Below are 144179 nucleotides of genomic sequence, written 5' to 3' on the forward strand. Positions count from 1 at the left end.
GTCCCTGTGCACGCTGATGCCTTTCCGATACCCAAGAGGGTGGCGGACATAGTGATCAAGGAGTGGGAGAAGCCAGGTATACCTTTTGTCCCACCTCCTATATTTAAGAAAATGTTCCCCATTGTCGACCCCAGAAGGGAAGCATGGCAAACAGTCCCTAAGGTAGAGGGGGCAGTTTCAACGTTAGGCTAAGCGCACGAACTATTCCCTATTGAGGACAGTTGCTGCTTTCAAAGATCCTATGGATACAAAATTGAAGGATTGCTTAATAAGATTTTTGTTCAGCAAGGATTCCTTCTCCAGCCAATTTCGTGCATTATTCCTGTCACAACAGCCGCGTCTTTTTGGTTCGAGGAACTAGAAAATTCGCTCAATAAGGAGACTCCATATGAGGAAGTCATGGACAGAATTCACGCACTAAAGTTGGCTAATTCCTTTATTTTAGATGCCGCTTTGCAATTGGCAAAATTAGCAGGCGAAAAATTCAGGTTTTGCAATTGTGGCGCGCAGAGCGCTTTGGCTAAAATCTTGGTCAGCGGATGTGTCGTCCAAGACAAAACTGCTTAATATTCCTTTCAAGGGTAAGACACTTTTTGGGCCAGAATTGAAGGAGATTATTTCAGACATCACTGGGGGAAAGGGCCATGCCCTCCCACAGGATAGGCCTTTCAAAGGCTAAGAAAAAGTAATTTTCGTTCCTTTCGCAATTTCAGGAACGGACCGTCTCCTAACTCTGCAGCCTCTAGACAAGAGGGTAACACTTCCCAGCCTAAACCAGCATGGAAACCAATGCAAGGCTGGAACAAGGGAAAACATGCCAAGAAGCCTGCTGCTGCTACCAAGACAGCATGAAGGGGTAGCCCCCGATCCAGGACCGGATCTAGTAGGGGGCAGACTTTCTCTCTTTGCTCAGGCTTTGGGCAAGAGATGTTCAGGATCCCTGGGCACTAGAAATTGTCTCTCAGGGGTATCTTCTAGAGTTCAAGGAACTTCCTCCAAGGGGAAGGTTCCACATGTCTCGCTTATCTTTAGACCAGATAAAGAGACAGGCATTCTTAAGTTGCGTAGAAGACCTATTAAAGATGGGAGTGATACACCCAGTTCCGAACAGCGGAATAAGGTCTGGGTTTTACTCAAACCTGTTTGTAGTTCCCAAAAAAGAGGGAACTTTCAGGCCAATTCTGGACTTAAAAATTCTAAACAAATTCCTCAGAGTTCCATCATTCAAAATGGAAACCATTCGGACGATTTTACAAACGATCCAGGAGGGTCAATATATGACTACTGTGGACCTAAAGGATGCGTACCTGCATATTCCTATCCACAAAGATCATCAGTTCCTGAAGGTTCGCCTTTCTGGACAAACATTACCAGTTCGTGGCTCTTCCGTTCGGTTTAGCCACTGCTCCCAGAATTTTCACAAAGGTGCTAGGGTCCCTACTAGCGGTCCTAAGGCCGAGGGGCATTGCAGGTAGCACCTTACCTAGGACGACATTCTAATACAAGCGTCGTCCCTTTCCCAAAGCAAGGGCTCATACAGACATTGTTTTAGCCTTTCTCAGATCTCACGGGTGGAAGGTGAACATAGAAAAGAGTTCCCTGTCCCCGTCCACAAGGGTTCCCTTTCTGGGAACAATAATAGACTCTGTGGAAATGAAGATCTTTTCTGACAGAGGTCAGAAGTTAAAGCTTCTAAACGCTTGTCGAGTTCTTCAATCTATTCCTCAGCCCTCCATAGCTCAGTGCATGGAGGTAATAGGACTAATGGTTGCGGCAATGGACGTGGTTCCTTTTGCTCAAATTCATTTAAGACCATTGCAACTGTGCATGCTCAAACAGTGGAATGGGGATTATGCAGACTTGTCTCCTCAGATTCAAATGGACCAATAACCAGACACTCGCTCCTCTGGTGGTTGGCTCAGGATCACCTGTCTCAGGGAATGAGTTTCCGCAGACCAGAGTGGATCATTGTCACGACCGACGCCAGTCTCTTAGGCTGGGGCGCGGTCTGGGACTCCCTGAAAGCTCAGGGTCTATGGTCTTGGGAAGAGTCTCTCCTCCTGATAAACATTTTGGAACTGAGAGCGATATTCAATGCGCTCCTGGCTTGGCCTCAACTAGCAAAGGCCAGGTTCATAAGATTTCAGTCGGACAACATGACGACTGTAGCATACATCAATCATCAGGGAGGAACAAAGAGTTCCTTGGCGATGAGAGAGGTATCCAAGATCATCAAATGGGCGGAGGATCACTCCTGCCATCTATCTGCAATTCACATCCCAGTAGTAGACAACTGGGAGGCGGATTATTTGAGTCGTTCAGACTTTCCATCCGGGGGAGTGGGAACTCACCCGGAGGTCTTTGCCCAGTTAACTCAACTATGGGGCATTCCAGACATGGATCTGATGGAGTCTCGTCAGAACTCCAAGGTTCCTCGCTACGGGTCCAGATCCAGGGATCCCAAGGCGACACTAGTGGATGCATTAGTGGCGCCTTGGTCGTTCAACCTAGCTTATGTGTTTCCACCGTTTCCTCTCCTTCCCAGGCTTGTAGCCAGGATCAAACAGGAGAAGGCCTCAGTGATTCTAATAGCTCCTGCATGGCCACGCAGGACTTGGTATGCAGACCTGGTGAATATGTCATCGGCTCCACCATGGAAGCTACCTTTGAGGCAGGATCTTCTAGTACAAGGTCCATTCGAACATCCAAATCTAGTTTCTCTGCAACTGACTGCTTGGAAATTGAACGCTTGATTCTATCTAAGCGTGGGTTTTCGGATTCTGTTATAGATACTCTGGTTCCAGGCCAGAAAAACCTGTGACTAGGAAAATTTACCATAAGATATGGCAAAAATATATCTGTTGGTACGAATCCAAGGGTTACTCATGGAGTAAAATTAAGACTCCTAGGATACTTTCCTTTCTCCAAGAGGGTTTGGATAAAGGTTTGTCAGCTAGTTCTTAAAAGGGACAGATATCTGCTCTGTCTGTCTTGTTGCACAAACGTCTGGCAGCCGTGCCATATGTACAGGCGTTTGTACAGGTATTAGTTAGAATCAAGCCTGTCTACAGACCTATGACTCCTCCATGGAGTCTAAATTAGTTCTTTCAGATCTTCAAGGGGTTCCGTTTGAACCTTTGCATTCCATAGATAGTAATTTAATATCTTGGAAAGTTCTGTTTTTGGTTGTTATTTCTTCTGCTAGAAGAGTTTCTGAATTGTCTGCTTTGCAGTGTACTTCACCCTATCTGGTATTCCATACAGATAAGGTAGTTTTACGTACTAAGCCTGGTTTTCTTCCAAAGGTGATTTCCAATAGGAATATTAACCAGGAAATAGTTGTTCCTTCTCTGTGTCCGAATCCAGTTTCGAAGAAGGAACGAAGAATAATATGCACAGATACTAATATAGAAATCCAGAATAAAACTGTTTAAAAACGTACGTAGCAGCTCCCAGTTTAGCACTTTCTTTGCAAGTTTGCATATGAAAAGACCCTTTACACAAACAGAAGCAAGCTGGAGTAGGTATACCAAGTTGTTCTCCTAAAACTTTGGGGCTTGGTTAGAAGACTGAAAATCAGAGCAATGTTATTTAAATATAAGCAAAACTATCCATTTAAAAAAAAACAAAAAAAAAACACAAAACTGTATGGGCTATATAAATGAATCATCTACAAAACATTTATGCAAAGAAAAATCTAGTGCATAATGTCCCTTTAAAGGGACACTGTACCCAAAATTTTTCTTTCGTGATTCAGATTGAGCATGAAATTTTAAGCAACTTTCTAATTTACTCCTATTATCAAATTTTCTTCATTCTCTTGGTATTTTTATTTGAAATGCAAGAATGTAAGTTTAGATGCCGGCCCATTTTTGGTTAACAACCTGGGTTGTCCTTGCTGATTGGTGGATAAATTCATCCACCAATAAAAAAGTGCTGTCCAGAGTACTGAAACCAAAAAAAGCTTAGATGCCTTCTTTTTCAAAAAATGATAGCAAGAGAACGAAGAAAAATTGATAATAGGAGTAAATTAGAAAGTTGCTTAAAATTGCATGCTCTTTCTGAATTACAAAAGAAAAAAATTGGGTACAGTGTCCCTTTAAGTCTAAATAAACTATTTCTTTCATGTAATTAGCAAGAGTCCATGAGCTAGTGACGTATGGGGATATACATTCCTACCAGGAGGGGCAAAGTTTCCCAAACCTCAAAATGCCTATAAATACACACCCCTCACCACACCCACAATTCAGTTTTACAAACTTTGCCTCCGATGGAGGTGGTGAAGTAAGTTTGTGCTAGATTCTACGTTGATATGCGCTCCGCAGCAAGTTGGAGCCCGGTTTTCCTCTCAGCGTGCAGTGAATGTCAGAGGATGTGAGAAGAGTATTGCCTATTTGAATGCAGTGATCTCCTTCTACGGGGTCTATTTCATAGGTTCTCTGTTATCGGTCGTAGAGATTCATCTCTTTACCTCCCTTTTCAGATCGACGATATACTCTTATATATACCATTACCTCTGCTGATTCTCGTTTCAGTACTGGTTTGGCTATATGTAGATGAGTTGTCCTGGGGTAAGTAAGTCTTATTTTCTGTGACACTCCAAGCTATGGTTGGGCACTTTGTTTATAAAGTTCTAAATATATGTATTCAAACATTTATTTTGCCTTGACTCAGAATGTTCAACTTTCCTTATTTTCAGACAGTCAGTTTCATATTTGGGATAATGCATTTTTGATTTAATCATTTTTTCTTACCTTCAAAAATTTGACTCTTCCCGGGTGGCTATTAGGCTCGCGGGGGCTGAAAATGCTTCATTTTATTACGTCATTCTTGGCGCGGACTTTTTTGGCGCAAAAAATTCTATTTCCGTTTCCGGCGTCATACGTGTCGCCGGAAGTTACGTCATTTTTTGACGTTATTTCGCGCCAAAAATGTCGGCGTTCCGGATGTGCGTCATTTTGGCGCCAAAAGCATTTAGGCGCCAAATAATATGGGCGTCGCTTTAGTCTCCTCATTTATTTAAGTCTCATTTTTTATTGCTTCTGGTTGCTAAGAGGCTTGTTCTTGGCATTTTTTTCCCATTCCTGAAACTGTCATTTAAGGAATTTGATCAATTTTGCTTTATATATATGTTGTTTTTTCTCTTACATATTGCAAGATGTCTCACGTTGCATCTGAGTCAGAAGATACTACAGGAAAATCGCTGTCAAGTTGCTGACTCTACCAAAGCTAAGTGCATCTGCTGTAAACTTTTGGTAGCCATTTCTCCAGCTGTTGTTTGTATTGATTGTCCATGACAAACTTGTTAAAGCAGATAATATTTCCTTTAGTAAAGTACCATTGCCTGTTGCAGTTCCTTCAACATCTAAGGTGCAGAATGTTCCTGATAATATAAGAGATTTTGTTTCTGAATCCATAAAGAAGGCTATGTCTGTTATTTCTCCTTCTAGTAAACGTAAAAAATCTTTTAAAACTTCTCTTCCCTACAGATGAATTTTTAAATGAACATCATCATTTCTGATTCTGAATGACTCCTCTGGTTCAGAGGATTCTGTTTCTGAGGTTGATCCTGATAAATCTTCATATTTATTTAAAAATGGAATTTATTCGTTCTTTACTTAAAGAAGTACTAATTGCTTTAGAAATAGAGGATTCTGGTCCTCTTGATTACTAATTCTAAACGTTTGGATAAGGTATTTAAAGCTCCTGTGGTTATTCCAGAAGTTTTTCCTGTTCCTAATGCTATTTCTGCAGTAATTTCCAAAGAATGGGATAAATTGGGTTATTCATTTACTCCTTCTAAACGTTTTAAGCTTTATATCCTGTTGCCGTCTGACAGATTGGAATTTTGGGACAAAATCCCTAAAGTTGATGGGGCTATTTCTACCCTTGCCTAAACGTAACTACTATTCCTACGTCAGATGGTAACTTCGTTTAAGGATCCTCTAGATAGGAAAATTGAGTCCTTTCTAAGAAAAGCTTATCTGTGTTCAGGTAATCTTCTTAGACCTGCTATATCTTTGGCTGATGTTGCTGCAGCTTCAACTTTTTGGTTGGAAACGTTAGCGCAACAAGTAACACATCGTGATTCTCATGATATTATTATTCTTCTTCAGCATGCTAATAATTTTATCTGTGATGCCATTTTTGATATTATCAGAGTTGATGTCAGGTTTATGTCTCTAGCTATTTTAGCTAGAAGAAGCTTTATGGCTTAAAACTTGGAATGCTGATATGGCTTCTAAATCAACTTTACTTTCTATTTCTTCTAGGGTAACAAATATTTGGGTTCTCAGTTGGATTCCATCATTTCAACTGTTACTGGTGGGAAAGGAACTTTTTTACCACAGGATAAAAAATCTAAAGGTAAAAGTAGGCTAATAATCGTTTTCGTTCCTTTCGTTTCAACAAAGAACAAAAGCCTGATCCTTCATCCTCAGGAGCAGTTTCAGTTTGGAAACCATCTCCAGTCTGGAATAAATCCAAGCCAGCTAGAAAGGCAAAGCCTGCTTCTAAGTCCACATGAAGGTGCGGCCCTCATTCCAGCTCAGCTGGTAGGGGGCAGGTTACGTTTTTTCAAGAAATTTGGATCAATTCTGTTCACAATCTTTGGATTCAGAACATTGTTTCAGAAGGGTACAGAATTGGTTTCAAGATGAGACCTCCTGCAAAGAGATTTTTTCTTTCCCGTGTCCCAGTAAATCCAGTAAAAGCTCAAGCATTTCTGAAATGTGTTTCAGATCTAGAGTTGACTGGAGTAATTATGCCAGTTCCAGTTCCGGAACAGGGGAATGGGGTTTTATTCAAATCTCTTCATTGTACCAAAGAAGGAGAACTCCTTCAGACCAGTTCTAGATCTAAAAATATTGAATCGTTATGTAAGGATACCAACGTTCAAAATGGTAACTGTAAGGACTATCTTGCCTTTTGTTCAGCAAAGGAATTATATGTCCACAATAGATTTACAGGATGCATATCTGCATATTCCGATTCATCCAGATCATTATCAGTTCCTGAGATTCTCTTTTCTGGGACAAGCATTACCAGTTTGTGGCTCTGCCGTTTGGCCTAGCTACAGCTCCAAGAATTTTTACAAAGGTTCTCGGTTGCCCTTCTGTCTGTAATCAGAGAACAGGGTATTGTGGTATTTTCCTTATTTGGACGATATCTTGGTACTTGCTCAGTCTTTACATTTAGCAGAATCTCATACGAATCGACTTGTGTTTGTTTCTTCAAGATCATGGTTGGAGGATCAATTTACCAAAAAGTTCTTTGATTCCTCAGACAAGGGTAACCTTTCTGGTTTCCAGATGGATTCAGTGTCCATGACTCTGTCCTTTAACAGACAAGAGACGTCTAAAATTGATTGCAGCTTGTCGAAAACCTTCAGTCACAATCATTCCCTTCGGGTAGCCTTATGCATGGAAATTCTAGGTCTTATGACTGCTGCATCGGACGCGATCCCCTTTGCTCGTTTTCACATGCGACCTCTTCAAGCTCTGTATGCTGAAGCAATGGTGCAAGGATTACACAAGATATCTCAAACAATATCTTTAAAACCGATTGTTCGACACTCTCTAACATGGTGGACAGATCACCATCGTTTAAATTCAGGGGGCTTCTTTTGTGCTTCCGACCTGGACTGTAATTTCAACAGATGCAAGTCTCACGGGTTGGGGAGCTGTGTGGGGATCTCTGACAGCACAAGGAGTTTGGGAATCTCAGGAGGTGAGATTACCGATCAATATTTTGGAACTCCGTGCAATTTTCAGAGCTCTTCAGTTTTGGCCTCTTCTGAAGAGAGAATCGTTCATTTGTTTTCAGACAGACAATGTCACAACTGTGGCATACATCAATCATCAAGGAGGGACTCACAGTCCTCTGGCTATGAAAGAAGTATCTCGAATTTTGGTTTGGGCGGAATCCAGCTCCTGTCTAATCTCTGCGGTTCATATCCCAGGTATAGACAATTGGGAAGCGGATTATCTCAGTCGCCAAACGTTGCATCCGGCGCGAATGGGTCCTCTTCACCCAGAGGTATTTCTTCAGATTGTTCAAATGTGGGAACTTCCAGAAATAGATCTGATGGCGTCCCATCTAAACAAGAAACTTCCCAGGTATCTGTCCAGATCCCGGGATCCTCAGGCGGAGGCAGTGGATGCATTATCACTTCCTTGGAAGTATCATCCTGCCTATATCTTTCCGCCTCTAGTTCTTCTTCCAAGAGTAATCTCCAAGATTCTGAAGGAATGCTCGTTTGTTCTGCTGGTAGCTCCGGCATGGCCTCACAGATTTTGGTATGCGGATCTTGTCCGGATGGCCTCTTGCCAACCGTGGACTCTTCCGTTAAGACCAGACCTTCTGTCACAAGGTCCCTTTTTCCATCAGGATCTGAAATCCTTAAATTTAAAGGTATGGAGATTTGAACGCTTGATTCTTGGTCAAAGACGTTTCTCTGACTCTGTCATTAATACTATGTTACAGGCTCGTAAATCTGTATCTCGAGAGATATATTATAGAGTCTGGAAGACTATATTTCTTGGTGTCTTTCTCATCATTTTTCTTGGCATTCTTTTAGAATACCGAGAATTTTACAGTTTCTTCAGGATGGTTTAGATAAGGGTTTGTCCGCAAGTTCTTGAAAGGACAAATCTCTGCTCTTTCTGTTCTTTTTCACAGAAAGATTGCTATTCTTCCTGATATTCATTGTTTTGTACAAGCTTTGGTACGTATAAAACCTGTCATTAAATCAATTTCTCCTCCTTGGAGTTTGAATTTGGTTCTGGGAGCTCTTCAAGCTTCTCCGCTTGAACCTATGCATTCATTGGACATTAAATTACTTTCTTGGAAAGTTTTGTTCCTTTTGGCCATCTCTCTGCCAGAAGAGTTTCTGAATTATCTGCTCTTTCTTGTGTGTCTCCTTTTCTGATTTTTCATCAGGGATAAGGCGGTGTTGCGAACTTCTTTGTATATTTTTGCCTAAGGTTTGTGAATTCCAACAACATTAGTTGAGAAATTGTGGTTCCTTCCATTATGTCCTAATCCTAAGAATTCTAAGGAGAAATCGTTGCATTCTTTGGATGTTGTTAGAGCTTTGAAATATTATGTTGAAGCTACGAAATCTTTCCGTAAGAACTTCTAGTCTATTTGTTATCTTTTCCGGTTCTAGAAAAGGCCAGAAAAGCTTCTGCCATTTCTTTGGCATCTTGGTTGAAATCTTTAATTCATCTTGCCTATGTTGAGTCGGGTAAACTCCGCCTCAGAGAATTACGGCTCATTCTACTAGGTCAGTTTCTACTTCCTGGGCGTTTAGGAATGAAGCTTCGGTTGACCAGATCTGCAAAGCAGCAACTTGGTCCTCTGCATACTTTTACTAAATTCTACCATTTTGATGTATTCTCTTCTTCTGAAGCAGTTTTTGGTAGAAAAGTACTTCAGGCAGCGGTTTCAGTTTGAATCTTCTGCTTATGTTTTTCGTTAAACTTTATTTTGGGTGTGGATTTTTTTCAGCAGGAATTGGCTGTCTTTATTTTATCCCTCCCTCTCTAGTGACTCTTGTGTGGAAAGATCCACATCTTGGGGTAGTCATTATCCCATACGTCACTAGCTCATGGACTCTTGCTAATTACATGAAAGAAAACATAATTTATGTAAGAACTTACCTGATAAAATTCATTTCTTTCATATTAGCAAGAGTCCATGAGGCCCCGCCCTTTTTTTGTGGTGGTTATGATTTTGTATAAAGCACAATTATTCCAATTCCTTATTTTATATGCTTTCGCACTTTTTTATCACCCCACTTCTTGGCTATTCGTTAAACTGAATTGTGGGTGTGGTGAGGGGTGTATTTATAGGCATTTTGAGGTTTGGGAAACTTTGCCCCCTCCTGGTAGGAATGTATATCCCATACGTCACTAGCTCATGACTCTTGCTAATATGAAAGAAATGAATTTATCAGGTAAGTTCTTACATAATTATGTTTTCACATATTCACACCAAGTAGCTTAAAAGGAAATGTACTAACAAGAGTTGTGCTGAATTCGCAGCTTCCTGGCTAGCTGCCAAACCACTCACTGAAACCAACAAAATGCATTGCAGCAGTTTTATTAAGTATTTGTTTCAATATATATATATATAAATAAATAATACTTGTTTCACTTTGGCGTTCATTGTTTTACCAACTGTGTCAGGGTTCTTTCCCTGCTTTGTTTGCCATGTGCTGCTGGCAGCCATTTTACTCACCTCTCTTGCTGACTCTGGTGCATAGTGTGTGATGCTGCTCATTTCCTGCATGCCTTTTTATGGCCAGACATCATCCATGTGAGACAGGTTGCAGTCTCAGAATTGTGATGTCATCACTTATTATTTAAAGGGCCTCTGTTCAGTATGCTTTGCCCTTGCGTTGTCTCAGATCTGTTTGTGAGAGTTCCTGTGTATTACCTGGCTGTCTGACGTCCCTCCTGATCCCTGGCTTGTTCCTGACTCTGCTGTTCTCCTTGTTCCTGATTCCAGCTCGTCTGACTACTCGCTTTGGCTCCTGACTTGGCTCGTCTGACTACCAGCTCTGGTTTTGACCCCTGGCTTGTTATTTGACTTGTGGACTTTTTTTTATTTATTATTTTTTGCTATTAATAAAAGTGTGATTATTTTTGTACTTCTTGTCTCAGTCTGATTCCTGGCACCCTGACATCCTGATGGTGCTAATAATCCACCTTTACCTACTATTATTTCCAGGATGGATGAACAGGATCACCGCTTGGATCAATTTGCACTAGCCCTGCTGACTCGCATTGCACATTTGGACCAGTGTTCAGCAAGTTATGGCTGCTCCTGTTTCTGCTGCTGCACCTTGTTCTACCAGGAGCATGTCCGGTTTTGCACCTCTACCTCAGCGATATGGAGGTGATCCTATTCAGTGCAGAGGGTTTTTGAAGTAATTCACCATGCAAAAAAAATGAAGGAATTGCAGGCTGTACCAATAGGGCTAATATTAAAATCCAAAAGGTTTATTCGTACATGGTTAAAACAGTAAACGATGATTCCAAAGCACATACAGAAAAAAGTTTACAACCTTAGCACACAGGAGCTGCCTCCAACGTGTTTCCTGCTTAGAACAAGCACTTCATCAGGGATAACAGCTGATTCCCTTACGAAAATTTAAACCTTCAAAGTTTAACCCCTTAATGTTTAAAGAGATAGCCTTTCAAGAATAACCATCTAACCTACAATCATAGTATTAACCAAAATGCATACAAGGGGGACAAAAAGTTTTGATGTACAAAAATCTAAGGTAAAAATATTCTCTACTTTAAAAATAAACAAATACATATTATTTCAATACACAGAAAATGACTGTTCTCGAGATGTATAATTACTGTGAGAAAGAAAAGAGATATATCTATAAAATGCGTAATTTAACTTGCACATATAACATAATATTTAAATAAGTTCACAATGGACACTTATTATATCATAAAGTATATGCGAAAGGACAAGACAGTCCTAACAGTTATCAAATTCAGTTTTCTGTCAGGCACTTAGTAATTAGAACATAGACTAGATTAGATATAAAGTGTCTATAGTTTATTCTATGTCCCCTTATACACATATAGACCAAAACTCTGATCACTTGGCACATATTTTTGTCTAGTATAGGAATACTTTTATAAGAAACTATCGGCTAGATTACGAGTCTTGTGTTAGGCTTAAAATGCAGTGTTGGCCGGTCCCAACGCTGCTTTTTAACGCCCGCTGGTATTACGATTCTTGAATTTACAGATGTTTGTACCGCTCACTTTTTTTTTTTTTTTGGTCCAGACTCGGAAATACCTCAAATCCACTTACGTCAATTGCATATCCTATATTTTCAATGGGACTTGCATAGCGCCGGTATTACGATTCTGACCAAAAGTGAGCGGTAGACCCTCTCCTGTCAAGCCTGGTAGCGCATTTAAAAGTCAGTAGTTGAGGGGGCGGAGCCAACAGCCAAAGCAGTAAGACGTGCCATTGCAGAGCTCCTGAAGCTTTATTGTTAGAATATTAAATTATGGCGTTCTAAGACTTTATATCTTTTTATAATTGGCTCACAACATATACTAAGGTATAGCTTTCATATTCTGGGTGCAAGATATACCTTATCGGCTGTGGAACCGACACAGAGGCCGGCTAGCCAGCCCAGTTCATGACGGGGAGTACAACATTATATCTGAGCTGGTTGATAAAACCCCTGCAGGTGCGTTTGAGATGGAAGAGTTTCTGCACACCTGTTTTTTCTACTGGAAGGGTTATGCACTAAAGCCGATAGACAGTTTTGCGGCTTGCGGTCTCTCTTCATTAAACTGCGCAATCAAGATGGCATCGCTCACCTAACCTGTTGTGACACCTACGTGGTAAGCCCTACGGAAGACCTACTGTTACCAACCTTGCTCCCACACGAACGAGTGCAGGAACAGCTAACTGAACAGGCTTCAACTAGTATTTCACTGGGAGCAGTTAGCCGCGACCCGATGCAACCACGCACAGATCACCCGAGACTTGGTACTACTGTCCCATCAGATCTAGTAAGAACGGCTCCGACCATTGATCGGAAACTTCCCCAGCTCCTTCTATCTACCTATCCGCGACACCAAGAGGCCCTAATACCTATCATCCTCAAACCCCTGACACAGGCGACTATTACGGGCAAGTTGTGGAGAACTTACACTCCCCACTCAAGGTACTTAATGCGCGGAAGAGAGGAGACTGGACAGCAGACCTAGCTTCTAGCCATGAACGGAGTGTTGCACGTAGCTCCCTTTTACAGATACACTGCTCCAACACCAGGATTCATCTGGTCTCCCTGAGGATCTCAGACATTAGAAGAGATGGTATAGGCTGATGGGACAGACCTGTTCATGTTTTACTGCCTTGCAGCTTTTTCTAAAGTCACCGCTCACCCTTAATAACACGTACAACCCAAGTGATCTACAAGATTTAGGATTTTATTTATGCCATGGGTAGAGCGAGCAAGTTTTGTATACATAAGTAGCAGATATCTATTAGCTTTGGGAACTACTTATGATGGCAGTGATGCCTGATACATCTCACTCCCCAGCCAGCACAGAACTGTAATTTCGCTTTTGGCTGCTTTTCTATCTAACGTATACCAAATGATATTTCCTCTTCCATACCCACTGTGTGCCCCTAAATATTCTTTTACATGGCCATATGACTAACTCCTGTAAGATCCATGATGTGGGCCTTCCACTAAAGCGCTGCTCTTAAACTCTGTACCCACCTGAATCTACACAGATGTTATGCAGGATATGTTTTTATGTGGGACATGCATACTCTAGTACCCTATATAGGAGACTGGACTGTTTATGTTGCAGTGGGCTATTTTTCAATATTGTTGTTTGCCTTATACTACCTAGCCCCTGGTACCTTAGTGTTAACATTTAGTTTGCAGGCCCTTTTACATGTCATGCCTCACAATTCACTTTATGCTGGGTACTCTGTCCTACCTCGCATGGAACATATTTATACACTTATAATTGAGTCATGTACCTATAGATGCTGACTCCTGATATTATATATATATATATATATTATATATATATATATATATATATATATATATATATATATATATATATATTATATATATATATATATATAGGTTTTGTACAATTATTGGTTAGTATTTATATGTTATTGAAGAAATTTTTATTACAGTCAATATTTATTTAGTTCAACATAGGGTACAGTCACTTTATATAACCCAAACTGATATATACCTATTGACAGAAGATCTGTTTACTAAAACTACAAACTGCACGTCTGGAGTATTTCTCTGCAAGACCAGTTAACAAGAGATGATCCCTACAGGCTTCCCTAACAAGGAGCAGGATACTTTTTATGCGCTGAACTAGTGATTGGGGACCTTATATATAAACCCTCTGTATACTTTGTTTGTTTATGCACACTATACACCCATTTTGCTAGGGGTTCTACACGTTCAATTTTATTAGTTAGACTAGCCATAACCCTGTATAGATAGATGCTAAGCTCAATATTTATCCCATATATTACTATGGGCTCAAAACTACACATAGATTCAGCTCAATAAGTTAAGATATCTCCACGACATTAATCCCATTCATATAATTCATGCGCATACTGCCTACTTTTTACTAATTTCATATATAGCCTCTACGGTACCTCCCAATAATAGGACATATCCTCTAGTTCTCATTGTTTTAAGATAGGGTTAAATTTTGCTCTACAGCTAATATGTTGGGTACTGCCTTTCACTACACAGGAGGTCACTAACCTATACATCAACCTTTTTCTTCAGGTGCTGTAGTTTCCACATTAGGGGTTTCTACATTTTTGCTGGACACTGTAATACAGTTTCATAAAGTTTTGTTTCAGTAAGCTTGCCTTATTATACACTTTCATTCTGTCACACATAAATAATCAGATATCAGCCTGCTAAGGTTTATCTATATTGTATATTGTAACTGGCTATATAGTTATCAAGGATACTCCAGAGTAAAGTTTCTTACAATCTACTCTACTATATTATATGTATTGCCTAATACTCAAGTGTAGTGAGGGGATGTCTATATTATCCTTATAGATCTGGTTATGTTTATTTAATACATGTTGTTCTTATATTACCTGTGTTGAATTTAATATTAGTACAAATTATCTGTTTCTGTTGGGCCCCTCTTCTCCCTTTCCCGCCGGTACTGGTTGCCTGCGGGTCATACCCCTACTCCTTTTTCCCACATCGCCTATAGCTGCCATTCCCCTAGGAGAGGGGCTCACCCAGAAGTCCCCTATATCCCATGCATATTAATGCCTCCCCCTCCACATAATGTTGTTGAGAGCTACTTTTATTCATTTTATTGTAAGCGAATGTACTGGTATTGCGTGTTGGATTAAGACTCAGTTGCTTTCTACTTAACTATGACCCCTCTCTATATCATAACGCTCAGTTGAGATATATGGTATGATTAGTGGGTCAACTTGTGCGACCATATTCCTGATGTTAGATTAGAGCTCCTACAACTATTAAGACCTTTTGTCCTGCAGTCTTTATTTTCCCAGTATCCTAGTTGGCTCCGCCCTCCACTTCCCCCTCATTACGAGCGGCTCTTGCCCGCTGCATTTCCCACCCCCACACACTCAGACCTCTGAGAGGTCGCTTAAAAGCCAATTCCCTATCCCCTATCATTCATAGTTTATAAAGCACTTTTTACCCCGAGATAGGGATCATTAGTTGATTAATATAAAATCGAGGTCTCATTGATATATGTCCCAGTCACCTGTACTTCTTATATCTTATTTTACCTTTTACCTTCATGGTGGCAGATAGAGGTATTATAACGCTTGTCAACTGTTCTAATATTATTCTATATGTATATATGACAATATGGGTTAGATATTGTGAGAACCAAACTACTTCAGTGGTGCACCCAATGTTTTAGCCCACATTTATTTCTGTATGAGAAATGTATTAGTGTCTTTATTAATTCTGAGCCGTGCCTGGACATATTGTTTGTTCTATTGTTATTACTCTTTACCTCAATAAAACTTATTTAAAAAAAAAAAAAAAGTCAGTAGTTGAGTTAAAAGGACACTGAACCCAAATTTTTTTGCATCAGCCAATAGGATTTTTTTCTACCTTAATTCCAATTGGCTGATAGAATTCTATCAGCCAATCGGAATTGAAGGGACGCCATCTTGGATGACGTCATTTAAAGGAACCTTCATTCAGTCGTCGGTTAGAAGAAAGAAGAGGATGCTCCACGTCGGAATGACTTGAAGATGGACCTGCTCCACGTCGGATGAATGAAGATAGAAGATGCCGTCTGGAGGACACTTCTGCCCGGTTGGATGAAGACTTCTGCTCGTCTGGAGGATCACTTCTGCCGGTTGGGTGAAAGACAGCTCCCGGTAAGGTGATCTTCAAGGGGGTAGTGTTAGATTTTATTAAGGGGGGATTGGGTGGGTTTTAGAGTAGGGTTGGTTGTGTGGGTGGTGGGTTTTAATGTTGGGGGGTATTTGTACTTTTATTTTCAGGTAAAAGAGCTGATTACTTTTGGGGCAATGCCCCGCAAAAGGCCATTTTAAGGGCTATTTGTAATTTAGTGTAGGGTAGGGCTTTTTTTTATTTTGGGGGCCTTTTTATTTTGTCTAGGGTGATTAGAGTAGGTGTAATTAATTTAACAATCTTGTAATTTCTTTATATTTTCTGTATTGAGTAATTTTTTTTTCGTACTTTAGATAATTTTATTTAATTGTATTTAATTTAGTAATTTATTTAATTATAGTGTATGGTTAGGTGTTAGTGTAACTTAGGTTAGGTTTTATTTTACAGGTAAATTTGTCTTTATTTTAACTAGGTAGTTATTAAATAGTTAATAACTATTTAATAACTATTGTACCTAGTTAAAATAAATACAAAGTTGCCTGTAAAATCAAAATAAACCCTAAGCTAGATAACATGTAACAATTAGTTATATTGTAGCTATCTTAGGGTTTATTTTACAGGTAAGTATTTAGTTTTAAATAGGAATAATTTAGTTAATTGTAGTAATTTTATTTTAAATTATATTTAAGTTAGGGGGGGTTAGGGTTAGACTTAGTTTTAGGGGTTAATAACTTTATTATAGTGGGTGGCGACGTTGTGGGCAGCAGATTAGGGGGTTAATAAATGTAGTTAGGTTGCGGCTACATTGGGGGTGGCAGATTAGAGGTTAATAATTATAATGTAGATGTCGGCGATATTGGGGGCAACAGATTAGGGGTTCATAACTATAATGTAGGTGGCGGCAGTGTCCGGAGCGGCAGATTAGGGGTTAATAATATAATGCAGGTGGCGGCAGATTAGGGGTTAATAAGTGTAAGATTAGGGGGTGTTTAGACTCGGGGTTCATGTTAGGGTGTTAGTTGTAGACATAACTTTTATTTCCCCATAGGAATCAATGGGGCTGTGTTAGAAGCTATTCCTATGGGGAAATCGTGCACAAGCACGTTTTACCAGCTCATCTCTAACGTAAGCAGCGCTGGTATTGAGGTGAGATGTGGAGTTAGATTTTGCTCTTCGTTCACTTTTTTGCGGTTAACGCTGGGTTTCTAAAAACCCGTAATACCAGCGCTGTCTGTAAGTGAGTGGTGAGCATAAACTGCTCGTTAGCACTGCACCCCTGTTAACGCAAAACTCGTAATCTAGGTGTATGTTTCTATAAATAATTGTAGATCCCACATTTTATTGATGCCTTTAGGTTGACAGTTTGCAGCTTGTGTATCCAGAGGACTTCTTTTTTTTTATTTAGCCTGGCTAGTCTATATCCCCCTATATTTCTCTTGTGGACACAGTCTTTGGCCTGAAATTCAAATAATGACAGAACATAGTTCAGAGCAGCATCATCAAAGATATATCCCAGGCCTGTGTCTAGCAAAATGTTTTGCCACAGGGGTCTTGGGCTCAACTGCCTCTAAAGATAAAAGATGTTCCCGGATACGATCCTTGAGGGGGTCTGATAGTTCTGCCTGTATATTGACAGCCCACAAAGTTTGCAGGAGATAAGATAAACCCCAAAAGATGATAGACATGTTAGATGTTGGTAAATCCTAAATTCACACTTGGTCACATCCAAATTTGTCAATGAGCTAGAAAAGATTTTATATGAAGGAAAACGGCTAGGAATATTTGATGAGAAGACTGTTGACTTTTTATTAACTAGGTTTCCCACCATATCAACATTTAAACATTTACCTAAAATCCATAAAAATCCCTCTAACCCCCCCGGAAGACCCATAATTTCCACCATAGGCACCCTAGGTGGGAAAATGGGGAAATGGATTGATGGGTTTCTTTAACCTTTTGTTAAGAGTATGCCGGGATATTTGAGGGACACTAAACAGTTGTTAAGGAAGCTAGATGGCTTCCTCTGGAAAGAAACATACATATTACTAACCATAGACATGGTGTCACTCTATTCCTGCATCCCACATAGTCAGGGCCTTCTTTCTCTAGAGGAGATCCTGAAGCTTTACACGAACTATGATGTTGTCTTTATTAGCTATTTGGTAGACCTTGTCAAATTTGTATTGACTCACAATTATTTTGTTTTTGAAAATAAGATGTATTTGCAAAATAGAGGTACTGCAATGGGGGCAAAATTTGCCCCCTCCTATGCAATTATATATCTTAGTTATTTTGAGTTTTTCAAAATATTTGGTGAACTAAATGACTTTAAAGACAACATCAAGTTCTATACCAGATTTATTGATGATGTCCTTATAATATGGCAAGGGGGAATTGAAGAACTGCAGAATTTTGTAAGGAAATTAAATAACAGTATGAATTTGAAATTTACATATAATTGGGACAAAAATAGCACCAACTTTCTAGATCTTAAAATAAAAATAGATCATGTAAATCAAGTTCTGCTTACAGAAGCATTTAGAAAAGATATTGCAGGTAATACGATTCTGAGATCAGAATCACATCATCTAAACCATCTTAAAAAAGCAATTCCCAAAGGCCAATTTATGAGGCTTTGAAGGAATTGTAGTAACCTTGGGGATTTTGATAGACATGCTAAAGACCTTAAAGATCAACTTATTGATAGAGGATATAAGAGAACACCCTTATGGAAACACTTACCCAAGTGAGATCTATGGACAGAGATAGCCTCTTAATTGATAAATCTAGGGATACCACAATTGAAAAGTCTAGTTTTTTTCCACACAATACAGTAATCATTATCACAAAATTTGTAATATAGTAGAAAGATACTTGCCTATTTTGGCAAAGAACCCTCACTAACTAATATATCCACCCAAGGGGTTAAGTTTGTTTCTAGGAGAGCCAAAACATTAGGTCAGTTTGTTAGTAGGAATTTTTCTGATTCTAATATTTCATCAACAACAACAAAAAATTGGCTTAGAAAAAAGAGTGGCACATTTAAATGTGGTGTTAGACCATGAAAATGTTGTCATTATGTAAATATGGGAGATATATTTTTCTCTAATTGACCAAGTGTGAATTTAGGATTTACCAACATCTAACATGTCTATCATCTTTTGTGGTTTATCTTATCTTCTGCAAACTTTGTGGCTGCCAATATACAGGCAGAACTATCAGACCCCTCAAGATTCGTATCCGGGAACATCTTTTATCTTTAGAGGCAGTTGAGCCCAAGACCCCTGTGGCAAAACATTTTGCTAGACACAAACCTGGATATATGTAATGACCCAAATAACACTCATGAATAAATGAATTAAAACTTATAATAATGTCTCCTTATTTCTTGATTATCTTTAGTAAATTGCTTGTACATAAATCATTGCTGAGTATTATATATATATATATAATATATATATATTGTATGTGTTCCTTACGAATTACCCCTTATATTATGTCTTGAATATAAGGGGATGTGAGTAAGGATTTGATAAAGATTCTAAGGTTTATTAAACAGCCATATCTTAAGGCATCTAAATAAACTTAAAGTAGTCTGTACAAGTTATGGAAAAAAATGTATTAACTAGTTAACATAGTATTTTATAGCATTGGTGATTCGTGGGTTAATTGCGCAATCATAAGATTAGAGATGTGTATATACAAAGTAAGACTTTCTGCAGAGTATAGGCAATAATGTCTGGCAACAGTCTCAGCACAGTACGCTGTACTCATGAGGAGAATGGAGGTTGCTGTCTGAGATCAGAAGAGACCGGAAGCAGCTGACGGTGACGTCACCCGGCGTTCAGAGAGATTGTCAGGTCTGGAGTCGGGGAGAAGTAGCGGAGGCGTCCGCACAGAGTCTGGGCAAGTGATGTCAGAGACCCAAGCAGCAAGGAGAAGGCGAATGCTGCAAAAGTAGGCTGGAGGTAATCCCTTAGAAGGAGGATATATGCTGGAAACAGATTCAGAGAATGTCAGGCTGATACAAGGGTGTGACCAGAATACCAAGCAATGTATTCTGGGAGCACCTAGACTTTATAGGATTATGGGAAGGGTTCCTTAAAGATACAGTGCACCTTACAGATCACCCCTCCAAAGATGAACACCACTGGGGTTCATGGATGAGGACGGTCAGGATTCCGTCGATGAAACTAGGAAACCAAACGTGGAGCAGATAAATTTGAAGCCGGCTCCCAAGAGTCATCTTCAGAAGTGTATCCCTTCCAATGAATGAGATATTGCAGTCTCCCAGACACCTTTCAGGAATCCAGGATACTCTGAACCTCAAATTCACGATCCGGCTCAATGGGAGGTACCACAGGCGTCTGATCCACCGCTGTTCGTAAAGATTTATATGGTTTCAAGAGGGACACATGAAAAGTAGGGTGTATTTTATAGTGACTAGGTAGTTCTAAAGATACAGCATTTTGATTGATCACTTTCAGTACAGGGAAAGGACCTATGAAGAACCTATTAATTTTTTTTGAGGGAGCAGTCAAACGTAGGTGCTTTGTGGACAACCATACCAGGTCTCCTGGTTCATACATGGGTGAGGGTTGGCGCCGTAAATCATAGAACTTTTTTTTGTCTGTCTTGTGATGCTTTTATATGATTTGCAGTTATAGTGAAGGATTCCGCAATAGTATTTACCAAGTCATTGACGACTGGAGAACTATTTTCCCTTTGTTCCATATAATTGAAAGTGGGATGAAACCCGAAATTGATAAAGAAAGGGGTACTTTTGGTTGAAGAGTTCAAGGAATTATTGTGAGCAAAATTCTGCCAATGGCAGTAGATCTGCCCAGTTATCTTGTTGTTGAGTGGTAAAACATCTTAGATACTCTTCCAACCATTGATTTGTGCGCTCAGATTGGCCATTTGTCTGCGGATGGAAGGAGGTACTTAAGCGTCTAGTAATGTTTAGTGTTTTACATAAATCCTTCCATAAGTTTGAGGTAAATTGAGTTCCTCTGTCAGTTGTTATAGACAGAGGTAACCCATGCAATTTGAAGATATTTTTAATGAATAAAGATGCTGTTTCGAGAGAGGTTGGCAACTTGTGGTAAGGAATAAAATGACACATCTTAGAAAAAAGATCTACTACTACCAAGATGGTATTGAAAGTTTTAGATAGTGGTAGTTCTACAATAAAATCAGCTGCTATATGCGTACATGGCCTCTCTGGGATGGGTAAAGATAGTAGCTGTCCATAAGGTTTTTGCCTATTGATTTTACATGTGGAACAAGTTTCACAGTGGGAGACATATTCTTGTATATCATTCCTCATCTTAGGCCACCAATAATTACGTTTAATCAAATCATAAGTATGTTGTATACCTGGGTGACCTGATAACTGTGAGTCATGAAAGGTTTGTAAGATAATTTGTCTTTTATTTGGAGGAACATATATATTATCTCCATTGTAGTATAATCCATCTGATTTTCTTATTAAACTATCCTTTGGAAAGGTTACATCAAGAAGTTGTTAATTTTTAAGTTGTAAGTCTGCTGGAATGGTAACTCCAAGATAAGGAGAAAAACATTCTCTTTGGTATTACGGTACCAATGAAGGTTTAATCTGAGGTTTTTCCAAAAGTCTGGATAGAATGTCAGCTTTTTTATTTTTACTCGCAGGTCTATACGTGAGTATATATGAAAAACAAGAGAAAAAGAGATTCCAACGCACCTGTCGTGCTGTCAAAGTCTTATGTGTCTTCAAATATTGGAGGTTTCTGTGGTCGGTGAAAATTTGTATAGGATGTTCTGTACCTTCCAAAAGATGCCTCCATTGTTCTAGAACTGACTTCATGGCTAACAGTTCTTTTTCTCCTATATGGTAGTTAAGTTCTGATGAAGTTAACACCTTAGAGTAATATGCCACGGGGTGTATAGGAGCTGAGGTAGATTCTTGTTGAGATAGAATAGCTCCGATTGCATATTCAGAAGCATCTATTTCCAAAATGTAGTGATATTTTGGATTAGGGTATTGTAGTATAGGAGCTGTGATTAAACTTTTTTTTAATATCTGAAAAGCTTGATCATTTTTTTGTGTCCAAAGGAAGGGTGTAGTACTCTTAGTTAGTGATGTAAGAGGTTTAGAAATTGAAGCAAAGTTCTTAATAAATTTCCTATAAAAATTTGAAAAACCGAGGAATTTTTTTAACATCTTTCTTGGTTTTAGGTGTTGACCAGTCTTGGATAACCTGTACCTCTCCATTATCCATAGATATACCATTGGGTGTTATATGGTAACCTAGGAAGGTTATATCTTGGCTATGGAAGATACATTTTTCTAATTTGACATAAAGATGGTGAGCTTGTAGTCTGGAAAGAACTTTCCTTACATGCATTACATGTTCTTGTAGGTTTGATGAATAGATTAAAATATCATCTAGATAAATCACAATACAGATATCCAAAAGATCTCTAAAGATATCATTGATAAATCTCTGAAAGGTTGTGGGAGCATTACATAGCCCAAAGAGCATTACAGTATATTCATACAAACCATATCGCGTCCTAAAAGCAGTGAGCCATTCATCTCCTGGTCTCATGCGGATAAGGTTGTATGCCCCTATTAGATCTAACTTAGTATAGACGGTAGCTCCCTTCAACTTCTCAATCAGTTCAGGTATTAGGGGCAAGGGGTATCTGTTTTTGACTGTTCTTTTATTAAGTTCCCTATAGTCGATTATAGGTCTTAAACTTTGATCCTTATTACGTCACTGCAGGTGATGTCGAGGCGACGTATAAACCCTTTTTGCAAGTTATCTGTCAAATAATTTTTTAGCTCCAATAATTCAGGTTCTGAGAGGGGAAAAATATGACCATAAGGTATGTCTGAACCTGGTATCAAATCTATTGGACAATCATAAGATCGATTGGGCGGTAAATTTTCTGCCCCCTTTTTACTAAAAACAAGCTCAAAATCAGTGTATTCAGGTGGCATTGGATGTTCCGCAACCACCATAATTGTTAGATTCTGGTTACAGGTATTTTCACAGTAATCAGAGTTAAATGTAACACTACTTGTTTGCCAGTTAATGGTAGGTTGATGCAATCTCAACCATTGCAAACCTAAAACGACTGGAAAAATAGGAGAAGTTAAAACATCAAAGGAAATATATTCTTTATGATCATTAGAAATCATAAGTAAAGGTATTGTCTCATGAGTTATGGGACCTGATTCTAGATGATTGCCATCAATTAAACGTACTGACACAGGTATTGCTTTTTAATTAGAGGTATTTTATTGATCTTAACTATTTCAGAATCAATATATGACATGAAAGCTCCTGAGTCAATAACAGCGTCAAGTGGATGCTGATGGTGTTCCCACTGTAGAATAGGAAATTTTGTATAAGTCAATTGCTCACTAGGGAAAGAGAATATTAATGTTGTTTCTTGTCCCTTACCTTTCTTAGATTTTTTAAGGATTGGACAACTTGAGACTTCATGCTCCTTGGAAGCGCAGTACATGCATAGATGGTTTTCTTTTCTTCTTTGCTTTTCTTCAAATGATAAAGGGCCCCTTATTACCCCTATATCCATAGGCTTGTCACTAAGCCTTACAGGAGTGGGTAGTGAGTGTGCTTCTCTATGTCTAGTTGGGTTATCTATGGTGTACCTTTCTCTCTTCATTTCTCTTATCCTATGGTCTATTTTGATAGCTAAATGCATCAGCTGCTCTAGATCATCTGGAATATCCAATCTGGCTAGTTCATCCTTAATGAGCTCAGAAAGTCCCAATCTGAATTGGTTTTTTAATGATATGAGATTCCATTCCGAATCTTTTTGCCATATCTTGAATTCAGATATTTAGTCTTCTACAGCTCTCTTGTTTTGCTTTAATGCTCTTAATTTTGTGTCTGCAGTGAGCTGTCTGTGTGGATCCTCATACAGAGTAGATAAGGCCTTAAAAAATTCATTTGATGAATTTAGTATAATATCATTCTGTTCATATAAACTGTCTGCCCATGCTCTGGGCTCTCCTCTTAAGTAAGAAATAATTGTTAGAACCTTGTTAGAACCTTGGTTCTTTCATTTTGAAATGTTTTAGGTTTAAGTGAAAAAATAAGTATGCAGGAGTTATAAAACTGTCTGTATTGCTGTCTATTCCCTGAGAATATATCAGGAGGACTAACTGGTGGATCTGGAACTGTTTCTGAGTGAGGCTGCATTTTATTTAAACCTTCAGTAATTATTCCTTTAAGGGTTTGATTCTCAACTTGCAATTCTCTTAGCCCATGGCTAAGCTGATCTACTCTCTGTCCTAAGTTCATTACTTGGTTATATAATTCCTGAGGATCCATCATTCATTTTTATTGGCTTGGTATTTCCTGTAATGACCCAAATAACACTCATGAATAAATGAATTAAAACTTATAAAAATGTCTCTATTTCTTGATTATCTTTAGTAAATTGCTTGTACATAAATCATTGCTGAGTATATATATATATTGTATGTGTTCCTTACGAATTACCCCTTATATTATGTCTTGAATATAAGGGGATGTGAGTAAGGATTTGATATAGATTCTAAGTTTATTAAACAGCATCTAAATAAACTTAAAGTAGTCAGTACAAGTTATGGGAAAAAATGTATTAACTAGTTAACATAGTATTATATAGCATTGGTGATTCGTGGGTTAATCATAAGATTAGAGATGTGTATATACAAAGTAAGGCTTTCTGCAGAGTATAGGCAATAATGTCTGGCAACAGTCTCAGCACAGTACGCTGTACTCACGAGGAGAATGGAGGTTGCGGTCTGAGATCGGAAGAGACCGGAAGCAGCTGACGGTGACGTCACCCGGCCGACTGTCAGGTCCGGAGTCTGGGAAAAGTAGCGGAGGCATCCGCACAGAGTCTGGGCAAGTGATGTCAGAGACCCAAGCAGCAAGGAGAAGGCGAATGCTGCAAAAGTAATCCAGCTGGAGGTAATCCCTTAGAAGGAGGATTTAGATATATGCTGGAAACAGATTCAGAGAATGTCAGGCTGATACAAGGGTGTGACCAGAATACCAAGCAATGTATTCTGGGAGCACCTAGACTTTATAGGATTATGGGAAGGGTTCCTTAAAGATACAGTGCACATTACAATATATCTTTGATGATGCTGCTCTGAACTATGTTCTGTCATTATTTGAATTTCAGGCCATAGACTGCATCCCCAAGAGAAATATAGGGGGAGATAGACTAGCCAAGCTAAATAAAAAAGAAGCCCTCTGGATACACAAGCTGCAAACTGGTCAACCTAAAGGCATCAATAAAATGTGGGATCTACAATTATTTATAGAAACATACGCCTAGATTACGAGTCTTGCGTTAGCCTTAAAAAGCAGCGTTGAGGGGTCCCAACGCTGCTATTTAACGCCCACTGGTATTACGAATCTGTCAGGTACAGGTGTACCGCTCACTTTTTTCCGTGTTTTTAGCATACTGCAAATCCCCTTACGTCAATTGCGTATCCTATCTTTTCAATGGTATTTTCCTAACGCCGGTATTGCAAAAGTGAGTGGTACACCCTCTCCTGTCAAGACTCCTACCGCATTTAAAAGTCAGTAGTTAAGAGTTTTATGGGCTAACGCCGTAACATAAAACTCTTAACTACAGTGCTAAAAAGTACACTAACACCCATAAACTACCTATTAACCCCTAAACCGAGGCCCCCCTCCACATCGTAAACACTATAATAAAAATTTTTAACTAGAAATTGATGGGTGTAAGGTGTGCTAGGTCAAAGGATATCGTACACCTCCTTTGATAGACAATATACCTTCTATTGTCTAAAGTGCACAGTGATAGGAAGGAAGAGGGGTAAGGGAGGGCACTAAAAGCCAAAGATATCACCACTACTAAAGGTTAAGTAAAAAATTTATTTAAACATCTATACAAATTATTAAAAAATATATATCGAAGGGACATCTCCCTGTAAACAGTTATGGGTATATAAAATGTTATATAGCACAGATTACTCTAGGTATCAAACGGATATTAGTAAAAAGCAGTCTCCAATCTTAAAAAATACTGATTCAAATTGTATAAAATTATCAAACCACAAGATGTTAGAAAACTCTTAGGAAGTCGCAGTGTTACTGATCACTGTTTAAAATGCTTCTAGCAGATATACATAAAAAGAGAAACAATGTCTCTGGATATACGGTGAAAACTGTATCGAATTGTTGCTCCGTTAGAAAAGGGAGACAATGCCTCTGGGTTTAAAAGTTCCTGTGCATAATATATGAAAGGCAGTGTTTATAGCTCAAATAAAAAAATATACCAAAGCGGACCAAACAGTCTCATATGTCCAAAGTCAAAATTGAAAATGCCCATATATCTATATACAACAATATTGTTTCCTTAGGTTGCTGTTTTAGCAAAGCATATCTCTCTATTTTCCTTATGTGGGAGATTAGGCACTTCTTAAGAAAATACAGTACATTACCCTTGTCTCCTGTTAGCGAGGTTGGATTCACTCGTTGCTCTGTATTTTTCCTCGAGCAGGTTGGATTGGAATTTTCCAGCGTCTGACGTCACCAAAGACGTTCCATTAGAGAGAGAGAGCCGATCCATCCGCTGTTCTTAGCCGTATAGTGGAAATCCTCACAATGAGTCCTCACGATGAGTCCTGCACTTAGTGCTTATGCACGCAGGGTAGAAAAGGGGGAACTGTATTGGGTACAAAATAATTCTTCCAAACACAGATTCCAGGATAATAGCAATCAATAAAAGTCTGATGTAATGAATAACCCGGGTTATAAAAACAATTGATAAAAATGTAGATATAAAAAGCAATGTATCACACTGTTTACACTGCCACACAGACAACCTTCTTTGAAAAAGCCCTTTTACCTGTAAAAAAAAAAAATACAATACCCCCAACATTAAAACCCACCACCCACACACCCAACTCTACTCTAAAACCCACCAAATCCCCCCTTAATAAAACCTAACACTAACCCCTTGAAGATCACCCTACCTTGAGACGTCTTGACCCAGCTGGGCCGAAAAGTCCTCCAAGAAGCCGGGCAGAAGTGGTCCTCCAGACGGCAGAAGTCTTCATCCGATCCGGGCAGAAGAGGTCCTCCAGACGGCAGAAGTCTTCATCCAGGCGGCATCTTCTATCTTCATCCTTCCGGCACGGAGCGGGTCCATCTTCAATCCAGCCGACGTGGAGCATCCTCTTCAAACGAAGTTCTAACGAAGAATGAAGGTTCCTTTAAATGATGTCATCCAAGATGGCATCCCTTCAATTCCGATTGGCTGATAGAATTCTATTATTATTATCGGTTATTTGTAGAGTGCCAACAGATTCCGCAGCGCTATAGACAAAGGGGGAGTACAACAAAACAATTATAGGGTAGACGGCCCTGCCAAGAGTTGCACTGTTGTAGTCAGCTCTTAAGAAGGTGATCTACAAACAGCTGGACTCTTAGGCTTACATGCTAAGGGGGTTCAGGGGATTGCAGTGGAGGAGAGGAACTGGTATTAGGAAAGGTTAGCGTAGGTTGTATGCGTCCCTGAACAGTAGAGTCTTTAGGGAGCACTTGAAGCTTTTAAAACTAGAAGAGAGTATTCTGGAGCGAGGCAGAGAGTTCCACAAGATGGGAGCCAGTCTGGAGAAGTCCTGTAAACGGGAGTGTGATGAGGTGACAAGAGAGGAGGAGAGTAGAAGGTCATGAGTAGAGCGAAGGGGACGGGAGGGAGAGTATCTGGAGACAAGGTCTGAGATGTAGGGGGGAGCAGTGCAGTTGAGGGCTTTGTATGTAAGAGTGAGAGTTTTGTGTTTGATCCTAGAGGCAAGAGGAAGCCAGTGAAGGGATTAGCAGAGAGGCGCAGCAGATGAAGAGCGACGTGTAAGGAAGATGAGTCTGGCAGAGGCATTCATTATGGATTGTAAAGGAGGTAGGCGGCAGGTGGGGAGACCAGAGAGGACAGAGTTGCAGTAATCAAGGTGGGAAAGAATGAGAGAGTGGATTAAAATCGTAGTTGTGTCTTGTGTAAGGAAGTGTCTAATTTTAGAGATGTTTTTAAGGTGGAAGCGGCAGGCTGTAGCCAAGGACTGAATGTGAGGAGTGAAGGAAAGATCTGAGTCAAATGTGACCCGAGACATCGGGCATGCGGGGTAGGGGTAATGATGAAATTGTCGACAGTTATAGAGATATTGGGGGTGGAGATTTTGGAAGAAGGGGGAAAAATGAGGAGCTCAGTTTTGGAGAGATTTAGCTTGAGGTAGTGAGAGGACATCCAGGAAGAGATGTGAGAAAGACAGTTAGTGACACAGGTTAGCAAGGAAGGAGATAGTTCTGGTGCAGAGAAGTAGATTTGGGTGTCATCGGCATACAAATGATATTGGAAACCGTGGGACTTAATTAGGGAACCTAGTGATGACGTATAGATTGAGAAGAGAAGGGGACCGAGGACAGAGCCTTGCGGTACTCCGACAGAAAGTGGTGACGGGGCAGAGGAGGCCCCAGAGAAGGCTACACTGAAGGTACGGTTTGACAGGTAGGAAGAGAGCCACGAAAGGGCTGTGTCACAGATGCCGAAGGATTGGGAGCAAAAGAGGGTGGTCGACAGTGTCAAAGGCTGCGGACAGATCAAGGAGGATAAGCAGAGAGAAGTGGCCTTTTGATTTAGCTGTAAGTAGGTCGTTGGTGACCTTAACAATAGCTGTCTCTGTGGAGTGATAGGGACGAAATCCAGATTGCAGCAGGTCAAGAAGGGAGTTTAACGTAAGGAAATGGGATAGGCGTGCATATACTAGTTTTTCGAGAAGCTTTGAAGCAAGAGGGAGGAGGGAAATAGGGCGGTAGTTGGATGGGGAGGTAGGATCAAGGGAAGTTTTTTTGAGGATAGATGTGACCAGTGCATGTTTCATCGATGAGGGAAATGTACCAGTGCTGAGGGAGAGGTTGAAAATGTGTGTTAGTATAGGGGTAAGGGTAGCAGAGAGAGAGGGGAGCAGCTGTGAGGGGATAGGGTCAAGGGGACAGGTAGTGAGGTGAGAGCGCAGTATAAGTGCCGAAACTTCTTCCTCAGTAACAGGGGAGAATGAACTAAGTTTCAGGTTATGAGGGTTGTGGTTGAGTGAGAGTATTTGAGGGGGGGAGAGAATGGAATTATCTTGAGAGCTAATTTCATGTCTGATGGAATCAATTTTGTTAATGAAGTGACTGGCAAAGTCTTGAGCTGACAGAGAAGTTGTAGTAGGAAGTGGGGGAGGGCGGAGGAGAGTATTGAAAGTGGAGAACAGACGTTTTGGGTTTGAAGAAAGATTAGAGATAAGAGTAGAGAAGTAGTGTTGCTTGTGGAGATTAAGGGCAGAGTAGTAGGAGTTCAAGATGAATTTGTAATAAAGAAAATCAGCTGAACTCCGTGATTTTCTCCAATGCCGTTCAGCAGTACGGGAACACCTGCGTAGGTACCGTGTCAGAGGAGTATGCCAGGGCTGGGGATGAGTGTGTGATTTCCGAGCAGTGGTAAGAGGGGCGAGATTGTCAAGGACAGATATAAGGGTGGAATTATAGTGGCAGATAGATTGTTCAGGGCAGGAAAAGGAGGAGAAGGATGAGAGGAGTGGTTTAAGGGAATTAGCAAGTTGTTGCTGATCTAAAGACCTAATACTTCTGTGAAGTTTGGTGTGAGGAGTAGAAGGTGGGAGAGTTGTAGGAAGGGATGATATGTTGCAGGTAAGGAGATGGTGGTCAGAAAGAGGAAAAGGGGAGTTTGAGAAGTTTGAGAGAGTGCATTGATAGCTAAAGATCAGGTCAATAGAGTGACCGTCTTTGTGAGTGGGAGAATCAGTCCATTGTGACAGACCAAAAGAGGAAGTGAGTTGCAGAAGTTGTTTAGCAGATGAGGCAGTGGGATTGTTAAGGGGGATGTTGAAGTCGCCAAGAATGAGGGCAGGGGTGTCTGAGGAAAGGAAATAGGGTAGCCAGGCAGCCAAGTGATCTAAAAATTGAGTTGCGGAGCCAGGGGGTTGGTATATGACTGCAACACGTACAGAGAGAGGGGAGAATACGCGAATCATGTGGGTTTCGAATGAGGGAAAAGTGAGGGAAGAGATAGGGTGTATTTGTTGAAAGGTGCAACGAGAGGAAAGTAAAATACCTACACCACCTCCTTGTCTATTACCAGACCTAGGAGTGTGGCTGAAGTGGAGACCCCCATGTGACAGAGCAGCAGTGGATGCAGTGTCTAGGGGAGAGAGGCAGGTTTCTGTTAGGGCCAGAAGGTTGAGGGAGCGGGAGATGAAGAGGTCATGTATAGAAGTGAGTTTGTTGCAAACAGAGCGAGAGTTCCAGAGTGCACAAGTGAAAGGGGTAGTGGCTTTAGATGCAAGAGGAATGTGAGTAAGGTGTGCAGAGTTTTGTTTTCTGAGTCTATGGGATGGTACACATGGATGTGCACGGCTTGTCCAGAAGGCTACCTGTAGTAAGTTAGATGGCAATTGAAGCAGTTGAGTGAAAAAGTCTGTGTTTTTTTTTTTCTGTGTTCTGAGAGAGCAATGTGTCTGTAGTAAGTTAGATGGCAATTGAAGCAGTTGAGTGAAAAAGTCTGTGGGTTTTTTTCTGTGTTCTGAGAGAGCAATGTGTCTGTAGTAAGTTAGATGGCAATTGAAGCAGTTGAGTGAAAAAGTCTGTGTTTTTTTTCTGTGTTCTGAGAGAGCAATGTGTCTGTAGTAAGTTAGATGGTAATTGAAGCAGTTGAATGAAAAAGTCTGTAGTTTTTTTTTCTGTGTTCTGAGAATTCTATCAGCCAATCGGAATTAAGGTAGGAAAAATCCTATTGGCTGATGCAATCAGCCAATAGAATTGAAGTTCAATCCTATTGGCTGATCCAATCAGCCAATAGGATTGAGCTCGCATTCTATTGGCTGTTCCAATCAGCCAATAGAATGCAAGCTCAATCCTATTGGCTGATTGCATCAGCCAATAGGATTTTTCCTACCTTAATTCTGATTGGCTGATAGAATTCTATTAGCCAATCGGAATTGAAGGGACGCCATCTTGGATGATGTCATTTAAAGGAACCTTCATTCTTTGTTAGGACTTCCGCGTCGGCTGGATTGAAGATGGACCCGCTCCGCGCCGGAAGAATGAAGATAGAAGATGCCACCTGGATGAAGACTTCTGCCGTCTGGAGGACCACTTCTGCCCGGCTTCTTGGAGGACTTTAGCCCGGCTGGGTGAAGACGTCTCAAGGTAGGGTGATCTTCAAGGGGTTAGTGTTAGGTTTTATTAAGGGGGATTGTGTGGGTTTTAGACTAGGGTTGGGTGTGTGGGTGGTGGGTTTTAATGTTGGGTGGGTATTGTATTTTTTTTTACAGGTAAAAGAGCTGATTACTTTGGGGCAATGCCCCGCAAAAGGCCCTTTTAAGGGCTATTTGTAATTTAGTATAGGGTAGGGAATTTTTTTATTTTGGGGGGCTTTTTATTTTATTAGGGGGCTTAGATTAGGTGTAATTAGTTTAAAATTTTGTAATTTCTTTTTTATTTTCTGTAATTTAGTGTTTTTTTCATTCGTAATTTAGTTTAATTAATTTAATTGTAATTAATTGTAGTTAGTTTAGGTAATTAATTTAATTATAGTGTAGTGTTAGGTATAATTGTAACTTAGGTTAGGGTTTATTTTACATGTAAATTTGTATTTATTTTAGCTAGGTAGTTATTAAATAGTTAATAACTATTTAATAATTATTGCAGCTAGTTAAAATAAATACAAAGTTGCCTGTAAAATAAAAATAAACCCTAAGATAGCTTCAATGTAACTATTAGTTATATTGTAGCTAGCTTAGGGTTTATTTAATAAGTAAGTATTTAGTTTTAAATAGGAATAATTTAGTTAATTGTAGTAAATTTATTTAGATTTATTTAAATTATATTTAAGTTAGGGGGGTGTTAGGGTTAGGGTTAGACTTAGGTTTAGGGGTTAATAACTTTATTATAGTGGCGGTGACGTTGGCGGCGGCAGATTGGGGTTAATAAATTTAATATAGTTGCGGCGACGTTGGGGGCGGAAGATTAGGGGTTAATAAATATAATGTAGGTGTCGGCAATGTTAGGGGCAGCAGATTAAGTGTTCATAGGTATAATGTAGGTGGCGGCAGATTAGGGGTTAATAATATTATGCAGGTGTCAGCGATTTCGGGGTCGACAGATTAGGGGTTAATAAGTGTAAGATTAGGGGTGTTTAGACTCGGGGTTCATGTTAGGGTGTTAGGTGCAGACATAAAATGTATTTCCCCATAGAAACGCTGGTATTACAGTGAGATTTGGAGCTAAATTTTGCTCAACGCTCACTTTTCTGAGGCTAACGCCGGCTTGCAGAGAACTCTTAATACCAGCGTTGTCTTAAGTGAGCGGTGAGAAAAAAAGGCTCGTTCGCACTGCACACCATTACCGACAAAAACTAGTAATCTAGCCGATAGTTATCTAATCTAGTCTATTTATGCTCTAATTACTAAGTGCCTGACAGAAAATTGAATTTGATAACTGTTAGGACTGTCTTGTCTTTCCGCATATACTTTATGATATAAGTGTCTATTGTGAATTTATTTATATATTATGTTATATGTGCAAGTTAAATTATGCCTTTTATAGATATATCTCTCTTTTCTTTCTCACAGTAATTATCAGGGATAGGCAAGGTGTCCGTACACGGACACTGGTGTCCGTGACTGGCCCTTGCATTGTCCGCCGCCCATTTTGCTGTGGGGAGAGAGGAGTAAGACAGATGAATACTGGTCCTGACTCCTCTTTAACACATGCGGTGCCACATTTTGCAGGGTTGTGGCCACTCCCACATGATGCCGCTTAGTACCAGAAAATTACTCTGAGTGAGACAGAGAGAGAGGGAAGATTCAAAAAGCAAGCTGCCACTGACTGTGTCCCTGGAGCTTTATATGTAAAGGTAAAGCACTTTAACCAGCACCTGAGGTTTATTATAAGTAGTATTTAAATAGAAATAAAAGATATAGTAAGGTTGTGAATCATAACCTTAGTATATCTTTTCTTTCTGATTAAATAATAGGAAAGGGAAAATATTTAGTGTGAATAAAATTAGTGGCTTGTCAAGAAACTGCTAGCAATATTGGGTGATAAGTTATGGAATAAATAAAGCCTGAGTGAAATACTGGATGTGTATCTTCTGCATCAGTATAATAACACCCAGCTCTATACAAAGACACAGAAGTGACACTGGCACATGTGTATAGCCAGACAAGGGCTGGTTATAGGATCAGTGGTATCTGCATCAGTATAATAAAATTCAGCACTATAAATAATAGTTTTAATTGTAAATGTACCTTGGTGTCCTTCACTAAAGGTCTTTACTTTAGAAAATGTCTGCCACAGCCTTGGCTCGTGCCAATCCCTGGTAATTATACATCTCGAGAACAGTCATTTTCTGTATATTGAAATAATATGTATTTGTTTATTTTTAAAGTAGTGAATATTTTTACCTTAGGTTTTTGTACATCAAAACTTTTTGTCCCCCTTGTATGCATTTTGGTTAATACTATGATTGTAGGTTAGATGGCTATTATTGAAAGGCTATCTCTTTAAACATTAAGGGGTTAAACTTTGAAGGTTTAAATTTTTGTAAGGGAATCAGCTGTTATCCCTGATGAAGTGCTTGTTCTAAGCAGGAATCGTGTCGGAGGCAGCTCCTGTGTGCTAAGGTTGTAAACTTTTTTCTGTGTGTGCTTTGGAATCATCGTTTACTGTTTTAGCCATGTACGAATAAACCTTTTGGATTTTAATATTATCCCTATTGGTACAGCCTGCAATTCCTTTGCTCTTATTGAATGGTGAATTACTTTAATTACAGCGTCTGGAAAAATTGCTGTTTAGAAGGACTTGCAACTGTGTTTCTCTCTGGAGGCCTTCCATGTGAATTGCATTTACAATTACAACTGCAAGTTGAATCCACTGAGGTGCACCAAGACAAACTGTCTTCTTTGTTTGTTCCCCTAACTGCGGTGAGTAGGACCGGTTTGAAAACTAGTTGGCTAACCGGTGATTGGGCAAAGCAGAAGACTTTAAGGTAACACTTTATAATATTCAATAATTGTGACACCATTTGAACATTTATAGTGGACACTTGATAATGAATTTCCTTGTTAGGGTTTACGGAGTGTTGCTTCTTTTTGTATATACCTCAGCATAGCTTGTTATACAGTTTCAAAGCAGTACGTGACCTCCAAGTCAACACTACCCTAAGCAAACCTCGGTTTAATTGCATCTTTGCACAGGTTCTACAAAAGGCCAGTGAGAAAAACGTATTATTAAACCATAGCCATAATTTGCACTCTTTTGAATAGCGTGTATATTTGTTGCAACCTTGAGGGTTTTTGAACCAGGTGGGCATTTACTTTGAGATGTTACCTCAGGCGTTTCCCTCTGCCAGAGCTAAGGTGGGATTTCACATCTCGTTACAGTGACACAGCTCTTGCCTGGGCTAATCCCTTGTGGGAGACTAATAAACCTGGGATTTCAAATGACCCTGAATTTGTGGCCTCCTGCTCAATTTGTGCACAGAATAAGACTCCTCGTCGTCTTCCTGTGGGTCTTCTTCAACCTATTGCTAATGGTGAGCGTCCTTGGACACATCTTTCCATGGACTTTATTGTCGAGCTCCCTGTTTCCAATGGCAATACTGTTATCCTTATGGTGGTTGACCGTTTTTCTAAAATGTCACATTGCATTCCCTTGAAGAAGCTGCCTACCGCTCAGGAGCTTGCTTCAATTTTTGCCCGGGAGGTTTTCCGTTTAAATGGATTACCCAAGGAGATAGTGTTGGACTGGGATAGCCAGTTTGTCTCCAGATTTTGGCCTTCCTTTTGTGCTCTATTGGGGATCCAGCTTTCCTTCTCCTCAGCATATCACCCTCAATCCATGGGGCTGCGGAACGGTCTAATCAAGCTCTGGAAGAGTTCCTCCATTGCTATGTCTCAGGTCACCACAATAATTGGTCTGAACTGTTACCTTGGGCAGAGTTTGCTTGTAATAGTGCTATTAATGCTTCCGCCAAGTTATCCCCATTCATGACAATTATGGGTTTCAACCATCCTTCGTGCCCGATTCATTCATGTCTCAGGGTATTCCGGCTTTGGAGGAGCATCTCCGGCAACTCCGTTCCACGGATTCAGGATTGCCTTCATCATTCTAAGCAGCGCCAAAAGTTCCAGGCTGATCATAGGCGTCTGCCCGCGCCTTCCTACCAGGTTGGTGACAGGGTTTGGCTGTCCTCCCGCAACTTGAACCTTCATGTGCCTTCCAATTAACTGGCTCCCCGTTATGTTGGTCCTTTTCGAATACTCAGACGGGTCAATCCTGTGGCCTATGCTCTTGACCTTCCTCCTGCAATGCGCATCTCCAATGTTTTTCATGTCTCCCTCTTGAAACCATTAGTTTGTAATCGGTTTACCACTGTGTTGCCGTCCTATCTTTGTTGACAACCATGAAGAATATGAGGTCAGCAGCATTATTGACTCTCGTATGTCCAGGGGCCGCGTACAGTATTTGGTTCACTGGGGGGGTTACGGTCCGGAGGAGCGTTCATGGATTCCCTCCTCTGATGTTCATGCTCCCGCCCTCCTCCGTGCCTTCCATGCCCGTTTCCCAAATAAGCCTTTTGTCCTCCTCCGGGGGAGGGGTCGTTGAGGGGAGGGTACTTTTAGGTTTTTGTCCCTGCTTTGTTTGCCATGTGCTGCTGGCAGCCATTTTACTAACCTCTCTTGCTGACTCTGGTGCATAGTGTGTGATGCTGCTCATTTCCTGCATGCCCTTTTATGGCCAGACTGGTGTACATCATCCATGTGAGGCAGGTTGCAGTCTCAGAATTGTGATGTCATCACTTATTATTTAAAGGGCCTCTGTTCAGTATGCTTTGCCCTTGCGTTGTCTCAGACCTGTTTGTGAGAGTTCCTGTTCCTGTGTATTACCTGGCTGTCTGATGTCCCTCCTGGTTCCTGATCCCTGGCTTGTTCCTGACTCTGCTGTTCTCCTTGTTCCTGATTCCGGCTCGTCTGACTACTCCCTTTGGCTCCTGACTCGGCTCGTCTGACTACCAGCTCTGGTTTTGACTCCTGGCTTGTTATTTGACTTGTGGACTTTTTTATTATTTTTTAATTAATAAAGGTGTGATTATTTTTGCACTTCTCGTCTCAGTCTGATTCCTGGTACCCTGACACACTGGTGTATATTTGGAAATTTATACACATTCCAATATCAAAATAACGACTACACATATTTGAGGAACTTTTACTTCTGTTTGAAGGATTCATTGGTTTTGGTGAGACCAATGTGACAATCAGCTGGGAAGCTGCAGATTACCCCAGACTGAGTTCTACACTAATTGAAGTGAGCAACACTTGCGAGTACATTTCCTGTTAAATTATTTGGTGTGAAGTTGTTTGGTACCTCCAAAATACTGTGTCATTAGAGCGCTGTTTTCTGTTTATTGCAGTGATCATTATTCATCTATCAAGGATAACATAATTTATGTAAGAACTAACCTGATAAATTAATTTCTTTCATATTCGCAAGAGTCCATCCGCTAGTGACGTATGGGATATACAATCCTACCAGGAGGGGCAAAGTTTCCCAAACCTCAAAATGCCTATAAATACACCCCTCACCACACCCACAATTCAGTTTAACGAATAGCCAAGTAGTGGGGTGATAAAAAAGGAGTGAAAAGCATCAACCAAGGAATTTGGAAATAATTGTGCTTTATACAAGAAAATCATAACCACCATAAAAAAGGGGGTGGGCCTCATGGACTCTTGCCAATATGAAAGAAATTAATTTATCAGGTAAGTTCTTACATAAAATATGTTTTCTTTCATGTAATTGGCAAGAGTCCATGAGCTAGTGACGTATGGTATAGCAATACCCGAGATGTGGAACTCCACGCAAGAGTTTCTAGAGAGGGAGGGATAAAAATAAAAACAGCCATTTTCCACTGAAAAAATTTAATCACAACCCAAAATATAAGTTAATTCTCATAAATGTGAGGAAAAAAATAAATCAAAAGCAGAAAAATCAAACTGAAACAGCTGCCTGAAGAACTTTTCTACCAAAAACTGCTTCCGAAGAAGCAAATACATAAAAATGGTAGAATTTAAAAGGTTACCTTTGTCTGAGGAATCAAAACTTTTTGGTAAATTGATCCACCAACCATGTTTTCGAAGAAATAACACTAGTTGATTTGTGTGAAATTCTGCAGAACGTAAAGACTGAGCAAGTTCCAAGATATCGTCCAAATAAGGAAACACTGCAATACCCAGCTCTCTGATTACCTTTGAAAAGATTCTTGGAGCTGTCGCTAGGCCAAAAGGAAGAGCAACAAATTGGTAATGCTTGTCTAGAAAAGAGAATCTCAGGAACTGATAGTGATCTCTCTGGATGAATCGGAATATGAGGATATGTAACCTGTAAGTCACTTGTGGACATATTATGCCCTTGCTGAACAAAAGGCATAATAGTCCTTATAGTCACCATTTTGAAAGTTGTTACTCTTACATATCGATTCAAAATCTTTAGATCCAAAACTGGTCTGAATGAATTTTCTTTCTTTGGGACAATGAATAGAATGAATAGATTTGAATAAAACCCCAGACCCTGAAATGGAACTGGCATGATTACCCCTGATAACTCCAGGTCTGAAACACACTTCCGGAATGCCTGAGCCTTTACTGGGTTTGCTGGAATGCGTGAGAGAAAAAATCTTCTCACAGGCGGTCTTACTCTGAATCCTATTCTGTACCCCTGAGAGACAATACCGAATTGATCCAAACATCTTTTAAAAAATGTAATCTGCCCTCTACCAGCTGAGCTGGAATGAGGGCCGCACCTTCATGCGGACTTGGAGGCCAGCTTTGATCTCTTAAATGGCTTGGATTTATTCCAATTTGAAGAAGGTTTCCAATTGGAAACACATTCCTTGGGGGAAGGATTAGGTTTCTGTTCCTTATTTTGTCAAAAGGAACGAAAACGGTTAGAAGCTATAGATTTACCCTTAGGTCTTTTATCCTGAGGCATTTTTTTAAACCTTGAAGAAGGAATAAAAGAATTACCAGGCCTATTCCATTCTTTAGAAATCATATCAGAAATAGCATCAGGAACTGGAAAAACCTCTGGAATAACCACAGGAGGTTTATAAACAGAATTTAAACGTTTGCTAGTTTTAATATCAAGAGGACTAGTTTCCTCCATATCTAATGTAATCAACACTTCTTTTATCAAAGAACGAATATACTCCATTTTAAATAAATAAGAGGATTTGTCAGTGTCAATATTGGAGAAGGATAATTCAGTATGTTGCTGGTCATTTGAAATTTCATCAACCTTATGAGACGTTTTAAAAGACCTTTTACGTTTATTAGAAGGTGGAATGGCAGACAAAGCCTTCTGAATAGAATCAGAAATAAATTCTTTTAAATTTACAGGTATATCTTGTGCATTAGATGTTAAGGGAACAGCAACAGGTAATGAACTACTACTGATGGATACATTCTCTGCATGTAAAAGTTTATCATGACAACTATTACAAATCACAGCTGGAGGTATAACCTCCACAAGTTTAAAACAAATGCACTTAGCTTTGGTAGAACTGTTATCAGGCCGCAGGGTTCCAACAGTGATTTCTGAGACAGGATCAGATTGAGACATCTTGCAAATGTAAGAGAAAAAAACAACATATAAAGCAAAATTATCAATTTCCTTATATGGCAGTTTCAGAAATGGGAAAAAATGCAAACAGCATAGCCCTCTGACATAGAAAAAAGGCAAGAGGCAAATAGGAATGGGGTCTTAAATAATGAAAATATTTGGCGCCAAGAATGATGCACAACAAACAGAAAAATATTTTTTGGCGCCAAAAACGTCCAGAAACGACACACTCACGTAATAGATGACGAAACCTTGTGAAGGATTCGGCGTCAACTAAGACGCCTGAAATGATGAATTTGCGTCAAGGAACGTAACTTTGCACCAAAAAAAGACAGTCAAGTTAAAAAAAAAAAAAGAGACTATACCCCAGTTAAGAAATACATTTTTCATAAAAAAGCATTTCCCAGATATGAAACTGACAGTCTGCAAAAGGAAATATACTGAAAACCTGAATCATGGCAAATATAAGTACAATACATATATTTAGAACTTTATATAAATACATAAAGTGCCAAACCATAGCTGAGAGTGTCTTAAGTAATGAAAACATACTTACCAAAAGACACCCATCCACATATAGCAGATAGCCAAACCAGTACTGAAACAGTTATCAGTAGTGGTAATGGTATCTGAGAGTATATCGTCGATCTGAAAAGGGAGGTAGGAGATGAATCTCTACGACAGATAACAGAGAACCTATGAAATAGATCTCCCGTGAGGAAAACCATTGCATTCAATAGGTGATACTCCCTTCACATCCCTCTGACATTCACTGTACTCTGAGAGGAAACGGGCTTCAAAATGCTGAGAAGCGCATATCTACGTAGAAATCTTAACACAAACTTACTTCACCACCTCCATAGGAGGCAAAGTTTGTAAAACTGAATTGTGGGTGTGGTGAGGGGTGTATTTATAGGCATCTTGAGATTTGGGAAACTTTGCCCCTCCTGGTAGGATTGTATATCCCATACGTCACTAGCTCATGGACTCTTGCCAATTACATGAAAGAAAGCAGACCATGGCTTGTACTTTTATGGGACTATCCTTCTAAAGCCTACTGGCTTAATGTATATAACTTTGTAAATTAGTTACTTGCAAGATTTAGAATATTTTTGACAGTATAACTAGTTTGTACTTGAGACTCTGGTACTGCTGCAACTCCCAGGTCTGATTTACAGATCCTGTCCGCTGGAGTGATGCTGCCTGCTGCTCAACCATAGTTTGTACACGGGATCAGTGCAATGTCCCTAGCTTTCTCCCTCCAGCATGGAGTATTACTATCAAGTCAAGAAGTAAACAAAAAAAAGGTTCTAAGTGATTAGTGTGAATCAAGTTGTAGAAAAGCTGTTCAGGGGAATATGCTAACTGGCAAAATAAAAGCATGTGAAAACCAAGGAAGAGGTGTGTGTGAAAGAAATGTAGCAAAAAATATAATGAATAAAGGGAGAGGTGAGATATTATATATATATATATATATATATATATATCTAGATTGTAAGTTTCCACAGGAATAGATCCCTCAATTCCCCCTGTATTTGTTTGATAAACTTTGTCTAGTGTCTTTTATATTGTATTGTACTGTACTTTTATCTTTATACCCATGGATAGCACTGCGGAATCTGTTGGCGCTTGCTTTATAAATAAATAATAATAATATATATATACAGGTAGCCCTCAGTTTACGCCGGGGTTAGGTTCCAGAAGGAATGGTTGTAAATCGAAACTGTTGTAAATTGAAACCCAGTTTATAATGTAAGTCAATGGGAAGTAAGGGAGATAGGTTCCAGGCCCCTCTCAAAATTGTCATAAGTAACACTTAATACAATATTTTTAAAGCTTTGAAATGAAGACTTTACATGCTAGACAGCATTATAAACCTAATAAAATAATCATACAACACAAAATATATAATTAAACTAAGTTAAATTAACAAAAACATTTGCTAAACAGCATTATAACCTAATAAAATAATCACACAACACAGACTTCACTTGCATTTTTCTGCAAACAGTTCCTTCTGTGCATTCCAATCTGGACTGAGTTATAGACAGGAAGATCTTGTTCCTTTGAAATCTGCTCGATAGCTCAGGTCTGGTTAAACTGATTAATTTCAGCTTGCTTGGTTTTGCTGCAACACAAGCGGACAGCTCCACCTACTGGCTATTTTAATAAATACACTGCTTCTCAATGCTTTTTAATAGAAGTCACATGACTGGAAAAAAAGGTTGTTATTCTGAAACAGTGTAAATTGAACCGTTGTAAAACGAGGGCCACCTTGTATATACATACATACATGTGTGTGTGTGTGTGTGTGTGTGCGTGCGTGTGTGCGCGATGGAGAAAAATGTATATTTCTCATGTTTTTAGTAAGCATTTCATTTAGGTCTCTGTCTCTTACTAAAAAAAAAAAAATTATAATCTTTTTTTCACAATGTGTGTATAAAATGACTCCCAACAGTTTTAGACAGTAGATGAAAGAGGGAACTCTGCTTTCTTTTGCAACTCAAAGCAAGTTGATTGTGTATTTCCTTCCTAACGTATGATTGGAAGGAATGAGTCTTAGAAATATTATTTCCTGATGCTTGTCTAGATTTTAGAACACTAAATACATTTTATAAGTATAGTATTGAGGTTACCCCCACCTCCTCCAAAGGGATTTGTCCTGCCTTGTTGATTTCTAGCTTTTACTGCACTCCAGAGCTGGTTTTTTTGCCCATCTGCAGTAACTATCATTCAGATACCTTCAGTGAAAAATAAGTTACAATGTGGTGCAGCATAAATAGAGGGAGGTGCATGAAATTTTAGTGTTTAATATCCTTTAAAGTGACTCATTTTTGGAGAAGTAGGGTGATAAAAGGATACTTTACAGCTCTGTTTTAGATGTCGCGAACCTAAAAATTTCGGTTCGCGAACGGCGGACTCGAACTTCCGCAACTGTTCGCGAACCGGCAAACCGCCATAGACTTCAATAGGCAGGCGAACTTTAAAACCCACAGGGACTCTTTCTGGCCACAATAGTGATGGAAAAGTTGTTACAAGGGGACTAACACCTGGACTGTGGCATGCCGGAGGGGGATCCATGGCAAAACTCCCACGGAAAATTACATAGTTGATGCAGAGTCTGGTTTTAAGCCATAAAGGGCATAAATCACCTAACATTCCTAAATTGTTTGGAATAACGTGCTTTAAAACATCAGGTATGATGTTGTATCGATCAGGTAGTGTAAAGGCTGTGACACACTGCAAGCGATGCGGCGCGAGGCGAAGCAGCTGCTTCGCTCCGCCTCGCATCGCTTCTGAAGTTCAAATATTTCATCTCTGAGCGCTCAGCTATGCGTCCTGACGCAGCAGAGTGCTCAGAGATGAAAAGGCAGGACACACTGAGCGCACACAGCTGCATGTACACGCTGCGTGTCGCTCCGCTTGCAGTGTGTCACAGCCTTTAGGGTTACGCCCGCTTCACAGTGACAGACCAAACTCCACGTTTAAAGGTACAGTCTACACCAGAATTTTTATTGTTTTAAAAGATAGATAATCCCTTTATTACCCATTTCCCAGTTTTGCATAACTAACACATTTATATGTATTTATGTTACAACAGATATGAGTGGTGGCACTGTGGGCAAGTGGGCCTGGCAACTAAAATTAAATAACAATAGCAGACTGATGTAAAAGGTTTTTTTTTTTAAATTTACACTAATGTTCCCTTAGGCCCTTACACAGGCTGGCACTAGTGGCACGCTGGCCTGGCAACTAAAATTAAATAACAATAGCAGACTGATGTAAAAGTTTTTTTTTTTTTTAAATTTACACTAATGTTAACCAGATATAAGTGGTGGCACAGAGCAATTAATCACAGTATATGCTGTGGGCCTGACACACAGGCCTGATGGAAAATGAAATTAGATTACACTATCAAAATGATGTAATTTTTTTTTTTTTTTTAAATTTACACTAATGTTAACCAGATGGCACAGAAGAATTAATCACAGTATATGCTGTGAGCCTCACACACAGGCTGACAGGCAGGTAAATGCAAATAAAATTACAAAAAAAAAAAAAAAAAAAAAGACTGAAGTTCTAGCCCTAAAAAGGGCTTTTTGGGCTGAAGTTCTAGCCCTAAAAAGGGCTTTTTGGGGTGCTGTCCTTACAGCAGAGATTAGATGAGTCCTTCAGGACTGTAGTGGACACTGAATACACTAGCCTAGCTATCTATTTCCCTATAAAATCAATAGCAGCAGCACTAAACCTCCTCTCACTAAGAATGCAGGATCGTAATGATTCTAAAATGGCTGCTGCCCAGTAGCTGGGAGGGTCTGGGAGGGGATGTCTGCTGCTGATTGGCTGAAATGTGTCATCAGACTGTGAGACACAGGGTCAAAGTTTCCTCAATGATGACGAATAGGGGGCGGATCGAACATCGCATATGTTCGCCCGCAGCGGCGAACGCGAACAAGCAAAGATAGCCGGGAACTGTTCTCCGGCGAACAGTTCGCGAGATCACTAGTCATATGGTCGTCATTTGTCCGCAGCAGTTTATTCACACAGGGACCCGTTGCATCGTACACATTGGCTGCTGTGTGTCGATGGCGACCATTTGAGAGGTTAAGGAAAATAAAAAAACATATCAAATACTCAGAATAGAGTGTGTGTTCAACATCTAGGGAGGCTCGAGTTACCCCATCACACATCAGTAAAGTTTATCTGAGCCTTCAACATTCTATGCTGTGACTACAGAAGTCATAACGTTAGCTTATTTTCATCTGTCTCTAACTGTCAAATTCAATTATGAGGAGAAAAGATAACTTCATCCTTGGGTAAATTTAAAAAAAGGGACCTTTATTTCACTTGCATGGTCCAAAGTACAAACAATATTTTGGCCTATAATAGGTCCTTAGTCATGTCTACATACATACACAAAAAACCTCTTTTATACTTTTAGGCAAATAAGTGAACACCCACATCCTATTCTGCAATGTCGCTTTTTGTGTATGTAGACATGACTAAGGACCTAGTATAGGCCCAAAACTTTGTCTTTTGTTTTGTACTTTGGACCATGCAAGTGAAATAAAGGTCCCTTTTTCAATTTAACCAAGGCTGGAGTCATGTTTTTACTTTTTGGATTAATGGAAGTGGCTGATCCTTAACTCCGTACCTGAAGATTAAAGACTTGGTGCCGTTTCCCACACTCTTTGAACTTTTCAAATGCAATTATGAGATCAGGAAGATGTATCCAACCAGGCTTTTCAAAAAGTTCCTGAACAGCTCTTGATTTGCAAAACCTTGTAAAGTGGGCTAACAAAATGTAAAATGATCTTAAAGGGACAATCTACTTTATTTGTTTTTTTGTAAATTGTTTCAAAGATAGAAAACGCCTTTACTACCCATTCCTCAGCTTTGCACAACTAATGTTGTTATATTAATGAACTTTATAACCTCTAAATCTCTGCCTGTTTCTAAGCCCCTGCAGGCCACCTCTTCTCAGTGCATTGTATTAGATTTTTACAGCCAGACAGTGCTCACTCATGTGTCATATAGATAATGTGAGGACTGCAGAGGCTTAGATACAAAGTAATCACAGAGGTAAAAAGTATTTCCAGCTAAAGGGGAGGAGAGCCCACGGCTTCATTCATTACTGTTGGGAATTATGAACTTGGCCACCAGGAGGAGGCAAAGACACCCCAGCCAAAGGCTTAAATACCTCCCCCACTTCCCTCATCCCCCAGTCATTCTTTGCCTTTTGTCACAGGAGGATGGCAGAAAAGTGCAGAAGATCGTAGTAGTCTCTTATGGAGAGTAGTACTCTTCGCATTGGGACTGGAGTTTTAAGTAGTCCTGTTAGCCTTTCAGTGAGAGTCTGGATGAAAGTTAGAGTCCGGAGATGCATGAGAGTCTTTCTGCGAAACCATTCCGACTCATATTAACAGCTCCATAAGCAATCAGCGTTGACAAGTTTCGCTGCCTGCTTTTTTCACTCAAGTCCATGTCAGGAGCGAGGCTACTAACCTGTCACACTTGAAGGGCCGTGTTCCTGTTCCACGGCGTAAATTCTGGTAAGATATTTTCATTTTTTTATTACATAATGATAACACGGAAGATAGGGTCACAGTGTGAGGCCTTTTATCTTTAAAGAATCGAGGGTTAATATTCCTGGAAAGGGGATTATTGAACAGGGGGGTTTATACATGATATTGTTTATTGTGTCATTGCTGCGTTATGTGCGAGATGAGGCTCTGGCAATGTGTGGAACTTTCAGGTGACTTGTAGTATTGAAGTATTGCGTGGCCATTTTTTGGCGCGTTTTCTCCTTTGGCAGGGGCGGTGCTGACAGGCATTCTATTTGACTGGGTGTGGCTATCTCTCTTCCTCTGTTGATCAGCGGTGCAGGAGATGGAAAGGTTTCTGTAGTCCGGATCAGAGGAGGTGGTGAGTGCCCTGGCCATTGGAAGTTATAAGGTGCCTATTTATTAAGTTAATCTAGTCCGTAATAACAGCGCAAGCTATGGAGGACTCTGAAGCGTTGGAGGGTTCTCCCTCTTTAACAAGGTCTCATTCCTGTGTTTATTGTGAGGAGGTTCTGGTAGATCAGCCTGCTCAACTATGTTCCACATGCCTTAATAAAGTTACGACATCTAAAAGCAAACGGATGTCTAGTACTACTGAGAGTTCACCTCTGAGGGTTCCCCGTCCCGTGAGGTGCGTTCAATGCATCCATCTCCAATTGCACATGCAGCGCCCCAGGGTCCAACCATTACTCCTGCGGGAGAGATTAGTTGGCCGTCCGATTTTGTGGATCAACTGCAAACGGTGGTATTGAAAGTGATCCATGCCTTACCACATTCTGCTAAGTGCAAGTGTAGGGCGTATCATGGCGGCCCGGCCCAGGGGTTGTCTACGCCTGTGGAGATATCAGAGGCGTTGTACGATAACGATGCCCACTCCAACTCATCGGAGAAGATCCCTTCTGGGTCGGAGTCTGTGTCATCTAAACCTCCGGCTACAGAGGAGCCTGACTTTAGGTTTAGGATGGAGAATTTGCGCTTTTTGCTGAAGCAAGTGCTGGCTACTCTGGAAGTTCCGAAACAGAAACTTCCAAAAGAACCTGCTATTCCTAAGCTTGATAAGGTATATGAGGACAGGGTGGTGCCTCAGGCCTTCCCGGGTTCCTGTTAAGATGGCGAATATTATTAAGAATGAATGGGAGCGATTAGGTTCTTTCTTTTCCCCTTCTTCTTCCTTAAGAAACGGTTCCCCGTTCCAGACTCTCAGCTTGAGCTGTGGGGTGCTGTCCCTAAGGTGGATGGTCCTACCTCCACGCTCGCAAAGTGAACCGCTATTCCCCTCGAGGATAGTTCGTCGTTTAAAGAGCCCATGGATAAAAAGTTGGAAAACATGTTAAGGAAAATGTTTCAACACACGGTTTTGTTTTTCAGCCGGCAGCAGCCATAGCCCCGGTTGCTGGAGCTGCGACATATTGATGTGAATCTCTGTGTGAAATGGTCGAGGGGGAGACTTCCATCGACGAAATACATGATAAGATTAAGGCGCTGAAGATTGCCAATTCGTTCATCTGTGATGCCAATATGCAAATTACTCGCCTGAACGCTAAGGTGTCAGGTTTTTCCGTTTTAGCTCGCAGAGCTCTGTGGCTAAATTCTTGGTCTGTGGACATGACCTCTATGTCTAGGCTGTTGGCCCTGCCTTTTCAAGGAAAGATTCTGTTCGGTCCAGGATTGGATTCGATAATATCCACGGTTATGGGAGGTAAGGGAGCTTTCCTACCGCAGGATACGAAGGCTAAGCCTTAAAGGATCTACTTTTCGTCCCATTCGTGCGGACAAGGCCCAGCGCTAGCAGCCCAGCACAAAAGCGGACCAGTCCAAGGGAACTTGGAAACCGGCTCATTCATGGAACAAGTCTAAGCAGAGCAAGAAGCCCGCCGAGACAAAATCGGCATGAAGGGGTGGCCTCCGACCGGTCTCCAGATCAAGTATGGGGCAGATTGTCTCTCTTTTCAGAAGCCTGGTTGCAGGATGTTCAGGACCCTTGGGTTCTGGAAGTTTTTTCGCCCAGGGTTACAGGATAGGGTTCAGATCCCATCCGCCCCGGGGGCAGATTCTTCCTGTCAATCTTGTCTTCAAGACTGGAAAAAGAGAGACGCCTTTCTAGAATGTATGAGGGATCTCTCCTCTCTAGTTGTTATTATACCAGTACCCCAAGCAGAAAGGGGTCTAGGGTACTATTCCAATCTTTTTGTGGTTCCAAAGAAGGAGGGCACGTTCCGCCCGATTCTGGACCTAAAGTGTTTTAACAAGTTTCTGAATGTTCCATCGTTCAAAATGGAAACGATCAGATCTATTCTGCCCCTAGTTCAAGAGGGACAGTTCATGACAACTATAGACTTGAAGGACGCTTACCTTTATGTGCCAATTCACAGGGACCACTTCAAGTTCCTAAGATTTGCATTTATGGACCAACACTTCCAGTTTGTGGCCCTTCCCTTTGGTCTGGCGATGGCCCTGAGAGTCATCACGAAGGGTCTGGGGGTGCTACTTGCTGTGGCACCCTATCTGGATGACATCCAAGTCCAGGCACCGTTGCTCAGTCTCGCAGAGGGGGCTTCTTCTTTTGCTCCAATCTCACGGTTGGAAGATCAACTCAGGAAAGAGTTCCCTGGTCCCCAGCAACAGGGTGGAGTTCCTGGGCATGATAATAGACTCTATGTCTATTGACGCAGGAAGATTGCGTCCTCTTGTCTTGCCCTTCAGTCCTCCTCAAGCCCCTTGGTGGCTCAGTGTATGGAGGTGATTGGACTCATGGTCTCCAGCATAGACGTCATTCCATTCGCCAGGTTCCATCTCAGACCTCTTCAATTATGCATGTTGAGACCGTGGAACGGCGATCATTCAGATCTATCACAGCAGATATCCATGGATGCTCGGACTCGGATCGCCCTCTCTTGGTGGATCTGTCTGGAGCAAATGTCCATGGGGACATCCTTCTTCAGACCATCCTTGGAGATTGTGACCACGGACGCAAGTCTGGCAGGATGGGGAGCTGTTTTGGGTGCCAGGATGGCACAAGGAAAACGATCCCGGGTGGAGTCCCTCCTCCCAATAAATATTCTGGAACTCTAAGCAATCTACAATGCTCTGATGGCATGGCCTCCTCTGGGGGCGTTCAGCTTCATCAGATTCCAGCCCGAGAACATAACCTCGGTGGCTTACATCAACCATGAGGGAGGTGTCTTGGATATTGGAGTGGGCGGAGTCCCACAACTGCTCACTCTCAGCGATTCACATTCCAGGTGTGGACAACTGGGAAGCAGACTTTCTCAGCTGACAATCCTTCCATCCGAGGTGTTTGCGGAGATTTGTCTAAGGTAGGGGACCGCGGGAGATAGATCTCATGGCGTCCAGACTCAATTGCAAGCTACCCCGATACGAGTCGAAGTCCAGGGATCCCCAGGCAGAGCTGATAGATGCCTTGGGGGTTCAGCCTAGCTTACATTTTTCCACCGATTCCACTTCTACCTCATGTAGTGGCACGCATCAAACAGGAGCAAGCTTCGGCCATTCTGATTGCTGCATAATGGCCACGGAGGACGTGGTTTGCGGATCTGATGGGGATGTCATCCTCTCCACCGTGGAGGTTACCCTGTTGCAGGGATCTGTTGGAACAAGGCCCCTTTCATCATCAAAATCTCGATTCTCTGAGGCTGACTGCGTGGAAATTAAACACCTAGTCTTGGCCAAGAGAGGCTTTTCTGAAAGTGTGATTGATACTCTAATTCAGGTAAGAAAGCCAGTCACTCGTCGCATCTACCATAAGATGTGGAGGACTTACTTGTCCTGGTGTGAGAAGCATGAATATCCTTGGCATAAGGTGAAGGTATCCAGGATTCTGTCCTTTCTCCAGGATGGTTTGAGAAGGGTCTTGCCGCCAGTTCCTTAAAGGGACAGGTTTCGGCATTATCAGTCTTGTTGCATAGGAGAATCGCTGAGCTCCCTGACATCCAATCTTTTGTTCAGGCTCTGTTTAGAATCAGGCCTGTCTTTAGACAGTCTGCTCCCCCATGGAGCTTAAACTTGGTTCTTAAGGTATTGCAGAAGGTTCCGTTTGAGCCTATGCATTCCATTGACATTAAGATTCTGTCATGGAAGGTTCTCTTCGTATTGGCCATTGCATCGGCACGCAGAGTATCTGAACTGGCTGCCTTGCAATGTGAGTCAACTTATCTGGTTTTTCATGCGGATAAGGCGGTGCTTCGCACTGGTTTGGGGTTTATTCCCAAGGTGGTGTCCAACCGTAACATCAATCAGGAAATAGTGGTTCCTTCTTCGTGTCCTAACCCTTCTTCTTCTAAGGAGAGGTTACTTCATAATCTGGATGTGGTTCGTGCCTTAAAGTTCTATCTTTAAGCTACAAAGGATTTCAGACAGTCTACATCTCTTTTTGTGGTGTATTCAGGGAAGCGCAAGGGGCAGAAAGCCTCTTCTACTTCTTTGTCCTTTTCATTGAGGAGCTTGATTCACTTGGCCTATGAGACAGCAGGACATAAGCCCCCTCAGAGGATTACATCTTATTCAACTAGAGCTGTGGCTTCCTCTTGGGCCTTCAAGAATGAGGCCTCTATGGAGCAAATTTGTAAGGCGGCTACCTGGTCCTCCTTACACACTTTTACAAAATTTTACAAATTTGACGTTTTTGCTTCTGCAGAAGCTGTTTTTGGGAGAAAGGTTTTGCAGGCTGTGGGGCCCTCAGATTAGGGTCCGCCTTTTTCCTCCTGGTTTCATTCAGTGTCCTCTAGAGCTTGGGTATATGTTCCCAACAGTAATGAATGAAGCTGTGGACTCTCCTCCCCTTTAGATGGAAAACATAAATTATGCTTAGCTGATAATTTAATTTCCATCGAGGGGAGGAGAGTCCACGGCTCCCGCCCGTATCTCCGATGGGCGGACCTAAATTTATTTCTTCTTCTGGCACCATTTATACCCTGATATTTCACCTACTGTTCTTTGTTCTCCCGGCAGAATGACTGGGGGATGAGGAAAGTGGGGAAGGTATTTAAGCCTTTGGCTGGGGTATCTTTGCCTCCTTCTGGTGGCCAGGTTCATAATTCCCAACAGTAATGAATGAAGCCATGGACTCTCCTCCCCTCGATGGAAATGAAATTATCAGGTAAGCATAATTTATGTTTTTAATATAACAGTGTTGGTTATGCAAAACTGGGGAATGGGTAATAAAGGGATTATATATATTTTTAAACAATAAAAAGGTTCAAGTAGATCTTGCAATGCTGTGCTTAATTGCGGACATATGCTTCCATCTTACAGCACCAGAAGGTGCTTTACTTGAGATGGAGTCTCCTTTTTCAAATGAAGGTTATGTTCCTCTTGATGGCAGATAAATGCAACTGAAATAAGAACATAATGTCATGTATAAAGGGGGACCTCTAAAGAAGAGGACATATGCTTCCATCTTACAGCACCAGAAGGTGCTTTACTTGAGATGGAGTCTCCTTTCTTTCATGTAATTAGCAAGAGTCCATGAGCTAGTGACGTATGGGATATACATTCCTACCAGGAGGGGCAAAGTTTCCCAAACCTTAAAATGCCTATAAATACACCCCTCACCACACCCACAATTCAGTTTTACAAACTTTGCCTCCTATGGAGGTGGTAGATTCTACATTGATATGCGCTCCGCAGCAAGTTGGAGCCCGGTTTTCCTCTGAGCGTGCAGTGAATGTCAGAGGGATGTGAGGAGTATTGCCTATTTGAATGCAGTGATCTCCTTCTACGGGGTCTATTTCATAGGTTCTCTGTTATCGGTCGTAGAGATTCATCTCTTACCTCCCTTTTCAGATCGACGATATACTCTTATTTATATACCATTACCTCTGCTGATTCTCGTTTCAGTACTGGTTTGGCTTTCTACAAACATGTAGATGAGTGTCCTGGGGTAAGTAAATCTTATTTTCTGTGACACTCTAAGCTATGGTTGGGCACTTTGTTTATAAAGTTCTAAATATATGTATTCAAACATTTATTTGCCTTGACTCAGAATGTTCAACATTCCTTATTTTTCAGACAGTCAGTTTCATATTTGGGATAATGCATTTGAATTAATCTTTTTTTCTTACCTTCAAAAATTTGACTCTTTTTTTCCCTGTGGGCTGTTAGGCTCGCGGGGGCTGAAAATGCTTCATTTTATTGCGTCATTCTTGGCGCAGACTTTTTTGGCGCAAAAAAATCTTTTCCGTTTCCGGCGTCATACGTGTCGCCGGAAGTTGCATAATTTTTTGACGTTATTTTGCGCCAAAAATGTCGGCGTTCCGGATGTGGCGTCATTTTTGGCGCCAAAAGCATTTAGGCGCCAAATAATGTGGGCGTCTTATTTGGCGCTAAAAAAATATGGGCGTCGCTTTTGTCTCCACATTATTTAAGTCTCATTTTTCATTGCTTCTGGTTGCTAGAAGCTTGTTCTTTGGCATTCTTTCCCATTCCTGAAACTGTCATTTAAGGAATTTGATCAATTTTGCTTTATATGTTGTTTTTTGTATTACATATTGCAAGATGTTCCACGTTGCAACTGAGTCAGAAGATACTTCAGGAAAATCACTGCCCGGTGCTGGAGCTACCAAGCTAAGTGTATCTGCTATAATTTTTGGTATCTGTTTCTCCAGCTGTTGTTTGTATTGCATGTCATGACAAACTTATTAATGCAGATAAAATTTCCTTTAGTACTGTTACATTACCTGTTGCTGTTCCGTCAACATCTAATTTTCAGAGTGTTCCTGATAAACATAAGAGATTTTATTTTTTAATCCATTAAGAAGGCTATGTCTGTTATTTCTCCTTCTAGTTTACATAAAAGTCTTTTAAAACTTCTCTTTTTTCAGATGAATTTTTAAATGAACATCATCATTCTGATACTGATAATGGTTCTTCTGGTTCAGAGGTTTCTGTCTCAGAGGTTGATGCTGATAAATCTTTGTATTTGTTCAAGATGGAATTTATTCGTTCTTTATTTAAAGAAGTATTAATTGCATTAGAAATAGAGGATTCTGGTCCTCTTGATACTAAATCTAAACGTTTAAATAAGGTTTTTAAATCTCCTGTAGTTATTCCAGAAGTGTTTAATCTTCCTGATGCTATTTCTGAAGTAATTTCCAGGGATTGGAATAATTTGGGTAATTCTTTTACTCCTTCTAAACGTTTAAGCAATTATATCCTGTGCCATCTGACAGATTAGAGTTTTTTGGGACAAAATCCCTAAGGTTATGGGGCTGTCTCTACTCCTGCTAAATGTACTACTATTCCTACGGCAGATAGTACTTCATTTAAGGATCATTTAGATAGGAAGATTGAATCCTTTCTAAGAAAAGCTTACTTATGTTCAGGTAATCTTCTTAGACCTGCTATATTTTTAGCGGATGTTGCTGCAGCTTCAACTTTTTGGTTAGAAGCTTTAGCGCAACAAGTAACAGATCATAATTTTTATAGCATTATTATTATTCTATAACATGCTAATAATTTTATTGGTGATACCATCTTTTGATATCATTAGAGTTGATGTCAGGTATATGTCTCTAGCTATTTTAGCTAGAAAAGCTTTATGGATTAAACTTGGAATGCTGATATGTCTTCTAAGTCAACTTTGCTTTCCCTTTCTTTCCAGGGTAATAAATTATTATCTTAACTGTTTCTGGAAGGAAGGGAACTTTTTTACCAAAGGATAAAAAATCTAAGGTAAATGTAGGTCTAATAATCATTTTCGTTCCTTTCCTCACAACAAGGAACAAAAGCCTGATCCTTCATCCTCAGGAGCGGTATCAGTTTGGAAACTATTTCCAGTTTGGAATATATCCAAGCCTTATAGAAACCTATAGCCAGCTCCTAAGTACCCATGAAGGTGCGGCCCTTATTCCAGCTCAGCTGGTATGGGGCAGATTACGTTTTCTTCAAAGAAATTTGGATCAATTCCGTTCTCAATCTCTGGTTTCAGAACATTGTTTCAGAAAGGTACAGAATTGGCTTCAAGTTAAGGCCTCCTGCTAAGAGATTTTTTTCTTTCCCGTGTCCCAGTTAACACAGCAAAGGCTCAGCATTTCTGAAATGTGTTTCAGATCTAGAGTTGGCTGGAGTAATTATGCCAGTTCCAGTTCTGGAACAGGGGCTGGGGTTTTATTTTATCTCTTCATTGTACCAAAGAAGGTCAATTCCTTCAGACCAGTTCCGGATCTATCAATATTGAATCGTTATGTAAGGATACCAACATTCAAGATGGTTACTGTAGGACTATCCTGCCTTTTGTTTAGCAAGGGCATTATATGTCTACAATAGATTTACAGGATGTGTATCTGCATATTCCGATTCATCCAGATCACTTTTAGTGTCTGAGATTCTCTTTTTAGACAAGCATTACCAGTTTTGTGGCTCTACCGTTTGGCCTAGCCTCAGTTCCAAGAATTTTTTTTCAAAGGTTCTCGGTGCCCTTCTTTCTGTAATCAGAGAACAGGGTTTTGGTATTTCCTTATTTGGACGATATCTTGGTACTTGCTCAGTCTTCTCATTTTCGAAGAATCTCATACGAATCGACTTGTGTTGTTTCTTCAAGTTCATGGTTGGAGGATCAATTTACCAATCAGTTCATTGATTCCTCAGACAAGGGTAACCTTTTTAGGTTTCTAGATAGATTCAGTGTCTATGACTCTGTCCTTGTCAGACAAGAGAAGTTTAACATTGATATCAGCTTGTCAAAACCTTCAGTCACAATCATTCCCTTTGGTAGCCTTATGCATGGAAATTTTAGGTCTTAGGACTGCCGCATCAGATGCGATCTCCTTTGCTCGTTTTCACATGCGACCTCTTCAGCTCTGTATGGTGAACCAATGGTGCAGGGATTACTCAAAGATATCTCAATTAATATCTTTAAACCGATTATACGACACTCTCTGACATGGTGGACAGATCACCATCGTTTAGTTCAGGGGGCTTCTTTGTTCTTCCGACCTGGACTATAATCTCATCAGATGCAAGTCTTACAGGTTGGGGAGCTGTGTGGGGGTATCTGACGGCACAAGGGGTTTGGGAATCTCAGGAGGTGAGATTTCCGATCAATATTTTGTAACTCTGTGCAATTTTCAGAGCTCTTCAGTCTTGGCCTCTTCTGAAGAGAGAGTTGTTCATTTGTTTTCAGATAGACAATGTCACAACTGTGGCATACATCAATCATCAGGGAGGGACTCACAGTCCTCTGGCTATGAAAGAAGTATCTCGAATTTTGGTTTGGGCGGAATCCAGCTCCTGTCTAATCTCTGCGGTTCATATCCCAGGTATGGACAATTGGAAAGCGGATTATCTCAGTCGCCAAACGTTGCACCTGGGCGAATGGTCTTCACCCAGAGGTATTTCCTCAGATTGTTCAAATGTGGGAACTCCCAGAAATAGATCTGATGGCTTCTCATCTAAACAAGAAACTTCCCTGGTATCTGTCCGGATCCCGGGATCCTCGGGCGGAGGCAGTGGATGCATTATCTCTTCCTTACAAGTGTCATCCTGCCTATATCTTTCCGCCTCTAGTTCTTCTTCCAATATTCTAAGGAATGCTCGTTTGTCCTGCTGGTAGCTCCAGCATGGCCTCACAGGTTTTGGTATGCGGATCTTGTCCGGATGGCCTCTTGCCAGCTGTGGACTCTTCCGTTAAGACCAGTCTTTCTGTCTCAAGGTTCTTTTTTCCATCAGGATCTCAAAACCTTAATTTTAAGGTATGGAGTTTGAACGCTTGATTCTTGGTCAAAGAGGTTTCTCTGACTCTGTGATTGATACTATGTGACAGGCTCGTAAATCTGTATCTAGAGAGATATATTATAGAGTCTGGAAGACTTATATTTCTTCAGGATGGTTTAGATAAAGGTTTGTCCGCAAGTTCCTTGAAAGACAAATCTCTGCTATTTCTGTTCTTTTTCACAGAAGGATTGCTAATCTTCCTGATATTCATTGTTTTGTACAACCTTTGGTTCGTATAAAACCTGTCATTAAGTCAATTTCTCCTCCTTGGAGTTTGAATTTGGTTCTGGGGGCTCTTCAAGCTCCTCCGTTTGAACCCATGCATTCTTTGGTCGTTATATTACTTTCTTGGAAAGTTTTGTTTCTTTTGGCCATCTCTCTGAATTATCTACTCTTTTTTGTGAGTCTCCTTTTCTGATTTTGCATCAGGATAAGGCGGTGCTGCGAACTTCTTTTGAATTTTTTACCTAAGGTTGTGAATTCTAACAACATTAGTAGAGAAATTGTGGTTCCTTCATTATGTCCTAATCCTATGAATTCTAAGGAGAAATCATTGCATTCTTTGGATGCTGTTAGAGCTTTGTAATATTATGTTGAAGCTACTAAGTCTTTCCGAAAGACTTCTAGTCTATTTGTCATCTTTTCCGGTTCTAGAAAAGACCAGAAAGCTTCTGCCATTTCTTTGGCATCTTGGTTGAAATCTTTATTTCATCATGCCTATGTTGAGTCGGGTAACACTCCGCCTCAAAGGATTACAGCTCTACTAGGTCAGTTTCTACTTCCTGGGCGTTTAGGAATGAAGCTTCGGTTGATCAGATTTGCAAAGCAGCAACTTGGTCCTCTTTGCATACTTTTTACTAAATTCTACCATTTTGATGTGTTTTCTTCTTCTGAAGCAGTTTTTGGTAGAAACGTACTTCAGGCAGTGGTTTCAGTTTGAATCTTCTGCTTATGTTTTTTCATTAAAATTTTATTCTGGGTGTGGATTATTTTCAGCAGGAATTGGCTGTCTTTATTTTATCCCTCCCTCTCTAGTGACTCTTGTGTGGAAAGATCCACATCTTGGGTAATCATTATCCCATACGTCACTAGCTCATGGACTCTTGCTAATTACATGAAAGAAAACATAATTTACTTAAGAACTTACCTGATAAATTCATTTCTTTCATATTAGCAAGAGTCCATGAGGCCCGCCCTTTTTTGTGGTGGTTTTGATTTTTTTGTGTAAAGCACAATTATTCCAATTCCTTATTTTATATGCTTTCGCACTTTTTTCTTATCACCCCACTTCTTGGCTATTCGTTAAACTGAATTGTGGGTGTGGTGAGGGGTGTATTTATAGGCATTTTAAGGTTTGGGAAACTTTGCCCCTCCTGGTAGGAATGTATATCCCATACGTCACTAGCTCATGGACTCTTGCTAATATGAAAGAAATTAATTTATCAGGTAAGTTCTTACATAAATTATGTTTTTTCAAAAGAAGGTTATGTTCCTCTTGATGGCAGATAAATGCAACTGAAATAAGAACATAATGTCATGTATAAAGGAGGACCTCTAAAGAAGACCCAGTCTCCATCCTTGTCAAACAAAAGTATTACATTGGACCATGCTTTAGAAAAATGTTACCTCAATTTGGATATCAAAAATACGTGGATCTTTCAAGGTTGTCCTATCAATGTCCAGCAGCCAAGAAAGGAGCATGCAGCTAAGGTTAACCTGGTCCTCTGACAAGGAGAAGAGCTGAGCAGAATTAGTGTGATGCCTCTTTTCCTCCTTTACAGCAATCACTGTCATGTCTGGGTGTCCTAAGGCTGCCAAGCTCAGCACCCACCCTCTTTCCTGATCCCACGTATGGTGTTATGCATGGGCAGACATAGAGGGGAGTTGAACAATGAATGTGACATAAAAGCTGTTGCTTGTGGCAGGAACCAGGATTCCCCCCAATACTCCTAATGAACAGATTTTTAATATCCAGCTCAATTAAAAGGTACACAGAGTATATTAGACATACCGAAATTCCCCCTAAAGGACATGAACATTTACAAAGATGACCAATATGGCTCATGAAACAAAATAAGTAACTTTACATGCAGCCTAAACTTTAGTGCAGGTTTCTAATCCCTAACAATACAGAGGACATCTACACACATTTTAACCAGCCCAAACTAGTCCTTGCAACAGGACAATCACCACTCATGGCTCGTAAAGGGACATGAAAGGCAATTTTTTTTCTAGAAAGCATTGTAAAGTTAACCTGTAAAGAAATTACTAAGCAAATACCTTAATTTATCAAATATGGGCTGTTCTCTGATAATATTCCTATTAACTATGAATCCTTTCCAAGCCCTCATTTTTACTCATTATACACGCTTATGATTGCAATCTATTGGGATAGGTGCTATCGGGAGCGCACGCCTCCTTCGCAACTTAATTTCCGATGTCACTGGTATTTTTCTCCATCGCTCACCTCATGTGCAGGCTAGATTTTGCGCAGCGGTACTATCTGTGTCGTCTTACATCTTCTGGATGCACTGGCCCTTACCAAATAATTTATTTTGTCTATGCGACTAAGGACATAGATATATAATAAGAATAGGGGCTGTCAAAACCTTATGCGCATGTGCCTGGGGCGTATAATTCTTTTCATGGTCCTTTAATAACAAACCAAAACTTTTGCAATTGTACCCTGATAAGGGTAAAGCAGTGAGCTGGAATGTTTGTGTGTTCATAAATAGGTGCTATTGAGGCTTGTGATTATTTGTCCTGTAACAAGGAGCAATTTGGAACATATAAGAACTTGGACACTTCATTGTATTGTTCCTAGACAGAGATGTCTTTAAAAGGTGTGTGTATATATATATATATATATATATATATCTGTATGTACAGTATGTTTCTTAAAGGGACAGTCAACACCAGAGTTTTTGTTGTTTAAAGATAATCCCTTTATTACCGATTCCCCAGTTTTGCAAAACCAACACAGTTATAATAATACATGTTTTACCTATGTAATTACCTTGTATCTAAGCTTCTGCTGACTGCCCCCTTATGTCAGTTATTTTGACAGACTTTAGCCAATCAGTGCTAACTCCTAGGACATTTTATGTGCATGAGCTCAATGTTATCACATGAAACACATGAACTAATGCCCTCTAGTGGTCAAAATGCCTTAAAGGGACACTGAACCCAATTTTTTTCTTTCATGATTCAGATAGAGCATGCAAATTTAAGCAACTTTCTCATTTACTCCTATTATCAATTTTTCTTCGTTCTCTTGCTTTCTTCATTTGAAAAAGAAGGCAACTAAGCTATTTTTTGGTTCAGGACCATGGAAAGCACTTGTTTATTGGTGGGTAAATTTATCCACCAATCAGCAAGAACAACACAGTGTGTTCACCAAAAATGGGCCGGCATCTAAACTTACATTCTTGAATTTCAAATAAAGATACCAAGAGAATGAATAAAATTTGATAATAGGAGTAAATTAGAAAGTTGCTTAAAATTGCATGCTCTATATGAATCACGAAAGAAAAAATGTGGGTTCAGTGTCCCTTTAAGATTGGAGGCAGTCTTCAAGGTCTAAGAAATTAGCATATGAACCTCCTAGGTTTAGCTTTCAACTAAGAATACCAAGAGAACAAAGCAAAACTGGTGATAAAAATAAATTGGGAAGTTGTTTAAAATTACATGCCCTATTTAAATCAGGTCTATGAATAAGGCTTTTTTTCTTACAGCCCAAACGCGTAAGACCGGCGGGAGCTTTGTGTCATAGCGTCTAGCTCCTCTACTATTTTTTTATTTTTTACCCCCAATATTATTGTTTTTGTGTGTACCTTTGAGAATAAATCTTTATTCCTTTTTGAAGATGGCTCGCTGGATATGTTTTTTCTTCATGTATTCCTATTTAAATCATGACAGTTTTGTTTGGACTTGATTGTCCCTTTAAGCTATTAGAAAATTTGGCCATCGGGCCTACATGGGAGAAGATACCTTTATATAGCGGATATATAAATACCACAGCAATTGGGTTTACTAGGCATAATTTGCTAGGAAGATTGATACAAAGAGATGCTACTATGGGGTGAGATTGCTTCTACTTGTCAAAAATATGGCTTTGCTTGTGCAAATACTATATACTTTCTAATTTACATCTATTATCAAATTTACTTCTTTCTCTTAATATTCTTTGTAAAAAATTACCTCTTTTCCAAGGGAACATATCTAGATAGGCTTAGGAGTGTGAAAAGGTCTTGAACAATACATGGCATCTGTGTTTGGAACATCACGGACAGACAAGGTTCCCAACTAAAGAACCTGTCCATCCATACATTTGATCACAGAAATAAAACTCCAAGTTAGTTGCCATATCTTGTTTTTATTGTAAGCACTGTTAGAATCATAAAAAGCTTAAAAACCTAGCAAATCCTCTGACCTCTTGCAGTTTTGGTTTATTAACATTCTATTGTATTTCCATATAAAGTCACTATTCTATTTTGCTGGGTTTAGCATTTGCAGAGAACACCATCTCTCTAAGGGACATCTTTAAGTGACAGCACTAAGAATTAGACAAGAAATTGCAAACAGGACAGAATGCTACTTATTTAAGCCTAAACTAACCCTTCTATTTTTCATTTATTTTCAGGAATGTCCCCCATGTAAACTGCTGGATTTTCCTGTATCTTTTTTAACACTGCTTTAAAACGTATTCTATGGTATGTCCCGTACGTAAACTGCTGTCTATTCCTGACATCTTTAAGTGGCAGCACTAAGAATTTGAGGCAAGCTAAATATTTTCTTTTGAAAACCAAATTTTGCACTTAATATTCTGCTATGTTTTCAGAACTACTTTTCCTTTTAACAGTCTCATTCCTATTCCACAGACATGCTCACATGCTCATACCTTACCCTTCTCCACATGCAGTTTATATAGGCCCCTCTCTCCTTTCCTCTCCTTACCTTAGCTTAATGAACTACTTTCTATTTTAAAATCTATGTCACTAAACTGCACCACCTCACAGAAATACCCCCCACTGCTATAAATCTCATTCTCACCTACTCTTACTTTCCATCTTGCTGCTATTAGCATCAGGTGACATCTCTCCAAATCCTGGGCCCACCCTCATTCCCACCATTACCCAATCACGCACTCCTTATAGTAACTTTAATAAAAGCAACACACATAACCTCATTTCCATCCAATGCATCCCATACGCACACACTCCTTTAACTTGCGCACTATGGAACTCTCGCTCTGTCTGCAACAAACTTACAACCATTCATGACCTGTTTATTTCAAATGCCTTCACCCTTTTAGCAATTACCGAAACCTGGCTATCTTCTTCCAACACTGTCTCCACTGCTACTCTCACACATGGTGGTCTTCACTTTAGCCATACCCCTAGACCAGGTGAGAAACGTGGAGGCAGTGCTGGGATCCTGCTCTCCCCCTCCTGCACCTACCTCCAATCCCATCTCTCTCCTTCTCCTCCTTTAAAGTCCACTGTATTCGCCTGTTCTCCCCCCTCCCCCTCGAAGTGGCAGTCATCAATCGCCCTCCTGGACTACCTCCTTATTCCTTGACAACTTTGCCCCCTGGCTTTCTCAATTTCTCTCTACAAATATACCAACCCTAATTCTTGGGGACTTCAACATTCCCATTGAAAACCCGTCTGCCCCTGCTGCCTCTAAACTTCTTTCACTCGCATCTTCCTTTGGTCTCTCACAATCCACCCTATTCCCTACCCACCGTGATGGACACTCCATCGTCCTTGTATTTTCCTACCTCTGTTCTATATCTGACCTCACCTGTCGCCCTTTTCCCATTTCAGACTGTCAGTATATTTATAAAAATCTTCAGTAGTGCTCACCAAATAATATATCAGCCTATGGCAGGGTTATAATACAATGTATTTAAAAATTATCCTGAGAATGAAGTTTCTTATCTTCCTCATGCCTCACTACCTGCCCGCTCGACCCTATCCCTTCCCATCTAATACTCTCCCTATCTTCCACCCTCACTCCTGCTCTTAACCACATCTTCAACCTATCTCTCTCTACTGGTTCATTCCCATCTTCTTTCAAACACGCTAAAGTTACTCCCATACTCAAAAAACCCTCCCTCGACCCTAATTCACCTGAAAGCTACCGCCCCATATCACTGCTTCCACTAACATCAAAACTCCTTGAAAAACTAGTTTACAATCGCCTAACCCACTTCCTGTCCGCTAACTCCTTGCTTGACCCACTGCAATCTGGATTCTGCCCCAAACACTCAACTGAGACTGCCCTTACCAAGGTTACTAACGATCTTCTCTCTGCTAAAAGTATTGGCCACTACTCTATACTTATCTTACTAGCTCTTTTGGACTCTGTGACACTGCTCTTTCCTGGATTCACTCTTATCTTTCTCACAGGTTTTTTTTTCGGTGTCATTTGCCGGCGACTCCTCCTCTCCAATGCTGTTGGAATACCTCAAGCATCTGTTCTGGGTCCTTTACTCTTCTCCATTTATACTTCTTTGCTGGGTAAACTTATAAACAGTTATGGCTTCAAATATAACCTTTATGCAGATGACATCCAGATCTACCTCTCCATCCCTGCTCGCTCGCTCGCTCTCTCTCCCTCTGTCCTTTTTCAGACTGCTTATCTGGTATTTCTTCCTGGATGGCCTCTCACCACCTAAAGATTAACATGTCCAAGACTGAGCTCCTTCTTATCCCCCCCTCAAGCTCTACGCCAACTTGGGACTTCTCTATCCCTGTTGACGGCATCATCATTTCCCAAAGTCCGCTACCTTGGAGTTACACTTGACTCAAATCTATCCTTTGTCCCCCATATCCAATCGCTTTCTACATCCTGCCGCAACCTTCTACGCAATATTTCTAAGATTCAACCTTTTCTGTGTGCTAACACCACAAAGCAAATAATCCACTCCCTTGTTATTTCCCGACTTGACTACTGTAATAACCTACTTACTGGCCTTCCTCTTTCCCACCTCTCCCCCCTTCAATTCATCCTGAATGCCTATGCCAGGCTGATCTACCTTTCCCGTCACTCTGTATCTGCTGCACCTCTCTGCGAGTCCCTTCATTGGTTCTTCATTCACAGCAGAATTAAATTCAAAATTCTCACCCTTGCATACAAAGCGCTCACCAACACCGCTCCCCTCTACCTATCCTCTCTAATCAACAAGTATACTCCAGCCCGGCCACTAAGATCTAACAATGACCTGCTCCTTGCATCTGTGACTGTCACCTCTTCTCATGCTAGACTGCAGGACTTCTGTCGTGCAGTACCTCTGGAACACTCTTCCTCGTGCTGTCAGGCTTTGCCCTAATCTTTCTCCCTTTAAATGCTCTCTGAAGACTTTTCTGTTCAGAGAAGCCTACCACCCAACTCAATATTTCTCTTACCTAACAACATTTCCCTCATCTAACTCTGCATTAACATCTTTCTCAATCTTGCAGTCCTCACCTCCTGTTTCTCAACCTCCTACTCTTCTAGATTGTAAATTGCCACGGGAATAGGGCCCTCAATTCCTCCTGTATGTGTTTGTAAATTTTGTCCTGTCTCTTACAAGTTTTATATTATTGTTTAATTTAAATTAACTGTATCCATGGACAGCGCTGCGGAATATGATGGTGCTTCATAAATAAAGTATAATAATTGCATCATGGCACTTTTAAATGAGATGCATCATACACTTCGGGTAAACAGCGATTACCAAAGACATAGAAGTACCTTGTATACTAGGTAACTCTTATAATTATTTGAATATTTTATTTTTCCTTTTATGGTTAGGTACTTTATTACTACTACTCTTCAAGATGGTGCAAATTCTCAGTTACCTTTTTTATTGGGAAGTATAAGTCTAGAATCCAGAAGAAGGAACACAGATAAAAGAAACCTTTAAAATACATAAGAATAAAAAGTGAACAATTATTGTAATTACTAAGTACAAAAAGGTTCACTGAACACTAGTATCATGGATTAAAGTTCATTCAAATTAAGTTTCTCATTAGAACATGCTGATATTTAGCTAATCAACCCCACAAAACCCTCTCAATTGCCTTCTGTCTCCCATCGTCCCATCTGGTCCAAGTACAGAGCTGGTCCTGCTCAGGATTGTGTGTACACAATTAAGGAATAACAATGACAAACTTTATTGAATCCTCATAGGCAAGGGGTACACAGAACAAGGGGAAAAGATCTTACAGAGCTCTGGAAAATGTATGTATTTGCCTTCATAATATGGTGGCAGGGTTTCCAAGATGGCTTCCACAGTGTTGCTGTACAGAATAAAAAGCCTCCATACTTGTACAAAAAGATGGTCTATGCCAGAACTGATGCACTAACAGAGAAAACTGATTCACATTTATAGAGAAGCCTTTTTTTAAAGCCATCTAATTGCAAGCAGCCAGAAAGAGTAATGTTGAAAGGGGGCAACATTTGTCCGGTCAGATATTATGGATTTTTTTTTTTTATATATGCTAATCTTTATATCTGTCTATATTAAAATGGATTACCTCTGCTGTTTTTTTTCCCCAACTCACTTTTGAGGAAAACCCCAGCCATACTCAGATACAGGGAAGAAGGTAGAGGATAAGCTACAAGGCCCACTGCTGCTCAAGCAGAATCAGATTTTAGAGCAATTTGTTAGGGGGCTGCAGTTTTTCTAATCAACACAAGAGCTTGCTAAAATTGTGGCCATTGAGAAACAGCGGGAGGGGGGGGGGGGAAGGCTCTGCCCAGAATAGGGTTGCCACCTCAGTCATGTTTTCCTGGACACTTATGAGTTACACATTCTGCAGGGTGTTCAGGGAGGAACATGAAGAGTGCTGTCCAATGTCACTATTTTTGTACTGTCCAACAGCAGGAAACCATGGCCCAGAAAGCTAGCCGGTTACTACGAACAATGTTTCAAGTATAATTTTTCATAGTTCTGTAGTGTTTGTTAGGGTCGTTTTCTAGGCTGTGTATCAACTCCCTCTTGTTTCCTTCTCTTTAAAACTTGGCTTGAGCTTAGTACAGGGTAGCTGATTATGTGTTTACTAGTCCTAAAGCCCGTTCACACGGGCCGTGTTGTGTTATATTGTGTTCTCTCTCTCTCTCGAGCAGCTGTGCTGCCCGGTCCTCGCGCTGCTGTCAGGTGGGTGCGCGTGCGATCAGCTGCAAGTGTTTGTCTGAACTGCGCATGACGGCTTCAGACAAACTCTTGTCTTTTATAATATAGGATTTATACGATCAGGAAATACCCCAGCATATCTAAGAATATTAGATAAGAGTAGAAATATGAAATGCTTTTTTTGAATGCCAGGGTACTTCTGTAGTATAGTGTACAGTGACTCTAGAATGCAGTAATGTTGTAGGCTATGACAACACAATGTACATGTAGATTGTTTTTTGGGGTTTATGACACTGAGGGCCATTATTATTATCGGTTATTTGTAGAGCACCAACAGACTCCGCAGCGCTATAAACAAAGGGGGAGTACAACAAAACAATTATAGGGTAGAGGGCCCTGCCAAGAGTTGCACTGTTGTAGTCAGCTCTTAAGAAGGTGATCTACAAACAGCTGGACTTTTAGGCTTACATGCTAAGAGGGTTCAGGGGATTGCAGTGGAGGAGAGGAACTGGTATTAGGAAAGGTTAGCGTAGGTTATATGCATCCCTGAACAGTAGAGTCTTTAAGGAGCACTTGAAGCTTTTAAAACTAGAAGAGAGTCTTGTGGAGCGAGGCAGAGAGTTCCACAAGATGGGAGACAGTCTGGAGAAGTCCTGTAAACGGGAGTGTGATGAGGTGACAAGAGAGGAGGAGAGTAGGAGGTCATGAGCAGAGCGAAGGGGACGGGAGGGAGAGTATCTGGAGACAAGGTCTGAGATGTAGGGGGGAGCAGTGCAGTTGAGGGCTTTGTATGTAAGAGTGAGAGTTTTGTGTTTGATCCTAGAGGCAAGAGGAAGCCAGTGAAGGGAATGGCAGAGAGGCGCAGCAGATGAAGAGCGACGTGTAAGGAAGATGAGTCTGGCAGAGGCATTCATTATGGATTGTAAAGGAGCTAGGCGGCAGGTGGGGAGACCAGAGAGGACAGAGTTGCAGTAATCAAGGCGGGAAAGAATGAGAGAGTGGATTAAAATCTTAGTTGTGTCTTGTGTAAGGAAGTGTCTAATTTTAGAGATGTTTTTAAGGTGGAAGCGGCAGGCTGTAGCCAAGAACTGAATGTGAGGAGTGAAGGAAAGATCTGAGTCAAATGTGACCCCGAGACATCGGGCATGCGGGGTAGGGGTAATGATGGAGTTGTCGACAGTTATAGAGATATTGGGGGTGGAGATTTTGGAAGAAGGGGGGAAAATGAGGAGTTCAGTTTTGGAGAGATTTAGCTTGAGGTAGTGAGAGGCCATCCAGGAAGAGATGTGAGAAAGACAGTTAGTGATACGGGTTAGCAAGGAAGGAGATAGTTCTGGTGCAGAGAAGTAGATTTGGGTGTCATCGGCATACAAATGATATTGGAAACTGTGGGACTTAATAAGGGAACCTAGTGATGAAGTATAGATTGAGAAGGGGGCCGAGGACAGAGCCTTGCGGTACTCCGACAGAAAGTGGTGACGGGGCAGAGGAGGCCCCAGAGAAGGCTACACTGAAGGTACGGTTTGACAGGTAGGAGGAGAGCCACGAAAGGGCTGTGTCACAGATACCGAAGGATTGGAGGGTTTGGAGCAAAAGAGGGTGGTCGACAGTGTCAAAGGCTGCGGACAGATCAAGGAGGATAAGCAGAGAGAAGTGGCCTTTTGATTTAGCTGTAAGTAGGTCGTTGGTGACCTTAACAATAGCTGTCTCTGTGGAGTGATAGGGACGAAATACAGATTGCAGCGGGTCAAGAAGGGAGTTTAACGTAAGGAAATGGGATAGGCGTGCATATACTAGTTTTTCGAGAAGCTTTGAAGCAAGAGGGAGGAGGGAAATTGGGCGGTAGTTGGATGGGGAGGTAGGATCAAGGGAAGGTTTTTTGAGGATAGGTGTGACCAGTGCATGTTTCATTGATGAGGGAAATGTACCAGTGCTGAGGGAGAGGTTGAAAATGTGTGTTAGTATAGGGGTAAGGGTAGCAGAGAGAGAGGGGAGAAGCTGTGAGGGGATAGGGTCAAGGGGACAGGTAGTGAGGTGAGAGCGCAGTATAAGTGCTGAAACTTCGTCCTCAGTAACAGGGGAGAATGAACTAAGTTTCAGGTTATGAGGGTTGTGGTTGAGTGAGAGTATTTGAGGGGGGGAGAGAATGGAATTGTGTTGAGAGCTGATTTCATGTCTGATGGAATCAATTTTGTTAATGAAGTGACTGGCAAAGTCTTGAGCTGACAGAGAAGTTGTATTAGGAAGTGGGGGAGGGCGGAGGAGAGTATTGAAAGTGGAGAACAGACGTTTTGGGTTTGATGAAAGATTAGAGATAAGAGTAGAGAAGTAGTGTTGCTTGTGGAGATTAAGGGCAGAGTAGTAGGAGTTCAAGATGAATTTGTAATGAAGAAAATCAGCTGAACTCCGTGATTTTCTCCAATGCCGTTCAGCAGTACGGGAACATCTGCGTAGGTAACGTGTCAGAGGAGTATGCCAGGGCTGGGGATGAGTGTGTGATTTCCTAGCAGTGGTAAGAGGGGCAAGATTGTCAAGGACGGATATAAGGGTGGAATTATAGTGGCAGATAGATTGTTCAGGGCAGGAAAAGGAGGAGAAGGATGAGAGGAGCGGTTGAAGGGAATTAGCAAGTTGTTGCTGATCTAAAGACCTAATGCTTCTGTGAAGTTTGGTGTGAGGAGTAGAAGGTGGGAGAGATGTAGGAAGGGATGATATGTTGCAGGTAAGGAGATGGTGGTCAGAAAGAGGAAAAGGGGAGTTTGAGAAGTTTGAGAGAGTGCATCGATAGCTAAAGATCAGGTCAAGGGAGTGACCGTCTTTGTGAGTGGGAGAATCAGTCCATTGTGAGAGACCGAAAGAGGAAGTGAGTTGCAGAAGTTGTTTAGCAGATGAGGCAGTGGGATTGTTAAGGGGGATGTTGAAGTCGCCAAGAATGAGGGCAGGGGTGTCTGAGGAAAGGAAATAAGGAAGCCAGGCAGCAAAGTGATCTAAAAATTGAGTTGGGGAGCCAGGGGGGCGGTATATGACTGCAACACGTATAGAGAGGGGAGAGAATAACCGAATCATGTGTGCTTCAAATGAAGAAAATGTGAGTGAAGAGAAGGGCTGTATTTGTTGGAAGGTGCAACGAGAGGAAAGTAAAATACCGACACCACCTCCTTGTCTATTGCCAGACCTAGGAGTGTGGCTGAAATGGAGACCCCCATGTGACAGTGCAGCAGTGGATGCTGTGTCTGAAGTAGAGAGCCAGGTTTCTGTAAGAGCCAGAAGGTTAAGAGAGTGGGAGATAAAGCGATCATGGATAGAAGTTAGCTTGTTGCAAACAGAGCGAGAGTTCCAGAGTGCACAAGTGAAGGGGGAGGGGTTTTTAGATGTAAGAGGAATGCGATTAAGGTTACCAGAGTTTAGTTTATGAAGTCTATTGAAAGGCACACAAGGATGTGAAAGGTTAGGAGGTTGTGAGGGACCAGGATTAGGGGAGATGTCGCCAGCAGCTAGTATGAGCAAGAGGGAGAGTGACATGAGATGAGAAGCAGATTTGCAGTAATGAGATTTTTGTTTAACTGAAGTGCAGGGGGGAGAGAGAGTATTTAGGAATAAGTAGAGTTCATGAGTACAAAAGTAAGGTGAGTATAAGAGAGATGGGCTAGTGAACAGTGCAGGTGGAGAGGGAGAAGGAGTAAGTGAGTAATGTAGTTTGTTATAGAGACAAGAGGTAGCAAAAAGGAATATGAAGATATTAAGCATTATTATGAAAGTGGGAGCCAAGTAAACACATAAGACACAGTGTTACAGCAGCACTTGCAAAAGGATACAATGAGATACAAAAAACATAGTATTACAAGAGTACTTGCCTTGTGTCTTGCCCCTTGCCCAATCCTTGTTCAATTCTTGTATAATTCTTAAAAATTAATGCCTCACTTATAAAATGTTCACTTGGAAAATGTGAACATATGCTATTGTTAAAAGTGCACAGCCCTGTTACCAATGCACAAACCCCTGTGCAATGCACTTCCCCAAGCTAGTCTGAAATATATACAGGTAGGGCAGTCAGCTGAGTCCACTAAATTTACTTAATTGCTAATCAAAGACAGTTGGTAAGGCCAATTGGAATGTTAGAATCTGGTCAGGGTGAGATGAGTTAAGTAAACAGACAATAAAATTTTGAGGGGGTTAAAACTGTGACATAAGAAAACTATAAATTTTAGAGTTATAGCAAGTATTGATAAGGAGTGAGCATCACATGGCAATTAACTAGACATTAGAATTGAGACATTGGGAAAAATCATTACAAAAAATGCAGGACTTAATTTTAACAGACTAAATTCAATTGATATATATATATATATATATATATATATACACACACACACACACACACACACACACACAGAGGGATTTGTTGTAAAATGACAGAAAAGCAGGGGATAGCAAGATTTCAGTGCAGGGCCTGAGTTCACGTACCAAAAAGAGGGATTTGTTGTAAAATGACAGAAAAGCAGGGGATAGCAAGATTTCAGTGCAGGGCCTGAGTTCACGTACCAAAAAGAGGGATTTGTTGTAAAATGACAGAAAAGCAGGGGATAGCAAGATTTCAGTGCAGGGCCTGAGTTCACGTACCTGAAAGCAGAAGAGACAGTAGGTTAACTCAGCATTTCTTAGCAGATGTCAGTAGGCAGTTTGATAGTTAGTAGCCAGCAGTGTGGAGAGTATTGAGTGTAATTCTTGTATAATTCTTAAAAATTAATGCCTCACTTATAAAATGTTCACTTTGAAAATGTGAACATATGCTATTGTTAAAAGTGCACAGCCCTGTTACCAATGCACAAACCCCTGTGCAAAGTTTATATATCTCATTAACTATGCATTGGCAATGGTGCTGTTCATGAGGAGTCACTGCCATAGACTTTGCCCTTAGTTCTGGTTAGGCCTCTGCAAAGAGGGAAAACTTGCAACTGCTACAGACAGAGGGCCCAATAAAGGTAAAAATGAATGCTTAGCTTACCTCAGGTTGAGGTCCTCATTCATAAAACCCAAAAAATGTATTTAATGATTCAGATAGAAAATGCAATTTAACAACTTTCAAATTTACTTTTTTTTAAATTTTTTTATCCTTTGTTGAAAATCAGGAATGTAAGCTCAGGAGTGTGCACGTGTCTGCAGCACTATATGGTAGCAGTTTTGCAACAATGTTATTGTGACGACCAAGGTTAACCAACCCTGCGCCAGTCACTTGTTTGATACAGAAAGGGTTATCAGACCACTTCTACTGTCAGTAATACGTCACAATCTAGCCACGTCAGGCAAGCTTATGACTTAGTTCAGTGGGTGCAAGGATTAACAACACTCTCTTCTGTACAAGACTTAAAAAAAACCCCCCAAAACTCCCGTTTAATGCCACCCACACGAAACTAACTATGCTGCCACCACTTATGGTTTATTAAAGGGAAAATCCTAAGGGAAAACCCAGACTTGCACATTTACTCTCAGAATACAATTTAGCAGAAAATAACCTAAAATATACAGTTCTAATACTCCAGTCTCTTTCAGTAACGTGGTTCAAATATTAGACAAAGTCCAAAGCTTAATAAGGAATTATTTATTATGCCAAAAATTATTATGCACAATGCATTATTAATAAAAAGTTACAAATAAAGTTACACACAAGCAATCAGTTTTTCAAAATAAAAATAAGAAAATAGAAACCTCATACTGTACTAGTGTTTGGAATCTGTGTGCCAGGGAGATGGCATGAAGCAATAGGTCCTTACTCTGTAGAACAGCTTCCCGTGTAAGAATGACAATTTCATTGCTAGAACACAGGATTCTTATACATATTTTCCAGAAATCAAGTTGCCTGACCCACCCTCCTTGCAGGGGCTATCTTGTATGACCTTCAATAAACTAAGTCTTTGCCTGAAATTATAGAACACATAATTTCTGCTAGGTAAACCTATTTTCATATAAGCAGGAAGGCAATCTCTTAGTTTCATTGGGAGAATCAATTTGATACCAAGTATGACAGGGTTGTCATATTTACCTTCATTTAATGTCAAGTTTTAAACACATATCTAGATTATACCCATGTCATTTTATTGACCTTATCAGTTTCTGTGAAGTTGCACTGTTTTGTATCATGCCCTCTGCTGACAGTTTGAGCCATAAAGGTCTCTTCTGTGTATACTACAGAGTATGTATGAGGCTCCTGGCACTTGAAAGAAAACACAAACACAGGACACAGTTCTTCTTGAAAAACCAAATGTTTTTTTAGCTCACAGGCTAAAGAGAATTAACCCCTTAGCAGCTAAATCATGAGGTATTCGTGACAGTTATACATTAGCAAGAGCAATATATGGCAGCACTATTTCCTGTCATGTTAAGCTTCAGGCATGTGCACTCTACCTGCCTAGGTGCCTCGTTAAAGAATATCAAAAGAACAAAGCAAATTTGTTAATAGAGAATACAATTTTAATAAAAATTTTTATTTACTTTATCTGTATAATAAAAGAAAGATTTTGGGTTTCAGGTCACTTTATGAGCTATCTGAACTCTTGATTAAAAAAAGTTTTGTAGGTGATAAAGAGCACATTTGAAAAAAATAAGTTACTAATAGACTAAGGATATGGAATTATTCAGTCAAATTATAAAAATCATGAAACCTCAAATTATTTTCATCATTCAGATATAATGTACAATTTCTTTAAAAAAAAAAAAAGTACTATTATCGAATAGACTGTTCTCTTGATATACTTTGTTGAAAAGCAGGTAGGTTCAGGAATGTGTCCAGAGCACTATATGGTTGAAGTTTTGGAAGAATGGTTTTAACATACATTGAGCAAACACTGCTGCCATATAGTGCTCAAAAGCAGTCTTAAACTGCTGACAATGGTTCAGACAGCACGCTACCTACTTAAAGGAATAGTCCATATTAAACTTTCATGATTCAGATAGAGCATGTGATTTTAAGCAACTTTCTAATTTACTTTATCATCAATTTTTCTTCATTCTCTTGGTATCTTCATTTGAAAAAGGAATAATGTAAGCATAGGACCCTGCCCATTTTTGGTTCATTACCTAGGTAGCACTTTTTGATTTGTGTCTAAATGTAGCCACCAATCAGCAAGTGCTACCCAGGTGCTGAACCTCATTATTTGAGTATATTTGGTATAAAGTTAGTGAAAAAGTTAACTTTTTTTTATTTGATCGCATTTGGCGGTGAAATGGTGGCAGTCTACCAGTACCCAGTTTGCTTTAAAAAAGGGTATTTTTTTTATTTCAACCCCAATTTTCTGTAGTGTATCTGCCCCCTCTCAATACCCTACCCCCCTCCCAGATCCCTTTTCCAACATTTATTCTCCTCTCCTCCTCCATCCTTCCCATAAATTGTGTCCGGGTCTCGCACGCTCCCCCCCACGCATGTGCTCTGGCTCACTCGAGCGCACTGCAAGGGTCAAGATCCGGAAGTCCCTCCAATGATGGGTTGCCCACCCGCCTCCTTGCTACGGCTCCCACCCACCAACGATCGGCACCATCGCTGGCCGATGCAGAGAGGGCCACAGACGCTCTCTCTGCATTGGATGCTTAAAAATGGGTTATTGCAGGATGCCTCAATATCAAGGCATCACTGCAATAACCTGAAAGCTTCTAGAAGCGTTCACGATCGCTTCCAGCGTGATAAACCCCTGAGGACATGCCAGGAATGTCCTTGGTCATTAACTGACACCCTTTGTAGGACGTGCCTGATATCCTCGGTCGCCAAGGGGTTAAAGGGATAACCTCTTTATCACCCATTCCCTAGTTTTACATAATTAACACTGAACACATTAATATACTTTTTAACTCTATGATTACCAGTATCTAAGCCCCTGCAGGCTGCCCCTCAGTGCTTTTTACAATGTTGCATTTTAGCAAATTAGTGCTGGTTCTTTTATAACCATTATTCTCTACAGAAGTGAGCACAATGCTATCTATATAGCACACAAACTAGCACTTTATGGCCATTGTGCAAGATTTAAATAGCTAATAAAAGCATTGATAAGAGGTGGCCTGCAGAGGATTAGAAACAGGCAAACTTGTTTATGCAAAGTTGGGGAATGGGTAGTAAAGGAGTTATCTATCTTTTTAAACAAGAAAAAAAAAAATCAAGTAGACTATTTAAATGATTTGATCTAAAATGTCTGCCTTTTAAAGTGATACGAACCTTGAACACTTAGGGTTTAACAGTCAAGAAAAATAAAACTTAAAGGGACATTAAACCCACATTTTCTCTTTCATGATACAGATGGAGAATACAATTTTAAACAACTTTCCAATTTTCTTCTATCATCTAATTTGCTTCATTCTTTAGATATCCTCTGTTGAAAAAATAGCAATGCACATGGGTGAGCCAATCACACAAGGCATCTATGTGCAGCCACCAATGAGCAGCTACTAAGCCTATCTAGATATGCTTTTAAGCAAAGGATATCAAGAAAATAAAGCAAATCAGATAATAGAAGTAAATTAGAAAATTGTTTAAAATGGTGTGCACTTTCCAAATCACGAAAGAAAAAATTTGGGTTTCATGTCCCTTTAATATACAATTGCTGCTTTGCTTAATGATGCTGTAAAATATAACTTAAAGGGACGTGAAACCCCAAAATTTTCTTTCATGATTTAGGTAGAACATACAATTTTAAACAACTTTCCAGTTTACTTCTATTATCAAATGTGCATCATTCTCTATGTATCATTTGTTGAAGGAGCAGCAATGCACTACTGGTTTCTAACTGAACACATGGGTGAGCCAATGACAATCGGTATATATATGCAGCGGCCAATCAGCAGCTAGAACCTAGGTTCTTTGCTGCTCCTGAGCTTACCAAGATAAAACTTTCAGCAAAGGATAACAAGAGAAGGAAGCAAATTAGATAGATGTAAACTGGAAAGTTATTTAAAATCACATGCTCTTTCTAAATCATGAAATAGAAAATGTGGGCTTCGTGTCCCTTTAAAAGGACAGTCTACTCCAGAATTTGTATTTAAAAAGATAGATAATCCCTTTATTACCCATTCCTTAGTTTTGCATAACCAACAGTTATAATAATACACTTTTTACCTCTGTGATTACCTTGTATCTAAGCCTCTGCAGACTGCCCCCTTATTTCAGTTATTTTGACAGACATCCATTTTAGCCAATCAGTGCTGACTAGGAGCGAGCACATTATCTATATGGCACATACAAACTAGTGGTGAAAAACTGTAAAAATGCACTGAGATAAAAGGGGGGCTTAGAAATTAGCATATGAGCCTACCTAGGTTTAGCTTTCAATACCGAGAGAAAAAAAGCAAATTGATGATAACACTAAATTGGAAAGTTGTTTAAAATTGCATGCCCTATCTGAATCATGAAAGTTTAATTTTGACTAGACTGTCCCTTTAAATATGTCCTCATTTTATGGTCTACAATGCCGCCCATTGCACTGAAAGGTTTATGAAACACCAAATTTTTTTATGATCCAGATAGAACATTCAGCTTACTTATATTATCATATTTACTAGTTTTTCATGGTATACATTGTTGAGCATACCTAAGTAGGTATCGTGTGTGTCTGGGGCACTGTATGGCAGCAGTTTAGCATTAATGCTTTTGAGTCCTAGAAGGCAGCAGTGTTCACATAATGCATTCTTACAAAAGACACATGCACACTCCTAAACCTACCTGCTTTTCATCAAAGGATACATTACAGTAAATTGTAATGTATTTATTTTTTTAAATTGTACACTATCTGAATCATTAAAGAAAAAAAAAAAGATTTGGTTTCATGTCCCTTTAAGCATTAACCGAGCTGAGGGATGTGCAAGATGGGAACTACCCAATCAGAGCACAGAATCAATTAAAGGGATAGTCTAGTCTAAATTAAACTGATTTAGATAGAGCATGCAATATTAAACAACTTTCCAATTTACTTTAATTATTAAAAGGTGCGCAGTCTTTATATTTACAATTTGAGTCACCAGATCCTACTGAGCATGTACAAAAAGTCAGTATATACATGTATACATTTGTGGTTGGCTGATGGCTGTCACATGATACAGTGGGAGTGAATACACATAACTGCAATTTGTGTGAAAATTGCTACTACTCATTTGAAGTTCAACTTAAAGGGACAGTTTACTCAAAAATTCTCCCCTTTAATTTGTTCCCAAACTTTACCTGCTGGAGTGTATTAAATTGTTTACAAGTATTTCCTTTACCCTTATATCGACATTTTAAATAGTTTACATAGCCTGTGGTATCCCCACCCATCCTGAAAGTTTTTGGCCTCAAGGCCAAGCTGTGTAAACACAATCAGTAGAAGAAATTACACTCCCAGTGAGATATAGAAGAGAATGTAATAAAATGTTAATTTTCCATTGTTCTCTCCAAGTATTGGTGAATAGTTTATGGACACATATAAGGTAAAGAAGCATTTATATGTACACAATGCGATAAAGTAATGAGATCTGATTATACCTACAAGCTCAACCCATTTTATTAGGTTGTGGCTTCAAAACACAAAATCAGCTATTGCATTGCCTTGTTATCATACATGTGTTAATTATGCAGATCTACAGTATTTACTGGTCCTTTAAATCTGTCCATAAGCCACAACATAGGAGAGAAGGAATATGAATTGAGCCATCAGGCTTTTTCCCTGGTTAGCTTGATTTAAAAAAAAAAAAAAAGAAAGGTGAAATTGTGCTAAGAAAATCAGTGTTAAATTTCACTTAAAAAAATAAATGGAACTGTACAAAGTAAACAAGCACTTTATGATAAAGCTACTTTGGTGCCAGCATCATATAATTTAATACTTATTTAACAAGCAACTAAACTATTCATTTTGAAATTATTTATTAAACCAACATCTAATTTACCAAAATCATCTAAACTTAAAGTATAATTTACATTTACCATCTAATGAATGGATAACAGTACATGATAAACACCTACATAAAAGTTCCCTTCTCCTGCTAGTTTCTTTGCAGAATTTGTGCCAGAAATGTGCAAAACTGCACTAAATCCCCTACACCCCTGATTGGCACACAATATTTAACCCCCTGTGACTGCAAGACTAGTGTGGTGTATGAAATGCTAAATCGCTTAAAAGTGATGAAGCATAACTGTATAAAGCAGACATGAAAATATCACTTAAACATAACTATGTAAAAGGGATGATATTTTATCTCTACATTTCTTAAAGGGATAGGAAAATCAAAATTAAACACTTGATTCTGATAGAGCATGTAATTTTAAGACACTTAAATCCACTTCTATTTCTAAATGTGCTTTGTTCTCTTGGTATCCATTGTTGAAAAATATGCACATATCCTATACTGCTGCTAATTGGTGCCTGCACACATTTGTCTTTTGTGACTGGCTAACAAGATGTGTTGATCTTGCAGCCAGTAGTGCAATGTTGTTCCTTCAAAGGATAACAAGAGAACAAAGCAAATTTGATAATGGAAGTAAATTGGTATGTTTACAATTGTATGTTCTATTAATGGTTCCCTGAAAGAAAATGTTGGAGTTTCCTGTCCCTTTAAACACACCAGAGTAAGTGCTCTGGTAACAGTTATACGTCAGCTACTGGACTGCTGCACGTTGAACCCAAAACAAAATAGCGAATTAGCTTCAGCAGTGCTAAAGTCATGTTTTGCTGTAATCTCTCTGAAATCTTGTGAGATTTCATAGTAAACTTCCTTAAACTGAATACGAAAACATGACTGCCAGAACATGCCAGATGCATGTTGCCTTGCAAGTCCTGGGACTGGCAATCTAATTGGCTGCTTAAAGTTTCTATACAGTGGGGTGTTAATACTTAGAAAATTTTGAGGTAAAAACGTTTTTACATAGAGATGTTCAGGTGATGTTTTCTAAACCACTTTTAACAGCTATGCTGGATTACTTTCAAGTGCTTCAACATTTGGTTATGTCCCTTCTTATACCCAACCACAAATTGTTACCTAAGGGCTCGCAGGTTCAGATGTTTTAGCCTTCAATGTGTATACAGCAAATTTCACAACTGGATTTTAACAGCAATTAAAGGGATAGTCTAGTCAAAATTAAACTTTCATGATTCAGATAGGGCGATTTACTTTTATTATCAAATTTGCTTTGTTCTCTTGATATTCTTTGTTGTAAGCTAAACCTAGGTAGGCTCATATGCTAATTTCTAAGCCATTGAAGACTGCCTCCTATCTCAGTGCATTTTGACAGTTTTCTTTTACACCTAGACAGTGCAAGCTCATGAGTACCATATAGATACTATTGTGCTCACTCCTGTGGAGTTTATAAGTCATCACTGATTGGTTCAAATGCAAGTGTCAAAAGAACAGAAGGGGCAGTTTGCAGAGGTTTTGAATACAAGGCGATCAGAGGTAAAAAGTATACAAACATAACAGTGTTGGTTATGCAAAAATGGGGAATGAATAATTAAAGTATCTTTTAAAACAAAAATTCTGGAGTAGACTGCCCCTTTAAACAGTTTAATTAGCGTTTTTTATTTTATATTCTTGCCATTCAGGAACAGTTCGAATCTCTTCGGCTAAGGTTCAATAGGGAGATATCTAAATTAGAGTAAGAAGAAATGGTAGTTAATAAAATAGCCTGTTAGGTTTTTGAAGTGTGAAGTCTTCCTAGAAATTGGACAACTCAATTTTCAGAGCTAAATTATAGCAAAAGGAAAAAAAATAAAGCATCATTAAACATTTAATTTTGAAATCTCAAAAGTACCTTTAACGCTGGTTTGTACTACTAACCTATAAATACATCTAATATTTTGTCAGGAATGATCCAACAGCAGATAAAAGGAAATAAGCAGTGTTGTAAAATGGTGGGATAAATAAGCTTTAAATTCTCTATGCTATTATGCAATATTGTTCTAAATCTTACACTGAGTAAAGCAGCCCCAGTGGAAAAATAATTAAATAACTCCATGGGTCCACAAAAAAATAAAAAATAATTAGAAAGCAATGAAGGCTATTTTGTTCTCATTATGCCTGAGGCTTCAGCCATTGTATCGACCCAAAAATGGTACTAAAAAGTTATTTGATGTGGATAGAATAATAAGACAGATGTTTTAGGAGACATTACACTAAAAAGGGGTACAGACCCACCATATATAGATCATAAACAGTGCAAGATATTACAAAATATATTTCAATGCAAATATTGAAATCTCTTTTTCGTCAGATATGTTCATTATTGAAACCCACTTATTCTATTGCTGGGTAGTAACCTTAATGGAATGATATAGACAGTTAATTAACTGCATTACACTAGACAATAATAATGCTGTATATACAACTCAATAACCACCTCTATTAACAGCAGTTGTGGACTCCTAGAAAGGAAGGAGGGCACTGAACTATGATGTCTTTATAGCCTCTGTTAGAGAGGAAGGGTCAGGTAGATTGTATCACCTGATTTAGTTTTTCAAACCACATTGGAACCTCCCAAACTATTAACCCCATATTAGCTGTCACCATTGCACATATTCTATTAACTTTATCAAGTTCACTGATATAGTAAGTAACTAAGGGGTTAAAACATTTTTTTTCTTACTCTTGTGCATCACAAAATAGACTTTTAGTTTTATATGGCTCCATTTGCCAGAACAGATCCCTTTTCAAATAGGATCACATGAAATGAGGAATCTGTTTATAGCTAACCCTACGGTTTGCAATCATACATCAGTCCTAAAGATTTAAAATCCGATAGAATTGAAAAACAACAATTTAAATAATAAACTCCTCTGGTTGCTGATCAAACAAGAGTTGAATTGAAAGAGGGCACAGCAGACTGAAGATCAAACCAACACTATGTAAAATGGAAAGAGTACTTTTTGTAGAAGGTGTGTTCCCGGATTTTTCACTGTTAAAAGAAGTGCTTTTACCCCCTTGTTTGGAAGTAGATCCACCCAAAAAAATAAACGTGGAAGACCAATATCCAACAGCTCAAACAAAAACGCTGCATTTTCGCGGGCAACCACTAGATGTCAGTATTGAACAAAAATCAAATTGTAATTCTTTGGATTGTCTAACGAACAGAACTCAAATTGAAGAAGCGACGGCGGATGAGTTGCAGTACTGCAAAGTTACCGGAAGAGGGAGACTCAAATCCACTAGAAACAGGTAATATGTTGACGGATACATTGTTAAAAGAATCCAGATTCCAAATAGAATTTAGTTGCGATGTAATATAAATTAATAATTCTTTTAAGGAATGTTATTAATAATATAAAAGAAACCGTAACAGAACTAAAGAGACACATGAGTTATGTGTTTTAGTGAAAAATAGTTTGTGAATTAAATGTACAATTTAGGGTTGTTACTCTAAATGGGGAAATTGACTCAAGAGAAGTGATAAAAAAACTACTTTAATATTAAAGTATTATGCTTTGCGAAATTTATAGTATCTCAGCTGGGCAGGTACACTTATATTGGGGTCAAAACTGTAATAGATATATAATATAGAAAATATTTATTACAACATGAATAAGTTCATTCTTGGGAAAGACACGAAATTCTCATCAAATGACGAGTATTTTGTTACTGCCCTCTCTATAGCATTCTACCCACCGTTATTCATTATTTACTGTATAATGTTTTACGTTTTAGCTATTAAAGCTAAACAGTTATACTGGATACAATGGGTTCTGCAGCATTACAAATTGTAACAAATAAAATATCTGCTACTAGTGTCTGTTTTTTTTTGTAGTAGACGGATATGTTTGTGAGAATAAGCTCAGGTTACATAATATCCTCTATTGTAGTAGAAAGTGTCCTGAGCTGTACTTTATAAAGTAAAATGTACAGTTCTTAGTTCCCGCTCTTTTTGTCCCGCCCAAATTTGCGCTGATACTTTCTGGACAATAGAATACAAATTGGCAACGCTTTCTACCTTACAGAAGTATTAATGCATTTTACAGTATGTGTATAAAATATTTTTTAAAGCCTAAAATATGTATAACAGTGTAACTAAATACATACAAGAATGCATTATGTATTGAACATATTACACAAATATTATGTATCAGTCTCTTCTCTCTAATTCTCTCCTCTCTCTTTCTCTCTTTCTTTCTCTTTCTTTCTCTCTCTTTCTCTCTTTTCTTCTCTCTTCTCTCTTCTCTCTCTCCTCTTTCTCTCTTCTCTCGTTTCTCTCTTCTCTCGTTTCTCTCTTCTCTCGTTTCTCTCTTCTCTCGTTTCTCTCTTCTCTCGTTTCTCTCTTCTCTCGTTTCTCTCTTCTCTCGTTTCTCTCTTCTCTCTCTTCTCTCTCTCTTCTCTCTCTCTTCTCTCTCTCTTCTCTCTCTCTTCTCTCTCTCTTCTCTCTCTCTTCTCTCTCTCTTCTCTCTCTCTTCTCTCTCTCTCTTTCCTCTCTCTTCTCTTCTCTCTCTCCTCTCTCTCCTCTCTCTTCTCTCTCTTCTCTCTCTTTCTCTCTCTCTCTCTCTCTTTCTCTCTCTCCTCTCTCTCTCTTCTCTCTCTCTCTCTTCTCTCTCTCTCTCTTCTCTCTCTCTCTCTTCTCTCTCTCTCTTCTCTCTCTCTCTCTTCTCTCTCTCTCTCTTCTCTCTCTCTCTCTCTTCTCTCTCTCTCTCTTCTCTCTCTCTCTCTTCTCTCTCTCTCTCTCTTCTCTCTCTCTCTCTTCTCTCTCTCTCTCTTCTCTCTCCTCATTTTTTCATGCACATTAGTTTTAACGTGTACATTTCTATTAGATGAACTATGCTTTATTTGTCATTATTTTGTATCTTATTATGCACATATTGTTAACATAATCATTTAAACATCATTTAAATACAGAAAAACAAGCAATATTAATATAATATGAATACATATTTGTATCAGTTTAGATAATATATCCAACCATGGATTTCTGAGTTAGACTAGCTATGATTTAATATTTATTTTTATGTAAATATATTGATTTTCCTATTTTATGATTTCTCTGGTATTTAGCACTTGAAAGAACAGTTATATTTATATATAAGCATTAGAAATGGATCACTGCTTTTTCAAAATGTCTGCATACATTATCAAAACATTTACATCTGTAACTTGTTTAGCAACATTTGCATTGTTTGTCAGTCTATGGACACAGTTCATTGTAAAGCCAATTGAGTGTTGTACTTTTTTTATCTTTATTATTGTTTCCAATTAGGGATTCATATAAATGAGTGCCTGAACGTATTAACCAATCACTGTGCAGTATGGGTGGAAACAAAAATGTAAAGCTTCCTATTATAAATACATACACACTCATTTTTGTAAACCTCGTTTGTAAATGTATAAAGTTTGATTACCTCAGGTAAACATGTCAGCATGTTTCTGAGTAAATAACACAATCCATTTGCCTATATGATACTGATGTGTAATATTTTCTGTGATGAAATGACCACTGAATAATTGGTGTTATTGATGAAAATTAATTATGGGATATGTAAAAGCATAAACATGCAACAACAGTAATGCAGATACAATCACATTTATGCAGAGATCTAGTTCAGTTAATCTATATAACATTAGGTAAAGACACATGCAATAGACTATGTCCATTTCTCATACCACAGATATATTCTTCTTTTTATTACTATTATTATTGGTAGTAGTATTATTTATAGGAGCAATATTACACTAATACAATATGTATTCTGTTTTTAACATTTATCTATCGTTTTAGTTATAAACATTTTCTTGTATTTAAGTAAAAACAAAATCTGATTCACAAGAAGTAGTATTTGTATATGGAAATGTATTTAAAATATCTCTTTGGACACTAAAGTCAAAATTAAAGGGACACTGAATCCAAATTTTTTCTTTCGTGATTTAGATAGAGCATGACATTTTAAGCAACTTTCTCATTTACTCCTATTATCAAATTTTCTCTATTCTCTTGGTATCTTTATTTGAAATGCAAGAATGTAAGTTTAGATGCCGGCCCATTTTTGGTGAACAACCTGGGTTGTCCTTGCTGATTGGTGGATAAATTCATCCACCAATAAAACAGTGCTGTCCAGAGTCTGAACCAAGAAAAAAAGCTTAGATGCCTTCTTTTCCAAATAAAGATAGCAAGAGAATGAAGAAAATGGATAATAGGAGTAAATTAGAAAGTTGCTTAAATTGCATGCTCTATCTGAATCACAAAAGAAAAAAATTGGCTTCAGCCCTTTAAACTTAAATTAATTAGCGCATGTAGTTTTAAGAAACTTTCCAATTGACTTCTATTATCAAATTATAAACATTCTTTTTATATTCACACTTTCAGAGGCACCAGGTCCTACTGAGCATGTGCACAAGTTCACAGCATATACATATACTAGTCTGTGATTGGCTAATGTCTGTCACATGATACAAGGGTCCAGCAAATGGGGGGGGGGGGATACATTTGTCAAAAAAATCTACTGCTTATTTGAAATTCAGAGTAAGTGCTATTGCATTGTCTTTTTATTACACACACGTTAATTAAACAATTCTACTGTATTGAGCGGTCCTTAATTTACTTTTTACATAGTGAATGTACATTGATATCTTTGTGTATTTATTTCTTACAGGTCTCTTAAAGGAGAAGCCCATATCTGGCACCCAGTAGGGGGACATTTTCATAATTCACAGAGTTATGGAGATAAAATGACACTTTTAATGCAAAATCCACAACCAAAAATGATATATTTTATGCAAGAAAGTGCAAAACTGCTATCCAAAGTGGAAAACAAAGATGGTAATAGCATTCCTACCTTTGCCATTGATACTCACCTTCCGCTGGATAATGTTGCTGAAGAGAACAATCCTCAGCAGTTGAACTACTCAAGAAAATGTCCAAATGATTCTGCTGTTGGCAAATGTTGTTTGTCTCAAAACAACAATGCAATGGAACTCTTAAACCTCATTAGTAAAAAGTGCACCATCTTAGGTAATGCAGAAAGAGGGCACAATAGTAAAATTGTGGTTAATAAAAAAATAAACTCATGTGAAGTGGGTCCTGAGTTGAAGTCAGAGCAGACCACTATATTAGATGAAGTAATTCTGACTTCGTCTAATGTGCCTCAGGCAAAGGTGAAGGCACCGAAATGTGTTAAGCCTAATAATAGGCGTTGCCAAAGCAAACTGACCAAGATGTTACCTGTACCAAAAGGAGATACCCCTTCTACTTCACAAGAAGTATTAGTTGTGTTGAGAGACAGTGGTCATAGTGAAGAAAAAGAGAAGACTGACAAGGTTTACCATCAAGAGGTTTGTGTTAGGAAGACTCCCAGGAAACAAAAAACTCCAACTAAAAGTGTTGAGAAAGTTGACCCATCTTTTCAGGGAATTGAGTTTCAGTTGCATCTGGCTTTTAAGCAGAAGACTTATGAAGAGTGTCAGCTTTTGGTGACATCATTTTATAGGTATAAATAAGTGACTGGTTGTGTAGTGAGAATGACTTACCAGTGAAACATTTAACCCCTTAATAACCAAGGACGTGCTATGTACATCCTCAAAAAAATGGCAGTTAAAGACTAAGGATGTACATAGCACATCCTTGGTCAAATTGAGCGCTACAAACAATTGTGATTGCTTCCAGCCACTCTCAGTGTATTGCAGCAATGCCTCAATATTGAGGCATTGTGCAATATCCTTTGCTATGCAACTAATGCAGAGAGGACCACTCTGTGGCACTCTCTGCATCAGCCAGCAAAGGTGCCGATTGTGGGGACGGGAGGGTGTGTGAGGGGCGCGAGTGGGAGTGGCTGGGACTGCTTACACTACGGAAAAAGTGTAAAGTGGGAAGGAGGGAGAGGGGGATGATAATAGTTTAGTAAAATGATCTGGGAGGGGGTAGGGTGGTAGGAGAATGAGGGGGGCAGCTACACTACAGAAAAAAATATTTATATATAAAAATAAATAAAAGCAAAAAAATATAGCAAAATGGGTACTGGCAGACAGCTGCCAGTACCTAACATGTTGACTAATAGGTATAGGGGGGAGGGAGGTTGGGAGGTAAAGGGGGATACAACCTTGCAGAATATATATATATATATATATATATATATATATATATATATATATATATATATATATATATATATATATATATATATATATATATAAAATAAACTTTTTATTTTTATGCTGGCAGACTTTCTGCCAGTACTTAAGACGGGGGTGACCTTTGGGGGGTGAGGGAGGGAAGAGAGCTGTTAAAGAGTGATCAGGGGGTGGGATGTGTCAGGTGAGAGGCTGATCTCTACACTAAAGCTACAATTAACCCTACAAGCTACCTAATTACCTCTTCACTGCTGGGCATAATACAAGTGTGGTGCACAGTGGCATTTTGCAACCTTCTTATTACCAAAAAGTAATGCTAAAGCCATATATGTCTGCTATTTCTGAACAAAGTGGATCTCAGAGAAGCATTTACAACTATTTGTACCATAATTGCACAAGCTGTTTGTAAATAATTTCAGTGAGAAACCTAAAGTTTGTTAAAAAGTCAACGTTTTTTAATCGCATTTGGCGGCGAAATGGTGGCATGAAATTTACCAAAATTGGCCTAGATCAATACTTTGGGTTGGCTACTAAAAAACAATATATACATGTGAAGGGTTATTCAGGGATTCCTGACAGATATCAGTGTTACAATGTAACTATCGCTAAAAAATGGTTTGGAAATAGCAAAGTGCTACTTGTACTTATTACCCTATAACTTGCAAAAAAAGCAAAGAACATGTAAATATTGGGTATTTCTAAACTCAGGAGAAAATTTAGAAACTATTTAGCATGGGTGTTTTTTTTGGTGGTTGTAGATGTGTAACAGATTTTGGAGGTTAAAGTTAGAAAAAGTGTGTTTTTATCCATTTTATAAAAATTTTTTATAGTAAATTTATATGATATGATAAAAATAATGGTATCTTTAGAAAGTCCATTTAATGGGGAGAAAAACGGTATATAATATGTGTGGGTAACGTAAATGAGTAAGAAAGGAAAATTGCAGCTAAACACAAACACCGCAGAAATGTAAAAATTGCCCTGGTCCTTAACGGTATGAAAATGTAAAAATGGTCTGGTCACTAAGGCGTTAAAGGAACATGGAAGGGAATATTTACTTTTCATGATTCACATAGCACTTACAATGTTATTTTTCAGCTTCAAGTATCAACTTATCGTCTTCCTCTCTGTTAAAACGTAGCTCCTTTCCATGAATGCATAAAGTGCATGCACACGTCTAGAGAACTATAAGGTTGCAGCATTTGGAAAATGGAGCACACTCCTGAGCTTAAACCAATATGGTGTCATGGATAGGAGCTAACTTTCAACAAAGGATACCAAGGGAAAAAAGGAAAATTAATAACAACGGTAGATAAAAATTGTACGCTCTGACTCAATCGTGAGAGTTTGACTTTCATGTCCCTTTAATTTTGCTTTTATCTTATATTCTCACAATATTATAATAAATGTGCACAGCTTAACTGCATTTGGGTTGGGCACTTTAGTTGATTGTCTATATGCACTTTATACTTATGACTTGCATCAGTTTTCATCTTGCTTGTTAGAATATAGTAGAGTGTTTGTTTGTTGATTGGGAGCCATTTCCTTATGGAGTTTAGTGCTGCAAGGGTTGCCCTCTAACTTCTACTCAAACTAATAAAAAATACTTTATGAACACATCAAGGAGTCCACTATAAAAAGACAACATTTCAGGCTTAATCAGCCCTAAAGCCCCCTTTCATTTTGCCTCTTTGTAATGGGGTCTACCCATAGTGAGGGCTACCAGGAAAACATATAATTGACCCAGGTATGTGTAAGTTTCATTATGTGGATGCTTCACTGAATGCGATAACTGCTTGATCCAATAATCTATGGTCCAGGTCTCCTTATACATCTCTGGTTGGCTATACAGTTAGTATATTCCATATGGTGGGGTCAAAGGATACATTTTACATAGTAACGTAGATGAGGTTGAAAAGAGACCGAAGTCCATTGAGTTCAACCTATACAAATCTAATATACTTACAAAAAAGCTTCAGTTGAGCTTAAATTAATTCTACTAAAAGGTGACCCATTTAATACAAGCAATCATATCCATGAATTCTGTTTCTAGTCAGAAATGTATGTAAAACAATTTTTACATTTATCTAAGGTATCTGCATTCACTACCTCCTTTGGTAATGAGTTCCACAATTTTATTGCTCTTACAGTGAAAAAATGTTTTAGTTGTAGGAGACTAAAATCTCCTTTCCTCCAGCCTTAAATTGTGACCTCCTGTCACAAACAATCCTTTTAGAATAAATAGAGCTTCTGCCATCTCTCTATATGGGCCTTGAATATATTTATATAAAGTAATCATGTCACCTCTCAAGCACTTTTTTTCTAGAGATAACAGACCCATTTTGGCTAACCTCTCCTCATAGCTTAAATGATACATTCCCCTTATTAGCTTTGTGGCCCTTCTCTGAACTTTTTCTGGTCTGTAATGTCTTTTTTTTTAGATCGGTCCCCAAAACTGCACTCCATACTCAAGGTGAGGTCTTACCAGGGATTTATATAGTTACAGAATATTGCTTTCCTCCTTCGAATCAATGCGTCTTTTAATACATGCTAGTATCTTAATAGCCTTATAAGTTGCTGCCCTGCATTGTGCACCCATCTTTAGTTTGTTATCTAATGCTACTCCCAAATCCCTTTCCTCCTCTTTTTGGCTAAGTCTTGTCCTATTTAAATAATTACATTGCCTGCTTAATTTTATTTACAAAATGTAGAACCTTGCATTTTCCTGTATGAAATCTCATTTTCCATTTACCTGCCCATACTTCTAATGTCTGCAGATTCCCTTGTAACGAAAGTTCATCCTGCTCTGAGCTTATGACCTTATATAACTTTGTATCATATGCAAAAATAGAGATGTTGCTATTTAATCCTTGCTCAAAGTCATTAATAAAAATATTAAAAAGAACGTGGCCCAGTACTGATACCTGGGGGACTCCACGGTTTACCTTTGCCCAATCTGAGTATGATCCATTTACTACTACTCGTTGGTTGCTCCCTATATTTTATGGCACTGTATCAAACGCCTTTGCAAAATCTAAGTATATCACATCCACTGATTCCCCTTTATCTATATTTTTACTTCCTTCCTCATAGAATCTAATTAGATTAGTTTGACATGATCTATTTCTCATAAAACCATGCTGATTTGAACTCATAATCTTGTTTACATGAATATACTCATCAATATAATCCCTTATAATCCCTTCAAGTATCTTCTTCACTATTGATGTCAGACTAACTGGTCTATAGCTTCCTTGATCAGCCCAGCTTCCCTTTTTGAAGTGTGGTACAGTGTCAGAAAAAAATGCGCAAACATTGTACCTTTAGGAGTACAACAGCTTGTCACCGGGGCAGTACCCTTAAAGGTACACCCGCTGTACCCTTTAACATGGGTACAAATTGGTTCCCCTTGCAGATTGTACATTTTAAAGGCAATTATGTACCTTTTGGTGACTAGATTGAACCTCAGTGCTATCTTAGCATCATATATCCTTTAAAAATGGTTCAAATTTGGCCTTTTAAAAGTACTGCTCCAGTGACAAGCCCTTTGTACCTCATAATGGCAAATTGGTATTCAACACAACATATTAAAATGCTGTTCCATGAAATTTATTATATAACATTAAAATATGCATTAAATGAATGAGTACTTATTCATTCAATATTAAAATAGTCACACAACAGTTTTATAAGTTTGATTAGTGTAAACAAACAGCAGGTAAAGAAATTCCTGTAAGTATAAGACTAAACAACCACTCAACATGATTAATTTCACTCTGTACTAGACTCTAACAACACCCCATTTAACTTAGGGTAACATTCCACATAAAACATAAATATATAGAAAACAACATAATAATAAAATATAACTCCAACGGAAGAAGGGGGATTCAGGCTAGGGATAAACGATAAAACTCACAACCATATAATGAATTGTCACGCTATGCAAAATATATGCAAATTAGTCTATTTCCCCAGTACACATTTTGGTGATGAACCTTCTACCAATAGATGAAGATGTGTTACACATGTCAATAGATGGTGCTATGGTGTGGTGTTACACAATGTCCAGGTTTCTGACTGGGGAACGGTTACAATTTTATTTTATTTTCTCTATAACAGGTCAGCTATTGTTTATTTTATAAAGTTTAAAACAAAAAAAATTCTCTGTAATTTTAGTTAATACATTTGCTTTATCTTTAAGAATTATCATCTTGATGCTCTAAATATAAACATTAGAGTATTAAGTGCTTGTCTGCTATTTAGAACCAGCAACACAGTATCATTGAAGATATGGGTTATTAAATATTTTTTGTTGCTTTGCACACTTCTTGCATATTACCAACAACCATTGAACATTAATTATTTAGCTGTACAACATGTATGTTGAATTCATTTTTAATGACTGCTAGTTATGTGTTCAATTAATTGAGGTGCACAAATGATATGGACTTGCAGGGGTTGGCAGCCTTGAACCACCCATACCCCTCAACCTTTTTGTCACACAAGTGATTGTACCTTTTTGGGGGGATTAAATGGTACAGACATGGACCCTTTGACAGTTGGAAACATATTTGTACCTTATTTACCGCTAAATGGTACATATTAGTTATGAACCATTAGGGTACAACCACAGCAGTTGTACCCTAAGTGTTCACAACTGTACACCACCCGTACCCTTTTTTCTAACAGTGTACCACATCAGCTTTGCGCCAATCCTGGGGTACTATGCCTGAGAAAATGAGTGTTGAAAAATTAAGAGTAGAGGTTTGTCTATAACAGTGCTAAGTTCTATGAACCAATATTCCTATGTAATAAATAACCTTTTGGTTTTATAATTATTATGCAATCTATGTGGTATTTATTATTATGTTTTGTGTCTTATTTTCCTATTGTTCTTTATTTTCTGCTGGATGTGGAACAAGTGTTTTGTTGCCTAGCAACTAATATCAGTTTCCCTTTGACTAGTGATGTATTATTAACATTCTGTTGTAGTTCCTGAGTGGTTTACTTTTGAATTTTAAGCCTGTGATCCACATTTTGGGTATTAAATTTAAAGGGACATGAAACCCATAATTTTTCATTCATTATTTAGAAAGAGCATGCAATTTTAAACAACTTTCCTATTTACTTATTTTATCTAATTTGCTTCATTCTCTTGATATACTTTTGTTTAAAAGCATATCTAGATAGGCTCAGTAGGTTCTGATTGGTGGCTGCACATAGATGCCTCGTATGATTGGCTCACCCATTTGCATTATTATTTCTTCAGCAAAGGATATCTAAAAAATGAAGCAAATTAAATTGTAGAAGTTAATTGGAATGTTGTTTAAAATTGTATTCTCTATCTGAATCATGAAAGAAAAATGATGGGTTTCATGTCCCTTTAGCCCAAATTGAAAATCTATTTTCAAATGATGCTTCCTTGGAACAGTTCACTGCAGCCTCTATCACATATACCCTTAAAGAGTCATATGTCCCAAAACCTGATCCACAAATGTGACTAAATATAGAGTTATGAATCTGCTTAATTTAGTGTGCTATCTGCTATAAAAAAATAATAAATTATAGGATTTCTTTCACCAAGTTTATACTAAAAAGAAGATTCAGATTTTTAGAGTATTGCTCATTCGGAGCCTGCAGCAATACGTACAAAAAAAGCTTCACAATGCATTAAAGAAGGGATACCACACACAAAATAAATACTAGACTCATTGATGTATTCAAAAGAAATGTTAGCCTAAGAATAGTATGCACATTTATGTGTTAAAATTATATTAGGATTTTAAAAGTAAAGGGTGCTACCCAAGTTTTTTTAGGTTTAAAAATTTCCGTCAGAATTTAAATGCACATAGATAAATTACATATTTTAATAGAAACATGTTTGCAATATACATGTACTGGCAAATATGCATCTAGTAAAAGTTATCACTGTTTTAGTGTTAATATTTTTCTGTGCATGTGAAGCATAGCTAGATATTCTCAGTGCACCAGCATTTTATATACTGTCAGCATTTAACACATCTCTTAGCAAGTGCTGTGTTTAAAATGTTGGTGCACTGTGCATACTTAAATACACTTTTAAAAGCCTATTTGCTAATACATGTATATTAAAAAAATGATTCTATTAAAAACTGAAATGCATCCATGTGGATTCCAATTTTGGCTGGAATGTCCCTTTAAAGACCTGTTATATTATATCTTATGTCAAGGCTAGTAGAGATGGGTTACTAGAGTTACACCTTCACAGTGTTTAATATCCCTTAAAGTAAGCCTGATAATTAAGCCATTCTTGAAGACACCCTTTATGAGACAGGTTAGTTTCTAAACCTTTTTATAGTGCTCCAAATGTTGTATTCCATTCTGGATTTCTAAACAGATTTATAAGAGTTCATAATTTTAAGGTCTAATTACTTTGTTCAGTTATCATTACTGAAAAAAACAGGTAATTTTTAAAGGATTACTTTCTGTTATAATTTTTAAGCTAAACAACTAACATATTAAAGTTAATAAACATTAATTAAAACCTACGGACCTATATTTTCTCCAAAACGAAGTTTCATAACGTTCTAAAAGTTATATCTTTTATTCTCCGATGATGTCACGTTATCCTGCCCACTATTTTCAGCACTGAGTGTTCAAAATACTTAAACCAATAACTTTGTGTTTAAAGCGCCATTTTGAAACCTAGGTATTGTAAACGGATTGGTACAGAGCAAAGGATACCCATGGAGTGGGTTTGGAAAACAATTAAATTTGCAGACAAGATTTCTGATATACGGTAGAGATATGTTAATGAAATGCTATTGATAAAAAGCGTATTTGGGGTAGTTAGTTAGTAACAGGCATAGAAAATATTTACTTACAGTGGCCCTTTAAGGCTGGCACATCAATTATGTGAACCCAGGTGGTCAACTGGCATTCTAAGGCCCTAGAGGTATGTTTCAACCTAGGGGTTTTCGCTTCTGATAACAAGTCAAATATTCAAAATGTGTAGACCGTGGACAATCAATTTCAGCATAAGTTCCTTTTTAAGTAGAAATATAGTTTATTGGGCCCTCTTTACGACAGTCAGTCGTTTTTAATCTCGGTTCTCCAGGCCAGTGAATTAAAGCAACTGGAATGACTTCTGCAGGAAGAGAAACGGTCCGTTTTGTCATTCAGTGCGGGTAAAGAATAGAAAGGTGATTGGATGGTACAGAATACAACTTACAGCACTAATTCTAAGTCTTGTCAAGGAAGCTTGTAACCCTTGCACTAATCCTGGGTCAGTTGATGACCATTATAGTTCTTTAGCATTTTTACATTCACTCATTTTAGCTAGAGAACAAAAATCCAAGAGCGCCAACAAAAAAGAGTCAAATAGACCCACTATTTAGAGATGCAGGATAAAAAATGATAATGAATTAACACTTTAGATTCCCAGGGTCTAATACTTAATCATAAATATTTCACAAATATTTCACATATACATATATAATTACTCCTGGAAAGAAGAAAGAATATATACTCTTACCAAGTTAATATACAACAAAGATAGATATAAACTGTGTATTTTGTAATGATAGTTCAGAAAAAAGTCCGCAATTTTCCTCCACACTGTCCTGCTGCTCCTTATATTCCACTGGTGTAAAATCCGTGGTAGCAAAACTGAAAAGGATCCCTGTCAAAAGACACAAGAAAACAGGAGCGCAACTCCGTGCACCAAACAGTACACGGATGATCTAAGTGTAGGTTTAAAACAATTTTAATGGTGATAATATATATAAAAACATCCAAACAAATGATTCCAAACTCACATAATAACCCTCAAACATATGAGGTATGTCAGCACACAAATGAGGGGAATGTATGTCCCACTGTTGGGCTTTTCCTCTCTCTCTCCCAGATTATTCGATAGCCAGCGGGTAAACCCTCTCATAGAAAGCGGACCCTCTCTGCTCACAATGCGGTAGACGCTGTACTGCAAATAGCCGGCTCCAGTCCAGGTCCTAACACAAACGTCAGAGTACGTCCTGAATATCTCAGCTGTTACCATTTTAGCTACAATATTTTTTCTTCTTAAATCCTGACAGCTTTAATGAATCCTTGTTTGGACAAAATCCTGCTAAAGATTATTATCCACCTAACTGGTGATTAACATACTCTTCAAGTGGTTTACTCCCTTCAGAGTTTTGGTTGTCATTAAAATCCTCCCAAAACATTCAAACAGAGGTTAATTTTAGTAATTCTTTTTGCATTTTATTTAAAGAGTTTTGAAGGCCATACTGGGATTCTGGCAATGTAAAATTACAATTTCAGCATTGAAATTAAGCATGCTGGCTTAAGAATTAATTTCATTTGCATCTAATTTTTTTTACCACATTGTGACATTGTAACAGCAGAATCTTGGTTTTTACCTCAAAGGATTCTTCTGTCCAGTTGAGTTTGGGAGAAGGAATTCTAGAAATAGATTAAATGGCTTCAAGGGAGAACAATAAGGAAGCCAAGTATTTTGTCAGAAGCATCTGAAATAGATGTAATGGCCATTTCCTGGAAATTCAGCCTGCCTTTTGTTTTTGTGTTTTTTTATTTTTTTATTATCTTGAGTTTCCAGGAGTATGGTAGGAAACAAGCAACAAGCAACACATTTAGGGCCGATAATCTAAACTTTGCCAGATCAGATGTGGTTTTTCACGCTGACCCTCGCAATTGCTGTCCTGAGGGAATTATCGTAAAAAGGGGCAGTCCCTGAGGTGTTGAGATGTCTCCTATTGAAAGTAATGGAGATCACCAGAAAGGGACACTTCACTCCATGGAGCAAAGTTAGCAGTGAGCAGGGAGCACTCTTTAAAAATTAAATCTAGCATCCAATTTAAATCAAATATGCGGCATTCTGCGTATAGCCTCTCACAAACAGTGGTATTAACAATAATACTTCCCACATAGAATGTTGAAAGATCATAAAGAACATGCATATGTAGATAGATATAATTGTGTTTATGTTGCTTTCAGTATTCTATGTCCTTATGACTTTACTAAAATTCATCCATAAAAACATTTTATATTTTTATATATTTGCTCTGGAGTGCTTCATATATTCAAAGCAGGTATCAATATCTGGAGTACAAATGACTGCCTCACTTTTGTAATCTGTAATATCTATGTGCTTTGGTTAATAGTTACTCAGAAAACAAATATCCTTCTTATGGTACTTGCTTTGCAAATAATTAAAGGGACAGTTTACCCTACTTTTTTCTACCCTTTAATTTGTTCCCAACGATCCATTTTACCTGCTGGGGTATATTAAATTGTTCACAAATAGCTCCTTACCCTATATATATCAGCATTTGAAATACACATGGCTGAAATAGCTGATTTTGCCTGTGGTATCCCTAGGACAAACTATGTAAACACAGCGCGCAGAAGAAATTACAATCCCAGTGGGGTGTGAAAGAGATAAAGTTGTAAAATTTAAATTTTTTTAGTACTTGTCTGTAGTACTGAATAGAAACAGAGATAAGAAAGGGAATCGTTTGAGTGATAAGATAACGATGTCTGATCTGTCTGCATACTTAGCTTATTTTGATGTTGTGTTGGTTTCAAAGAGCAAATCCAGCTATTTCATTTTTAAAAAGAGACATAAAGGAGCAATTTCTCATACCTGCAGCTGATGTATAACTGGTATAACAAGTTATTGGGAAGACATTAAGGGTAAACCAGTTTTAAAGTACACTGTCCCTTTAAGTACTGTTCTAAAGTATAATCTTCCAAGTGATATTTTACAATGAATAAATCAGACATTTGGAAAGTATAGGAGTAGGAAGGCATCATGCTATAGAACTACCCTTCAACATTTGCTGTCCGCCAAATTTTGCTGCCCTAGGCACAAAGTTACTGTTCAATTCAAGCCTTTTCGATTTAGGTGAAGATAGTTCCTCACTCTGAAATACTGTTTCTCATTCATGTCTTTGAAACAGTTTGTCAGATAACACCCACACTTTTTTGAGATTTTAATTTGGTGGTACAGGTTCTTCAAGACATCCTTTAAAACATATACCTACATTTTGTTTTACTAATACTAAAAAACAAACAACACATTTACTGATATATGTATATCTTTATAGACATGTGTTGTAAAGAGCCTCATTAGGATAAAGAGGTTTTAGAGCAGCACCCCATTTGGGAATTCTTGTCAGTTCAGTTATTCTGTCCCAGTTAACAGAATTGTAAGCAAAATGTAATTTTCAACACAGGCTTAATGTAGTTAGATTCCTGAAATAGGGTGTGACATCTAACAAGGATTCTTTTTTCTCTCTCTGTGCTTTCTAAAGCTTTCATGACCAACTATAATTGTTTCACTAGGAACTCAAGATAAATAGTTTTACTCTTCAATAAAGGATACCAAAGAACAAAGCAAATTTGATAACAGAAGTAAATTGGAAAATTGCTTAAAATTGGCTGCTCTATCTGAATCATGAAAGTTTAATTTTGACTTTACTGTCCCTTTAATATTTTTAAAATATATTTTATTTATTAGGAAGAAGGGTCAATTTTCATAAAACATATATTTGTGTTCCATAAAAATAACGTAACATTTGCATACAATGTTCATAAGATGAAACTATAAAAGCATCTGATAAATAGATCCAATTCAAGATCTGAAACAAATTATAGCCCTCTATATTATTTGCTTTTATTTTTCAGCCAAATTAAAATCTTTTGATTATGCAAAAATTTGGTTACCTATTAATTTTCATTCCTAAGTAATAGGAAATAGGGATAAGTAATAGGAAAAACAAACATAAGCTTTTTAACCCCTTCGCTACCAGGAAGATCAGAGAAAAAGTTGCCAAAATACCAGAGAATTGTTGATATTTTGCTATTATTCAGTTCAGAAACAGAGCCTTGTTTTTGTTATTTACCTATTATATATATATATATATATATATATATATATATATATATATATATATATATATATATATATATATATATATATATATATATATATATATATATATATATATATATATATATATATATATATATATAGCAAAGGTATATAGTATATGCACTCCCACAGCATAACTCCAACTTGCCAGGGTGCTATGTAGAGATGCAAAAATTTCCAAGATAAAAGCACTCACTGGACTGTAGACATCAGTGACAAATTAAAACTTTATTGTGTGACGTTTCGGGACCAGCAGCGTCCTTTCTTCAGAGGAAGGGATGCTGCTGGTCCCGAAACGTCACACAATAAAGTTTGAATTTGTCACCGATGTCTACAGTCCAGTGAGTGCTTTTATCTTGGATATTAATATATATATATATATATATATATATATATATATATATTTATAAACATTTTAAGTAGACAACTCAAGGTATTGATCAATGCCCATTTTGGTATATTTCGTACCACCATTTCACCGCTAGATGCAATCATATGGAAAAAATCGTTAACTTTAAAAATAAAAAAAGGTTTTGGTAATTAAAAGGCATCTTATTTCGGCTGTGCACCACACTTCAGAAATTCCCATCAGTGAATGGGTTAATTAGCTAGTAAGGGTAATTTTACTGCAATGTAATGATTAACCCACCACCTGACACCTCCTATCTCCTTAGCCTTCCCAAACTGCTTTCTCACCCCACCCACCCACATTCCTTACCACTATCTTTGGTACTGGCAGAGAGTCTGCCAGTATGAAGTTTTAGAGCTTCTTTTTTTTTTAAATTAATCCCAATGGTCTCCGCCATCTTAGGTACTAGAAGCTGTCTGCCAGTACCTAGTTCATAGCTATTTTTAAAAAAAATGTTTAAAAATGGTTAAATTACACCCCACCCTTTCTATCTCCCTTTTCTGTAGTGTAGCATAGCCTATCTCCCTTCAAAAAAAATTTCTGCAGCATAGGGTCCCTCCCACTCCCTCCCCCTTCTGCCGTTGGGCCACTAATCTGCCTCCCGCCTTCCCTCCCACCTTCCCGCCGGCACCAGCAGAGATTATAGCAGACAGTGACACAGGACCATGTCACTGTATGTAACAATCTGGCAATCTACCTTCATATGGTAATGAAGGAGCTCTGGTCGTGCTTCGGTACCATATGAAGGCAGATGCTTGAAGCCCACAAGCAGCATGTCTGGATTGTCCCATGACAACCGAGACTACTTGGGCTTCCAGCATGTTGGAAATAGATCTACATTCTGAAGTATGCAAGGGTATGTGCTGCATGTCAGAGATCTACGTTTAAATGGCTCAAGGGGTTAAATAATATTATTAAAGTCTCTTTCTTTCATGTAATTAGCAAGAGTCCATGAGCTAGTGACGTATGGGATATACATTCCTACCAGGAGGGGCAAAGTTTCCCAAACCTCAAAATGCCTATAAATACACCCCTCACCACACCCACAATTCAGTTTTACAAACTTTGCCTCCGATGGAGGTGGTGAAGTAAGTTTGTGCTAGATTCTACGTTGATATGCGCTCCGCAGCAAGTTGGAGCCCGGTTTTCCTCTCAGCGTGCAGTGAATGTCAGAGGGATGTGAGGAGAGTATTGCCTATTTGAATGCAGTGATCTCCTTCTACGGGGTCTATTTCATAGGTTCTCTGTTATCGGTCGTAGAGATTCATCTCTTACCTCCCTTTTCAGATCGACGATATACTCTTATATACCATTACCTCTGCTGATTCTCGTTTCAGTACTGGTTTGGCTTTCTACAAACATGTAGATGAGTGTCCTGGGGTAAGTAAATCTTATTTTCTGTGACACTCTAAGCTATGGTTGGGCGCTTTTGTTTATAAAGTTCTAAATATATGTATTCAAACATTTATTTGCCTTGACTCAGAATGTTCAACTTTCCTTATTTTCAGACAGTCAGTTTCATATTTGGGATAATGCATTTGATTTAATCATTTTTTCTTACCTTCAAAAATTTGACTCTTCCCTGTGGGCTGTTAGGCTCGCGGGGGCTGAAAATGCTTCATTTTATTGCGTCATTCTTGGCGCGGACTTTTTTGGCGCAAAAAATTCGTTTCCGTTTCCGGCGTCATACGTGTCGCCGGAAGTTGCGTCATTTTTTTGACGTTATTTTGCGCCAAAGATGTCGGCGTTCCGGATGTGGCGTCATTTTGGCGCCAAAAAGCATTTAGGCGCCAAATAATGTGGGCGTCTTATTGGCGCGAAAAATATGGGCGTCGCTTTTGTCTCCACATTATTTAAGTCTCATTTTTCATTGCTTCTGGTTGCTAGAAGCTTGTTCTTTGGCATTTTTTCCCATTCCTGAAACTGTCATTTAAGGAATTTGATCAACTTTGCTTTATATATATGTTGTTTTTTCTCTTACATATTGCAAGATGTCTCACGTTGCATCTGAGTCAGAAGATACTACAGGAAAATCGCTGTCTAGTGCTGAATCTACCAAAGCTAAGTGTATCTGCTGTAAACTTTTGGTAGCTATTTCTCCAGCTGTTGTTTGTATTGATTGTCATGACAAACTTGTTAAAGCAGATAATATTTCCTTTAGTAAAGTACCATTGCCTGTTGCAGTTCCTTCAACATCTAAGGTGCAAAATGTTCCTGATAATATAAGAGATTTTGTTTCAGAATCCATAAAGAAGGCTATGTCTGTTATTTCTCCTTCTAGTAAACGTAAAAAATCTTTTAAAACTTCTCTCCCTACAGATGAATTTTTAAATGAACATCATCATTCTGATTCTGATGACTCTTCTGGTTCAGAGGATTCTGTCTCAGAGGTTGATGCTGATAAATCTTCATATTTTTTTAAAAATTGAATTTATTCGTTCTTTACTTAAAGAAGTACTAATTGCTTTAGAAATAGAGGATTCTGGTCCTCTTGATACTAATTCTAAACGTTTGGATAAGGTATTTAAAGCTCCTGTGGTTATTCCAGAAGTTTTTCCTGTTCCTAATGCTATTTCTGCAGTAATTTCCAAAGAATGGGATAAATTGGGTAATTCATTTACTCCTTCTAAACGTTTTAAGCAATTATATCCTGTGCCGTCTGACAGATTAGAATTTTGGGACAAAATCCCTAAGGTTGATGGGGCTATTTCTACCCTTGCTAAACGTACTACTATTCCTACGTCAGATGGTACTTCGTTTAAGGATCCTTTAGATAGGAAAATTGAATCCTTTCTAAGAAAAGCTTATCTGTGTTCAGGTAATCTTCTTAGACCTGCTATATCTTTGGCTGATGTTGCTGCAGCTTCAACTTTCTGGTTGGAAACCTTAGCGCAACAAGTAACACATCATGATTCTCATGATATTATTATTCTTCTACAGCATGCTAATAATTTTATCTGTGATGCCATTTTTGATATTATCAGAGTTGATGTCAGGTTTATGTCTCTAGCTATTTTAGCTAGAAGAGCTTTATGGCTTAAAACTTGGAATGCTGATATGGCTTCTAAATCAACTTTACTTTCCATTTCTTTCCAGGGTAACAAATTATTTGGTTCTCAGTTGGATTCCATTATTTCAACTGTTACTGGTGGGAAAGGAACTTTTTTACCACAGGATAAAAAATCTAAAGGTAAAAGCAGGGCTAATAATCGTTTTCGTTCCTTTCGTTTCAACAAAGAACAAAAGCCTGATCCTTCATCCTCAGGAGCAGTTTCAGTTTGGAAACCATCTCCAGTCTGGAATAAATCCAAGCCAGCTAGAAGGGCAAAGCCTGCTTCTAAGTCCAAATGAAGGTGCGGCCCTCATTCCAGCTCAGCTGGTAGGGGGCAGGTTACGTTTTTTCAAGGAAATTTGGATCAATTCTGTTCACAATCTTTGGATTCAGAGCATTGTTTCAGAAGGGTACAGAATTGGTTTCAAGATGAGACCTCCTGTAAAGAGATTTTTTCTTTCCCGTGTCCCAGTAAATCCAGTAAAAGCTCAAGCATTTCTGAAATGTGTTTCAGATCTAGAGTTGACTGGAGTAATTATGCCAGTTCCAGTTCCGGAACAGGGGATGGGGTTTTATTCAAATCTCTTCATTGTACCAAAGAAGGAGAATTCCTTCAGACCAGTTCTGGATCTAAAAATATTGAATCGTTATGTAAGAATACCAACGTTCAAGATGGTAACTGTAAGGACTATCTTGCCTTTTGTTCAGCAAGGGAATTATATGTCCACAATAGATTTACAGGATGCATATCTGCATATTCCGATTCATCCAGATCATTATCAGTTCCTGAGATTCTCTTTTCTGGACAAGCATTACCAGTTTGTGGCTCTGCCGTTTGGCCTAGCTACAGCTCCAAGAATTTTTACAAAGGTTCTCGGTGCCCTTCTGTCTGTAATCAGAGAACAGGGTATTGTGGTATTTCCTTATTTGGACGATATCTTGGTACTTGCTCAGTCTTTACATTTAGCAGAATCTCATACGAATCGACTTGTGTTGTTTCTTCAAGATCATGGTTGGAGGATCAATTTACCAAAAAGTTCTTTGATTCCTCAGACAAGGGTAACCTTTCTGGGTTTCCAGATGGATTCTGTGTCCATGACTCTGTCTTTAACAGACAAGAGACGTCTAAAATTGATTGCAGCTTGTCGAAACCTTCAGTCACAATCATTCCCTTCGGTAGCCTTATGCATGGAAATTCTAGGTCTTATGACTGCTGCATCGGACGCGATCCCCTTTGCTCGTTTTCACATGCGACCTCTTCAGCTCTGTATGCTGAAGCAATGGTGCAAGGATTACACGAAGATATCTCAATTAATATCTTTAAAACCGATTGTTCGACACTCTCTAACATGGTGGACAGATCACCATCGTTTAATTCAGGGGGCTTCTTTTGTGCTTCCGACCTGGACTGTAATTTCAACAGATGCAAGTCTCACAGGTTGGGGAGCTGTGTGGGGATCTCTGACGGCACAAGGAGTTTGGGAATCTCAGGAGGTGAGATTACCGATCAATATTTTGGAACTCCGTGCAATTTTCAGAGCTCTTCAGTTTTGGCCTCTTCTGAAGAGAGAATTGTTCATTTGTTTTCAGACAGACAATGTCACAACTGTGGCATACATCAATCATCAAGGAGGGACTCACAGTCCTCTGGCTATGAAAGAAGTATCTCGAATTTTGGTTTGGGCGGAATCCAGCTCCTGTCTAATCTCTGCGGTTCATATCCCAGGTATAGACAATTGGGAATCGGATTATCTCAGTCGCCAAACGTTGCATCCGGGCGAATGGTCTCTTCACCCAGAGGTATTTCTTCAGATTGTTCAAATGTGGGAACTTCCAGAAATAGATCTGATGGCGTCCCATCTAAACAAGAAACTTCCCAGGTATCTGTCCAGATCCCGGGATCCTCAGGCGGAGGCAGTGGATGCATTATCACTTCCTTGGAAGTATCATCCTGCCTATATCTTTCCGCCTCTAGTTCTTCTTCCAAGAGTAATCTCCAAGATTCTGAAGGAATGCTCGTTTGTTCTGCTGGTAGCTCCGGCATGGCCTCACAGGTTTTGGTATGCGGATCTTGTCCGGATGGCCTCTTGCCAACCGTGGACTCTTCCGTTAAGACCAGACCTTCTGTCACAAGGTCCTTTTTTCCATCAGGATCTGAAATCCTTAAATTTAAAGGTATGGAGATTGAACGCTTGATTCTTGGTCAAAGAGGTTTCTCTGACTCTGTGATTAATACTATGTTACAGGCTCGTAAATCTGTATCTCGAGAGATATATTATAGAGTCTGGAAGACTTATATTTCTTGGTGTCTTTCTCATCATTTTTCTTGGCATTCTTTTAGAATACCGAGAATTTTACAGTTTCTTCAGGATGGTTTAGATAAGGGTTTGTCCGCAAGTTCTTTGAAAGGACAAATCTCTGCTCTTTCTGTTCTTTTTCACAGAAAGATTGCTATTCTTCCTGATATTCATTGTTTTGTACAAGCTTTGGTTCGTATAAAACCTGTTATTAAGTCAATTTCTCCTCCTTGGAGTTTGAATTTGGTTCTGGGAGCTCTTCAAGCTCCTCCGTTTGAACCTATGCATTCATTGGACATTAAATTACTTTCTTGGAAAGTTTTGTTCCTTTTGGCCATCTCTTCTGCCAGAAGAGTTTCTGAATTATCTGCTCTTTCTTGTGAGTCTCCTTTTCTGATTTTTCATCAGGATAAGGCGGTGTTGCGAACTTCTTTTGAGTTTTTACCTAAAGTTGTGAATTCCAACAACATTAGTAGAGAAATTGTGGTTCCTTCATTATGTCCTAATCCTAAGAATTCTAAGGAGAAATCGTTGCATTCTTTGGATGTTGTTAGAGCTTTGAAATATTATGTTGAAGCTACAAAATCTTTCCGTAAGACTTCTAGTTTATTTGTTATCTTTTCCGGTTCTAGAAAAGGCCAGAAAGCTTCTGCCATTTCTTTGTCATCTTGGTTGAAATCTTTAATTCATCTTGCCTATGTTGAGTCGGGTAAAACTCCGCCTCAGAGAATTACAGCTCATTCTACTAGGTCAGTTTCTACTTCCTGGGCGTTTAGGAATGAAGCTTCGGTTGACCAGATTTGCAAAGCAGCAACTTGGTCCTCTTTGCATACTTTTACTAAATTCTACCATTTTGATGTATTTTCTTCTTCTGAAGCAGTTTTTGGTAGAAAAGTACTTCAGGCAGCGGTTTCAGTTTGAATCTTCTGCTTATGTTTTTCGTTAAACTTTATTTTTGGGTGTGGATTATTTTCAGCAGGAATTGGCTGTCTTTATTTTATCCCTCCCTCTCTAGTGACTCTTGTGTGGAAAGATCCACATCTTGGGTAGTCATTATCCCATACGTCACTAGCTCATGGACTCTTGCTAATTACATGAAAGAAAACATAATTTATGTAAGAACTTACCTGATAAATTCATTTCTTTCATATTAGCAAGAGTCCATGAGGCCCGCCCTTTTTTTGTGGTGGTTATGATTTTGTATAAAGCACAATTATTCCAATTCCTTATTTTATATGCTTTCGCACTTTTTTATCACCCCACTTCTTGGCTATTCGTTAAACTGAATTGTGGGTGTGGTGAGGGGTGTATTTATAGGCATTTTGAGGTTTGGGAAACTTTGCCCCTCCTGGTAGGAATGTATATCCCATACGTCACTAGCTCATGGACTCTTGCTAATATGAAAGAAATGAATTTATCAGGTAAGTTCTTACATAAATTATGTTTTTTTTTTCATGGAGTCTGCTATATTGCTTTTATTACTGTATTTTTGGAAAAGGATTTACGCTTTCTTCTAATATACTGGCTAGCACAGTACTACAGGTAGAAAACCTTTTATCCAAACTGCTTTGGATTTAGGAATAGTTTGATTTTTGAGTATTTACATCTGTAAAATGGGACAGTTTGGAGAGGGGATAGGACCAAGTGTAAACAACATCTTAAAGTAAATGTAAATTTTGATGCTAAAGTGCCGGTTTTTAAAAATTCGATTAAAAACAGGGGCACTTTAATTCATCAAAATTTACATTTCACTCCTGTTGTGAAAAACACTTACCTTTTAATCTTCACAGCAGCTCCAGCTTCCTCCACCCGTCGCAAAGCCTCTTCCTAGGTCTAAAATGAGGAATCCGGCTGCCTCCAGTCACTGCGTTGAATCAGACACTGATTCCCCCGGGGGGGAAGCGGTGATTGGAGGATGAACTATCCATCATTTCTGACATCAGAAATGTCTTGCGACGACCGGAGGAAGCTGGAGCTGCTGTGAAGATTAAAAGGTAAGTATTTTTTCACAACAGGAGTGAAATGTAAATTTTGATGAATTAAAGTGCCCCTGTTTTTAATCAAATTTTTAAAGACCAAGCACTTTAGCATCAAAATTTACATTCACTTTAAGATGTTGTTTACACTTGGTCCTATCCCCTCTCCAAAAATTTACATTCACTTTAAGTCATTTAGGCAATATTTACATGTCATAATACAACTTATACGTGTAACCTAAAGGTAGTTTTATATAATGTTTAATACTTTTGTATACATAGTACCCAGGGGTCAAGTCGGGCGGGAACGCATGGAAACGGAGTTCCTTCATTATTTTTGCAGGAGGAACTAAGTTGCCTCTGGACAGAGAACAGAAACGCTTCAGTAAACACTGCGGCTGCTGGTGGAAGGAGCTAGAGCACAGTCTGGTTAGCCCTCTAGTGAGATCCTTTAGTAATGGGCAATAACACAGCAGTCTTGCTGTGTGATCACCCGCACTGTGTGGAACACATGGTACTTACATTTCTGTGTGGAACACATGGTACTTACATTTCTGTGTGGAACACATGGTACTTACATTTCTGTGTGGAACACATGGTGCTTACATTTCTGTGTGGAACACATGGTGCTTACATTTCTGTGTGGAACACATGGTGCTTACATTTCTGTGTGGAACACATGGTGCTTACATTTCTGTGTGGAACACATGGTGCTTACATTTCTGTGTGGAACACATGGTACTTACATTTCTGTGTGGAACACATGGTACTTACATTTCTGTGTGGAACACATGGTACTTACATTTCTGTGTGGAACACATGGTACTTACATTTCTGTGTGGAACACATGGTGCTTACATTTCTGTGTGGAACACATGGTGCTTACATTTCTGTGTTGAACACATGGTGCTTACATTTCTGTGTGGAACACATGGTGCTTACATTTCTGTGTGGAACACATGGTGCTTACATTTCTGTGTGGAACACATGGTGCTTACATTTCTGTGTGGAACACATGGTGCTTACATTTCTGTGTGGAACACATGGTGCTTACATTTCTGTGTGGAACACATGGTGCTTACATTTCTGTGTGGAACACATGGTGCTTACATTTCTGTGTGGAACACATGGTGCTTACATTTCTGTGTGGCTTGCTCTGGGGTTATTTTAGCTCTCCTTAGCAGAAACAGGACTATTGCACCTTAAAGGGACATGAAACCCAAAAAATGTATTTCGTGATTTTGAAAGAGAAGTAAATTAGAAAGTTGTTTAAAAATGTATTCTGTTATCTAATTTGCTTCATTCTCTTGGTATTATTTGTTGAAGGAGCAGCAATGCACTAATGGTTTCTAACTGAACACATGGGTGAGCCAATCACAATCGGTATATATATGCAGGCAGAAATCAGCAGCTAGAATCTAGGTTCTCTGCTGCTCCTGAACTTGCCTAGATAAACTTTTAAGCAAAGGATAACAAGTGAATGAAGCAAATAAAATAATAGAAGTAAATTGGAAAGTTGTTTAAAGGGACACTCAATCAAAATTAAACTTTCATTATTCAGATAGAACATGCCATTTTAAACAACTTTCCAATTTACTTCCATTAACAAAATGTGCACAGTCTTTTTATATTTAAACTTTGTGAGTCACCAGCTCCTACTGAGCATGTGCAAGATTAAGTGTGTATGCGTTTGTGAATGGCTGATGGCTGTCACATGGTATGTGTATGCATTTGTGAATGGCTGATGGCTGTCAGAAGGTACAGGGGGAGTGGAAAAAGACATAAAGTTTAAAATTGTCAGAAAAAAAATCTACTACTCATTTGAAGTTCAGACTAAGTACTATTGCATTGTCTTGTTATCTTGCATTTGTTGATTATGCAAATCTACTGTGTTGACTGGTCCTTTAAAATTGTATACTCTATCTGAATCATGAAATAATTTTTTGGGGTTTCATGTCCCTTTAAGTGGGTGAGACTCTGTGACAGAGGAGGAGTCTCAGGCAACCCTTCATTGGATTTAATTTGCTTTCATTAACCAAAGTGTATACATTGTATACATAAAAATACAGTCTGTGTAAGTGTGCATATATACAATAATATTAATTGTGAAGAGGGGGTAGAAGTCTTGGTGAGTTCCCACACTTTGTTTTGTAGGACTTGACCCTTGATAGTACCCTCAGTAAGATAGTACAGTACTGTAATCAGAAAGGTAATATTTATAAACCATTTTACACACAAAAAAACAAAGACACAGGGAGAGAAGATTGTGATTTACAGGGGGTGAAAAATAGTAAAAAGTATCCGGATTTGGGGAACAGATTAATTGTAAGTATGAATCCTATTTTAACCACAGGTCAAACCTTTGTGAATTGATCCTGTTATTTATATTAAAACTATGAATCACACTTCTGACATCTACTGATAAACATGTTATAAACACATTTCCAGGGGAATCTTTGGTATGGTAAATATGCAGCACTGTCATGATACATACTAGAACTGAAACTTTCTTGAAATGGAAAATGGGAAAAGGCTTTTAATCTCTTCCAGGGCAACACTAATGAAAGGAGCCTATTAATTATATTTTTGCCTTTTGTTGGTTAGCATAATATTGCCCCCCCAAGATATATGTAATCTAATTATAGTTTTGTATATATTTTTGCTTAGCAGGGGGAAGACCCGTAAAGGAAGCATAAAATCCAAGCGTAGATTCAATTCAACATCTCTTTCCAGCAATTCTGATGATGATCATACTTCAACATTTACCTCAAGTATGTTAACGTCAAAAAGTTACTAAAGCTGTTTGTTTATTTGAAATGTAACGTAAACTAGATAAATAACACTAGTGTCACAATTTAATACCACAATCCATGTTTAAGTTAAAACAGCAGATTCATTACAATTTTTTTTTAATTAATGCAGTTGTTTTGTAATATTTTCAGAAGAAAATATGTATAACAAAATTAAAGGGATGCTAAAGTCAAAATTACATTTTTATGATTCAGATAGAGCACACAATTTATAAAAACAAAACTTTTCAATTTACTTCCTTTATCAAAATGTGCACAATCTTTTTATATGTACACCAGTCACCAGCTCCTACTGAGCATGTGCAAGAGTTCACAGTATATAGAGTATAAAATGTATGAGAATTAGCTTTTCCTTCTAAATACAGGGAGAGTCCACAGCTACATTCATTACTTGTGGGAATTACAGAACCTGGCCACCAGGAGGTGGCAAAGACACCCCAGCCAAAGGCTTAAATACCTTCCCCACTTCCCTCATCCCTCAGTTATTCTTTACCTTTCGTCATGTAGGCTTGGAGTTTGAATCCTGCTGTGGCAGTTTTCTTATGTTTCTGAAGAGGTCTATTTTATCCTTCTTCGTTTCGGCCATGTATCTGTCCTTTGTGGATGCCTTGATCCTATCTGGAGTGGGTGTCAGTGAGTCTGTTACTCCTTTTATTGCCTGCAAGCTTGTAGTCAGAGTTTTGAGGTTTCGCTGCCATGAGAGTTCCCTTGTTGCAGGGATATTCCGGGTCAGGGTCTCTTTCCGCTTTGGGATCTTTCCTTCCAGAGCAAATTGCGAGGGGTCGCTTGGACCTAGCCGAGAGCAGGTCTTTCTTCTGAGGGCTTTAGGTGTTTTCCTTCAGCTCGTACCTGTTTCCTTTTCATCTATTTTAGGTGTGCGGAGTTCCCTCTTTTTATTGTCGGGAGGAGATAGCTTGTCCTGATCCTTCTGGATTCTGGAGTATGATTCTTCCCTTTTAGAATAAGCTGGATTAGAGCTTGTATAGCTAGTTCCTGTTTGAAGGGTTAGCCAGCACAGATAGCCTGTGGTTAGCTTCCCTGCCTGGCAAGTGGAGGGTTGCACTTGGATTCCAGCTGTAGTTCCTTTTTCTAGCATGTGTTTTCACAAGCAATTTTTGTTTTTCTCTTTGTGTTCCGGCTCCAGAGGCTTATTGCCTTCCAGGTGTTAAGTTATTGGTTATTGGGGTCCTGCATGAGACAGGACTGGCAAATCAATTCCTTGCTCCTTTTTGGGATTAGTTATCCTTCTGGGGCTGCATCGGGTTCCCTTGTACTTGTTCAGAGTGGGCTTTGAATTCTTATTCAATTACCTTTTATTTATTTTTTGTGATCTCCCTTCTAATAGGGTTATTTTTCAGTTTTTCTACTTGTCCATATGAGAAGTGGTTCTTCCCTTTTTTAGGGGTATCTTACCCTGAGAGTTCTATCAGACTTCATCACAATAGTGCATTTTTTTCCTGGTAGCTACAGGAATGCGTGTTCGCTGGTTCTGGGAGTCTGCGGGACTCGAGCCTCTTCAGAGATTTATGACTCAGTTTGTAGGCAGTGCCATTTTTTGGGTCTCTGACATAAGGATCCTATGATTCTGATTGTTGAGCGGTTGCTTGGTCCTCCTAGCATCCTACATTCTTGTTCTTTTTACATTTTGCTTCTCTCCGGAAGCCTTCAGGAGTTTTTTTTTTTCTGCAGGCTGTGGTGCCCTCAGGTTGGGCCGCCTCTTATTTGTTCCCTCCCGTTAGCATTCAGTGTCCTCTGTAGCTTGGGTATCATATTCCAACAAGTAATGAATGCAGCTGTGGACTCTCCTTATATTTAGAAGGAAAACACAAATTTTGACTTACCAGATAATTTCCTTTCCTTCGATACAGGGAGAGTCCACAGCTCCCGCCCGTGCTCTCCGGTGGGTGGCCCTAAATTAATTTTTTTTTCTTCTGGCACCTTTTTCACCCTGATATTTCTCCTACTGTTCCTTGTTCCCTCGGCAGAATGACTGGGGGATGAGGGTAGTGGGGGAGGCATTTAAGCCTTTGGCTGGGGTGTCTTTGCCTCCTCCTGGGGGCCAGGTTCTATATTCCCACAAGTAATGAATGCAGCTGTGGACTCTTCCTTTATCGAAGGAAAGGAAATTATCTGGTAAGTCATAATTTATGTTTTTAAGGTTTATTTGTGTATATTAAATAGTTGATTTTGTGTTTTGAAGCCACTATCTAATAAAATAGGTTGAGCTTGTAGGTGTAATCAGATCTCATTACTTTATAACATTGTGTACATATACATGCTTCTTTATCTTATATCTGTCCGTAAACCAAAGACCAATACTTGGAGAGAACAATGGAAAATTAACATTTTACTACCTTATCTCTTCTATACCCCACTGGGAGTGTAATTTCTTTTGTTGGCTGTGTTTACACAGCTTATCTATAGCTTGGACCTAAGGCCAGAAACTTTCAGAATAGGTGAGGATACCACAGGCTAAATCAACTATTTTGAAATGCCAATATAAGGGTAAAGGAAACACTTGTAAACAATTTAATACACTCCAGCAGGTAAAGTGGATCATTGGGAACAAATTTAAGGGGAATTTTTTTTGAGTAAACTGTCCCGTTTTCACTACCGGGACTTTCAGACAAAAACTTGCCCAAAATACCAGAGAATTGTTAGTGTTTTTGCTATCACTCCATTTAAACAGAAATAGAGCCTTGTTTTTTTTTTTATTTACCTATCAAAACTGTATATATATTTTTAAGTAGACAACCCAAGGTATTGATCTATGCCCATTTTGGTATATTTCATGCCACCATTTCACCACCAAATGCAATAATAAAAAAAATGGGTACTTTTTCTCACAGAAGTTATTTACATACTGCTTGTGCAATCATGGCACAAATGTTTGTAAAAGTTTCTCTGGGATCCCCTTTGTTCAGAAATAGCAGACACATATGGCTTTGCCATTGCTTTTTGGTAATTAAAAGACTGCTAATTGCAGCTGCGCACCACACTTCTATTATTCCCGGCAGTGAATAAGTTAATTAGGTATCTTAAAAGGTTAATTTTAGCTTTAGTGTAAAGATTAGCCTCCTACCTGACACTTCCCACCCCTGTTCCCTTTCCAAACAGCTCTTTTCCCTCCCCCACCCCTCACTGGTAAGCCCCATCTCAGGTACTGACAGACAGTCTGCCAGTATGACAATTTGAAGTTTTGTTTTTTAAGTAATATTTTTTTATTCATTTTTATATTTTCTGCAGTGTAGAATCACCCCTTATCCCCCAACCTCCCTGATCCCCCCCCCCCAAACAGCTCTCTAAACCTCCCTCCTCTAACTATTACCCGCCATCTTAGGTACTGGCATCAGTCTGCTATTACGTATAAACTGCTATTTTAATTTTTTTAATTTTATTATTTTTGTACATATTTTCTGTAGTGTAGTGTCCCTCCTCAACTCCCCGACACTTCCAGATCCCCTTTTCTGTAATGTAGCTACCCCATCCCTCCCTGCCCCTTTATTTTTTTTCTGTAGCGTAGGGACCTCCCACTCCCTCCCTCTCACTCCCTCCCTCCCACCTCCCCTGCTGGGCTGCCCACCCACCACCCGCTTCTCGCCCACACCTCCTGCCGGCACCAACAGAAGATTGTTACAGATGGTGACACACATAGGGGGGTAGTTATCAAGCCGCCAACCTCAAATACGCTGGAATTCCGCAGCGTATTTGTGGCGAGGCTGATTCGCCTTAGTTATCAAAGGCTCGAGACCGGCAAAAGTAGAATTTTGTGACGTAAACTTCGATCCGCCGGACTCAGTCCGACACAGATCGATTCTTACGTCACTCCAGATGTTCCGCACACAAGTGCGGCACAATCTCACTACTTTTGCTAGTTATCAAATGACTAGCAGGTACGCTCTGCACTTTTACGGCCCAGCGTACCTGGTTTTCAAACCGCCACCCCTGGAGGCGGCGGATCCCATAGGAATCAATGGGAGTCTGACCATAGTGAAAGTACAAGTTCGCTGCTGACAGACATCCCATTGATTCCTATGGGAGCTGTCTACACCTAACACCCTAACATGTACCCCGAGTCTAAACACCACTAATCTGTCCCCCCTACACCGCCACAAATAAATAAATGTATTACCCCCTAAACCGCCGCTCCCGGAGCCCACCGCAAGCTACTCTATACATATTAACCCCTAAACCGCCGCTCCCTGACCCCGCCGCAACTATAATAAATGTATTAACCCCTAAACCGCCGCTCCTGGAGCCCACTGCAAGCTACTCTATACATATTAACCCCTAAACCGCCGCTCCCTGACCCCGCCGCAACTATAATAAATGTATTAACCCCTAAACCGCCGCTCCCGGAGCCCACCGCCACCTACATTATACCTAGTAACCCCTATCCTGCCCACCCTATACCGCCGCCCTCTATAATAAAGTTATTAACCCCTATCCTGCCGATCCCGCACCCCGCCGCAACTATAATAAATGTATTACCCCCTAAACCGCCGCTCCCGGAGCCCACCGCAAGCTACTCTATACATATTAACCCCTAAACCGCCGCTCCCTGACCCCGCCGCAACTATAATAAATGTATTAACCCCATAAACCGCCGCTCCTGGAGCCCACTGCAAGCTACTCTATACATATTAACCCCTAAACCGCCGCCCTCTATAATAAAGTTATTAACCCCTATCCTGCCGATCCCGCACCCCGCCGCAACTATAATAAATGTATTACCCCCTAAACCGCCGCTCCCGGAGCCCACCGCAAGCTACTCTATACCTATTAACCCCTAAACCGCCGCTCCCGGAGCCCACCGCAACTATAATAAATGTATTAACCCCTAAACCGCCGCTCCCTGAACCCGCCGCAACCTATATTAAACTTATTAACCCCTAATCTGCCCCCCCTACACCGTCGCCACCTATAATAAATTTATTAACCCCTATCCTGCCCCCCACTACGCCGCCGCCACTGTAATAAAATTATTAACCCCTAAACCTAAGTCTAACACTAACCCTAACGCCCCCCTAACTTAAATATTAATTAAATAAATCTAAATAATATTTCTATTATTAACTAAATTAATCCTATTTAAAACTAAATACTTACCTTTTAAAATAAACCCTAATATAGCTACAATATAAATAATAATTATATTGTAGCTATCTTAGGATTTATATTTATTTTACAGGTAACTTTGTATTTATTTTAGCTAGTTAGAATAGTTATTAACTAGTTATTAACTATTTAATAACTACCTAGCTAAAAGAAATACAAAATTAATTAAATAAACTACCTACAAATAACTACAATTAAATATAATTACATAAACTAACTAAAGTACAAAAAATAAATTAAGCTAAGTTACAAAAAATAAAAAAATAAGTTACAAACATTTTACAAATATTACAACAATTTTAAGCTACTTACACCTAATCTAAGCCCCCTAATAAAATAACAAACCCCCCCAAAATAAAAAAATGCCCTACCCTATTCTAAATTAAATAAAGTTCAAAGCTCTTTTACCTTACCAGCCCTTAAAAGGGCCATTTGTGGGTGCATGCCCCAAAAAGTTCAGCTCTTTTGCCTGTAAAAGAAAAATACAACCCCCCCCAACATTAAAACCCACCACCCACATACCCCTAATCTAACCCAAACCCCCCTTACAAAAACCTAACACTAATCCCCTGAAGATCATCCTACCTTGAGTCGTCTTCACTCAGCCGAGCAGCGATGGAACCGAAGTGGACATCCGGAGCGGAAGAAGTTAATCCTCCAAGCGGCGCTGAAGAAATCTTCCATCCGATGAAGTCATCATCCAGGCGCTGCGCTGAAGAAGTCTTCGATCCGGGCGATGTCATCTTCCAAGAGGCGCTGAAGAGGTCTTCTATCCGGGTGATGTCATCTTCCAAGCCGGGTCTTGAATCTTCCTCCCGCCGACGCGGAACATCCTTCTTCACCGACGGACTACGACGAATGAAGGCTACTTTAAGGGATGTTATCCAAGATGGCGTCCCTCCAATTCCGATTGGCTGATAGGATTCTATCAGCCAATCGGAATTAAGGTAGGAAAAATCTGATTGGCTGATGGAATCAGCCAATCAGATTCAAGTTCAATCCGATTGGCTGATCCAATCAGCCAATCAGATTGAGCTCGCATTCTATTGGCTGATCGGAACAGCCAATAGAATGCGAGCTCAATCTGATTGGATCAGCCAATCGGATTGAACTTGAATCTGATTGGCTGATTCCATCAGCCAATCAGATTTTTCCTACCTTAATTCCGATTGGCTGATAGAATCCTATCAGCCAATCGGAATTCGAGGGACGCCATCTTGGATGACGTCCCTTAAAGGAGCCTTCATTCGTCGTAGTCCGTCGGGGAAGAAGGATGTTCCGCGTTGGCGGGAGGAAGATTCAAGACCCGGCTTGGAAGATGACATCGCCCGGATAGAAGACCTCTTCAGCGCCTCTTGGAAGATGACATCGCCCGGATCGAAGACTTCTTCAGCGCCGCCTGGATGATGACTTCATCGGATGGAAGATTTCTTCAGCACCGCTTGGAGGATTAACTTCTTCCGCTCCGGATGTCCACTTCGGTTCCATCGCTGCTCGGCTGAGTGAAGACGACTCAAGGTAGGATGATCTTCAGGGGATTAGTGTTAGGTTTTTGTAAGGGGGGGTTTGGGTTAGATTAGGGGTATGTGGGTGGTGGTTTTTAATGTTGGGGGGGTTGTATTTTTTTTTTCAGGCAAAAGAGGTGAACTTTTTGGGGCATGTCCCCACAAATGGCCCTTTTAGGGGCTGGTAAGGTAAAAGAGCTTTGAACTTTATTTAATTTAGAATAGGGTAGGGCATTTTTTTTATTTTGGGGGGGGGGGTTGTTATTTTATTAGGGGGCTTAGATTAGGTGTAAGTAGCTTAAAATTGTTGTAATATTTGTAAAATGTTTGTAACTTATTTTTTTATTTTTTGTAACTTAGCTTTTTTTATTTTTTGTACTTTAGTTAGTTTATGTAATTTTATTTAATTGTAGTTATTTGTAGGTATTTTATTTAATTAATTTAATGATAGTGTAATATTAGGTTTAATTGTAACTTAGGTTAGGATTTATTTTACAGGTAATTTTGTATTTCTTTTAGCTAGGTAGTTATTAAATAGTTAATAACTATTCTAACTAGCTAAAATAAATACAAAGTTACCTGTAAAATAAATATAAATCCTAAGATAGCTACAATGTAATTATTAATTATATTGAAGCTATCTTAGGGTTTATTTTACAGGTAAGTATTTAGTTTTAAATAGGAATAATTTATTAAAGTATAGTGTAGTGTTAGGTGTAATTGTAACTATGTTAGGATTTATTTTACAGGTAAATTTCAGTTTATTTTAGCTAGGTAAGCTATTAAATAGTTAATAACTATTTAATAGCTATTGTACCTAGTTAAAATAAATTGTAATTTACATATAAAATAAAAATAAATCCTAAGATAGCTACAATATAATTATTATTTATATTGTAGCTATATTAGGGTTTATTTTAAAGGTAAGTATTTAGTTTTAAATAGGATTAATTTAGTTAATAATATAAATATTATTTAGATTTATTTAATTAATATTTAAGTTAGGGGGGCGTTAGGGTTAGACTTAGGTTTAGGGGTTAATAATTTTATTACAGTGGCGGCGGCGTAGTGGGGGGCAGGATAGGGGTTAATAAATTTATTATAGGTGACGACGGTGTAGGGGGGGGCAGGATAGGGGTTAATAGGTTTAATATAGGTTGCAGCGGGTTCAGGGAGCGGCGGTTTAGGGGTTAATACATTTATAAGAGTTGTGGTGGGGTCTAGGAGCGGCGGTTTAGGGGTTAGTAACTTTATTGAGTTGCGGGAGGCTCCGGGGGCGCCGGTATAGGGATAGAACAGTGTAGTTAGTGTGGGTGCTTAGTGACAGGCTAGCAATAAAGCTGGAAAAAAGCCGAAGAGCAGCGAGATCGGATGAGTGATAATTCTCACAGTCCGCTGCTCATCGCCCCGTGGCTTTTTGACAGCTTTATTTGATAACTTAGGCGAACGTATTCAAGGTCCGCGGCGGCGAAGGTAGGCGAGCTTAGGCGGGCGTATTGGGCCGGCGAAGGCAGAAAAGTAGACGGCTTGATAACTACCCCCCATTGTGTCAATGTCTGTAACGATCAGGCATCTGCCCTCATATTGAGCCGGAGCACCGATCGCATTCTGGCTCCATATGCGGCAGATGCCTGAAGCTTCAGGAGCTCCTGCTCTCGGCTGTAACTTAAAGGGACAGTCAAGACCAGAATTGTTGTTGTTTTAAAAGATAGATAATCCCTTAATTACCAATTCCCCAGTTTTGCATAACCAACACAGTTATAATTATACACGTTTTACCTCTCTAATTACCTTGTATCTCAGCCTCAGCAGACTGCCCCCTTATTTCAGTTCTTTTGATAGACTTGCATTTTAGCCAATCAGAGCTGTCTCCATGGTAAATTCACGTGCATGAGCTCAATGTTATCTATATGAAACACGTGAACTTATTCCCTCTAGTGGTGAAAAACTATCAAAATGCATTTAGATTAGAGGTGGCCTTCAAGGTCTAAGAAATGAACATATGAACCTCCTAGGTTTAGCTTTCAACTAAGAATTCCAAGTGAACAAAGCCAAATTGGTGATAAAAGTAAATTGGAAAGTTGTTTAAAATTACATGCCCTATTTGAATCATGAAATATTTTTTTTGGACTTGACTGTCCCTTTAATAGATGAGAGTACTGGAGCTTCCTGAAGTGAAGACGTGTATATATACATCTTGCAGTACGATTGGTAAAGTACTGCAAGACATATATATATATATATATATATATATATATATATATATATATATATATATATATCTCCTTTTGGGTGAAGGGGTTAAGCAATGTTTTTAAAGCCTTGAGAAACAAGAGGCAAGTAAATCTTCAGGAGTGATTTGAAGTCTGAATATTACAGTCTCACTGTGCTTACAAAGTACCATTCCCAATAGAATTTACATTTTGTTCTTTGACCTAAATAATTCCTTTTTCAGGACTAGCTTAGAATTTTTTTCACAAGCATATGTCACTGATTTTATAGTATTAACCCCTTAATCCATTATGACATGTATATATACGTTGTGCTGTACTTTGCTTATTGTACTCGGGGCCGGACTGGAAATAAAAAGACGCCCGGGAAAATATGAAGGCCTGCCCTAATTTTCGTTGAGTCAGTAGAATGCGCATGACTGGGATACTCCTTCACCAATATTTTTTCAAAATTATATTATATTAGTTTATATTTAAAAAAAATGTCAGAATGTGGTTAATTAGGCACCCTACAACCTAATTGCCTCCATTAATCATCCCATTAAATTGTATTTTTCCAGCCTCAGCTACTCCAGCCCACCAGGAAGTCTCCTGGTATCTTGATAGGCCAATCCAGCCTATCATACTGCATGACGTATATCTATGTCTGAGCTGTAAGAAGCTCCAGCAGTCGTGGCTGTTGTTACAGCCGAGAGCTGGAGTTCCTGAGCTCAAGGCATCTTCCTGCATATGGAACTGGAGCACAAGGGGAGAGGGAGTGTGAGGGCCCTATACTGCAGAAAAAAATATAAAGGGACAGGGATAGGGAGCTACACTACAGAATATAGGTGGGGTGGGGGTTTGGGGGATCCCTAACTAACAATCGCAGGAGGGGGGACCACTACACTACAGAAAGTTTAAAAAAAAAAAAAAAAACAATACCTAAGATGGTGGACTCCAGTTATAGGGTTTTGAAGGGTTCAAGGAAGTTGGGAGGGTAAGGGAGATCCTACACTGCAGAATATAGAAAATAATAATAAGGAAAAAAAAATTGCCTTAAATCTTCATATTGTCAGACTGTCTGCCTGTACCTAAGATGGCTGTGACCAGTGGGGGGTGATGGAGGGAAGAGAGCTGTTTGGGAGGGATCCGGGGTGGGAAGTGTCAGGTGGGAGGGTAATCTCTCTACACTAAAGCTAAAATTAACCTTACAAGCTACACAATTAATCCCTTCATTGCCAGGAATTTCAGATGTGTGGTGCTCAGCTGCACTAAGCAGCCTTCTAATTACCAAAAACCAATGGCAGAGCCATGCATGTCTGCTATTTCTAAACTAATCCCTGAGAAGCTTTTAAAACCATTTGTGTCATGATTGCACAAGCGGGATGTAAATAATTTTAGTAAGAAACTCAAAGTTTTTGAAAAAGTTAACAATTTTTTTTATATCGCATTTGGTGGTGAAACGGTGGCCTGACATATAAAAAAAATTGGCTTAGATAAATACCTTGGGTTGTCTGCTTGAAAAAAAATAATATAGTTTTGACAGGTAAATAAAAAAAATAAAAAAAAGTCTCTATGTTTAAATTAAGTGATAGCAATAATGCTAAAAATTATCTGGTATTTTTGCAAGTTCTTCTCTGAAAGAGTGAAGTGGTTAAGAAGGCTAATTTTGCCCAATACTAATGAAATTATGAACTTTATGGAGTGCCTACTCTTGGTAAGATTACAAGTTGCGCATTAACATTTATGCACGAGTGATAAACCCCTTGGTTTATTGTTTTCTGCTCATATTACAAGTAAACACGATCGCTTGAGTACAGTCTCAATTTTCGCTAGAATAATTACTGCGTCCTCAGAGCTCTGGTCAACTCTTTTGCGAAACAAAAAAGTTGCACAAATTACATCAAAAACTCTTTACAAAGTACAGTAACACTCATAAAAACATCATCTAATAAAAATTATTAAAAAAATATTGAACAAAAAAGTTATAAAGGCTCAAAGATATGAGGTCTCAGGTGTTAGGAAAAAAAAGCGGAAAAATGGCTTTAACATAGAGATATAAACATATCTAAAGCTGTATATGTATGTATATACAGTATCTCACAAAAGTGAGTACACCCCTCACATTTTTGTTAATATTTTATTATATCTTTTCATGTGACAACACTGAAGAAATTACACTTGTGCTAAAATGTAAAGTAGTGAGTGTACATCCTGTATAACAGTGTAAATTTGCTGTCCCCTCAAAAGAACTCAACACACAGCCATTAATGTCTAAACCATTGGCAACAAAAGTGAGTACACGACTTAGTGGAAATGTCCAAATTTGGCCCAATTAGCCATTTTCCCTCCCCGGTGTCATGTGACTCCTTAGTGTTACAAAGTCTCAAGTGTGAATGGGGAGCAGGTGTGTTAAATTTGGTGTTGTCGCTCTCACACTCTCTCATACTGGTCACTGGAAGTTCAACATGGCACCTCATGGCAAAGAACTCTCTGAGGATCTGAAAAAAGAATGGTTGCTCTACATAAAGATGGCCTAGGCTATAAGAAGATTGCCAAGACCCTGAAACTGTGCTGCAGCATGGTGGGCAAGACCATAAAGTGGTTTCACAGGACAGGTTCCACTCATAACAGGCCTTGCCATGGTTGACCAAAGAAGTTGAGTGCACGTGCTCAGTGTCATATCCAGAGTTTGTCTTTGGGAAATAGACGTATGAGTGCTGCCAGCATTGCTGCAGAGGTTGAAGGGGAGGGGGTTCAGCCTGTCAGTGCTCAGACCATATGCCGCACACTGCATCAGATTGGTCTGCATGGTTGTCGTCCTAGAAGAAAGCCTCTTCTAAAGATGATGCACAAGAAAGCCTGCAAACAGTTTGCTGAAGACAAGCAGACTAAGGACATGGATTACTGGAACCATGTCCTGTGGTCCGATGAGACCAATTTAAACTTATTTGGTTCAGATGGTGTCAAGCGTGTGTGGCGGCAACCAGGTGAGGAGTACAAAGACAAGTGTGTCTTGCCTACATTCAAGCATGGTGGTAGGACTGTCATGGTCTGGGCCTGCATGAGTGCTGCTGGCACTGGGGAGCTACAGTTTAAAGAGGGAACCATGAATGCCAACATGTACTGTGAAATACTGAAGCAGAGCATGATCCCCTCCCTTTGGAGACTGGGCCACAGGGCAGTATTCCAACATGATACCAACCCCAAACACTTCTCCAAGATGACCACTGCCTTGCTAAAGAAGCTGTACATAAAAGTTTGCTATAGAGTTTATTCTGCATAAAATAGAAAAATGTGTAGGAAGATATGGCAGATGAAATTCAACATGGAAGAGAATTCAATTATATATTTAAAACATAAAAATATACATATTGTAATTGTCTACAAATGGCAAATCTTGGGAATAAAGAGATAGAAACAAGGTTTACAACAAGTTCTTGAAGGCAATCACATTATATATTTAAAGAGGCAGACAGTAGAATAAAGCATATGTTTTGTTTAGAATATGGTGTAAAGTTTTTAGAATCTCTTCTGAAAAAAACTCAGCTTAATTAGATAAAAAAAAACTAGGACAGCAAAAATAGGAAACTATATTAGAGAGAGCAGAAATACTCCTATATACCAATAAAACCATAAATTATGTTATCTCTTAAGGATATAGGGACGGAGACACTCCAGTTGTGAAAGACACTACCCACAAAAGCTGAGACTGAATGTTCAGTAAAATACGGTAAAAGTTAAATACAATTTTAACTGAAATTTTATTTTGAGGTTGGAATTATTTAAACACTCCCTACAAAAAAATAATAATTAGCAAATGCTGCAGAATAAAAAAACTTGGATCATAGCAGATCTTTAAACTTAATGGCCTTATTATACCTTAACTTCTATAGCATCATGATAAAATACTAGTATATAAATTGACATTAGATGATGCTGCAACATTAAGATTATACAATAACAATAGCACATGGCTTTTTCTGCGATTAAGTTACTATGTGACTGTTACATTGCAACATTTTCTGCAGCACAACAAAATGATTATCAACTCATGGTTAGTTACTTAGGAATTGGTGATCTTAGGAAGCCAAAAAAACAACATAAGACTAATAGTGATGTCCCTTGGGACTGTTGTCAAGGGCTATGCCGCAAATACAGAAGAATGTTTGAATCCACACCCAGTTATTAGCTATTGTCATTTTAAATGTGCATACAAGATATCTTACTTTACCACTTGTTGACTTCCTTCCTCCAGTTAAATATTTAAAGCTATATCCTGCTGTGATTTATAAATAATTTCCTTGGCTGATCATTGCTTTTTCAGTGAACCTTCAGCTAAGAAAACCTCAGTTTAGAACTGCTAAAAACTATTTATAATGGTTAAGCACAGAGGTGCCCATGGTTTAGTGAGCATAGCCCCCTCAAAAGTGAATTGCTTCCAAATATCCTCATGCTCACTATAGGGATGTTTCCCCCACTATATATAACACTACTGGTCAAAAATTTTAGAACAGTGTTTCCTAAACCCAGTCCTCAGGAGCCTTACTCAAGCCAGATATGAATTATATCTTAAAAAGAGCACAGGTGAAACAATCAGCTCACCCGTCAGCTGTTTATTTCACCTGTGCTCTAGCTAAGGTACAATGAATATCTGTCCTGAGTAAGGGTCCCGAGTGCTGGGTTTGGGAAACACTGTTTTAGAACATCTCAATTTGAAATGTTAGAAAGGTAAGTGGTGAACTGCCAAAGATCAAACAAACGTTTAGGCCAAAAACTTAAAACGAATGTACAAAAATTCAGAATTATAAGCAAAGGCCTTTTCTCAGGGTTAATGGATGTGATGGCTAAGCCCATCTGTCCAGCTGTGACTATAAGAGAAAATGTGGGCATAAAGGGGTTAATATCACTCAGCCTCTGGTTCCCTTACACCTTTACCTCTACAAGGACCTAAAGGGACAAATAATTAACCCCCAAATCCAGCCTACACCACCCCAGATTAACAATACTGCCACCAAGAGTTTTGAATAAGTATATTTTTGGAACCCAATAACTCACACAACTAATAATTAGGTAACTTGACTTTAACATTATCTCTACAGAGTATGTATTCAGTTATTAAAGCCCAAAGACAGAATTATATTATTTATATTTCTAATAACAAAAGACAAATATAGGTTATACAGTGCCAAATTGCAAAGATACAGTACAGCTGCTGCCCTCTAACTTTTCCACACAATACATCGGGCACCAATAGTTTTAACAGCGTTTAACTTGCTCTGCTGTGATGTGATCTGCCTGTTTATTGTGGGTCTGACAATATTTTGATCATCGGGGCCTATGCAGAACTACCTTAGTAAAAAAAGAACAAGGCTTCAGTATAGTAAGGCATGGCTAGCAAAGTCTTCTAGGGCTAGTTTGGGATAAACTGGACAAAAGGGTGAAAGCAAAGCAACTTTCCAGTGCAACACATTTGTGGCAACTTCTACAACAGTGTTGGGAAGAACTTTCCGAACAATATTTGATTTACATTGTAGAACTAATGCCACAAGTTTGTTTGGTTGTTATACCGGCTAAAGGCTGCTACTTTGACGAGTCAACATTTAGATTACATTTTGTTAAACAAAATAATTTAGTGATTCTTTTTTTAATTACTTTTTTCTTTGGTTTAAAGGAACACTAAACCCTTTGTTTTCTTTCATGATACAGATAGAGAAAACTATTTTAAACAACATTCCAATTTACTTCTATTATCTAATTTGCTTTATTTCTTCTACTAGATACGACAAGTCCACGGATTCATCCTTACTTGTGGGATATTATCCTCCTGCTAACAGGAAGTGGCAAAGAGCACCACAGCAGTCTGTGAAAAGAAAGCAAAGACAGGCGCAGCCCAATTCAAGTGTAGTATTCTTTAATTCAGTGTAAGTGCACACATACAAATGGCTACTTACAAGAGGCACAAATAAAATCTGCATATAAAGGTATCTTTACATCCAAACTGTGTTATAGTATAACATACAGCTATAAAACAAACTCTACGCGTTTCGTCTGAGAACGCCCAGACTTTCTCAAGAGATGAAAAATTATCATCTCTTGAGAAATCATCTCTTGAGAAAGTCTGGGCGTTCTCAGACGAAACGCGTAGAGTTTGTTTCATAGCTGTATGTTATACTATAACAGAGTTTGGATGTAAAGATACCTTTATATGCAGATTTTATTTGTGCCTTTTGTAAGTAGCCATTTGTATGTGTGCACTTACACTGAATTAAAGAATACTACACTTGAATTGGGCTGCGCCTGTCTTTGCTTTCTTTTCACAGACTACTACCTGCTGGAGGTGTTTGGAGAATACACCCCCCTCTGTCTCAGGCAGCGCTCATCACTACAGTGACACAGGAAGCAGACTATCACTGACACCTGCAACACGCTATCACAGTGGATCCACTTCCTGCTCAACAGAGCAACCGGCTTTTCTATAGCTCACAGACTTAACCCAGGAACGTAAGCGCCCCTCAGCTTTTCTGTTTTTCACCACAGCAGAGCTGTCTATATAGCTCCTCCCTTGAATCCACCCCCTGTCATTCTCTTTGCCTATACTAAATAATAGGAAGAGGTAAAGTGAAAGAGGTGTTAATATAATAGTTTTTATTTTCTTCAAGCAAGACTTTTATTTTAAATGGTACCGGTGAGTGCTATTTTTCCTCAGGCAGCAGATGGATGAAGATTCCTGCCTGGAGGCTGATGATCTTAGCAGTTGTCACTAAGATCCAGAGAAGTTCCCACAGAATGGCTGAGGAGTAGTGATGTTGCAAACCTAAAATTTTGCGTCAGCAAATGCGAACTTCCGCAAAAGTTTGCGAACCGGGTGAACCGCCATTGACTTCAATAGGCAGGTGAATTTTAAAACCCACAGGGACTCTTTCTGGCCACAAAAGTGATGTAAAAGTTGTTACAAGGGGACTAACACCTGGACTGTGGCATGCCGGAGGGCGATCCATGGCAAAACTCCCATGGAAAATTACATAGTTGATGCAGAGTCTGTTTTTAATCCATAAAGGGCATAAATAACCTAAAATTCCTAAATTGTTTGGAATAACGTGCTTTAAAACATCAGGTATGATGTTGTATCGTTCAGGTAGTGTATGGGTTACGCCCGCTTCACAGTGACAGACCAAACTCCCCGTTTAACGCACCGCAAACAACCGCAAACAACCGCAAACAGTCCATTTGCACAACCGCAAACACCAAGCTAGCCATGTCCCGTTCCTTGTCCTCACTGATGGTAACAGAAAATGCTCCACCCACAAGATGCTCCTATTATATTACTGCACTGAGGATGCTGCCTGTATCTGTGTGTCCTGCTCCCTGGCCGGAGTGCACAGGGGACACCAGGTCGAGCTGCTGAATGAGGCTTCTGAGAAGAAGAAAAAGAAACTGAGAAATGTTCTGCAGAAACTGACCACAAAGAGAGAGGAGACTGAGAAAAGAGTCCAGAGTCTGCAGAAGCACAGGAGAGGGGTGCAAAAGAAAGCAGCTGGTGTAACAGAGAGACTGACTGCCCTGATTAGGGACATCAGGAAACAGCTGGAAGACCTAGAGAAGCGAGTCCTGAGTGAGATAACCCGGCAGCAGGAGCAGGTTTTACTCACAATCTCTGATCTGATCCAGCAGCTGGGAAAAAGAGAACGATGAGCTAACCAGGAAGATTTGTCACATTGAGGAGCTGTGTAACATGATTGACCCATTAACTGTCCTACAAGAACAGGAATCACACAGAGATGAGATGCTTGGTCGGTCCTCCTACTTCCAATTTGGAGCACTGCGCGTGCAATCTAATGTGCCACCAGACAGGAGTGGTGTGTTAACTAGTACTATTCTTATCAGTTTAATCCCTGTTAGTCCCCTATCAGGGGACGTGTATATGGCATCGATTTTAGGAACCCGGAGATGATTTTAGGAACCGGGAGATGGAAAAAGATGCTTGGTCGGTCCGGCCACGAGATAGATAGATACATAGATTAGATAGATCAATAGAAGCAATAGATACATTTGATGATAGATAGATTTGATAGATAAATAGATAGATTTGATAGATAAATAATTTCCCAGACAGAGAATTACAAGACGGGCGGTCTGGGACCCATGGTAAGGTTCCCAGAGGCAGTTGCGGCGCCCGAGGCTCTGATTAGAACAGAGCACTCTGTGTATCTGCCCTCGGCCGAAATTGGAACATTCTTTAGCTTTCTGCCTGTCGGCCAAATGTCCGTCTGCCAAATGTCCGTCTGCCAAATGTCCTTCTGCATTTTGTCAGAGCACCGCGTGCAATCTACTGTGCCACCAGATAGGAGTGGTGTGTTAACTAGTACTATTCATATCAGTTTAATCCCTGTTAGGTCCCCTATCAGGGGACGTGTATATGGCATCGATTTTAGGAACCCGGAGATGATTTTAGGAACCGGGAGATGGAAAAAGATGCTTGGACACCCAGTACATGTCGTTCTCCTTCAGCCATTTTATACGAGGGTCCCTCAACAGGCACGACAGCATGAAAGACCCCATATGCCATTACTTCCTTTTGCACAATTGAGTACAGGTATGGCATCGATTTTAGGAACCCGGAGATGATTTTAGGAACCGGGAGATAGAAAAAGATGCTTGGTTGGTCCGGCCACGAGATAGATAGATTCATAGATTAGATAGATAAATCAATAGAAGCAATAGATACATTTGATGATAGATACGATAGATAGATAGATTTGATAGATAAATAGATAGATTTGATAGATAGATAATTTCCCAGACAGAGAATTACAAGACGAGCGGTCTGGGACCCATGGTAAGGTTCCCAGAGGCAGTTGCAGCGCCCGAGGCTCTGATTAGAACAGAGCACTCTGTTTATCTGCCCTCGGCCGAAATCAGAACATTCTTTAGCTTTCTGCCTGTCGGCCAAATGTCCGTCTGCCAAATGTCCGTCTGCCAAATGTCTGTCTGCCAAATGTCCTTCTGCATTTTGTCAGAGCACCGCGTGCAATCTACTGTGCCACCAGATAGGAGCGGTGTGTTAACTAGTACTATTCTTATCAGTTTAATCCCTGTTAGGTCCCCTATCAGGGGACATGTATATGGCATCGATTTTAGGAACCCGGAGATGATTTTAGGAACCGGGAGATGGAAAAAGATGCTTGGACACCCAGTACAGGTCGTTCTCCTTCAGCCATTTTATATGAGGGTCCCTCAACAGGCACGACAGCATGAAAGACCCCATATGCCATTACTTCCTTTTGCACAATAGAGTACAGGTATGGCATCGATTTTAGGAACCCAGAGATGATTTTAGGAACCGGGAGATGGAAAAAGATGCTTGGTCGGTCTGGCCACGAGATAGATAGATAGATAGATACATAGATTAGATAGATAGATCAATAGATGCAATAGAAACATTTGATGATAGATACGATAGATAGATTTGATAGATAGATAATTTCCCAGACAGAGAATTACAAGACGGGCGGTCTGGGACCCATGGTAAAGTTCCCAGAGGCAGTTGCGGGGCCCGAGGCTCTGAATTTGGAGCACTGCGCGTGCAATCTACTGTGCCACCAGATATGAGTGGTGTGTTAAGTAGTACTATTCTTATCAGTTTAATCCCTGTTACGTCCCCCATCAGGGGACGTGTATATGGCATTGATTTATGACATTTTGGCCGTGTACCTTCCACTGCGGTGTCCCAATAGCTACAAATTTATGGAACGCCTCAGACTCCACCAGCTTGTATGGTGAACGCTGGCGGGCTAAGAGTTCAGACAAGCCAGCTGTCAGACACCGGGCAAGGGGGTAAGTTTGTGACATTGGCTTCTTACGCTCAAACGTGTCCTTGACAGACACCGCGTCAAGGTTCCGAGCGGAAGCTGTAGAAGATTGGGTGTCTTGTGTTAGCCAGTCAACTATGTGCTCCGAAGTTTTCGAGTTCAGGGTACGTGGCCCCTGAACACTGGGCATTATTCTAGGGACAAAGGGAATCACAGCACCACGACCACGACAAACCCTGCGGGGTGGCCTGCCTCTGCCTGTCATTTTTTTTTTTTAATTAGTGGTACTATGCGTGCAAGCTACTGTGACAACAGATATGAGTGTTGTGTTAAGTAGTACTATTCTTATCAATTTAATCCTTGTTACATCCCCTATCAGGGGACGTGCATATGGCATGGATTTTAGGAACCGGGAGATTGAAAAAGATGCTTTGTCGGTCCTCCTACTTCAAATTTGGGGCACTGCGCGTGCAGTCTAATGTGCCACCAGATAGGAGTGGTGTGTTAAGTAGTACTATTCCTATCAGTTTAATCCCTGTTATGTGCCTTTTTTTTGGTTTGATTTTTGAAGCCACAGTGCAGCACCAGAGGCCAGAAAAATGTGGCATGTATACATGCCTGAAAAATTAGGTATTGTTGCAGATGCTGCTGTAGCAGCAGCCAGAAAAATTGATGTTTGTTTCCCTGGCAGAAAGTGCCCTAAAACATGGCGGCTTGAACCCTAGTTGGTGGCAGATAAGTCACGCAAGTCATCCTGCATTCAGAGATAAAATACAGCAGAGTGTGGACCATTTTTATCCCAAGGCAGCTCATCTCATCGGGCCTTTTTTACTCGAATGTATCGCCCAATGTCAGTCCCTTCGGGATCCATCCCTCATTCATCTTAATAAAGGTGAGGTAATCGAGACTTTTTTGACCTAGGCGACTTCGCTTCTCAGTGACAATACCTCCTGCTGCACTGAAGGTCCTTTCCAACAGGACACTTGAAGTGGGGCAGGCCAGAAGTTCTATGGCATATTGGGATAGCTCAGGCCACAGGTCAAGCCTGCACACCCAGTAGTCAAGGGGTTCATCCCTCCTCAGAGTGTCGAGATCTGCAGTTAAGGCGAGGTAGTCTGCTACCTGTCAATTGAGTCATTCTCTGAGGCTGGACCCCGAAGGGCTGTGGCGATGCATAGGAGTTAAAAAGGTCCACATGTCCTCCATCAACAATACGTCTGTAAAGCGTCCTGTCCTTGCCGGCGTGGTCATGGGAGGAGTATTACTTTCACCTCTTCCCCTGTTAGATTCCCGTTGTGCTGTAACATCACCCTTATACGCTGTGTAAAGCATACTTTTTAATTTATTTTTTAACTGCTCCATCCTTTCCGACTTGCGGGAATTCAGTAACATTTCAAGCACTTTATGCTTATACCGGGGGTCTAGTAGCGTGGACACCCAGTACAGTTCGTTCTCCTTCAGCTTTTTTATACGAGTGTCCCTCAACAGGCACGACAGCATGAAAGACCCCATTTGCACAAGGATGGATGCCGAGCTACTCATGTCCCGTTCCTCGTCCTCACTGATCTCACTGAAGGTATCTTCTTCTCCCCAGCCACGTACAACACCATGGGTACCAGATAGGTGACAACGAGCACCCTGGGATGCCTGTTGTGCTTGGTCTTCCTCCTCCTCCTCCTCAAAGCCACATTCCTTCTCTGACTCTTCTTCCTCACAATCCTCTTCCTGCGTTGCTGCTGGTCCAGCAAGCAATGCTGATAAGGCTGTTTCTGGTGGTGCACTCTTCGCAGGGCACGCTCCAGGAAGAAAACAAATGGTATGATGTCGCTGATGGTGCCTTCGGTGCGACTGACTAGGTTTGTCACCTCCTCAAAAGGATGCATGAGCCTACAGGCATTGCGCATGAGCATCCAGTAACGTGGCAAAAAAAATTCCCAGCTCCCCAGAGGCTGTCCTAGCACCCCGGTCATACAAATACTCGTTAACGGCTTTTTCTTGTTGGAGCAGGCGGTCGAACTTTAGGAGTGTTGAATTCCAACGTGTCGGGCTGTCGTAAATCAAGCGCCTCACTGGCAGGTTGTTTCGCCGCTGGATATCTGACAAGTGCGCCATGGCCATGTAGGAACGCCTGAAATGGCCACACACATTCCTGGCCTGCTTCAGGACGTCCTGTAAGCCTGGGTACTTATGCACAAAGCGTTGTACAATCAGATTACACACATGTGCCATGCACGGCACATGTGTCAACTTGCCCAATTTCAATGCCGCCACCAAATTACTTCCATTGTCAGAAACCACTTTGCCGATCTCCAGTTGGTGTGGAGTCAGCCACTGATCCACCTGTGCGTTCAGGGTGGACAGGAGTGCTGCTGCGGTTTGACTCTGCTTTCAGGCATGTCAACCCCAAGACGGCGTGACACTGCCGTATCCGGGATGTGGAATAGTACCTGGGGAGCTGGGGGTGCCGTTAATGTGGAGCAAGATGCAGCAGCAGCAGAGGACTCAGCCGAGGAGGTTATGGAAGAGGATGGAGTAGGAGGAGTAGAGGAGGTGGTAGCAGGCCTGCCTGCAAGTCGTGGCGGTGTTACCAACTCCTCTGCAGAGCCACGCACTCCATGCTTGGCAGCCGTCAGCAGGTTTACCCAATGCGCAGTGTAGGTGATATACCTGCCCTGACCATGCTTTGCAGACCAGCTATCGGTGGTCAGATGGACCCTTGCCCCAGCAATGTGTGCCAGACATGCCATTACTTCCTTTCGCACAATCGAGTACAGGTTGGGGATTGCCTTTTGTGCAAAGAAATTTCGGCCGGGTACCTTCCACTGCGGTGTCCCAATAGAAACAAATTTTTTGAATGCCTCAGACTCCACCAGCTTGTATGGTAAAAGCTGGCGGGCTAAGAGTTCAGACAAGCCAGCTGTCAGACGCCGGGCAAGGGGGTGACTTGGTGACATTGGCTGCTTAAGCTCAAACATGTCCTTGACAGACACCTGACTGTGGGCAGATGAGCAGGAACTGCTCCGCAAGAGAGACGGATTGGCGGATGGTTGAGAGGGGGCAAGGAGCACAGCAGTGATTGACGTGACTGAAGATGCTGGACCAGGAGGAGGATGGCGGCTTTGAGTTTGTGTGCTGCTTGTCCTCATGTGTTCATCCCATAGGCGTTTGTGATGTGAGATCATGTGCCTTCGCAAAGCAGTTGTACCTAGGTGGGTGTTGAACTTCCCACGACTCAGTTTCTTTTGGCACAGGTTGCAAATAGCATTGCTGTTGTCAGAGGCAGACACATAAAAAAAAATGCCACACTGCTGAGCTCTGAGATGACGGCATTCTGGTGGTGGCAACAGCATGCGTTGATTGGCGTGCTGACTGACTGTGCCACTAGCTCCTTGCGATGACCTCCCCCTGCTTCCAACTCATCTCCTGCTCCTCTCTGTCTCCCTATCTGAACTTTCCCCCTGTTCTTCTTCTCTTCTACCGGGCGCCCACGTGACATCCACAGACGCATTGTCATCATCAACCCCTTCACTTGTATCTGACAACTCAACAACGGAAGCAACGGCGGGTACAACATCATCATCATCATCACACCGTGCGTCGTCCATGTCTGTAATGCTGCCTGACTGAGACATATCACGGTTATCTACATCCTCTGTTAATGATGGTTGCGCATCACTCATTTCTTCACACTGAGGTGTACATAACTCCTCTGACAGATCAAGTGAGGCGGCTGTGGTGCTAGTGTCGGTGGTGGCGGCAAGCAGGTGAGTGGTAAGTTGAGAGGTGTCTGAAGCTAAGCTAGAGGAGGAGGATGGTGCGTCAAGGTTATGAGCGGAAGCTGTAGAAGATTGGGTGTCCTGTGTTATAAAGTCAACTATTTCATCAGAACTTTTCGTGTTCATGGTACGTGGCCTAACACTGGGCATTATTCTATGGCCAAAGGGAATCACAGCACCATGACCACGACGGCACCTGCGGGTTGGCCTGCCTCTGCCTGTCATTTTTTTTTCGATTAGTGCTACTATGCGTGCAAGCTACTGTGAGTGGGCACAGTATACGCTGTGAGCCTGACACAAAAAACCAGACTGATGTTTCACAGTCCAAAAAGTTTTTTAAAAAAAACAGGTATGAGTGGTGGCACTAGTTGGCAAGTGGGCCTGGCACACACGCTGGCAGGCAGGCAACTGCTATTAGATTACACTAGCAGACTGATGTTTCACAGTCAAATTTTTTTTTTTTAAATTTACACTACTGTTGCAACAGATATGAATGGTGGCACTAGTTGGCAAGTGGGCCTGGCACACACGCTGGCAGGCAGGCAACTGCTATTAGATTACACTAACAGACTGATGTTTCACAGTCAAAAAAGTTTTTTTTTAAATTTACACTACTGTTGCAACAGATATGAGTGGTGGCACTAGTTGGCAAGTGGGCCTGGCACACACGCTGGCAGGCAGGCAACTGCAATTAGATTACACTAGCAGACTGATGTTTCACAGTCAAAAAAGTTATTTTTTTTAAATTTACACTACTGTTACAACAGATATGAGTGGTGGCGCTAATTGGCAAGTGGGTCTGGCACACACGCTGACAGGCAACTGCAATTAGATTACATTAGCAGACTGATGTTTCACAGTCAAAAAAGTTTTTTTAAAAAAATTTTTTACACTACTGTTACAACAGATATGAGTGGTGGCACTAGTTGGCAAGTGGGCATGGCACACACACTGGCAGGCAGGCAGGCAACTGCAATTAGATTACACTAGCAGACTGATGTTTCACAGTCAAAAAAGTTTTGTTTTTTTTAAATTTACACTACTGTTACAACATATATGAGTGGTGGCACTAGTTGGCAAGTGGGACTGGCACACACGCTGGCAGGCAGGCAACTTCAATTCGATTACACTAGCAGAATGATGTTTCACAGTCAAAAAAGTTTTGTTTTTTTTAAATTTACACTACTGTTACAACAGATATGAGTGGTGGCACTAGTTGGCAAGTGGGCCTGGCACACACGCTGGCAGGCAGGCAACTGCTTATAGATTACACTAGCAGACTGATGTTTCACAGTCAAAAAAGTTTTTTTTACAAAATTTACACTACTGTTACAACAGATATGAGTGGTGGCACTGCAGGCAGGCAACTGCAATTAGATTACACTAGCAGACTGATGTTTCACAGTCAAAAAAGTTTTTTTTAAAAAAATTTACACTACTGTTACAACAGATATGAGTGGTGGCACTAGTTGGCAAGTGGGCCTGGCACACACGCTGGCAGGCAGGCAACTGCAATTAGATTACACTAGCAGACTGATGTTTCACAGTCAAAATTACACAGGCAAAAAATAAAAAAAAGATGTTCTAGCCCTAAAAAGGGCTTTTTGGGGTGCTGTCCTTACAGCAGAGATCAGATGAGTCCTTCAGGACTGTAGTGGACACTGAATACACTAGCCTAGCTATCAATTTCCCTATAAAATCAGCAGCAGCTACACTATCCCTCCTCTCACTAAGAATGCAGGATCAGAATGAATCTAAAATGGCTGCTGTCCAGGAGCTGGGAGGGTCTGGGAGGGAGGGTCTGCTGCTGATTGGCTGAAATGTGTCTGCAGACTGTGAGATACAGGGTCAAAGTTTACTCAATGATGACGAATAGGAGGCGGATCGAACATCGCATATGTTCGCCCGCCGCGGCGAACGCGAACAAGCTACGTTCGCCGGTGAACTATTCGCGACATCACTACTGAGGAGTACTTGAGACGCTTCAGTGTGGAGAATGTTTTTTCATGCTACAAGCATTGAGGTATGTTCAGTCATTTTTTTCTGGAGAGACTGTGGTATTTCAGAACTGGCTGACATAGTTCCCATAAGGGAAGTGGTAAGCAGTAATCCTACATGTACATAGAAGGGGTATTACTGGAACCTGTATATTATGGGCTTGACAGTGGTAACATAATGTTTTGTTGGCAAAACGGCTTTTATTAGGGGTAACAACGATTTTATATGCAAACGTTTTTATGGCTGATGGCACTGGAGGGTTTCACATGGCTTACATATATTAGATGGGTAATATGAAAGACCCACATGGCTAGTGTTCTAGACCACTTTTCAGCGGTTTTTACTAGGCAGAGAGACATCAATGTAGATGGGCGGTGCCTAATTTCGCACCTCAGATGCGCAGTTGAAATGCTTATGAAGGCAGCAAGCTCCAGCTCCGGTGGGCCTAAGTTGAGGATTTAGCCTAAACAAAGGAGATAGTGTGAATTACAGACCCCTGAGGGCAGGTAGGTGCCACAGCAGAGCTGTGGCGAGGTGCAGGGGGTTGCTATATTATTTTTCATAAACGTTTTTGAGTAACGTTTTTTTCCATAAAGGGTTAAGTCTACCTCACTTGTGGTGCAATCTTAGCTGGCAAGATAAAACACATATATCCTAAAATTGTGATATTTATCACATTTTAAGGCAGTTTTGGAAAAATTGTATGCTTCTTTACTCTTAAAGGCGCAGTACCGTTTTTTCAGATAGTTGTTTTTTTCACTAAATAAAGAGTTTTCAAGACTTTTTGTGCCTATTACTAGCCTGTTCAACATGTTTGACATTGAGGAAAGTCAATGCTCTATGTGTTTAGAAGCCATTGTGGAACCCCCACTTAAAATGTGTCCTTCATGTACTGAAAGGGCCTTACATTGCAAAGAACATATTTTAGGTGATAAAAGTATGTCTATGGATGATTCTCAGTCTGAAGAGAATCAGGTTATGCCATCCAATTCTCCCCAAGTGTCATAACCTTTAACGCCCACTCAAATGACGCCAAGTACTTTTAGTGCGTCTAAATCTTTTACCCTGCAAGATATGGCTGCAGTTATGTCCACTACCCTTAGAGAGGTATTATCTAAACTGCCAGGTTTACAGGGTAAGCGCAGTAGGTCTGGTATTAGAGTAAATGCTGAGCCCTCTGATGCTTTATTGGCTATCTCCAATGTACCCTCACAGTGTTCTGAGTTGGGGGTAGGGGAATTGCTGTCTGAGGGAGAACTTTCAGACTCAGAAAATGTGTTCCCTCAAACAGACTCGGACATGACGGCCTTTAAAATTAATCCTACTTTTAAGAAAATGTTTCCCATATCTGACACCATTCAGGATTCCTGGCAGACGGTCCCTAAGGTGGAGGGTGCTATTTCTACCCTGGCTAAGCATACAACTATACCAATTGAGGACAGTTGTGCTTTCAAAGATCCTATGGATAAAAAATTAGAGGGTCTTTTAAAGAAATTGTTTATTCATCAGGGTTTTCTTCTACAACCTATAGCGTGCAGTGTTCTAGTTACTACTGCCGCAGCTTTTTGGTTTGAGGCTCTAGAGGAGTCTCTTAAGGTTGAGACCCCATTAGATGATATTTTGGAAATATAATTTTTGGAAATAGAATTAAGGCTCTCAAGCTAGCTAATTCTTTTATTACCAATGCCGCATTTCAAATGGCTAAATTAGCGGCAAAAAATGCAGGCTTTGCCATTGTAGCGCGTAGAGCATTATGGCTTAAGTCTTGGTCTGCTGATGTGTCATCAAAATCTAAACTTTTAGCTATTTCTTTTAAAGGTAAGACACTATTTGGGCCTGAACTAAAGGAAATCATTTCCGACATTACTGGAGGTAAAGGTCATGCCCTTCCTCAGGACAAGAATAGCGCTAAACAAAATAATTTTCGTTCCTTTTGAAACTTTAAAGGTGGACCCTCTACTTCCTCCTCCGCCACAAAGCAGGAGGGGAATTTTGCACAATCCAAGTCAGTCTGGAGACTTAACAAGACCTGGAATAAAGGTAAACAGGCCAAGAAGCCTGCTGCTGCTACCAAGACAGCATGAAGGGGCAGCCCCCGATCCGGGACCGGATCTAGTAGGGGGCAGACTTTCTCTCTTCACTCAGGCTTGGGCAAGGGACGTTCAGGATCCCTGGGCATTAGAAATCGTGACCCAGGGGGGTATAGACTAGAATTCAAGGATTTTCTCCCAAGAGGGAGATTTCATCTTTCACGTTTGTCTGTAGACCAGACAAAAAGAGAGGCGTTCTTACGCTGTGTAGAAGACCTATATACCATGGGTGTAATCTGCCCAGTTCCAAATCTAGAACAGGGGCAGAGGTTTTACTCAAATCTGTTCGTGGTTCCCAAAAAAGAGGGAACTTTCAGACCGATTTTAGATCTCAAATGCCTAAACAAATTTCTCAGAGTCCCATCGTTCAAGATGGAGACCATACGAACAATTTTACCAATGATCCAGGAGGGTCAATATATGACCACCGTGGATTTGAAGGATGCATATCTTCACATTCCTATCCACAAAGATCATCACCAGTTTCTCAGGTTCGCCTTCCTGGACAAACACTACCAGTTTGTGGCCCTCCCTTTCGGGTTGGCCACAGCTCCCAGAATCTTCACAAAGGTGCTAGGGTCCCTTCTGGCAGTTCTAAGGCCGTGGGGCATAGCAGTGGCGCCCTATCTGGACGATATTTTGATTCAGGCATCAACTTACCATCTAGCCAAATCTCACACGGACATCGTGTTGGCTTTTCTAAGAACTTACGGGTGGAAGGTGAACATACAAAAGAGTTCACTAGTTCCACTGACAAGAGTTCCATTCCTAGGAACTCTGATAGACTCGGTAGACTCAGAAAGTCAAAGATCCTAACTTCTTGCCGAGCACTTCATTCCATTCCTCTGCCATCAGTGGCGCAGTGTATGGAGGTCATTGGGTTAATGGTAGTGGCAATGGATATCGTTCCGTTTGCTCGCTTACATCTCAGACCACTGCAGCTGTGCATGCTCAGACAGTGGAATGGGGATTATGTGGATTTATCTCCCCGGATAAATCTGGATCTAGAGACCAGAGACTCTCTTCTTTGTTGGTTGTCACACGATCATCTGTCCCAGGGAATGTGCTTCCGCAGGCCAGCATGGGTCATAGTCACGACGGACGCCAGCCTCTTGGGCTGGAATGCAGTCTGGAATTCCCTGAAGGCTCAGGGTGTTTGGACTCAGGAGGAGTCCCTACTACCAATAAATATTCTGGAACTGAGAGCAATATTCAACGTGCTTCAAGCGTGGCCTCAGTTGGCTTTGGCCAAATTCATAAGATTCCAGTCGGACAATATCACGACTGTAGCATATATCAATCATCAAGGGGGAACAAAGAGTTCTCTAGCAAGGACAGAAGTTTCCAAGATAATTCGATGGGCAGAGTCTCACTCTTGCCATCTATCAGCAATCTATATCCCAGGAGTAGAGAACTGGGAAGCGGATTTTCTAAGTCGTCAGACTTTTCACCCGGGGGAGTGGGAGCTCCATCCGGAGGTGTTTGTGGCATTGATCCGTCAATGGGGCACACCGGAATTGGATCTGATGGCATCTCGTCAGAATGCCAAACTTACTTGTTACATGTCCAGATCAAGGGATCCCCAAGCAGTACTGATAGATGCTCTAGCAGTAACTTGGTCGTTCAACCTGGTAATCCTGATAGCGTGGCCACGCAGGACTTGGTATGCAGATCTAGTAGAAATGTCATCTCTGCCACCGTGGAAACTGCCACTGAGACAGGACCTTCTAATCCAAGGTCCGTTCCAACATCCAAACCTAAATTCTCTGCAGCTGACTGCCTGGAGATTGAACGCTTGATTTTATCTAAGCGTGGATTCTCGGAGCCGGTCTTTGATACCTTGATTCAGGCTCGCAAGCCTGTCACTAGGAAAATTTACCATAAGATATGGTGTTAATATCTTTATTGGTGCGAATCCAAGGGGTACTCATGGAGTAGGGTTAGGATTCCTAGCATTTTGTTCTTTCTCCAAGAAGGTTTGGAGAAGGGATTATCAGCTAGTTCCTTAAAGGGACAGATTTCTGCTTTGTCAGTTTTACTACACAGACGTCTGGCGGATGTCCCAGACGTTCAGTCTTCTTGTCAGGCTTTAGTCAGAATCAAGCCTGTGTTTAAACCTGTTGCTCCGCCATGGAGTTTGAATTTAGTTCTCAATGTTCTTCAAGGGGTTCCGTTTGAACCCATGCATTCCATAGATATTAAGCTTTTATCTTGGAAAAGTTTTGTTTTTAGTAGACATGTGCGATTCGTTTCGGATCGATTCGGAAAATTCTGAAAATTTGGATCGATTCGAATTTCCGAATTAAAATACTGCCGAATCTACTGAATAAATCTGAATCGAATCGAATACATCTGAATCGATTCGAATACATCCGAATTGATTCGGATGTATTCGGTAGATTCGGATGGCTGTGTATTACACTAGTATTGTACAGTATATTAGGTTTTATCACTCTGCTATGGGTTAAACCTAATATACAGTACATAATACTAGTGTAATACACAGCACATCCCACCTAACACTTACCGAAATTCCGAATTTCCGAATCGATTCGAATCTAATCGAACCAAATTTTTTCTGAATCTGAATGAATCCAAAACGAATTCATTCGAATTTTTCTGAATTTGAATAGATACAAACCGAAATTCGAATCGATCTGAATCGATCCGAAACAAATTTTTCGAAGCTGCACAAGTCTAGTTTTTAGTCGCTAACTCTTCTACTTGAAGAGTTTCTGAGCTTTCTGCGTTACAATGTGACTCGCCTTATCTTATATTCCATTCTGATAAGGTGGTTTTGCGTACTAAACCTGGATTCCTTTGTAAGGTTGTTTTAAATAAGAATATTAATCAGGAAATTGTTGTTCCTTCTTTGTGTACTAATCCTTCTAAGAAGGAGCGTCTGTTACATAACTTGGACGTGGTTCGTGCCTTGAAGTTTTACTTACAAGCAACCAAGGATTTCCGTCAATCATCTTCTCTATTTGTTGTCTATTCTGGAAAGCGTAGGGGTCAAAAAGCTACGGCTACCTCTCTTTCTTTTTGGCTGAAAAGCATCATCTGTTTGGCATACGAGACTGCTGGACAGCAGCCTCCTGAAAAAATTACAGCTCATTCTACTAGAGTGGTGGCTTCCACATGGGCTTTTAAAAACAATGCTTCTGTTGAACAGATTTGTAAGGCTGCGACTTGGTCCTCCCTTCATACCTTTTCCAAAGTTCTTCAAGCAGTGGTGCCTTCTGTTTAGGTATCTGTCTTGTCCCTCCCGTTCATCCGTGTCCTGTTGCTTTGGTATTGTATCCCACAAGTAAGGATGAATTCGTGGACTCGTCGTATCTAGTAGAAGAAAAGGAAATTTATGCTTACCCGATAAATTGATTTCTTCTACGATACGACGAGTCCACGGTCCTCCCTGTCATTTTAGAAAGATTATATTTTTGTTTTCAAACTTCAGTCACCTCTGCACTTTTTTTAGTTTCTCCTTTTTCTTCCTATACCTTCGGTCGAATGACTGGGGGTGGAGTCAAGGGAGGAGCTATATAGACAGCTCTGCTGTGGTGCACTTTGCCACTTCCTGTTAGCAGGAGGATAATATCCCACAAGTAAGGATGAATCCGTGTACTCGTATCGTAGAAGAAATCAATTTATCAGGTAAGCATAAATTTCCTTTTTTTACATATCCTTTGTTGAAGAAATTGCAATGTACATGGGTGAGCCAATCACAGGAGGCATCTATGCGCAGCCACCAATTAACAGTATACTGAGCCTATCTAGATATGTTTTCTTTCATGTAATTAGCAAGAGTCCATGAGCTAGTGACGTATGGGATATACATTCCTACCAGGAGGGGCAAAGTTTCCCAAACCTCAAAATGCCTATAAATACACCCCTCACCACACCCACAAATCAGTTTTACAAACTTTGCCTCCTATGGAGGTGGTGAAGTAAGTTTGTGCTAGATTCTACGTTGATATGCGCTCCGCAGCAGGTTGGAGCCCGGTTTTCCTCTCAGCGTGCAGTGAATGTCAGAGGGATGTGAAGAGAGTATTGCCTGTTTGAATTCAATGATCTCCTTCTACGGGGTCTATTTCATAGGTTCTCTGTTATCGGTCGTAGAGATTCATCTCTTACCTCCCTTTTCAGATCGACGATATACTCTTATATATATATACCATTACCTCTGCTGATTTTCGTTTCAGTACTGGTTTGGCTTTCTACAAACATGTAGATGAGTGTCCTGGGGTAAGTAAGTCTTATTTTCTGTGACACTCTAAAGTTATGGTTGGGCACTTTTTTAAAGTTCTAAATATATGTATTCAAACATTTATTTGCCTTGACTCAGAATGTTCAACATTCCTTTTTTTCAGACAGTCAGTTTCATATTTGGGATAATGCATTTGAATCAATCATTTTTCTTACCTTAAAAATTTGACTTTTTCCCTGTGGGCTGTTAGGCTTGCGGGGGCTGAAAATGCTTCATTTTATTGCGTCATTCTTGGCGCAGAGTTTTTTGGCGCAAAAAATCTTTTCTGTTTCCGGCGTCATACGTGTCGCCGGAAGTTGCGTCATTTTTTGACGTTCTTTTGCGCCAAAAATGTCGGCGTTCCGGATGTGGCGTCATTTTTGGCGCCAAAAGCATTTAGGCGCCAAATAATGTGGGCGTCTTTTTTGGCGCTAAAAAAATATGTGCGTCGCTTTTGTCTCCACATTATTTAAGTCTCATTTTTCATTGCTTCTGGTTGCTAGAAGCTTGTTCTTTGGCATTTTTTCCCATTCCTGAAACTGTCATTTAAGGAATTTGATCAATTTTGCTTTATATGTTGTTTTTTCTCTTACATATTGCAAGATGTCTCACGTTGCATCTGAGTCAGAAGATACTTCAGGAAAATCGCTGTCTGGTGCTCGAACTACCAAAGCTAAGTGTATCTGCTGTAAACTTTTGGTAGCTGTTCCTCCAGCTGTTGTTTGTATTAAATGTCATGACAAACTTGTTAATGCAGATAATATTTCCTTTAGTAAAGTACCATTACCTGTTGCAGTTCCAACAACATCTAATGTTCAGAGTGTTCCTGATAACATAAGAGATTTTGTTTCTGAATCCATTAAGAAGGCTATGTCTGTTATTCCTCCTTCTAGTAAACGCAAAAAATCTTTTAAAACTTCTCGTTATTCAGATGAATTTTTAAATGAACATCATCATTCTGATTCTAATGATTCTTCTGGTTCAGAGGATTCTGTCTCAGAGGTTGATGCTGATAAATCTTCATATTTATTTAAAATGGAATTTATTCGTTCTTTACTTAAAGAAGTTTTAATTGCTTTAGAAATTGAGGATTCTGGTCCTCTTGATATTAAATCTAAACGTTTAGACAAGGTCTTTAAATCTCCTTTGGTTATTCCAGAAGTTTTTCCTGTTCCTGGTGCTATTTCTGAAGTAATTTCCAGAGAATGGAATAATTTGGGTAATTCATTTACTCCCTCTAAACGTTTTAAGCAATTATATCCTGTGCCGTCCGACAGATTAGAGTTTTGGGACAAAATCCCTAAAGTTGATGGGGCTATTTCTACCCTTGCTAAACGTACTACTATTCCTACGGCAGATGGTACTTCCTTTAAGGATCCTTTAGATAGGAAAATTGAATCCTTTCTAAGAAAAGCTTATCTGTGTTCAGGTAATCTTTTAGACCTGCTATATCATTGGCTGATGTTGCTGCAGCTTCAACTTTTTGGTTGGAAACTTTAGCGCAACAAGTAACAGATCATGATTCTCATAATATTATTATTCTTCTTCAACATGCTAATAATTTTATCTGTGATGCCATTTTTGATATTATCAGAGTTGATGTCAGGTTTATGTCTCTAGCTATTTTAGCTAGAAGAGCTTTATGGCTTAAAACTTGGAATGCTGATATGTCTTCTAAATCGACTCTACTTTCCCTTTCTTTCCAGGGTAATAAATTATTTGGTTCTCAGTTGGATTCTATTATCTCAACTGTTACTGGTGGGAAAGGAACTTTTTTACCACAGGATAAAAAATCTAAAGGTAAAAACAGGGCTAATAATCGTTTTCGTTCCTTTAGTTTCAACAAAGAACAAAAGCCTGATCCTTCATCCTCAGGAGCAGTTTCAGTTTGGAAACCATCTCCAGTCTGGAATAAATCCAAGCCTTCTAGAAAAGCAAAGCCAGCTTCTAAGTCCACATGAAGGTGCGGCCCTCATTCCAGCTCAGCTGGTAGGGGGCAGATTACGTTTTTTCAAAGAAATTTGGATCAATTCTGTTCACAATCTTTGGATTCAGAACATTGTTTCAGAAGGGTACAGAATTGGTTTCAAGATAAGACCTCCTGCAAAGAGATTTTTTCTTTCCCGTGTCCCAGTAAACCCAGTGAAAGCTCAAGCATTTCTGAAATGTGTTTCAGATCTAGAGTTGGCTGGAGTAATTATGCCAGTTCCAGTTTTGGAACAGGGGCTGGGGTTTTATTCAAATCTCTTCATTGTACCCAAGAAGGAGAATTCCTTCAGACCAGTTCTGGATCTAAAAATATTGAATCGTTATGTAAGGATACCAACATTCAAAATGGTAACTGTAAGGACTATCTTGCCTTTTGTTCAGCAAGGGCATTATATGTCTACAATAGATTTACAGGATGCATATCTGCATATTCCGATTCATCCAGCTCACTATCAGTTCCTGAGATTCTCTTTCCTGGACAAGCATTACCAGTTTGTGGCTCTGCCGTTCGGCCTAGCTACAGCTCCAAGAATTTTTACAAAGGTTCTCGGTGCCCTTCTGTCTGTAATCAGAGAACAGGGTATTGTGGTATTTCCTTATTTGGACGATATCTTGGTACTTGCTCAGTCTTCACATTTAGCAGAATCTCATACGAATCGACTTGTGTTGTTTCTTCAAGATCATGGTTGGAGGATCAATTCACTAAAAAGTTCATTGATTCCTCAGACAAGGGTAACCTTTTTAGGTTTCCAGATAGATTCAGTGTCCATGACTCTGTCTTTGACAGACAAGAGACGTCTAAAATTGATTTCAGCTTGTCGAAACCTTCAGTCACAATCATTCCCTTCGGTAGCCTTATGCATGGAAATTCTAGGTCTTATGACTGCTGCATCGGACACGATCCCCTTTGCTCGTTTTCACATACGACCTCTTCAGCTCTGTATGCTGAACCAATGGTGCAGGGATTACACAAAGATATCTCAATTAATATCTTTAAAACCGATTGTACGACATTCTCTGACGTGGTGGACAGATCACCATCGTTTAATTCAGGGGGCTTCTTTTGTTCTTCCGACCTGGACTATAATCTCAACAGATGCAAGTCTTACAGGTTGGGGAGCTGTGTGGGGGTCTCTGACGGCACAAGGGGTTTGGGAATCTCAGGAGGTGAGATTACCGATCAATATTTTGGAACTCCGTGCAATTTTCAGAGCTCTTCAGTCTTGGCCTCTTCTGAAGAGAGAGTCGTTCATTTGTTTTCAGACAGACAATGTCACAACTGTGGCATACATCAATCATCAAGGAGGGACTCACAGTCCTCTGGCTATGAAAGAAGTATCTCGAATTCTGGTTTGGGCGGAATCCAGCTCCTGTCTAATCTCTGCGGTTCATATCCCAGGTATAGACAATTGGGAAGCGGATTATCTCAGTCGCCAAACGTTGCATCCGGGCGAATGGTCTCTTCACCCAGAGGTATTTCTTCAGATTGTTCAAATGTGGGAACTCCCAGAAATAGATCTGATGGCTTCTCATCTAAACAAGAAACTTCCCAGGTATCTGTCCAGATCCCGGGATCCGCAGGCGGAGGCAGTGGATGCATTATCACTTCCTTGGAAGTATCATCCTGCCTATATCTTTCTGCCTCTAGTTCTTCTTCCAAGAGTAATCTCCAAGATTCTGAAGGAATGCTCGCTTGTTCTGCTGGTAGCTCCAGCATGGCCTCACAGGTTTTGGTATGCGGATCTTGTCCGGATGGCCTCTTGCCAGCCGTGGACTCTTCCTTTAAGACCAGACCTTCTGTCGCAAGGTCCTTTCTTCCATCAGGATCTCAAATCCTTAAATTTAAAGGTATGGAGATTGAACGCTTGATTCTTGGTCAAAGAGGTTTCTCTGACTCTGTGATTAATACTATGTTACAGGCTCGTAAATCTGTATCTAGAGAGATATATTATAGAGTCTGGAAGACTTATATTTCTTGGTGTCTTTCTCATCATTTTTCCTGGCATTCTTTTAGAATTCCGAGAATTTTACAGTTTCTTCAGGATGGTTTAGACAAAGGTTTGTCCGCAAGTTCCTTGAAAGGACAAATCTCTGCTCTTTCTGTTCTTTTTCACAGAAAGATTGCTAATCTTCCTGATATTCATTGTTTTGTACAAGCTTTGGTTCGTATAAAACCTGTCATTAAGTCTATTTCTCCTCCTTGGAGTTTGAATTTGGTTCTGGGGGCTCTTCAAGCTCCTCCTTTTGAACCCATGCATTCATTGGACATTAAATTACTTTCTTGGAAAGTTTTGTTCCTTTTGGCCATCTCTTCTGCCAGAAGAGTCTCTGAATTATCTGCTCTTTCTTGTGAGTCTCCTTTTCTGGTTTTTCATCAGGATAAGGCGGTGTTGCGTACTTCTTTTGAATTTTTACCTAAGGTTGTGAATTCCAACAACATTAGTAGAGAAATTGTGGTTCCTTCATTATGTCCTAATCCTAAGAATTCTAAGGAGAAATCGTTGCATTCTTTGGATGTTGTTAGAGCTTTAAAATATTATGTTGAAGCTACTAAGTCTTTCCGAAAGACTTCTAGTCTATTTGTCATCTTTTCCGGTTCTAGAAAAGGTCAGAAAGCTTCTGCCATTTCTTTGGCATCTTGGTTGAAATCCTTAATTCACCATGCTTATGTCGAGTCGGGTAAAACTCCGCCTCAAAGGATTACAGCTCATTCTACTAGGTCAGTTTCTACTTCCTGGGCGTTTAGGAATGAGGCTTCGGTTGATCAGATTTGCAAAGCAACAACTTGGTCCTCTTTGCATACATTTACTAAATTCTACCATTTTGATGTGTTTTCTTCTTCTGAAGCAGTTTTTGGTAGAAAAGTACTTCAGGCAGCGGTTTCAGTTTGAATCTTCTGCTTATGTTTTCATTAAACTTTATTTTGGGTGTGGATTATTTTCAGCAGGAATTGGCTGTCTTTATTTTATCCCTCCCTCTCTAGTGACTCTTGCGTGGAAAGATCCACATCTTGGGTAGTCATTATCCCATACGTCACTAGCTCATGGACTCTTGCTAATTACATGAAAGAAAACATAATTTATGTAAGAACTTACCTGATAAATTCATTTCTTTCATATTAGCAAGAGTCCATGAGGCCCACCCTTTTTGTGGTGGTTATGATTTTTTTGTATAAAGCACAACTATTCCAATTCCTTATTTTATATGCTTTCGCACTTTTTTTATCACCCCACTTCTTGGCTATTCGTTAAACTGATTTGTGGGTGTGGTGAGGGGTGTATTTATAGGCATTTTGAGGTTTGGGAAACTTTGCCCCTCCTGGTAGGAATGTATATCCCATACGTCACTAGCTCATGGACTCTTGCTAATATGAAAGAAATGAATTTATCAGGTAAGTTCTTACATAAATTATGTTTTTCAGCAAAAAAATATCAAGAGAATGAAGCAAATTAGATAATAGAAGTAAAATAGAAAGTTGTTTAAAATTGCATGCTCTTTCTAAAGCATGAACGAAAAAAAAATTGGGTTTCATGTCCCTTTAAGTTTAAGTACAACTATACATTAAACTACAAACATTACAATAAAACTAGAAAAATTAGGTGTTCTAAAACTTTTGACCAGTAGTGTCTAAGGGGCCGATTTATCAAGCTCTGTATGTAGCTTGAGGCCCCTTGTTTCCGCTGAGCCTTCAGGCTTGCCGGAAACAGAAGGTATAAAGCACCGGTCTAAAGACCGCTGCTCCATAACTTATCCGCCTACTTTGAGGCTGCGGACAGAAATCAACCCGATCGGGTTGATTGACACCTCCTGCTAGTGGCTGATTGGCCGCAAATCTGCAGGGGGCGGTATTGCACCAGCAGTTCACAAGAACTGCTGGTGCAATAATATATACCAACAGCGTATGCTTTCGGCATTTATCGATGTGCAGCGGACATGATATGCTACATTGTATCATGTCCGCTCGCACTATGTTAAAGAAACCCCTAAGTGTACACACACGCACATACATACATACATACATACATATACACACATATACATACATACACATACATATACATACATATACACACATATACATACATACATACATGCACATACACATACATGCACATACACATACATGCACATACACATACACACATATACATACACATACATACACATACATACATATACACACATATACATACATACATACATACACATACACACACATACATACATATACACACATATGCATACATACATACACACATACATACATACATACACACACACATACATACACATATATACATATACACACACATACATACATATACACACATATGCATACATACATACATATACACATACATACATATACACACATATACATACATACATACACATACATGCACATACACATACATGCACATACACATACATATACACACATATGCATACATATACACACATATGCATACATACATACACACATACATACACATATATACATATACACACACATACATACATACACACACACACATACATACACACATATATACATATACACACACACATACATATATACACACACACACACACACACATATACATACACACACAAGACCTCTGTGGTGGTGGGGGATATAGTTGTGTAAAACACATAGTTATATTTCTTTAAAGTGGGCTCATAATACAATCACTGGCTGAGAAGGAAATGGGAACTCGCACAACAGTCTTTTAATCTACAGGTCAGCACTTTGAGATTCACTGGCAAAACCCAATCTACTTGATATACCTGGTTTAGTAGAACTGGTCGTCTGCATATGCATCAAACAGAAAATCTATGCATTACTGCAGGGACGGCCAACTGGCTGCACTAGTTTTTGTGGCCCCAGGGTAAAAGTAGAACTGGGAACGTGTGCCACAGTTTTTGTGGTCCCAGGTAAAAGCAGAAATATGTGATTTAAGCCCTCTGAAGAGGAGAACAGTATATAGAGGGTACCCTGCAACATTACATATATCTGGCCCTGTGGCAATGAGCATTTTTAGGAAATATATAATTTGTGTTTTATAGCTATAAATGTACATGCACCCTTAAGGCTTCTAAACTATTTATCTGCAGCCCCCATATGTAAGGAAGCTGGCCCTTAATTAGGGATGGGCGAATGTGTAAATTTTCGAATTTTGAATGTAGAACGAATGTTATTACCGAAATTCGAATTTTAAATTCGAATGTCGATAAGAACGAATATTCTTAAAAATTCGAAAATCGAATGTTATTTACAGTTTTCGAATGTCACTTTCGAATTCGAATGTTTATAATTATATCGAATGTCCACATTCGAAATTTCGAATTTAACATTCTATTTAACAAATACTATTCAGAAGTTCAATAGTTCATGTGGTAGGGTGGGAATTTAGTAAATTGATACATAATAGATACAAATATATCATTTTGAATGTTTCCATATAGAATATTGCATAATTCGAATATTACATTCAAAGAAAGCATTACAAATACTATTACAAACATAAATTCGAATTTTTCGAATTAGAATATTGCATAATTCGAATATTACATTTAAAAGCATTAGAAATACTATTACAATCTAAATTCGAATTTTTCTAATTCGAATACACGTATTGCATAATTCGAATATTACATTTAAATAAAAAGCATTAGAAATACTATTACATTCTAAATTTGAATTTTTCGAATTCGAATACACGTATTGCATAATTAGAATATTACATTTAAAGAAAAAACATTAGAAATACTATTACAATCTAAATTCGAATGATTCGAATATTGCATAATTCGAATATTACATTTAAAGAAAAAGCATTAGAAATACTATTACAATCTAAATTCGAATTTTTCGAATTTGAATACACGTATTGCATAATTCGAATATTACATTTAAAGAAAAAGCATTAGAAATACTATTACAATCTAAATTTGAATTTTTTGAATTCGAATACACGTATTGCATAATTCGAATATTACATTTAAAGAAAAAGCATTAGAAATACTATTACAATCTAAATTCAAATTTTTCGAATTCGAATATTGCATAATTCGAATATTACATTTAAAGAAAAAGCATTAGAAATACTATTACAATCTAAATTCAAATTTTTCGAATTCGAATATTGCATAATTCGAATATTACATTTAAAGAAAAAGCATTAGAAATACTATTACAATCTAAATTCGAATATTTTCGAATGTAATCGTAAAATTCGAAACCGAACATTCGAAAATCGAATGTTAGAATGTTATGTAAACATTCGAAATTCGATTCGAACGAACGAATGTGTTAAAATTTGTGCCGTTTTTCGAATGTTGCGAAACATTCGCCCATCCCTACCCTTAATGCACTACTGAATGACATGGATATGAATTTGTGTGTGTATGCTCTAAGCTGAACAAATAATACCAAGAGAAAGACATACATGTTTATAAAAGAATTAAATTGGGTTTTTGTTTAATTGTACTCTATCTGATTCAAATTTAATTATGATGTTCATGTTTTTTTAAAGGGACATAGTAATGAGAATTTGCTTTTCTACATTTCTAAAAATATGTATAATGTACACTGGTTTACATTATTGTATTTATAGTTTTGCTTAAATTTGCAAAGCCAAATCCATGATTAGAAATAACAGTGCAACAAAAAACTAACAAGTCTGTGAGGTGTATAATGTAGGGAGGTGCAATGTGATTTCAGTATATTTCTGTTATAAATCCCTTCAGAGAATAAGCGATGTGCATCCTGTAAAACCCAAAAAACACCATTGTGGAGAGATGCAGAGGATGGGACCCCACTATGTAATGCTTGCGGCATCAGGTACCTAATATTTAACATTTATATTAATATTCTGTTTTACTCTCCTCATATCTATTCTTTGTAAATTGTGTTTTCTCTTGTAAGGTGTATCCAGTCCACGGGTTCATCCATTACTTGTGGGATATTCTCCTTCCCAACAGGAAGCTGCAAGAGGACACCCACAGCAGAGCTGTCTATATAGCTCCTCCCCTAACCCCCACCTCCAGTCATTCTCTTGCAGCTCTCGACAAGATAGGAAGTATCAAGAGATATGTGGTGACTTAGTGTAGTTTTACCTTCAATCAAAAGTTTGTTATTTTTAAACGGTACCGGTGTTGTACTGTTTTTCTCTCAGGCAGAAATTAGAAGAAGAATTCTGCCTGGAGGTTGATGATCTTAGCGGTTTGTAACTAAGGTCCATTGCTGTTCTCACACATAACTGAAGAGTATGGTAAAACTTCAGTTGGGGGAATGGTCTGCAGATTACCTGCTTTGAGGTGTGTTCAGTATTTTTATTTCTAGAGAGATGATAAGT

The sequence above is a fragment of the Bombina bombina genome, chromosome 6 (assembly GCF_027579735.1).
Source record: "Bombina bombina isolate aBomBom1 chromosome 6, aBomBom1.pri, whole genome shotgun sequence".
Lineage (NCBI taxonomy): Eukaryota > Metazoa > Chordata > Amphibia > Anura > Bombinatoridae > Bombina > Bombina bombina.